The sequence below is a fragment of the Kogia breviceps genome, chromosome 18 (genome assembly GCF_026419965.1).
Source record: "Kogia breviceps isolate mKogBre1 chromosome 18, mKogBre1 haplotype 1, whole genome shotgun sequence".
Taxonomy (NCBI): Eukaryota; Metazoa; Chordata; class Mammalia; order Artiodactyla; family Physeteridae; genus Kogia; species Kogia breviceps.
This window is the reverse complement of record NC_081327.1, coordinates 5349334-5470849: the sequence shown is the minus strand read 5'-3', so window position 1 is coordinate 5470849 and position 121516 is coordinate 5349334. Positions and strand designations below refer to the sequence as shown.

The 121516-nt window shown below is 53.5% G+C and overlaps 11 protein-coding genes, 1 long non-coding RNA gene and 4 other non-coding genes across 31 annotated transcripts; 2 read left to right on the top strand and 14 right to left on the bottom strand.

Annotated features, from left to right (window-relative positions):
• Positions 1-11579: 11579 nt before the first annotated feature.
• LOC136792996 (uncharacterized) lies at positions 11580-14466 on the bottom strand. The gene is made up of 3 exons (XR_010837662.1): positions 14394-14466; positions 11772-11831; positions 11580-11648 (listed from the first exon to the last, which is right to left on the bottom strand). It is a non-coding gene; the product is annotated as an uncharacterized lncRNA (long non-coding RNA).
• Positions 14467-14764: 298 nt separating this feature from the next.
• ACP4 (acid phosphatase 4) lies at positions 14765-17704 on the top strand (the record flags this gene model as incomplete). Its single annotated transcript, XM_067019639.1, is given in 11 exon segments — positions 14765-14797; positions 14997-15151; positions 15456-15546; positions 15717-15812; positions 16528-16651; positions 16726-16808; positions 17167-17194; positions 17197-17245; positions 17247-17285; positions 17529-17607; positions 17609-17704. Coding segments are annotated over 11 exon segments (873 nt in total), but the record flags the coding sequence as incomplete, so codon positions are not given.
• Positions 17705-19617: 1913 nt separating this feature from the next.
• LOC131744587 (Friend virus susceptibility protein 1-like) lies at positions 19618-25449 on the bottom strand. 8 transcript variants are annotated; one of them, XM_067018439.1, is made up of 5 exons: positions 25361-25432; positions 23102-23353; positions 21843-21872; positions 21368-21469; positions 19618-20881 (listed from the first exon to the last, which is right to left on the bottom strand). In XM_067018439.1, exon 5 carries the CDS (start codon positions 20829-20831, stop codon positions 19998-20000), a length of 834 nt encoding a protein of 277 aa, XP_066874540.1. In that variant the 5' UTR covers positions 20832-20881; positions 21368-21469; positions 21843-21872; positions 23102-23353; positions 25361-25432; the 3' UTR covers positions 19618-19997. The 8 variants fall into 8 exon arrangements, with proteins under 8 accessions (XP_066874540.1, XP_066874539.1, XP_066874538.1 ...); XM_067018438.1 differs by having other exon boundaries at positions 23321-23353; positions 25361-25430; XM_067018437.1 differs by having other exon boundaries at positions 21451-21469; positions 23321-23353; positions 25361-25430.
• LOC131745650 (small nucleolar RNA SNORD88) lies at positions 20958-21049 on the bottom strand. Its single transcript, XR_009332385.1, has one exon. It is a non-coding gene; the product is annotated as a small nucleolar RNA SNORD88 (small nucleolar RNA).
• Positions 21962-22049, bottom strand: LOC131745651 (small nucleolar RNA SNORD88). The gene has a single exon (XR_009332386.1). It is a non-coding gene; the product is annotated as a small nucleolar RNA SNORD88 (small nucleolar RNA).
• LOC131745649 (small nucleolar RNA SNORD88) lies at positions 23425-23516 on the bottom strand. The gene has a single exon (XR_009332384.1). It is a non-coding gene; the product is annotated as a small nucleolar RNA SNORD88 (small nucleolar RNA).
• A 15327-nt stretch (positions 25450-40776) lies between the features above and the next one.
• KLK1 (kallikrein 1) lies at positions 40777-46296 on the bottom strand. Its single transcript, XM_059044242.2, has 4 exons — positions 46172-46296; positions 41856-42142; positions 41570-41706; positions 40777-40980 (listed from the first exon to the last, which is right to left on the bottom strand). Exons 1-4 carry the CDS (start codon positions 46294-46296, stop codon positions 40825-40827), a joined length of 705 nt encoding a protein of 234 aa, XP_058900225.1. The 3' UTR covers positions 40777-40824.
• Positions 46297-47114: 818 nt separating this feature from the next.
• LOC136793073 (kallikrein-15-like) lies at positions 47115-60364 on the bottom strand. The gene is made up of 4 exons (XM_067019638.1): positions 60319-60364; positions 53070-53120; positions 47906-48042; positions 47115-47255 (listed from the first exon to the last, which is right to left on the bottom strand). The coding sequence occupies exons 1-4, from the start codon at positions 60362-60364 to the stop codon at positions 47115-47117; spliced, it is 375 nt and encodes a 124-aa protein (XP_066875739.1).
• On the bottom strand, positions 48082-49262 carry LOC131745294 (kallikrein-15-like). Its single transcript, XM_067019587.1, has 3 exons — positions 48844-49262; positions 48372-48482; positions 48082-48099 (listed from the first exon to the last, which is right to left on the bottom strand). The coding sequence occupies exons 1-3, from the start codon at positions 49195-49197 to the stop codon at positions 48082-48084; spliced, it is 483 nt and encodes a 160-aa protein (XP_066875688.1). The 5' UTR covers positions 49198-49262.
• Positions 60365-62621: 2257 nt separating the features above from the next.
• Positions 62622-73637, bottom strand: LOC131745293 (kallikrein-5-like). Its single transcript, XM_067019637.1, is given in 7 exon segments — positions 62622-63073; positions 65666-65799; positions 65932-66132; positions 67048-67231; positions 67234-67383; positions 70959-71010; positions 73563-73637. Coding segments are annotated over 6 exon segments (711 nt in total). The 3' UTR covers positions 62622-63073; positions 65666-65750.
• TRNAA-CGC (transfer RNA alanine (anticodon CGC)) lies at positions 72026-72098 on the top strand. Its single transcript has one exon. It is a non-coding gene; the product is annotated as a tRNA-Ala (tRNA).
• Positions 73638-74524: 887 nt separating the features above from the next.
• Positions 74525-82912, bottom strand: LOC131744599 (kallikrein-6-like). Of its 6 annotated transcripts, none has more exons than XM_067018563.1 (8): positions 82592-82820; positions 81948-82063; positions 81408-81536; positions 80961-81008; positions 80525-80681; positions 77186-77433; positions 75960-76096; positions 74525-75171 (listed from the first exon to the last, which is right to left on the bottom strand). In XM_067018563.1, exons 4-8 carry the CDS (start codon positions 81004-81006, stop codon positions 75019-75021), a joined length of 741 nt encoding a protein of 246 aa, XP_066874664.1. In that variant the 5' UTR covers positions 81007-81008; positions 81408-81536; positions 81948-82063; positions 82592-82820; the 3' UTR covers positions 74525-75018. The 6 variants fall into 6 exon arrangements, with proteins under 6 accessions (XP_066874664.1, XP_066874666.1, XP_066874667.1 ...); XM_067018565.1 differs by having other exon boundaries at positions 81408-81438; positions 82592-82780; XM_067018566.1 differs by lacking the exon at positions 81948-82063 and having other exon boundaries at positions 81408-81438; positions 82592-82765.
• A 4940-nt stretch (positions 82913-87852) lies between these two features.
• Positions 87853-106254, bottom strand: LOC131744623 (kallikrein-7-like). 4 transcript variants are annotated; one of them, XM_067018562.1, is made up of 6 exons: positions 105917-106254; positions 92272-92404; positions 91643-91811; positions 91202-91443; positions 90840-90976; positions 87853-88897 (listed from the first exon to the last, which is right to left on the bottom strand). In XM_067018562.1, the coding sequence occupies exons 2-6, from the start codon at positions 92342-92344 to the stop codon at positions 88742-88744; spliced, it is 777 nt and encodes a 258-aa protein (XP_066874663.1). In that variant the 5' UTR covers positions 92345-92404; positions 105917-106254; the 3' UTR covers positions 87853-88741. The 4 variants fall into 4 exon arrangements, with proteins under 4 accessions (XP_066874663.1, XP_066874661.1, XP_066874662.1 ...); XM_067018560.1 differs by lacking the exon at positions 105917-106254 and adding an exon at positions 105273-105354; XM_067018561.1 differs by lacking the exon at positions 105917-106254 and adding an exon at positions 104353-104612.
• On the bottom strand, positions 100571-105517 carry KLK8 (kallikrein related peptidase 8). Its single transcript, XM_059044253.2, is given in 6 exon segments — positions 100571-100726; positions 102118-102251; positions 104353-104612; positions 104794-104977; positions 105446-105491; positions 105494-105517. Coding segments are annotated over 6 exon segments (804 nt in total).
• A 1388-nt stretch (positions 106255-107642) lies between the features above and the next one.
• Positions 107643-112631, bottom strand: LOC131744642 (kallikrein-9-like). Its single transcript, XM_059044307.2, has 5 exons — positions 112589-112631; positions 112258-112414; positions 109478-109743; positions 108293-108429; positions 107643-107883 (listed from the first exon to the last, which is right to left on the bottom strand). The coding sequence occupies exons 1-5, from the start codon at positions 112629-112631 to the stop codon at positions 107731-107733; spliced, it is 756 nt and encodes a 251-aa protein (XP_058900290.1). The 3' UTR covers positions 107643-107730.
• Positions 112632-116319: 3688 nt separating this feature from the next.
• Positions 116320-120471, bottom strand: LOC131744639 (kallikrein-10). The gene is made up of 6 exons (XM_059044303.2): positions 120307-120471; positions 119758-119862; positions 118885-119068; positions 117747-118018; positions 117423-117556; positions 116320-116862 (listed from the first exon to the last, which is right to left on the bottom strand). Exons 2-6 carry the CDS (start codon positions 119846-119848, stop codon positions 116710-116712), a joined length of 834 nt encoding a protein of 277 aa, XP_058900286.1. The 5' UTR covers positions 119849-119862; positions 120307-120471; the 3' UTR covers positions 116320-116709.
• Positions 120472-121516: the final 1045 nt, after the last annotated feature.

Genomic DNA, 121516 nt, shown 5'->3' with positions numbered 1-121516 from the left:
GAAAGCCCCAAACTGAAAACAACAACTCAAACATCCACTAACAGGAGAACGGGTAACTACACTGTGGTATGTCCATACAGTGAAGTACTACTCAGCATTGAAAAATGAAGCATCTCCCGACACACACAACATGAACGAATCTCAAAAACATTGTACTGAGTGAAAGAAACCAGCCATAAAGATATAAGCATTGAGAGGGCAGACAGCAGAAGCAAGAAGAACGACAGTCCTGCAGCCTGTGGAACAAAAACCACATTCACAGGAAGACAGACAAGATGAAGAGGCAGAGGGCTATGTACCAGATGAAGGAACAAGATAAAACCTCAGAAAAACAACTAAATGAAGTGGAGATAGGCAACCTTCCAGAAAAAGAATTCAGAATAACGATAGTGAAGATGATCCAGGACCTTGGAAAAAATGGAGGCAAAGATCGAGAGGATGCAAGAAATGTTTAACAAAGACCTAGAAGAATTAAAAAGCGAACAAACAGAGATGAACAATACAAGAACTGAAATGAAAACGACACTAGAAGGAGTCAATAGCAGAATAACTGAGGCAGAAGAACAGGTAAGTGACCTGGAAGACAGAATGGTGGCATTCACTGCTGCGGAACAGAATAAAGAAAAAAGAATGAAAAGAAATGAAGACGGCTTCTCTTGTTGTGGAGCACAGGCTCTAGGCACGTGGGCTTCTGTAGTTGTGGCATGCAGGCTCAGTAGTTGTGGTGCACGGGCTTAGTTACTCCACGGCATGTGGGATCTTCCCGGACCAGGCATCAAACCCCCGTCCCCTGCGTTGGCGGGCAGATTCTAAACCACTGCACCGCCAGGGAAGCCCTCATGGATAGATTTTAATGAGGAAATTAGCAAAAAAGGAAAAAGTGGATAGTATAAAGAAGCTGTTCTCTCTGTCTCTCCAACAATAGTATCCTTTTACATTTGTACCTGTGTACTTTGGTGAACACTCCAAGAAGCCAGAATGGCATGACAGCTGCTTATAGCTGGGTGACACGTGTCAAGTTGCTTTCACTCTCTATGCCTCAGTTTCCACCTAAGTGAAATGAGATATAACAGCACCTCCCTCAAAGAGTCACTGGGATGATTACCGTATCGATGTGGATAAAGCGTTTCGTTCGTACCTGGCACCTCGGAGGTGTGACGTATTTGCTATTATCAATCTTGTCGTCTGTTAGAATATATCTTTCCTCGGGGACTGGCAGGGTCAGAGGGCGTGTTAGATGTTGCCAGACTCCTCCACAGGGAGCTCCGAAAGGCGGTTTCCCAGAGCTTCGCCACCGCAACCGCGATGTCAGACTCTTTGATCTCCGCCTTCTCAGAGGTGAATAGTGGGAACCCGGCGAGGTTTTAAATTTGCATTGATTTTCTAATGAATTTGGTTAAGCAGTCTTTCAAGGAGACTCTGTGCTTTTCACAGCCGCTTCAGGATTCTCCTGGGGAGATCGTGGTCTTTGATTGGGGAGAGTCTCGCATGGTTGGTGAGGTGGGTTTTGAGACCCAGAGACAGAGAGAGAGAGAGAGCAGCCTCACCGCGTGGCCCAGCGCGGGAATCAGCATTTCCTTGATCAGCCTCTGTGAAGCGTGTTGTGGGGGGTGGGGTGGGTGGACGATGCCCTAAACCTCGGATTCTTACTCTACCAACTATGGACTGAAAATCCTTCTCTAATAAGATTTCTATGAGAATCTAAGAAGGCGATTCACCCCTTCGTTCATCCCATAAGGACAGCTCACAAGTACTGATCGTGCCCTGGGCACCAGGTCCTGTCCAGAGCTTTATAAACGTGTGAACGCCGCATCTCGACCCTATGAGGGCGGTAGTACGATTATGCCCACTGATGAGGAAACTTGAAGCTCAGAGAGGTAAAGTCACTTACCAAAGGTCACACAGCGAGTGAGTGGTAGTCAAGACTTGAGCGGTCTCACTGCACTAATCCATCCAGTGGTGTTTACTGAGTGCCTCTCAGGCGAAGGGCTAAAGATAAAAGGTGAAGGAGACAAAGACCCCCACCTTGGAGGCGCAGATATTCCTTGGGCGGGGCCGACATTACGGGGGGAGGGGCTTACGTCCTCTAGCCTTCAGGGTCCACGGCCTCCACCTCCACGTCGTACGTACTCTGTCCCTACATAGTACTGACCGAGCACATAGTAGGTACAAATCTCTGCCATCCCCTGGGATTCAAGCGTTCCTGACAAGAACACAGCCTCTGCCCTCACGCAGCTCAAAGCCTAGGAAAGGCAGTCCTGAACAGCAGGACCCTACAGAAAGGTATTTACCTCCCAGGCAGGAGGGAGGCAATTACGCGCTCTTAATCACTACCTTTGTTTCTCTCCGCAAGGAGAGAGGAAAGGCGGCGCCCCGAACCTGGCCTGGTTTGAGATGTTCCCAGCCGCGGGAGACAGACAGACTGTCATCAGATGTCGGAAAATAGCTGTCATGAGACGCCTCCCCCCCTGACACCTGAAACCCTCCCCCTGCGACTGCAAAGTCATAGGTTCTACTCCTGTTGACGGAGCGCCCACATGCTTTCAAATTCTCCTGCAGCCTCACTGGGGCAGAGACTCACTTACCCGAAGTCCCAGCCGGGCTCAAGACGTCGGGATCGGGATGCAAACTCAGCACCTCGGATGTCACGGTGAGCTGTGCTTGGATCTCCCGGACCCCGTTCTTGTTTGTGTGGAATAAAGCGAAGTTACACCCTGGTCTGTGTCACCGTTTCTGCGTCCTCCACGCCTGGGTCTGTAATGAATGACGTGCAGCCGTCCTGCACCCCTCAGACTCACGCTGACCGAGACCTGGGTTTCTAGAGTGTTAAAGGATTCACTCGAAAGTGGGGACCCCCCCACCACCACGTGTCTCCCCTGGGGTGGGTGATGCTGGGGACCCCAGAGGAGTGAGACCAGAGCCCTGATCTCAAAGATGCCGCAGACTAGGGGACAGAGATGGACACAGACAGTGAGAGCCAAGGCGGTCATGGCTGTGACAGGGCAGGTACCAGGTGTGTGGCACCCGGAGCTTTAGGGTGAAGCCGTGGGAGGTGACATAGAGGGCTCTGATGGGTGACAGCGGAACGCCAGGCTGAGCGGCTGCGTCTTTGTCCAGGGGCACTGGGGAGCCATGGGAGGTGTGTGAGCAGGGGAGGGAGAGGGTTACTGGGTGTAGAAAGAATCCTCTGGGGCCCCCATGGGGGTGGACGGAGACCAGAAGACTGGTCTGGGAGGGGGGGGGTCCAGAGAGAGAGGAGGAGGCCTGGGCAGAGACCAGGCGGTGGGGGTGGAGAAGAGAGAGTGGGACAGAGAGGGCTGGGGGGGTTGAAGGGAGGGAGAGGCTGGTAGTGGGCTCTAATGTGGGACCCCCTCCTGCTCCTTCCCCCTCCCAGTCCCGGGCACTTTGAAGCCCACAGGAGCCACAAGATAAAGCCTGGCAGAGCAGAGCGCTCGCATCCCCTCTTTGCCCGCAGCCAGCCCCAACCCTCCCCCCACAGCCTGGACCCTCCCTCCATGCCTCTCCTTTGGCCATTCTGGGTCCAGATGCCGCCCTCCCCGAGGCCTGTCCCCAACCTCCTACCCCCTCTTACTGAGGGCGCAAGCTCAGCAACTGAGTGCCTGGCCCTCAGAGAGCCTCCCAATGGCTGCTCTAGAAAATGGGTGTATTATTTTCCTATGGTTGGCGTTACAAATTCCCACAAACGTAGTGGCTTCAAACAACACACATCTATCTCATGATTCCAGAGGTCAGAGGTCCTAGATGGGTGTCACTAGGCTCTAGAGGAGAATCCATGTCCTTTCCTTTCCCAGCTCCTAGAGGCTGCCCCCGTTTCACGGCTCATGGCTTTTGCCTCCATCTTCAAAGCCCAAAGGTAGCATCTTCATTTATAGATTTATTATTATGTTCTGGCCATGCCACGCGGCTTGCGGGATCTTAATTCCCTGACCAGAGGTCGAACCCGGGCCATGGCAGTGAAAGCGTGGAGTCCTAACCACTGGACTGCCAGGGAATTGCCCTGCAGGTAGTATCTTCAGATCTCTCTCTGCCTCCATTTTCCACATATCAGGATCCCTATATTGTGATTATATTGGGCCCACCTGGATAATCCAGGCTCCTCTCCCTCTTTTACAGTCATCTGACTAGAAGCCTGAATTCCATCTGAGACCTTCATTCCCCTTTGCTGTGTAAGGTAACATACCCACGGGTTCCGGGATGAGGACGTGGACATCTTTGGAGCCATTTGTCTGCCTACTGCAGTGAGCATGGGGTTCCCTACTCACATTTATTCATTCATTAATTCAACAATATTTATTGAGCACCTACTATGCGCCAGGCACTGTGTTAGGATGAAAATCCTACTATTATGGAATTCCTCTGTTGCAGCCTTGGGGTGGGGTGCGGGGAGGAGTGCAGACAGACAATTAATCAATTACAATTTTAAAAAATCAATGTGTGATCATCCGTGCTATGGAGAGGAAAGCAGGAGGATTAAGGGGAGAGGGAGTGTTGAGGGGTTTAGACACCTGAAACAGGCAACCGTCAGCGGAGACCTGAGTGATGTGAGGTGTGGGGAAGGGCGCTCCAGGCAAGGGGCACAGCGGGTGCAAAGGCCTAGAGGTGGGAGGAATGGGGGGTGGGGAGCCCTTGGGAGGATCCAATATGGCAGCCTGTGATGTGCTCGGTATTCACTACCCACTCTTCCCATGCACCCTTGTTCTCCGGCTGAGAAAACTGGAGCTCAGAGATGAGGGATCTGGTCGTACGAGGAGGCGGGTGGTCTCTGGACTCCTGGTATAGTGTTCACTCAGTCTGGTCTAGGCCCTGAAGCTCCAGCCATGTCTTTTCTGGAGGACCGCCCTGAGGTTTTGCATGTCTTCCTCATCATTGGGTTTTAGCCTCTTCTTCCTCCTGATCTGTCACCAGACCATGAGCTGTGCATGCAAATACGTCCTGAGGTCTCATGTGACCGGGTCCTGAGCTGGGAGATGCTGGGGACACAGATATGAATCAGCCCTCCAGGGGGTCCCAGGCTGGTATAGGAGATAAATAGGGCACAGACGGTTCCAGTCTGGAGGGATTAAGGGGATCCGAGGGAGGAAGAGGGAATGTAGAAGGACTAGGCCTGGAAAAGTCAGGGAGGGCTTCCTGGAGGAGGGGGCATTTGCATTGGGAATTGATGTATGAGTAAAGTTTGCCAGGTAAAGATGGGAATACATTCATTCATTCACTCATTCATTTTACAAACATGTCCTGAGGCACTGTGTGGGTTGGTTGTTCAAGGATGATTCATGCATTTATTCATCCGATATATCTTTGTTGGGACTTCCTTGGCGGTCCAGTGGTTAAGATTTCACCTTCCAATGCAGGGAGTGCAGGTTCAATCCCTGGTCGGGGAGCTAAGATCCCACATGCCTCAGGGCCAAAAAACCAAAACATAAAGCAGAAGCAGTATTGTAACAAATTCAATAAAGACTTTAAAAATGGTCCACATTAAAAAAAAAAAAAGTCTTTGTTTAGGCAAAATAATACAATGGTTAAGACTTCAGATGCTGGAGTCAGTCAACCTGGATTCTTTTCTGAGTTGTTTCATTTACTGAATGGCTCATTTATTTAAGTTTGCCTCAGCTTTCCCCTTGATAAAATGAGGACAGCAATAGTATCATTCTCACAGGGTTCTTGGAAGAATAAATTAGAACGATGCATGTGAAGGTCATAGCACATTGCCTCATACATAGTTGGCATTTCATTCCTGCCCTTGGCTTAGCATGAACCTCTCAGAGACCCTACATGCAATGAAGGTGATACCTGATTTAGTCTGGGGGGGGGGGTCGTAGTCAGAGAAGGGTTTCTGGGGAGGGTGGCACTCAGTCGGGTTCTGAAGCCTGAGTAGGAGTTTGTTGGCTGGAACAATAGGGTCCAGTCCCGAATGAGGAAATGGCAAGGACAACGGCTAGGTGTGCACATGTGTGCATGAAACCACGTGGCTTGTTCTAGGAAACGCCACAGCAGAAGGAAGGGAAGTGGTGAGCTAGGCAGCTGGTGATGGGGGTGGAGCCCCAAAAGCTAGGGCTGCAAATGCCAGGCTGAGGAGCTCAGACCTCGTCCCGGGGGCGATGGGAGGACAGCACCCACGCAAACGAGCTGACCCTTCGGTTCGCAGGTGGGGAGACTGAGGCCCGTGCTCAGACCCTGTGTGGTGGCCCCTCCGATCTCCAGCTCTCTGATCTCTATCCACTTGTGAGCCTCCCATCCTGGGTCCTCCAGGGGAGACCAGGCCTCCAGCTCCAGCTCAGACACCCTGGAAGACGCCTGCCTCCCACCTGCTGGTGGGCTCAGGACAACGAGGAAACAGAGTGGGGAAACTGAGGCCCGCAGACAGATCAGGACCCCCGAGTTAACATCCTGGCCTCTGAGGTCACACAGATACGGGTGCAAATCCAGGCTTGGTCTCTGTTTTTGTCTGCTTTGATTTTGAGCAAGTGAATCTCCTCCTCTGAGCCTCAGTTTCCCCGTCTGAAACGTGGAGCTGTTAAGAGTAGCCACCTCGGGACTTCCCTGGCGGTCCAGTGGTTCAGACTCCACGCTCCCAATGCAGGGGGCATGGGTTCGATCCCTGGTCGGGGAACTAAGACCCTGCATGCCGCCAAGCACGGCCAAAAAATAATAAAAATTAAAAAAATAAGAGTAGTCACTTCGTGGGGCTTGGCACAGCCAGGGTCCTGCGGTCCTTGAAAGATACAGGCTTCCCGAGAGGATGCAGGAGAATGCCAGGGGTGAAGTGCACAAGACTGGAGCAAGCCTCTAGTTCTGGGGGTGGTTTGATGCAATGGTGCATTAAGGACAGGAAAAGGGGTGCCGAGGAGGGTGGGTCTCCACCCTAGGCTGAGGGGCCGGGACTTTGGCCAGGGGTACCGGGGAGCCATGGGAGGCCTGCGAGCAGGGGAGGGGTAGGTCTGCTCTGCATTGGATGGGGTAACTGGAGGCAGGGAGGGCCGGGAGGAGGCCGGGCTGGGAGTCCAGCCAGGTGGGGTGGAGGCATGCACAGCGCCCCAGGTCCGGGTGGAAGGTGGGGCCGTGCCCGAGATGGGGGACCCGGGGAAGTGGGTGGGGGGCGGGGGGTGGGACTTGCTCACGTGGAGGCCCGTGGAGGACCGTCTGGGCACCTGGCAGAGCCCTGTGACCACCGGCGACGGCCCTCTTCCCCCCCCCACCCCCCCCCCCGCCTCCTCCCCGGCCGCCCTCATCTCCTACCTCCCGCTGATCCAAGGGGCAGGGCCCCTCCCGCCTCCCCCTGTGTCCGAAGACTGGTATGGCCACCAGAGGCCGTGGCCGACGCCGCCTTCGCTGTTCTCCTGCCCCCGCCCCGCACCCGGACGCTCTCCGGCTGGGCCCTGGGTGGCATCTTCTGCCACCTGGACCGCGGCCTCGTCTTCCCGACACCCTACGCCAGCGGCGGCCCGCTGCGCCCCTGCGCTCCAGCGCACCTGGGCGCAGAACCACGGCACAGGCTGGAGGGCAGTTGTCTGGCCCGGGGGTTTGGGGCTGCTGCTTCTGGCCCCGGGCACGTCGGCGCTGTGAACCGGGCCGACCCTTTGAACAAGACGCCTGCCGGGGAGCCTGTCCGGCTACCTTCAATCTCCAGCCCTGCACCGAGTCAGCTGGCGTTCGGCCTCGGGGTGCCACCGGCGGTAACGAGTGCCTCTCACGGCCTCCGGAGGACCAGGCTGCGGCCGGCGAGGCTCCCAGGGAGGCCCACCCCGGCTGCTAGGGCTGCCATAGGCCGCGGGGGCCATGCTGTTTCTCTGCTGCTTCTGTCGATGCTGGTGGAGATGCGAGAGGCCGGGCCGGACAAGGAGGAGGTGCGGGTGCCGCTTAGCCCCCCGGGGCTCGCCCTGCTAGGGGCCCGTGGCTGCATCAACCCACTGCTCTGTGTTGGAGCGGACCAGGCCTTCAGGCAGCGCCTGTGCCGGGCGGGCCCTCTGGTCCTGCCAAGCGCGGTAGATTGAGGAGGAGACGGGTGCGGTCTGTCACCGCGGAGGGAGGCCCAGGTGTCCTGCGGGGACCGGGAGGGAAATTCCTGGGGGGGGCCTGGGGACATTTAGGGGGAGTGTAGAGGGGTGGGTCTCCCATCTTATCAAACTCCAGAGACTGTGAGATGCTGAGAGAGACTGAAATGTAGAGAGGGGGACAGGGACCCGGGGTGGGGGGCAGGGGCCCAGAGAGAGGGGGACAAGGATGCAAAGAGAAAGCAGGCCAAGTGGAGGGAGAGATGCAGAGAGGGAGGAATGGGCACTGACGCAGACGTGACAGCGTCACATCGACGTGGTGGCGGACGGAGGCCAAGGCAGAGAAAGGACGCGAGAGACAGGTCAGACTGTCGGGGAGGGCCAAGTGGGAGACGAGAGAGAAAAAGATACGAAGACAAAGACCCAGGAGGAGATGGAAATAGAGCTACATACACTCTGACTGAAGGAGAGGAGAATGAGTGGGGAGAGAGACAGATGGACAGGGAGAGACAGACAGACACACAGAGAGACATGGGCCTGGATCTAAAGACAAGATTATAGACATGGGCTAGGAATTTGCAGCCAACCTTCCTGGTGATGCCAGGAATTAGCAATACAATATCTGGGCTATGGGGCTTTCGGAGCTACAACCGGGAAAGTCTCATGCATGCTGGGATGCCGTGGTGCCTGCAGGTGGAACCGAGTAACACAGGCCAGTCCTTGGCCACCGGATTTTCTGGGTCTCCGGGACACTAGTTATCATTCGTCTTCTCTTGCTGACTTCTGAAATATGCACGCGCCTCCTAACCACGCCCCCGCCCCTGGAGAAGGATGTCGTCGGTCATCTTTGGTTTTCAAACTCCCAAATGTTTCCAAACTAAAGGGTCATTTTTGCTCCACGTTTCTGAGTCGTTTGATGTATCCATGGTGCTACCTCAGAAATGCACTAAGCCCCAAGGGGGAAAATCTATCTCTTCCGTCCTCGGAAAATGCATTATAGTAGATGCCTCTTGACCCTGTCTGCACATCAGAATCTCCAGAGGAGCTTTTAAAATCCAAATCAATGCCCAGGCCCCATCCCCAGGCGTTGTGGTTTAAGTGGTCTAGGGTAGAGCTGGGCTCTGGGAGTTTCAAAAGCTTGCCAGGAAGTCCCACGGGCAGCGGGCTGAGCCCCACCCATCTCCAAGTGCCTGTGGCTGTGCAAACGCGACCTTGGTAGCTCCCAGGGGATTGAGAAACCCAGCACTCAATGGCTGAAAGCCCTGGAGGTGGAAGTGGGGAGGAGGGACACAAAGATCGATTTCTTTGTCAATATTTGTTTGTTTTCCAAACGTTGACAGCCAAGACCCAAGCTGGGGGTCCAGCAGAAGTCTGATTTATTCTGGGCTCCCCCAGTCACAGCCAAGAAGGGTGGGGAGGAGGTGCGGGGGAGGGGAAGAGAGGCAGGGAGGCTGACTCTGATTGGGAGAGGTTGTTAGGAAGCCTTCCAGGTGGAGCTGACACACAATAGGGGAGGGAAAGGGCACTCCGGGCAGGGAGTACAGCATGTGCAAAGACCCTGGGGTGTGGCTTTTTTTTTTCCCCTTTAAACCACCTGTGAGTTATATATGTTAAGATATACTACAGAGGGGGCGTAAGAGGTGGGTGCGATTAAAAAAAGAAAAAGACGGGAGGGCGTCAGGTCAAACACAGCTTCCGGGACTTCTCTGGTGGCATAGTTGTTAAGAATCCGCCTGCCAATGCAGGGCACTCGGGTTCAATCCCTTGTCCGGATAGATCCCACATGCTGCGGAGCAACTAAGCCTGTGCGCCACAACTACTGAGCCTGCGCTCTAGAGCCTGCAGGCCACAACTACTGAGCCCACGTGCCACAACTACTGAAGCCCGCGCGCCTAGAGCCCGAGCTCCGCAACAGGAGAAGCCACCGCGATGAGAAGCCCGTGCACCGCAACGAAGAGTAGCCCCCGCTCGCCGCAACTAGAGAAAGCCCACAGCCCACGCGCAGCAAAGAAGACACATCGCAGCCAAAAACAAACAAACAAACAAACCCCCAAACACAGCTTCCTATGCCAGGCTGAGGGGCTGGGACTCTTGTCCCAGGGGTGCTGGGGAGCCATGGGAGGGATAGGTCACCTCTGCTTGTAGAATGACCCCTGTGAAGACTGAAGGAGAGAGATAGGGGGCGCGGCTATCCAGGGAGAGAGGAAGGCCCCTGGGAGAGGGGACGAAGCCTCAAGGACCGCTTGCCCGGCTCAGGTCTCAGAATTCTTGTTTTGCGGAAATCGACTTCCCTGTTGGAGCTGGGCCGACCAACTTCTGGCTGGGAACATAGTACAACACCGCCCCCGTGTGGTTATTCTTAGCCTTGCAACCAAGGTCTCCTATAAGGAAGGCTGTCTTCTAAATCAGGACGCTCAGGAGAGTTAAAGAGGACACTATTACGAATTAAAATTATAGTGAAACTATAAATTCGTTTCTAATTGGAATTTTCTAGGCCTTTCCTAGGAAACCCAGTATGTTCAGTCACCCTACTCGGAAGCTGCCTTTTCAGATCTTGAGGTGAAATGAAATTGTTTATCTGATGAGAAAAATGGATGAAACTTGACCAAAGGCTGGGGTGTCAGCCATGGCATTCCACCTACTGGCGATGGAGACAAGGAGTGGGAAGGAGGCAGTTAGTGAGGGAGCTGGTAACTGACTGTATATCTGGAGGTCTGGACACGTTTATAAGTAAGGGGCATTTACAGTAGGTATTGAAGGCTGAACAGGAGTCTGTTAAGAAAAGAGAAAGTTGTGTTGATACAATATAGCAATGAAGACGATCGCTACAGACCCTTTGCAACTTGCAAATTTCATTCACATCTTTGATCTCAGGCTGTCCTTGCCATGGCCTTCTGGGGCCCACTGGTCCAAGATTTTCACCTTTGTCTGACTGAGAAGAAAGCCAAGACTCAGAGAGAAGGAACAAATCTGAAGTACACAGCAGTCTGTGTTGGTACCAGGTGGTGAATCAGCCCTGCTTCTTCTGCTATCTGTGTTTTTGCGCTCAAAGTTGGAATGTCCTCCCCCCCCCCCCAAATGCTCCTGACAGACTCCTATTCATCGCTCAAATACAGCTCAGGGGGCTTCCCTGGTGGTGCAGTGGTTGAGAGTCCGCCTGCCGATGCAGGGGACGCGGGTTCGTGCCCCGGTCCGGGAAGATCCCACATGCCGCGGAGCGGCTGGGCCGTGAGCCGTGGCCGCTGAGCCTGCGTGTCCGGAGCCCGTGCTCCGCAACGGGAGAGGCCACAGCAGTGAGAGGCCCGTGTACCGCAAAACACACATACACACACACACACACACATACACACACACACACACACACACACAGCTCAGTTTCTGGGCACCTGGCCTCAAACCTGATAGTCTATTCCCCTAGCCCCCACCTTCCTCAGCCCCAGGAGCCCAGGCCTCCTCTCTCTGACCCAGAAGCCTGGCCCTCAGACAGAGTTGACCCAAGGCTGTGTGCCAGCCGGGGTGGTGGGATACAGCAGGGTGTGCTGATTTAGTCACATTTATTTGGTCTCAGAGGCTAGAGTCACGGTCAGGGCAGAGGCAGGGCTCTTGGATTAGGGGTCCTGTGTCTTCTCATTGCTGAGCCTAAGAGAGGAAAAGAGACAGAGAGATACACAGAAACGTGGGACAGAAAGAGAGGCCAAGATGATAAGGTGCAGGCCAAAGGACCGAGATCTAGCCTGCTATCCCTGCCCTCTTCCCACTTACCTTGTTGAAGAAGTAGATGGAGGTGAGGATGGTGAATGCGGCTATGGCCAGGGTCACAGCCTGGGGGGAGGGGTCAGAGGTCAGGACCCATCCCTTCCCCTCCCCCGCGCCTCCCTCCCCCTGCCGGACCCCTCCTCACTTCCTGAAGATTCATGGCCAGAGGTCTCAGTCGCAGGGTTGCTTGGCCTCCCTCTCCCTTTCCTGGGCCTGTGAGCCAGAGAGGGATCAGCCAGCAGAACCTGACAGAGGGTCGTCTGGGAGACCAGAATGGTGACCATGGTGACAAGAGAAGGGCATTCTGGGTAAGGGGACGTTGTGGCAGAGGCTTGGGGGAGAGGGGCATTTGGGTACAGAACGTCACATGGAGTATGTGAACTTGGAATGGGGACATTTGAGCTGGGAGAGTCCAGACCTGCGACCCTGGAGGGTGCTGGGGAGCCGTGAGAGGGCTGCAAGCAGGGGAGGGTCTGGGTGAGCTCTGGGTGCCAGAAATATCTTGGAGAAAAAAAATAAATGAAAAAAGAAAAACACGAAGGAAAAAAAAAAAAAGAAGAAGAAGTATCTCGGAGCAGGAAGAGACTGGAAGCCAGAGAGCAGATAAGGTGGCCCAGGTACAATTTCCGCCAATGGTATCTGCCGGTTGCAAGATTTAGAGACACAGCAGGGGGAGGACCGAGCCTTCCAGAGCCCGGTCACCAGTTTGGGGACGGGAGCAGCAGTTATAATGGTAGCAATCGTGGCAGAGGCAGCAGCTTTCCCATCTCTGGGCCACGGGGACAGCGATGTGCCCGGGACTCCCATAGCCCTCTGGCGGCCCTTGGCTTTTATTCCGCCAGCCTTCCCGAGAGTTCGTGGACCTAAATCTCTTTGGGTCCATCACGCCTTTAGGACTAACTTTGGGGTTACCAGAAACACAGAGGACAGAGGAAACCAGTGCAGTCAGCCCTCATTATCTGCGATTCCATCTCTGCTCAGAGCGGCTACAAGTTTGAGTCTGAGGACCCGCACATTCCCAGCTGTGGTTGATCAAGGTGACGGTTCTCTGCTCTCTCGTTTCAGCTCAAGCAGAGAGCTGTCCAGAGGCTGGAGACAGGAGGGGGCCGTGCTGGGGAGGAGCTCCTGCTCTGGGGCCAGAGGGATGGGTTTGGATCCCAGCTCTGGCACCTGTGAGTGGGGTGGCCTGAGGCAAATTTTCTAGTTTGTAAAAAACAAAAAGAAAAAAAAAAAAAGGATCTACCAGGACGAGTAGTTTTTTGGATTTAAGATTATAATCTACGTGACACACACACACATTTTCCCCAGAAGCAATGATTCAGTATTTGCTAATCCCGCGTTCCCAGTGACTTGATGCAACAGAAATGCTGGAAATGACAAGAATCAGCTGTGAAATGATACCTGAGTGCACCAACCAGAAAATTCCAGAAGGCAAGACATTGAACAGGGCAACTGGCATGGTCTCTCCAACAAGTCCGCGTCCCCCAAAAAACCAAGGCAAACGGACTTGCTCTATTTAAACAAATCCATAAGAGACGTAAGACCAGATTCGATGGGTGATCCTGAACTGGATTCTGGTTTGCATACATTAGCTGTAAAGGATATTTGGGGAGATACTGGGGACCTCTGAAAGGAGGGTGGGTGTTAGATGAGATGAAAGTGTTATTGACATGGAAAGGAGATGGTTCCAAAATTGCATGTGCGATATGATCTCATTTTGGTAAAAAGTACATATATTTTTAAAATGTGGGGACTTCCCTGGCGGCCCAGTGGTTAAGACTCTGCACTTCCACTGCAGGGGGCAAGATGCTGCGTGGTGCGGCAGGGAAAAAAAAGAACGTGTGTGCCGAAAAATCTGGAAGGATGTGCTGTCTCAGTGCTGCAGCAGAAAGCGGCAGGCGCAGCTCAAAAAGGTTGAATTGGAGGGAGTTTCATGCAGGGCCCACGTTCAGAGCCAGCAGGACAGCGCCGCACTGGGCTTAGGAAACTTGGGGAGCTGCTGCCACCCAGTTGGGTCTGAATTGAGTCCCATCGAAGATCAAGTCTTCACCCCTGGTCCCTGTGAATGTGACTTCATTTGGAAATGGGGCTCTGACTCCGAAACTTGATTGATTCTGTCTTTGACCCTCATTGATTTTACTTACTCTTCTCACTCCAACCTTTGACCTCTACCCTTCCTCAAATCTGACTTTCCTATACCTTCCTTTGTCTCCTGACAGACCCCCAATTAGGATCATCCCTCCTGACCCCTTATCTCTGATCCCTGATACACATGTACTGAACTCTGACCCCATGACCTCCAATCTGCCCTCATCTTGACCTTCTAACTTCCAGCCTCCAGCGATTCTTTTTTTTTTTTTTTTTTTTTTTTTTTTTTTTTTTTTGTGGTACGCGGGCCTCTCACTGTTGCGGCCTCTCCCGTTGCGGAGCACAGGCTCCGGACGCGCAGGCCCAGCAGCTATAGCTCACGGGCTCAGCCGCTCCGCGGCACGTGGGATCCTCCCAGACCGGGGCACGAACCCGTGTCTCCTGCATCGGCAGGCAGACTCTCAACCACTGCGCCACCAGGGAAGCCCTCCAGCGATTCTTATGTTCCTTTTCTTTTTAAAAATTTATTTATTTATTTACTTTTGGCTTTGTTGGGTCTTTGTTGCTGCACACGGGCTTTTTCTAGTTGCTGTGAGCGTGGGCTTCTCACCGCGGTGGCTTCTCTTGTTGCGGAGCACGGGCTCTAGACGCGGACTTCAATAGTTGTGCCTCGCAGGCTCAGTAGTTGTGGCTCGTAGGCTCAGTAGTGTGGCACTCAGGCTCTAGAGCGCAGGCTCAGTAGTTGTGGCGCACGGGCCTAGTTGCTCCGTGGCATGTGGAATCTTCCTGGACTAGGGCTCGAACCCGTGTTCCCTGCATTGTCAGGCAGATTCTTAACCACTGCGCCACCAGGGAAGCCCCTGATATTCCTTTCTGACTTTCATTGACTCAACTGACCCCCTTAATCCTCAATGTCCACCCAACTTCTGACCCCCAACCCAACTGCACCTGACATTGACCTGTGACCCTTGATCCCAACTTCTAACATTGAAGGCCAGCCCCTGAACCCGCCCTGAGTTTTGACCCCCAACACCTGAACTTCGACGCTGAACTTAATCTGAAGCTTTTGGTTTGCTGCTATAGCTGACCTCTGACCCTGACCGTGGTACCCTGGCCTGGCCTCTCCCCTCCGCACGCACCCAGGTGTACATTCGCAGCACAGACTTTGACCGGACCCTGGAGAGCGCTCAGGCCAACCTAGCGGGGCTGTTCCCTGAGGCCGCCCCAAGGCGCCCCGAGGCCACCTGGAGGCCAATCCCTGTGCACAAGGTGCCCGTCACTGAGGACAAGGTCAGGGGGTTGGACGGGGCCTGGAGGTGGTAGGGATGGAGGGAGACAGGGACCCCAGAGATGGAGAGGGCCAGCGGCTCAGAGAGCAGGCTCGGGGCCTGGATGGGTGGCTCCCGGGAGCCAGAGCACCCAGCCCTTCCCTGAGGCTGAGCTGTCCTGATGGGGTGAGCCGCCTACCCCACACTGTGCAGCCGGATCTCGGAGACACGCTGGACCGGAGACAGGGCCCCACAGCCCGACTCCCCGCGCCTGCAGTCGGGCCCCAGTCACGCTGCTGTCCCCGCTGAGCCTCCGTTTCCTCCAACTGCTGAGGTTCCCTACACGCAGCTGTCCCCGATACCAGGAGCTGAGGAGGGAGGCCACGGAGGCCGCCGAGTACCAGACGGCCCTAGAGGGTTGGACGGTGAGCGAGGGCCTGTGTGGTGGGGCCGGATGGGGCGGGGCCGGATGGAAGGGGCGTGGCTGGCGGGATAGGGCGGGACCTGCGGCGCAGGGCGGGGCCGGTAGGACCTCGTGGCGCCCGCCCGGCTCGGAGGTCTGTCAGGCTCACCCTGCCCAGTCCGGTGCATCCAGGACTTCTTGACTCACCTGGAGAACTTCACGGGGCTGTCGCTGGTCGGGGAGCCGCTCCGCAGGGCGTGGAAAGTTCTGGACACTCTTATTTGCCAGGTGGGTCCCTGCCTCACCCACCCAGCCAAGTCGTTTATGGCACCTGGGTTCAAATCCTAGCTTTGCCGCTCACTACCTGTGTTCCCTCGGCCGAGTCGCTTAACCTTTAGTGCCTCAGTTTCCCCATCTACACAATGGGGACGGCGACACACGTATCAACACCCCCTGGGTTGCTGTTTAGATCAAAACGGGTTAATTCACGTGATGCCTTAGAACAGCGCCTGACACAGTGAGGCCTTTCAGTCTGCGCGCTTGCAACTCCAATCCCCCAGTTCCAGAATCGGAAAAGCGCCGGTAACTCAGGCTTCGGCGGCAGGAGCTGACCTGAAGCTGTATGATGCTGGTAGCCCTTTCTTAACCCACTTTATGGGAATGTATGTCTAAGGGGGCTGCCCCAGACCCCACTGGATGTGTTATGAGGTATAAGGTATCCTCACCACCGTACCTTTCTAAAATTCCAAACGTCTGAATTCTAGAACAGCCCTGGACCCAAGGATTTTGGATAAGGCCTTCTGGAATGATGGTCGTTCCTATGCTTAATTAATAATCGCTATCGCCACCCCATAATTTCCTGACCAGTCCTAGCCCACGAGGGGTCCAGATGAGGGTTGGGAGAGAGGATTGCAGCTGATGGGGGCAACACAAGAGGGCCTAAGGGGAGCATGAAGAGCTCAGGACGTTGCGGTCACTTTGTCCCCCCTCTCTCTCCCCCCAGCAAGCCCACGGTCTCCCCCTCCCATCCTGGGCCTCCCCGGATGTCCTGCAGACACTAGCTCAGATCTCGGCTTTGGATATTGGGGCACACGTGGGCCCACCCGGGGCAGCCCAGTTGTCTGGGGGTGAGGTGTGGAGCTGGGAGGCTGAGGCGCCCTCCTCTGGGGAGTTCTTAGCACTCTATGTCTTGCCCTGTCAGGAATCCTGCTGGATGCCATCCTTGCCAACTTTTCTCGGGTGCAGCACTTGGGGCTGCCCCTGAAGATGGTTATGTATTCGGCTGTGAGTCTTTGGGAAGGGAGGCAGTGCCACGTGCCTTGAGTAACTCCTATCTCCAAACCATACTCTTGGACCATATCACTAGAGGCATGGAATCTGGAAGGAGGGAGGTGATGGTGTTATGGGAAAGAATCCAGTTTTTCTGGAAGGACTGGCTTTTTAACTGAGCTGTCATCATATTTCGTGTCTATTTAACCAATCTTATTAAGTGACCACCTGAAACTGGTAGGGCTGCCTCCGGGGTGAGAAGGTTTGGGGGGATTGGTTCTAAGGGGTCTGAGGGACACCTGGGAGGCAGCTGGATGCACAAGCCCAGGAGAGAGGAGCCGCCCGGAGGAGCCCCGGACCCGCCCGCCCGCAGCACGACAGCACACTCCCGGCCCTCCAGGGGCCCTGGGTCTCTATGACGGGCACACCCCGCCTTACGCCGCCTGCCTCGGAGTTCCGGAGGCGCCTTGGGGACCCGGATGACGACACAGGGTGAGGAGGGGGTGGTACCCGGGAATGGGCAGGACCAGAACTCTCAAGAGGAGTGATGGGGTGCCAGGTAGAGGGCGTGGCCCAGGCCCAGGCCCAGGCCCCGAGGGGGAACTTACTGGGGACGGTATCAGGAAGTAGGAGTCAGGAGCCCAGTTCTTCACCCAGCTGCTCTTCTCCAGGTTTCAGGTCAGCAGTAGGGAAGGCAAGGAGGGGCCTGGGTACCACCACCTCCTCTCCCTCCAGGAATGTCACCATCTCCCTCTTCTACCGCAACCACTCTGCTGGCTTACCCTTGACCCTCAGCCTCCCCGGGTGCCCGGCCGCCTAACCCCTTGGGCCGCGTCCGCCAGCTGACTGCCCCCGCCTGGCCTCTGGCTCACGGGGTCCCCTGCCTTGGCTTCCACGAGCCCGCCACCGCGGCAGGTGATGGCCCTCGGTGCTGGGGTGGGGCTCAGGTAAGTCACAAGCAGCCCTATGTACGTGTGGGCTTAAGTGTGCATATTCGTGTTAGCGCACGTGCACAGGTCCGTGTACACGCGCACATAGGTGTGGATGTCTACTCATATATACGCTCCTGCACGGATCTATGCATACACATACTCGATGTACACGCACACGCTTCGGTGGTCCTCTGCACGTGTGGGTGAAACGTGCACCAGTGTTTATGTACAGGTTTCTATACATGCCTGGGAATGCGTGGTGTGCGTGCGGGAACCTCTATTTATAGGTGCAGCACATGCGATGTGTGCGAGCCTGCGGGATGACCTCTCCCACCACGGGTCGTGCACTGTTCAGGTCCAGCTCACTCAGCCTGGCTTTGGTGCTCGCCTGGTAGCGGGAAAGCTAAGGTTCAGAGCCTGGCCTTACGTAGGCCAGCCTGCCAACCCGGAGGCTGAGACTCTGGGCTAAGCATCGTCTCTGCACCGCCATCTCCTCTGACACACACGACTCCTCCTTCAGGTTAACTAGCCTCTGGGGAGCCAGTAGCAGGAGGGGTGGCGGTAGCATCCCCTCTGGGCTACGGAGCATGGCATTTGCCGTCATTACGATTTGGATTTGGAGGGGGCGGGATCCCACCCCAGTACTGTCCAGTATGGTAGCCACTGGCTGCCACATGGCTGTTTGAATTCACATTGTGTAAATAAATAAAATGTGAAATTCAGGTCCCGGTGGTACCAGCCAGTTCAAGCACTCATCAGCCACACGTGGCAGGCGGCCGCCCTAGCAGGCAGTGCAGACAGGGAGCTTCCACGGGACAGCACGTAGGGAAAGGTACACTACCTACCACACAGCAGGTTCACGCGGGGCTCGCTGCAGACCAGGCAGGCCCGGCCTGTACTCGCGCTGCTGCATTTAGCCCGGCGACCCAGGGGGTGGCTCTGCCCTGCCCTCACGCCAAGCACCAGGCAGCAGTCCGGGGTACCAACGACGGTGTCTGCATCAGGCACACGTGTCAACACCCCATCAGGCTGTTGGTGGGTAGCCTGGTGTGCGCCGTTAACTGCCACTGGGTGCCCGTTAGATGGGGGAGGCTTGCAGGATCAGAGGTGGGGCTGGGCAGCCAGACACGAGAACCACCCCCGGCTGCCAAACACCTTGAGCACGGGAGGGCGAGGGCAGGGGTCAGCAGTCCCGTCCTCACGTGTGGACAAGCCCGGCTCCACGCACCTCCTAGCACCACCTGCCCCGGGCCCCCAAGGGAGCCTCTTGTCATGAGCACGCGGCCTACCACTGCCCCTGCTGGTGCCGGGACAGTCACAGGGCCTCAGGGAAGGCCTCGGGATGCCCTCTGCACTCCACTTCTTGGTCCTGCTTGGGAGGCGGGGCTGGAACTGCAGTGGTGCAGCCTCTTGCTTCCAGATGCATGCTAGACCCAAAGGAGGTTCCAGCCGACGTACCTGACCCCGCGGCTGTGAGCTCGGCCTCTCCTCAGCAGACTGCTGGGCCGCGGAGGTGGCGGCCTCGCCGGGGCTGCCGTGCAACTCTCTCCATCCTCACCCAGGGACGGCTCTGGCTCCTGCTCCACACGCCTGGGCCCAGTCAGGCACCGCGTCTCACACGCAGTGGCGCGCGGGCCACTTCATGGCTGCCTGCTGCTGCCTGCCCGGGCTGTCCATCCTCACAGCTGGGATTCTTGGCCCCAGCACCCCTTGCCCACAGGTACCAGCCACACACTCTGCTATAGAAACTGGAAGGGGCTGGCCGCCCCCTTCGCAGGCGAGCAAAGCGCAAAGTCCAATTTTAGAAGAGAAAAGCATTGCAAGAAAAACTTAAACGAAAAACCTTTGCAAAAGGGGAAACGAGCACCCATGAGACCCAAGTGCCGTAGGAGGAAAGAGGTAAAAAGACTGCATTAAACAAGCCTTAAGAGAACGGGTACAAGCTTCAAGGCGCTTTCACGGCAGGGGCTGCGGGGTCGCCCGCTTGGCCTGTAGTGCTTCAGAGGCCCGTGTGACACGGCGGCGGGGGCCCACCCACCATGCCCATCGGGCCCAAGTGTAACAGACTGCAACGTAACACGTCGCCTCGCGTCCAGCAACAGCAGCTATCAGCCGCTGCCTGCTCTCCACCAGCTCTGGAGGCCGATGCCCACGGGGTGGGCAGGGAGCAAGGACACCCCTCTCTGGGGCTCCTCGAACACCGGCTGGAGCCGACCAAGGCTTTGCGTCTCCCCGACGACGTCCCGTTTGTCGCCCCGAAGGCCCGGGAGACCTAGTCGTGGCGCACGGGTGGCTCCGCCCCGCAGGCTTGGTCGGAGTACGGCGGACACGGGGGCTGCTCCTGTCCGGGCGCGGGCGTGTCGCGGGTCTGGCTGCGCCCGGCCTCCTGGATGTACAGCTCCAGCAGGACCTTGGTGGGCTGCTTGTCCACCCGCTCCTTGGGCATGCCGTGGCTCAGCAGCCAGCCCATGAGGTCCTTGCGCGTCGGGTTGGGCCCCAGCATGAGCCTGGCGCGGCCCGGCTGGCTCTGGCGCCAGAGCAGGCCCACGTCGGCGACCGTCCGGATGACCATCACCGCCTCCAGCACCGTCACGCCCTTGACCAGCAGGCCGACCAGCGAGAGCCGCAGCTCGGAGGGCGCGGCCGTCAGCAGGCGCCGCTGCAGGCCCTGCGTGAAGGGCATGTCCTCGGGCACCAGCCACTCAGGCTCGGGGAGCGGCGGCGGCTCGCGGTAGATCCAGTCGAGCATGCCCAGCTCTCGCACCAGCTGGATGCCCTCCTCCATGGTGGTCCAGGGTCGGAAGGGCAGCTCGGTGCCCTCGAAGTGCAGGAAGGACTCCCAGCGCTGGCGCCAGGCCAGCAGCAGCCAGGCCAGCAGCGTCCTGCCGTCGCCCCGCAGAGCCTTGCAGTGGTAGTTGAAGACGGCATCGCCGGTCAGGTCGCCCAGCATCAGCAGCTCCCTGGAGCTCAGGGCCAGGGCCAGCGCCCCCTGGTCATACACCCGCAGGATCCACGTGACCATGAGCTCGTTGGGGTTCTGCCGGAAGCGCCGGGCGATGGCCAGGAGCTCAGTGTACGTGTAGCAGCGGTCGCCCTGTCCGGCCATGGCCACGGGCCCAGAAGAGCCGGGAGGCTGGAGGGGCGCGGCCACAGGAGCTGCGGGAAGAGCACGGCACAGAGGGGCATTGGGCGGGGAAATAGTCACAACCCCCCAGCCTCTCCCCAGAGAGGGGAGCCCCTCAGACCCCCAGGTGTCAAAGGTCCTGGGGGGGCACTGTGTCCTCATAGGAGATCAGAGCCCAGTGCTGGACATCACAGGGGTCCCCAAGCACGGCCCCTTCAGGCACCAACTGAGCACATCTCACTGCAAACCACGCCCCCCCCACGCCGGTTGGCCTGTTTCTCATCCCCGCCCCTCCCGCATCCACCTCCTCTAACACGCCCCACTCCCATCTCTGCAGTGAATGCAGCAGAACTCTCGGGGGATGGGGGGGGGGGAGGCTGGCGCTCAACGATCCCAGTGATCCCCAGCAGTACCAGCTGAGGCGCCTCTACAAGCCCAGGAGGGGCTGGGCCCAGGACCTTGCTGGGGGCGGGGGGCAGCGGGGGGTAGGCCCACAGCACACACACCAGGGGGCCTACCCCTCAGCCCGATCCGATCCGTGCAGACAAATCACGGAGGCGCCCTAAGGTCAAAAGTGGCAGAACCGGGGATCAAAACCAACCTCGCTGGTCCTGTATCAACTGTAGGGAAGAAGGGGGCGGAGAGAGAAAGCCCCCATCACCCTGTTGCACCTGAACACGGATGGAGGCTGCAGAGATAAGCCCCTCCCCGCACAAGGAGACGAGTGTGGGCAAAGCCACAAGCTCTACGTGCCTCCGTCTCACCTGTGAAATACGGACGACACTGCACCCATTGCAAATAATGGGGTTATTGTGACGATTAACTGCATCTAGTGCTTAGGAAAGCGACCCGGCTCAGACTAAGTACTCAGCATCCGTCCTTATTATAGTAATATTACCATCCTCTATAAATTTTATTAACAAATTTATAATATAATAAGTTGAATATGATTATTACAGTATTAATAGTAAGGGGAGTCTCTTCTGTTCTTACCGAGCGCTGCTCAACTCCTGGGGGAACCACCTGCAGACAGGAAGGGATGGGGGAATGGAGAGGTTAGTAGGGTGCAGGGCAACCATGGCCCCCACCCGTCCCTCCCCAGAGACGGGACTCCCCCACTCAGACCCCGGGGTGTCAAAGGTCCCAGGGGGCACTGTGTCCTCAACAGAGATCAGAGCCCAGTGCTGGACATCATGGGGGTCCCAGTGTCCTCAAACCCCACAGCCCAACTCCGCTGCCCCCGGACTGGGCAACGCAGAAGAGAACATTCCCACCCTGCCAGTTCTGCTGGACAGCACCGCCTCCGATACCGACAGACGTTACCCATCCCTTAGGGCTTCCCTACCCTGCTGTCGGCGTTTCCTCTTCTCACCCCCCTCACACAGCCCTGCCCGAGTGACACTCTCCCTACTCCACATTCTCCCAGAAATTCCCTCTCAGCCCACGAGGAACCTTCAGAGCTCTGCAGGGCACCTCGGATGAAGAGCACAGCCCCCCCCGAAAAACGCTCAGATGATCTGCATTCCGAGCTACCCGTTCACAGGACGCAGCTTCTCAGCCCCTAAGGTACCTGTCAGCGAGAATCTCAACCTCTGAGAACCCCCCAGGCTACACTTTCAGTTCTCCATATTATGTATTTAGAAAGTAACCTAAATACAGGTGAAGACACACCTGTATCAGTATCAAAAGTCATCCTTATTAACGGGAGTACAGATTTAGGCCCAGACCTCATTGAGCAGAGGAAAAAACCCTCCTAGAGCTGGGAACACTTGTTTCTTTTTGGGTAACACACATACCCATGCCCATTTGAGGATTTATTTAGCTCTTTCAAACATTTGTGAAACATTCTCCAATGTGGAACATTTATGAAACATTCTCCAGATAAACCATGTTCTTTGACAACAAGTATTGCAGAAATTGAGGGTAACCGTAACAACTTTATCAGTTTACATATACACGATGCATGGGAAGCTGCCTCATCTTTGCTGAAAGGTCACTGTATTTAGTCTGCAAACCACCCCCACCGCCCTGCAGTGTGCGCGATAATGCTTCTAGCCCTTCTGTTTCTTTTCTTCTGCTGAGTTTGAAAATTAGATTTCTGATTAGTCCTTTTCCCTGAAACCCAAAAATATACACTGGGCCCTCCATATCCGCGGGGCCCTGGAACCAATCCCCCATGGACACCAAAAAGTGACTAAACATCTTCCTCTTCTACAGCCCATATATTATTCCCTGTCATATTCAAGCCTTACCTTTGATGTGTACTGCCCACTCTACAGACACAGAAACTGAGGCTCAGGAGACCAATCACTTGACTAACATCCCTAAGGCCAAGAACAGCAGAGCTGGGATCTGCATGATTGCTGGCATATAAAATTAGGTCCCAGAGATATCTGATGTGAAGTCACCCCAAATGAGGGTGAGATATTTTAGACCTGGGTGGGCCAGGGACTGGGAGCAAGGGTTCTTACCAAGGTGGGTGGGCCCTCAGCTTGAAGACACACCTGTAACACAGGAAGGATTTCATGAGGGTGGGGGAAGAAACAGTCTGGGGGTCCAAAGAACATCTACACCAGGGCCCCTCAGACCCCCAGGTGTCAAAGGTCCTGGGGGGGCACTGTGTCCTCAGGGGTGATCGGAGCCCAGTGCTAGACATCATGGGAGCTCCAGTCCCTCTGCAACCAGGTCCCAAGGCCACTCACCTTCAGGGACAGAGGCCAAGCAAGCTAACAGTGCTTAGAGACTGGAAAACACAAAATCCATCGGACGTACAAATGCCCAGAGCCTTCCCTGTGGTGACACCAAAATGCCCTCACCTCCCCAGCGTTACAGGTCCACAAGGGACTGTCCTCAAACCCATTACACGGACAGAACCTGCTGACTAACCCCCTTGCCTAGTTTTGCAGATTTCCAGCATTGGCTATACCTGCTACTGATCCTAAACAATGAAAGCTAAAAACGCAACCATTTTTGAACAAATCAACCGTGGAAGACATTTTGGAGCTGACTTGGGAACTATAGACATAGCGCAGATAGGAGATGCCCTCATTAAGGAATTATCTGAGGATGACAACGGCATTGTCATTAAGCAGAAAAATGTTACTTTAGAGACACAATGATAACTATTTTGGATGAAACAAGAAATTTACTTTCAAAACGTGAAGGACACAAAACTAAACGTGGGGAAATGTTCTTACTGTCACACATGTCTATTTCCCTGCATGTTTGAGGATTTTAACAATAAAAAGTTTAAAAAAATGGCGCAAAAAATTAATACATGGGACAATGGCAAAAGAGGGCGCGCTCCAATGATGAATGGATGAATATCCTTCCACTTGTGACATGGTAACAGTTAGGATAAAGTCAACGGTTTTTTTTTTTTTGCGGTATGCGGGCCTCTCACTGTTGTGGCCTCTCCCATTGCGGAGCACAGGCTGCGGACGCGCAGGCTCAGCGGCCATGGCTCACGGGCCCAGACGCTCCGCGGCACGTGGGGTCTTCCCGGACCAGGGCACGAACCCGTGTCCCCTGCATCGGCAGGCGGATTCTCAACCACTGCGCCACCAGGGAAGCCCTCAACGGTTTTCTAGATGGTTGACTAAAGGGAGAAATTCAGCTAGAGAGAATTCCTGCTAGGTGGTGGTGTGGAGAGAAAATCAGCTAGCTGCTCCTGGGCTGGATCTCCTTGGCAGGGGCGTAGTATTTCTCGGGAGTCAGGGAAACGATGTCCAAAAAAGCCCGGTTAGCCCAGAACTAACGTTTAACACAAAACGTTTAACTAACGTTTAACACAAAACTCTTGATGTTGAGTGACCACTGATATTTAAGTGACCGTGTCAGAATGATTTCTGAAAGTGAACAAAAGCCCCATTTACTGTCTCCTAAAACTACTCCTATCTGGTTCTCAGACACAACCCAGTACTGCACTTAAGAGACCCCACTCGCACTTCTTCCTCAGGAACCCTTGAGATTGTCTCTACCTGCCCCATAGTCTCTGTTCTACGTTGCACAAAAACGCCAGCCACATGAAACGCAAGAACGATTTTCGAAGGAAAGTACGTGTAGCTAGCACAGGTGTGGAAAACCTCAGAAAGAAAAACTCAATGTCACAAGCCCCCCACGCTCCCCGAAATGGACAAAATGGCGGAGCCCTGAAACGTGGGCAACAGAAATGGCGCAGCCAGGCTGCGGTGCAGACAAAGGAGGACTAGTCCTGGTGGCCCCAGTTCGCTTCGGCGGGAGGATTCCTCTCCCTCCCACCCCCTCCCACCCGCAAAAAGCCACCACCCTCTCCGGTCGCCACTGCCCGCCCCGCAAAGAGCACTCAGGCTCGCCCCGGAGCGCGGGTGCCGTGCCCTTACAAACGCCCTGACCCCGTCCACGCCATGGCGTGGCCATCCCCGCAGCTGCCCCAGGCACACACGACACGCGCGACCCAGGTCCCAACGCACACCCTCCCGCGAGGGAAAAAAAAAAAAAAAAAAAAGAGCCAAAATGCAAAGAGCTCTCACCCAACCCTCACTTTCTTCACCGCGTGCGCGGGTTGCTGCACCTTCCGCTTTATGGCGCGCGCCGTTCGCACGGCCCGCCCCCCGGCCCCAGGTCGGGCTCCGCCCCGAGGCATCCAGCATATTCGCCGGTGTCGGAAACCCCACTTTGGTGATTGGGGAAGGAAATACTGCCTGTTTCCTCTAGAATCTTTCAGAACAGGCGATGAGACATTGTCCCTGGAGGTGGAGGAAAAGAGAGCAAGGAAATATTGGGGCCCTTTCCCCCCTCCCCCTATCATGAGAGTCTGGCAACTCTGTGAACAGCACAAGAGGCGGGCGGTGAAGGGGAAGGACCCCAAGTGTGGGAGGGGCCAGAAGGAAGTGCCAGCGCGGCAGTGGCGCGAGCTATGGCTGTAGGGGCGGGGCCGACTCAGACGCAGTCCCAGGCGCAGGGTGGGAGGCGGGGTCAGTGCGGAGATTGACAAGGGGGCGTTCCGGGAAAGGTTCTGCTGGGCGCTGAGTTAGAGGCCAAGCCTGCGCAGTGAGAGGCGGGGCCAGAGGCTGGACTCTGGGGCTGGAAAGCCCGACTCCTGGGTCGAGGGAGGAGGGTGTTGGAGGCCCGGACTCCCCTGGAGATCTGAGGCGTGTCTTTCAACTGACATGATTGTAAAAGTTTTTTTCAAAGATATTAAATGAAACTTCTCTACTTCAAACCCACTGTCCAGAGTCGCCATTGTCAACAAGTTGGTGTGGACTTTTTACTTTATGATACACACACACACACACACACACACACACACACACACGTTATGGGTAAAGATGCTTTTTTTTTTTTTTTTAACTCCAGTAGTCTCATAAGTAGTCTCTCCCCATCGTACACAGAGTGACCTCATTCCTTAAGCAGTGGCAAAGTATTCCCTTGTGTGACTAGAACATTCTTTGTTTAGCTGGTTCCCCTGGTCATTGGGGTTGTTTTCTTCCTTCTAGTGAGGAGACTCCTCCATGAAGCCTGTGGTCTGAAGTAAAAGGAAGAGACCTAAACTCTGTACTTAAATGACACATTTCCTTCACTGGTTCCTACTTCCCTCAGAGGAATGCAAAGTCCTCACTGTGGCCCAGAAGGCCCAGAGTGACCTGGTCCCTGTTCCCTTTCTGCCCTCATTTCCTTCCTCTGTCTCCCTTGCTCATTGCTACACTAGCACATTGGCCTCTCTGGTCTTCCTGGAACCTGCCAAGGACATGTCTACCCCAGGACCTTTGCATGTGCTGATTCCTCTGCCTGGAACTCTTTCCCCCAATCAATCCCCATAACTCTCTTCCTCTCTTCAGTCCTGTTTCTGCTCAGATGTCACCTTAGCATAGAGCCCTCACCCATCTGCTCTAAACAACAGACATCTCCTTTCCAGACTGGTCTCCCTTACCCTCTGTTATTTTTCTTCATAGATCTTATCTCCTAACATATCTATTTGTGGGCATGTTTTTTTCTTTTTGGCTCCCTGCTGAATTGTCAATTCCTTAAAGACTAGGATTCGTGTCCAGTTGGGTCACTCCTGTAGACCCCGTGTCTGGCACCTAGTTGCAGCTCACTTTTTGTTAAAAATGAACACATTGGAGAGCCTTTTGTGGGAGACAAGAGGAAGAGTTATTGTAACAACACTTAATGAGCACATACTATGGACTAAACTCTAACTAGATTAAGGCACAATTGGCTTTCTGTATCCACAGTTTCCACATACACGATTTCAACCAACCACAGATCGAAAAAATTGGGGGAAAAAATAGCTCCAGAAAGTTCCCCAAACCAAAACTTGAATTTGCTGTGTGTCCCAGCAACTATTTGCACAGCATTTACATTATATTTATAACTATTTACATAGCAATTACGTTGTATTACATATTATAAGTAATCTAGAGATGATTTAAGATGTACAGAAGGATGTGCATAGGTTACATGAAAATGCCCTGCAATTTTATATAGGGGACTTGAGCATCCCTGGATTGCGTTATCCAAGGGGGGGTCCTGGAACCAATTCCCTCCGGATACCGAGGAACAAGTCTACTGTCATTATCCTCCAAACCATATGCAAAAATTGGCTACGTATAACCGCCTTTAAAAAAAATAAATAGAGGGCTTCCCTGGTGGCGCAGTGGTTGAGAGTCCGCCTGCCGATGCAGGGGACGTGGGTTCGTGCCCCGGTCCGGGAGGATCCCACGTGCCGCGGAGCGGCTGGGCCCGTGAGCCGTGGCCGCTGCGCCTGCGTGTCCGGAGCCTGTGCTCCGCAATGGAAGAGGCCACGGCAGTGAGAAGCCCGCATAACGCAAAAATAAATAAATTAAATAAATAAATAAATAAATAAATAAATAGAGACGGAATGGGATGCTATAGAAAAAAAAGTTAAGTTAAAAAAAGAATTGACCTGAATTGGGCTGGGGAGGAGAAAGGGAGTGGTGGCAGGAGGTGCTGGCAAAGGCAAGAGGTGAAGTGTGGGTGCAAGGAGAATTAACTTCAGGAGGGGCAAATTATCAGGGGTCACAAAAGTGAAGGATGAAGCCCAAAGAGCTTGGAGAGAATCAGCTATTCAACACACATTGATTGAGCACCATCTGTATGCCAGGAACCAGCCTGTTTGCTGACACCTCCCGTCTCTTCCCGCCCCCCCCCCAGTCTCTCCCTCACCTATCCCTGTACCCCAGAGGGCTCGAGGGATGGCCCCAGAGAGGCGTGGCTTTTCCGGGCAACACTTACAAGGTACTGAACTTAAAAGAATGTTCTGGGTGAAAAACGCAGATTATGTGAAAATACAGATTATTAATCTGAGTCGGGGGGGTGTTTCAGAGGGGACTGAGCGGGCTGGAGAGCGGGCCTGGCAGGTGCTTGGCGGGGAGCCGTGGGAGCAGGCCCGAGGTGGGGACATCCTCATGTCTTAAGTCCAGATGGCCTGGATCGCCAGGAGGGACCAGAAATTCATGTAGTTCAGATAGGAAAAGAAACCTGGGGGAAGGAAGAGAGCAAAGGGGGTGAGGCGCAGAGTTCACCAGCCCCAGCCTGATCCCAGTCCTTTCTCCAAGCCCAGCTCTACCTCCTATCGTGTCCCCAAATGCATGTCTAAACCCAAACTCAGCCCCATCCCCTCAACTGTCCCCAAACCCAACACCACGCTCTACACTGTCCCCAACCTGTTCCCCAATTCAAACCCGACCCCGCCCCTACATCCAGCCCTCGGCCTATCCCCAATTGCCCCTCTCCCTGCTCTATCCAGTCCTCCCGGTTCGCAATCCCCTCCCCATCCCAAGCCCTGTCCCACCCTGTCCCCATCCGCATCCTTGAACGGCGTGCTCACACCCCAAACCCAACCCCACCCCAGCTCAGACCAGTCATTAGGAAGAGGAAGACGCCGGTCCATGCCAGGTAGAAGCTGCACCCCAGCTTGTAGGTCATGCCTTCTTGCAGGTACTCATGGGCCTGCATCAGGTAGAAGAAGATACCCAATATCATGCTGGTTCCTGTATGAGTACAGGTGTTAGGAGGCCGGGCACAGGCAGGAAAACAGGCTCCTGACAATGTCTTGGTGGAGGGCATTGGGAGGGCAAGACTTGCTGTTTAACCGGGCAATGGTGATGTCTAAAACCACAGGCTTTGGCGCTAACAGACTGGAGCTCTTGTCCCCTTTCCGTATCCCAACTCGGGGCAGCCACTCCATCTCTCTGAGCCTCATTTCCCTCACCTGGAAAGTGAGCATAATGGTAGGACCCATCTCCTTGGGCTGTCTTGAGGAGTTATTGAGATTGGTACATTCCCTGGCACACAGTGTGTCCTCAAGAATTGAGATTATTGGGAATTCCCTGGTGGTCCAGTGGTTAGGGCTCCGTGCCTCCACTGCAGGGGGCACAGGTTCAATCCCTGGTCGGGGAAAGAAATAAGATCGCACATGCCACGCAGTGCAGCCCCCCCCAAAAAATAAATAAATAAAAAGAATTGAGATTATCATCACTATAGTGGGTCTTTAATTTTGGGCTGCTGAAGCGTGGCCAGAAACTTAGTCATTCTGGATATTTTAATTTTATTTTGAAATGACATGAATTAAAGATAATCTGGGAAAAGGAAAAGACTCGTTTCTTTCCCCCCTCTCAGGTAATGGAGTACTGGGTAATTTTTTCTTCGTTATTGAAAAATAATATAGGAGGTGTTTTCCATTTCATTAAAAGGGGAAATGGGCAGAAATGCTTCTCATTTTTTGGCCATGCCACGCGGCATGCGGGATCTTAGTTCCTCGACCGGGGATCGAACCCGTGCCCCCTGCCCTGGAAGCGCGGGGTCCTAACCACTGGACCGCCGGGGAAGTCCCAGAAATGATTTTCTTATGGAAAAAAATGTCCTATTTTAGATGACATATAACAGGGATGTTTTCTACACTTTGTACCTTATATTTAAACAATTGGGAAGATTTACTAGACAAACTGGATAAATACCATTTGCTAACAAGAAAACAGGAAGTTGAGTGTTCTCTCTTCTTGGCCTTGCTATCTCTCTCCAAGAATGTTCTTTTGATGGAACTGAAAGTTGTGAGCAATTATTACAAGAGATGGGAACACAATATCCTTCCTTTCCAAGTGAAATTGCCCTCCTTCTTCTAAAACGTGTAATTTGGTATGCAGATGGCAAACGAAACTATTCTAATCAGACGAGTAGGAGGACCGTCATCGTAAGCATGTGTGCAAAGTTAAATAGCTACCATCACGGACTGACATTTTCTAATTCACTCCTCGCTACCTCTCCACGTGGTAGGAAATTTCATTATCCCTATCCTACAGATGAGAAAACTGTGGCTCAGAAACATTCAGTAGCTTGAACAAAATCACAGGGCTGGTGGTGGTGGTGAGATAGGATGTGGGACGGGGTTCGAACCGAACATGGGGTTGAGTACTGGGTAGTTGGAGTCTGAGTGATGGACGTTAAGGCTGAGGCATGAGTTGTGGTTGGGGGTGAGGATGGATGGGAGATGGGGTTGGGAACGTGCTGGGCTGAGTCTGAGAGTGACACCCACAGGGGGTAAGGGTGTGGTTGCAGTTGGGGTTGAGGATTAAGAAGAAGACGGGATCAGAGATGGACTGGGGTTGAGTCTGAGGTTGAGAGTCATCGGGGTGGGTTGCATTTGGAATGAGTCTTGAGGAGGGTTGGGCATGGAGTTGGGAGTTGAGGTTTGTAAAGGGGTTGGAGATTGGAAAGAGGATAAAATGGGAACGGGGGTGGGGGTGGAGATGGGCATCACCGAAGGGAATGTGAATGAGTTTGAGATTTGTTGGTGATGGAGATGGGAGGTGAAGTGGAGGCTGGCATTGGCGCTGGAGATGGGGTTGGATTGGAAGTTGACCTTTTTCATTGGGATGGGTTGGGGATTTGGAGGGAGATCGGCTTGGGGTCGGGGGTGAAGGTGAGGACGGGGATGGGGTCGAGGTGCTCCTGGACTTGGTTCCTCAGGGCGGGATCTCAGCGCCATGCCTGTGAGGAGGCTGATGATGACATTGGAGAAGTCCAGCATGGGCATGTTGGAACTGGCGAAGAAGAGGATGTTGATGAGAAGGATGCAGAGGATGAAGCCGGCAATGCTGGCGGTGAGCAGGGAGGCCCAGGCGAAGTCCAGCAAGTCTGGGGAAGGAAGAGAATCAGGAACGCCAAGAGGGGCCCTCAGGCCCCGAGCACGGGGGTGAGGGTCTCCGGGGAATCTGGGAGTATTCTTAAGCACTCTCCCTTGAACGTTCTTCCTCCCCCTTTTAAGAAAATTGAAACTGGCCTCTAGAGAAGGGATATTGAGGCAGATGCCTTTGGCATTGAGGGTACACCATCCCCCAGGTCAGTAAGGACAGGTTCTCAGGCAGTGACAGGTGGGGGTGGGCGTTGAGAAACCAACTTGATGTGATGGGGACAGATCCCTTGGGGTGAGAAAGTCCCCAGGATAGTGAAGAAGATGCTAAGGTGGTGAGAAGGGTGAGGGTGGGTAGCGTGTAGGTGAGAATGAACATAGGGCGGTGAGGATGGTTCGGAGGCAGCGAGGACCCTTCCGGGGGGGGAAGGGAGGGCCATCCAGGGGGTAGTGAGAACCATGGGGAAGAGGGGAGGCCTAACCCGGGGCAGTGAGGACCAACCCGGGGGAGGCAGAAAGGGGGTCTCTGGAACAAAGAAGGAAGAGGAGCCCCAGGAACGGTGAGCATGAAGCAGGCCTTACAAGCGTTCTGGTCGTACTCGTGCAGGCAGGAGATGTCGGAGCACCGCACAAAGAAGATGGTGTTGATGGGGATGGTCTGGGCGCCAGCGGCGTCCCCAGGGGGCGCCAGTGGCACCTGGAAGTGGATCCAGGGCTGGCCCAGACAGATGAGGCCGATGATTACCAAGCCGGCCAGGCTCAGCACTAGGCTCAGCTGGCGACTGATCTTCTTGGCCTCGTGCAGCAGCCGCCAGCCCATGGGCAGCTGGCAATGGCTGAGCCCACACCGCTCCAGGAACCTGCAGCAGATTCCCCACCGCCAGTGTCGGCGCCGAGTCCATCCGGCCAGCCCAGCGCCAACTCTGAGAGTCCCACCCGGTCTAACTTTCAGACTCTGGTCTTCCCTACGTCCATTCTCCATTCCCTGTATCCGCCAGGTCCTACCTCTAGGACGTGCTCACCCAGATACAGCCCCTAGGCTCCCTGGCCTCCAGATCTAGCTTCCAGGCCCCGCCACCCCCAAATGCAGTCTCTAGGTTGACTCATAGGTCCAGCCTCTATGGCAAGCCCCACCCAGGGCCAGCCTTCAGGTCCAGCTTTCAAGCCCTGCCACACCTAAGCGCAACCTCTAGTCTCATGCACTGACCGTGCTTCTGGTCCCTGACTTTGGCCTGATGCCCCTCCCCAGAATGCTGGCTCCCCATCTGGCCGACTCCGTGGGCTCCCCGCCTCTTACCTGCCAGGACTGCTCTCGATGGAGCTGCCTGACGGTAAGCTGTGAATGCTGCTTTCTAGAGGATATTGGTTGATCTGGGAGCCGTCCCGAGTGTCTCTGATACTCTCCTGGGAGGTCCAGAGAAATGATTCGACGCTCTCGACACTGGCCTCGGGGCTGTGAGTTATTGATGGGGGGACATCGACCCTGGCCCGGATTGGTGACTTGGAGCTTTGACGACTTGTGCGGAAACTTTGGGTCATCGGCTGGATACTCATTTGACTATTGTAGGTAACCGATTTGATTCTGGTCAGGGGGCTGCGAGTAGTTAACAAAGGGTTTGGGTTACTGAAGTGGCGAGTTTGGAAAACCGGTGGGACACCTCGGGTAGGGAAACAGCGACTGTAGCTAACGGATGGTGTGTCTTGGACACCGGCCCGGTGACTGCTGATGGTGGGTGTCGTGTCCTCAGCACTGGGTCGGTGACTGCTGATTGCTAGAGGGCCTTGGATACTGGCCCGGCGGCTGTAGATAGTGGGCAGGGGCTCTTGGATACTGACCCGGCGACCCTGAACAACGGGCTGAGAGTCTTGGCGACTGATCCGGGGCCTGAAGGTAGCTGACAAAGGGTCTTGGGTCTCCCGTTGGGTGTTGCTGGGAGCTCCTGGAAGGGACTCTGGCCGAGAGCTCTGCTGGCCAGAGAGGGACCTCTGGGCCATGCGGAGATGCAGGACAAGGCCGGTCCCCAGATGTACTCAACAACCTGCCAACTGCCTCATCCCCTCTCGCCAGGCATTTCCATGGCCACCTGGAAGTCCATTGGTCTCTCCGGGGCTCAGGCTCTGTCCCTTGGGGCTTGAATCTCTCTGTCCCCTCTTCTGCGTTTCTTGGTCTCTCCTGCTGTCTAAAGGCAGGGCCTCAGGGCTTCAGTCTGGCCTGGCCTGGGGGCAGGGGGCAGGTTCCATGACAGTTGGAGGGGTTCCAGGAGGTTGGGTCGTTGGCCATGGACTCATATCCCACCCTAGCCCCGTGTGAGAGATATGGGGGCTTGGGCTGGGTCAGGGTGGGCTCAGTGTAGGGTCTTGGTGGGGTCACGGCTGGGGCAACAAGGGGTCACGGCTGGGTCAGAGAGGTGTCAGGACAGGGCAGGGGTCGGGGTAGAGGGTAGGGAACATTCAGGGTGGAGACAGAACAGGATCAGAGAGGGGCCAGGGTGGGATAAGGCGGTAAGGGAGGGGTCGGAGTGGAGACAATAGGGACCAGAGTAGGGTCAGGGCTGCGTCAGGGCTGCGTCAGGGCTGGGTCATGGGCTTTGTCTGAGATCAATTCTTGCAGTTCTTGGAGGGCCTGAGATCTGAATTTCTGATTCCTTCCTCCTACCTGTCCCCACCCTTCCCCCGTCCCAGGGCCTTCTCTGAATCAATTTCATGCCTTTATTTCCATCTGAAGTTCTCTGTGTCTTCTTGGAGACACAGAAAGGGAGCACCCTTTCCTTCTCCCCTGTCTCTCCTCACCTTTCCTTGAGTCTCAAGGACCCTGAGAAGACTGGGCCTGTTCCCTGCCCTCAAAGACCTCCGGTCTGGGCTTGGGGATAGGGACTTCCCTGGCGGTCCAGCGTTAGGACTCTGCAGTTCCACTGCAGGGGGCACGGGTTCCATCCCTGGTTGGGGGACTAAGATACCACAAGCCACGTGACGTGGCCAAAAAATAAATACATTCTAAAAATTAAAAAATGTGGGATTGGGGAGAGGAGGCAGACCCAGCTACAGCTCAAGAAGGGCTCAGAAGAGGTCAGCAGGGGTGCAGGCATCCCAAAGAGTGTGTGCTGCCTTTCCAGTCAGAAGTGGGGATTTTCCAAACTGTTGTCTCCTTCATCCTCTCCCTTGGCTTTAGTGATGATCTTTTGGAAAAAATAAAACCCCGTAAACTTTTATGTCTTTAATTACATGAATATCCGTTCAACTCCTCTGTACTTCTGTTTCCTCATCTGTGAGAGGAGACAATGATACTTCAGAGGGTTGTTATAAGGATGAGATGGGTTGATCATATGCAAAAGGGCTCAGAACCCATTGTAAGAAAAAAACCTGTTGAATTTTTACATTTCATGGATATCGATTCAGTCCTAAAAGTTTCTTTCTCCATCTCCCAAGCTCCTTCCTGAGTTCCAGACTCAGAGACCCGACTTCCTCCGAAATCCACGTTGAGATGTACCGTAGAAGAGAAGGGAATTACTATTACTGGGTACCACGGATGCATCCATCCCTTCATTCATTAGTTCATGCGTTCATTCATTATTCTTTTTAGTTCACAAAGAGCAAAGGCTCTGTACCAGGCAATAGGGATGCAGTGGGAAATAGAGGAGATTGGTTGGCCACCCTCATGGAAGACGGGCGGGGAAATAAATAGTGAAATAATAAATCCCAAGTCCAAGGTGTGCACATATGAGAGAATTGCACATTGTACCGTGAGAGTGTTTAGTGGGCAACGTGGCTAAGAACTGAGGCTGGGGGTGGGGTAGGGCTCAGGACGGGAGATGTGGAGGAAGTGACATTGGAGGTGAGCGTGATTGGGGCTGTCAGGGCCAAGTTGGAAGACTAGTGCCCCATGTAGACGGAGCAGCGTGAATCAGAGCATGAACTCAGGGTGTCGAGGCCCCAAGGTAGCCTCCTGGTGTGTGGGAGGGACCCTGTGAAGTCCAGCGTAGCTGGAGGTAGGTGAAGCAGTGCGGGGTCAGGGTCCCTGCCAGCTGCAAGGTTGGCAGATCACAGCCCTTGGTGAATGTCGGCTGCACCACCCGTGTTCACTCTTTTGGCACCACGGGTCTTGGCCTCGTGAACACGCTTTGGCACCTGTGTCATAGGCGTCTGTGTCCTGGGTTGGGATGTGTGACAGGGATGGAGATAAGGGCATGATGCTGAGAGTGGAGATGCAGCTGGGCTTTGCGGAATAGAGAGCAGAGGAGGAGGTTGGAGACAAAACAAGTAGGTTTGGGTTTAGGATGGGTCGTGGGTGGGAGAGGACGTGTGCGTTAGGGTTAGAGATGGGAATGGAGTTGCGTTCAGGGTTTAGGACAGGGAGAATATTGGGGAGGGCACGGGGCTGTGGGTGGTGCTGGGATGGGACAGGAGACGGGGATGAAATTGGGATCGGGGTTCGGGTGGGGATGGGAAGACGTCTGTGGGTGGAAGGGGATTGAGAAGGGGGTAAAAGGCAAGGTTAGGGTGGGGGTGGAGACACGGCTGTGTTCCAAGATGGAGACTAGGATGCAACAGAGTGATGCAGGCAGAGCCAGGCCTCCAGAACTCTATGCTTCCCCAGCGGAACAAGCCTCTTCCTGGGAGGAGGACCGCAAGTTCGTCCTGCGGGGCTGGTGTTTCGTCTTCAACGCCCTCGCGACCCTGCTGCTGCTCAGCACATTGGATGGGCGTGTGGCCTACCTGCAGGGCTCCTACACCGGCTACCTGGGCTTCTGGACCAACTGCGGGAAGCCCAAGTGTGCCAGCCTGGGCCAAGTCACCGGTCAGTAGGAGGCTGGGCAGGCTTTGGGAGGCTCTGGGGGCGGGGTGGTCTCTGCAGATGATCAGGGGAGAGAATCTCTGGGGGAATCTCTTTGGGTGCTCTTGGTTGGGGGGGGGGGAATCTTTAGAATTCTTGAGAGGGTCTCTGGAGAGTCTCTGAAGGCCTCTTGAGGGAGCTTCCTGGAGTTATATGTGGGCTTATGAGGAAGCAGGACTCTCATTGCTTATGGGGAGAAGATCGTGACACGTGGCCAAAACCCAATCTGCCTCACGCCTAGACGGCGAGACACCATCATTCTCTCTCTCACTCTTTTGAAAATAGTGGGTTTTTTTTTTTTTTTTTTTAAGACAACAAGAGCCTTCCAGCTCCTTCAACAACATTTTGCCTCCCTGTAGGTCTCCGCGTTTCCAGTGCTTTTGAGAGCATTGCCACAGAGGCAGCCCAGACGCTGGAGCCAGAGCTCCGGGTTTGAATCCTGGCTCAGGCACTTGGTAGTTGGGTGATCTCGGGCACCTTCCTTCACCGCTGCGTGCCTCAGTTTCCTCATTTCTAGAATGTCAGTGATAGTACTGCCAATGCATGGGCTGTTTGAGGAATACGTGAGTTAAGACACGTAAAGGAATCAGAACAGTGCCTGGCTCGTAGGAAGTGCTACACCCAGATTTCTTCTTCTTCTTATAAGGATCCGCCACCCCACCAGCCAATGTACCTACCTTCATTTCAGATCTCAAATAAGTGCTCCTAAAACTTCCAGAATATTGTGTGGTATTAATCTTATTTATTTACGTTGAGTATCTCTTTCTCTTATACCTCTCAAACTCAAGCTGCTTTCAAGTTATGGAAAAGTCTGCAGGCATAAATTGTCCCTGCTTCGGGATGCAGATGTTCAAAAGGTATCTGTCTCTTGCCATCTCTTCTTGAAGGATTCTTTTGCGTGGGGCCCTCAGGCAAGCTGTGCCCATACGGTGGCAAACGGGGCTCTCAGCAGCTCCTGGGTCCCATGTTTTTCCTGTAAGCAACGATGAGGAAAAGAGAATAAGTTTCCTCCTGTGGCCCTCACACAAAGGTCTCAGGATTAGCTCCGATGGGGTCAGATTAATACCCTGGGATTTCTCACTCCTCCCTGAATCGTTTGCTGTGGTCAGGAGGACGTCATGCTGTGTTCGGCTCGGTCTGAATCACATGCTTTTCTTAAGAGTCAGTGGAGGGGGTCATTTCTGTCAGAATCACAAGGATGGAGGGTGGGCAGAGAGTTCCTCTGAACAATATCCAGTTGCTCTTGCCGAAAGAATGGGAATGGATGCTGGGTGGGCAAAAGCAACTGTGCCCAATTTCCCCCTCTATTTACAGTACTTTCTTTGAGCATGATTCCTCTTGGGGGATATATATTCCCAAGAGCAGAACAGCAGTGCTTCAAAAGGGTGGAGGAAATTTTGTAAGGCTTTGATATACACTCCCCATATGGAAGTCAGGATTCTCATGACAAGTGACAGAAGCCAATTCAAGCTGGTTTAAGCAGAAAATAGATTTACACAGGATACTGCGGAGCTTATAGACTCTCTGTGAGGCCAGGGAACTGGGCTCCAGGGACGGAGTGATCAAGACTGTGCCGCTGGTCACACACGCTGTAGCTTGACGTGTGGAGCCCAGTGTCTCCAGGCCTGGACTCCACTGGGGAACCTCTTTCTCTGCTGCCCCAGGACCCCGGAGGTAGTTGCAGCCACCCCCGACTAGAACAGAGTTCACGGCTATTTCTCCTGGCTGCTGAGCGCAAGTTTCGCGTGGCTCTATTTGATTGGTGGAACCTGGTCACGTGCTGAGGTCCTAGCAGTACGAGGCTGGTTTCCTTGCAGGGAAATGTGGATACAAACATTGGGAAACTCCCCAAACATAGCACTGGCGTTCAAAAGTGCTGGGAAGACAAAAAAGAATGGTGTATATTCATTACATTCCTCATTTGTTCTAAACTGGTAGCTCGGTGTGATTTGATTTGATTTGATTTGACTTTTCGGCTGCACCACGCGGCTTTTGGGATCTCAGTTCCCCCACCAGGGATTGAACCCTGGGCCCTTGGCAGTGAAAGCGCAGAGTCCTAAGCACTGGACGGCCAGGGAATCCCTCTGTGTGATTTAAAAATTTTTCCTTATTTTAAAATTTAAATGCCTTTGATTTGATTTGAACAGGTAATATATTTACGTGGTTCAACATTTGAAAAAAATGCAAAAGTCTCCCTCTCATTTGTGTCCCCCGTCCCTCCCAGTTCCCCTTCCCGGGGGCAACCGGTGTCACTAAAGCCATTTTTAAGCTCTTGTGTGCTCTGCTAGTCATAGCCTCTGCATATATGAGAAAATGGCTATGGTTATATACACGTAAGAATATATATACATACACACACATACATAGGTACGTATTTATTTATATATCATTTAAAAAACACACATGGCAGTATTACAGTTCTCTTTTAAAGGTAAATCACCATTTATTGAATGCTAAGAATATGCAAAGGTGATTTAGAGGTGATTAAAGTGACTAAGGCTGCTATTGGGAGTGCCTGGGATTGGTATGGAAGGTATTAATGTGATTTGCTGTGGGGCATCTTTTGGGAGTATAAATAACTTTAGGGGTGACTGTGGAGATGACTCTAGAAATAATAAAGATGATTCTGTGGGGTGAACTTGAGGATGTGAGTGGGGGGGGTGACTCAAGGGTCATCTGTGGGGTGACCTTGGAGGTATGTGTGGAGTTGATCATGAGAGTGTCTAGGACTGACTTTGGGGAAAGAGAGGGTGAACTGGGATAGCTTTGAGGGTGCAAGTGGGGATGACTTTTTTAAAAATGGAGATATCGTTGACTTACAGTATCATCTAAGTTTCAGGTGTACAACATAGTGATTCACAATTTTTAAAGAAAGTGGGTTTTTAAAGACTTTGGGTTAACTTTATGGGTGCGTGGGGTTGACTGTGAGAGTGGGAGTCAGTTTGGGGTTTCAAGGAGGTGACTTTGGCGAGGGCAGTGGGGGTGATTTTGAGGGTGTCTGTAGCTAGAATTTGGGGGTGTCTGCTGGGGATGTTACTCAGGGCTGTCAGTGGGGATGAGTTGGGAGGGTGACCTTGGAGAGCATCTGGGGGTGACTCTGGGGCATTTTCCCCTTTCCTTCCAGTTCTCATCCACATGAGCGCAGGCTTCATGATCCTGGCCCTGTCCCTGTCCCTCGTCCTCCTCCTGGCCATGGGCTTCTCCTTCTGGCCAGTGTTCCGCCGCCTTAACAAGGCTGACCTCATCTTCAGTTCCCTCAGCGTTTGCATCGGTAAGTGTTTCCCTGGGGGAAGGGGTGCCCTCCCTCCCTCAGCATCTCTCCCCGGGGCTCTCTTCACTGGCTTTGGGGAGGTGTGTCTCAGAGGTTCTGTCCTGCTGGGTCTCTGTCTTTGAATGCCTCGTGGGCTCTCTGTCCCACCCTCCCTGTGTGTTTCTTAGTTCTATATCCTTCTCAGTCGGGGTGAGTGTGCCGGGCCTCTCACTCTCTTCTTGTTTCCCACTCTTTCTTTCCGCCCCCTCCTGGTATCTTTCTGTCTGCCTTGTGTGTGTGTTTGCGCGGCGCGCCCTTGTCATGGAGGGTGGGAGAGGATGTCTCTCTTTTCTCTTTCTGGGGACCTCGGGGTCCCTGTCCAGCCTCGTGTCCATCTCTGGCCCCACCCCAGTGCAGGGCTCCTGGTTGCCCTCAGCCTGACGCTCTTTGTTGCCAACTGCGAGACGCTCCAACCGAGGCCACAGGTATCCTACCTGGTGACCACCTACCTGTGCTGCGGCGCCGGCGCCTTGACGCTGGGGGCCGGTGAGGGCGGGGCCTCGGGAGGAAGGGGCGGGGTCTCGGCAGGGCAGGGGGCGGAACCCGGGGAGAATACCAGGAAGGGCTTCTGGCCAGATTGGGGCGGACCCCCAGGGAGGTCAGCCTCGAGGGACAGGGCGGGGCCTAGGGCGGGGTTCGGAGTACACCAGCCCATCTGGCCCCCACCCACAGGAGCCCTGAGCTACTTAAACTACGTGGGCATGTGGGGCAAAAGGGGGCCCTCCATGGAGCTGCGGGTGAGCCGCCGCCGGTGCGTCTCGCAGCAGAGCACCCTGAAGTCCATGTCCGAACAGCCGCAGTCAGACCCAGACTCCAGGCGCACCGAGGAAGAGCTCAGTTCACTTCCTCCCCAAGAACCCCCGTCTAAGCCTCTCTAAGCAATTGCCCCCGAGCTTCTCAGGACACTGGCCACGCGCCCGAGATTAGACTTCCCCGGAGGTCCCACTCCCTAAGAACCCTCCGAGAACAGGTGACAAAGCCCCACCCCTAGAGCCGGGGCCCTCCCTTTGCAGCTCCTTTCCCGCGCAGAGTCCTCACCCTGCCCCCACCCCGGAAGTCCAACACCGCCCCCACCCCCCAGTTCTGCACTCCGCCTGTGCTGTGTGGCCAGTTGGTGTGGCCCCGCCCCCGAGCCTAGCTAGGCCCCGCCCCCAGGTGTCCAGCCCTCGCTGGCCGTGGCCCGAAGCCGCACTTCATCATAGGAATTCCTACCCCTCCGAGGGCCAGCACCGCCCCAGGACGCCCAGTCTCGACCCGGGCCGACACGACACTGCCCAGCATTTGATGTAGCCCCGCTCCTCGGCGGAACAGACCCCTCCCCAGGGAGGCGAGGCTTGCAATTATACCCCCCGCCCCTTCCTGGCTTCCCTGCCACAATAAAACGTGGGCCCTGTCTCTCAGAGTCCGAGCCTCCGTTTCGTGCTCTCCCCCAGGGCAGAGTGGGGCTCAGAGTTCTCGCCTCGTCCTTCGGGGTCTGACCCTTTCTCTGCCTCTTTGTCCACACCTGCCTCTGATCCTTCCTTCCCCCCCCCCCATCCTAACTGCACATCTCCCGCCGAGAGAGACCGGGAGGGCTGGGGAGGCTCTTGTCTGGCCCGGATGGGTCCCGAGTTCCCAGGTGTCTAGCGTCTGGAAGGCCAAATGACACCAGGAGTTGATGCATATTCGATTTTACTGGGGGTAAGGGACAGGGCGGGGGCCTTCAGGGGTTGTCAGCCATGGTCTTCTTGATCCAATCCACATACAAAATCACTTTGGTGTAGATGGAGGGCTTATTGGGGGCACCACACGGGATGTGGCCCCATGACGTGATTCCCTGAAACATACCCTCGCAGATCAGCGGGCCCCCTGAGTCACCCTACAGCACAAGGGGGAGGGGGAGAGTGTGAGAGAGGTTAGCTGGGCCTGGGGGGCTCCAGCACTTGGACCTGGGCGCACAGATCCAGACAGTGACTCCTCATCTCTGGGGAAAGAGGCACTTGTCTCCAGAGTCCACTCCCAGATGAACATCAGCGGGGATTCCAACAGAGGGGACAGTGGCTCAAGTCCTGCCAGTGGGGATGGGACCTCAGGGTCCAGTTTCTTCCCCGGGGCTGGGGGGCGGGGAGGATCCAGCAGGAGGATGGTCCCTGCAGACAGATCAGTGGGGAAGAGGAGCGGGTCCCATCTACAGGACACTCCCACCCTAAGGGCTCATCTCAGATGTCACCTCTCCGGAGAAGCTTTCTCTGACTGGACGGGAAGCGTGTGTTAGAGGAACAGGTGAGCTATGATGTGCAGGAGGGAGATACACAGGATACCGGGATGGGGATACAGGAAGGAGAGGGGGCCAGAGAGCTACAGCTGGGAAGCTATGGAGACAGATGCCTGCTTAGCTCTGAACCCCAGTCCAGAATCTGGGTCCCCTCCCCCAGCACTTCAAGGCTCCGGGGGACAGGCTGGCTCACCACGCAGGTGTCCTTGCCGCCCTCCGGGTGTCCAGCACACAGCATGAACTCTGTCACCTTCTGGGCGTGGGCATTAGCACACGCCTCATTGGGCAGGACAGTAAGGTCCACACACTGGAGATCATCTGGGTAAGTGACTACAGGCCAGGGAGAAACACGGCTGCTGTTGCCAGACCCCACCCCCCCAGCCCTCCTCCCCCAGACTCCGGAGTCCAGGTCCCCAGCCCCCTCCTCCCTTACACCCAGGTGCCTGGGCTCCAGGCTGCACGGCGTGGCCCTGGCATACACTTATCTGGTTCGATGCTGCCCCAGCCAGAGGCATAGCAGGTGCTCTCCAGTTGGGGTTCCTCGGTGGGCAGCTGCAGGACCTGCACGTCCTCTGTGATCAGGACGGGCCCCTCCAGGCGGAGCAGCATTATGTCATGGCTGTAGTCCTCCCCTGGGGGGAGGGTGTCGTTCTTCAGGAGGTTCAGGTTGAAATCGGGGTGTGGAAAGTCCTTAGTGACATGGGCAAACTGGGCTGTGTCTTCGTCCTCAAAGAGGTTGTGGCGACCCAGCCAGAGCTGGTAATTGCTGGCGAAGGAGAGGATGGAGACGATGAGAATGAGAGAGGAGGTCGAAAAGGGAGGGCAGGAGGAAGGGTCCAAAATGAGAAAGAGAAACAGGAAGTGGGGGAGGGAGGGAGAGAGAGAGAGAGGCCGAGGGAAGATACAATGTCCCAGAAAACAAAGAGACTGCGAGAAAATCGATGAAAGAACGTGACAATGTCACAGACAGAGACAGACTGAAATGGAGTCCAAGAAGAGCTTAGAACAGTAGAGAGGGTGGGAATGATGGAGGGGAGACAGTGTGATAGAGGGAGCACATCGGGGACGGGAGGAGGAAGCGACAGAGAACCGTGAAGAGCAGACTAAAAGAAGAGGAAGGGAGGGAAAAGACAGAACGAAGCAGGAGAGTGAGAAACGGACCACGTGAGGAAGGGAGGAGGAAGGAAGAAGAGAGAATGAGAAATAGAGGCAGAGGAGGCAAAGGGCTGGGAGAGAGAGAGAGAAAACGGAGGCGCACCGGAGGGGGAGGGGGAGGGGAGGGGGAGGGGGAGGAGAGGGGGAGGGGAGGGGAGGGGAGGGGAGGGGGCGGGGCGACCAGCTCAGCCGCAGCTGGGGCTGCAGGGCTGATTCCCCAGCAGGCGAGTGGCCTGGCCCCCAGCCCAAGGTCGGCGTCCCCTTCCTGCCCCAGCTCCCTCTCTCCTCTTCTCCTTCCTCCTCCTTCCTCCTTCCCTCCACTGCCTCCACCCAGTTCTAGCTGACACCAGACCTTCTCTGTGTCCCCCTGGAGTGGATGATTGGCCCGGAGGGAGGCGCTGCCCAGGGATGGATAATCTCTTCCATTTCTCTGGGGTGGAGGTGTGCTCGGTGGTGATGGGAGAGGGAGTGGGGCAGAGACCCAGAGAGAGACACAGAGACAGAGCAGAGAGATGCAGGGTGAGACATAGGTGACAGAGATGGCAGCAGAGACTTGAGATGGACAGAGACAGGGAGAGACACAGAGGAATGGGAACAGAAGAGAGAGGGAGAGAGAGACCCATCACAGTCACACGGAGAGACCCACAGCAGAGCCAGTTACTCAGAGACACACACAGAGATAGGACAGAGGCAGACATAGAAAGAGAGACAACAGGACAGACCCAAGAGACCCAGGCAACCATGGAGAGGGCTTCCCTGGGGTCATCCAGTTCCAGCCCTGCCCCTCTCCTTGTGAGCCTGGACCACAACCTTCCCTCTCTGCCGCAGGTCCCCCAGCCTCCCCTGAGGTTATCCGAGGGGACAGTGCCGGCTGCTTAATCCTGTGTGTGCCCCCCTCGCCAGACCCCCTGCCCCTACTCACTCGCTTATGCAGTGAGCAGCTGTGAGCACCCACTGGGGGGCCACCAGGACACCTCCACACTGGAAGCTGCTGAAATGGTACAGAGCCACCTGCCAGGGGTGGCAATGCTTCTTACACTCATGGCCTCCTATGATCCGGGACTGGATAGGGGACCCAGCGCCTGTGGATGGGGGTGCTGGGTCAGGTCGGGCGGAGTCAGCAACGGGGCTAAGAGACTGGGCTAGGAGAGGGAGCTGAGCTGTGTGACTGGAGCTTCATGGGGGTCGAGGGCCAGAGCTGGGGGTCTGAACGTGGGCCAGGGGTGTTGGGAAGGGCCTGGAATTCTGGAGCCATCCCTGGGATTGTGGGTTGGTGGCTGGTCCTGGGTGTGGAGACTAGGCTGAGTGCAGAGCTGACCCCCGGGATTAGGGTAGGGAGCAATACGACGGCATCTGGTGAGGGGGTTGGGTGATTTGGGTTCTTGGACCGCGGGACAGGAGGCTGTGGGTTCTGAGAGGGGAAACCGAGGATAAAGGCACCAAGAGATGAGGTCAGAGGCTGCAGGAGGAAGGATTTGGAGGATTCAGGGGCTCTCAGGCTGATGAAATGGTTAGGGCTTGGGTTGAGATTTTGGGGCTTCTGGAAAGAATGCAGATTTGGGCAATTAGGTTAGAGGGGCCAAGAAGAGCATCTGGGGAATCTGGGGGTTCCTGGATTGGGGCGGGGAGAAGTTGGGGTTCCAGATCAAAGAATGAATGAGAGGGTTAGGCTGGGAAAGGGGTCCTTGATCTAGGGATGGCATTTTAACAAGAGTGAGGGCCCCGGGACCAGGTTGGGGTCAGACTGGGAGGGAGCTCAGGAGAAGGGAGAGTGGAATAGCAGTCATTCTGGGGTCGGGTGATTCTCATGGGGTCGGAGTTCATGGTCTGAGGCTCCTGGAGGGATCTGGGGTTTTCTTGGGAGCAGTGTCAGGACAGGAATGGAGGAGGAGGCATATGAGGGGCCAAACAGCTGTGGGAACACAGAGAGAACTCACTTGATATGGGGTTTTAGAATCAGATGTTGGGGTACCTAGGGCAGGACAGCCGGGCCGGGGAGGTTCGTGTTGGGATCCTGGTGGGCGGGTTCCCAGAAAACCAGAGCTGCCCAGGAGGGATTCCGGGTGGTAAAGGGCTGGAGCTTGGGGAAGGATGGAAGTGCTCCAAGGAAAGGAGCATGTGTTGGTGGGTTCTGGATATTTTTCCTGGGGGGAAAGGGCTGGGGCTGTGGGACGCGGGTTCTGGAGCAAAGAGGTGAGGAAGCAAAATTGTCAGAACCCAGCCCTGATACCAGATGGGAGGCCTACCTAGTCACAGAGCAGAGTGTCTGTTTTTGAAGAAGCATAGGTGTCTAGTGAAATTTGGGGTCCTGGGGGGATGGCGGGGGGCCAGATGTCAGGACTGAAGGAGCTTAGTTGAGAGCTGACAGCTGGATGGGGAAAATCACCACGGTGTGGTAGGATTGGGGGCCTCAAGAGCTGGACCACTGGGCCATAGAGAACTAGGGATAGGAGGGGATGATCAGGGTCCCAGAGTCTGATGGGACTGGGGGGGCTCCTTGGAAGAGAGAGACAGGGATGGCCCAGCATCTGGCCCTTTAGTAAAGTGGATGGGGCCCAGGGATCTGAGCGGGGAAGAGGAGAAAAGTCTGATTATTCCCGAGGGAGCAGGGACCTAGCGAGAGCAAGGTGACACTGAGAAGGGGTCAGGTTGGATTTTAGGGTGGGGTTGGGAGAGATAAGAGAGAGCCTGGTGTCCTGGTCTGGGCTAGACTGGGTCGCAGGGGTGCAGGCTGCGGTGCCATGTGGGAGGGGAAGGAGTAACGGAGCGGGGCCAGGGGGCAGCCTGAGGATCGGGGCCCAACCCCCCTCCCACATCCCTCCCACTGTCTCACCAGCCCCTGCCAGGGACAGGGCAAGGCACAGAACCGGGAAGCACATGATGACAGAGGTATCCAGGGGCAGGCAGGCGGTGAGCTGGGAGCTGGGGAGCCTCCCCGAGGAGCCTTTTAAAGCTCTCATTCCCCCAGGGCCCCACCCCTGCCCTGCTGGCACCCAGATGCTGCCCTAGGCCCTGCCCCTGCTTCCTGGGGACTGGACAACCCTCTCCAACCCCCAGAGCTTGTGGAAAGGGCGGGAGAGCAAGCAGCTGTTGCTCTGCAGGCCCTCAGTTGCACTGGAAGCATTCCTGGGGCCTGAAGCCAGACAGGGCAGGGCCTGGAGCTCCGGAGACCTTGCTCTTGGCGACAGAGCCAGTGAAGGGAGGTGGAGTCGGGGCAAGTGGGAGCAGGAAGCAGCAAGGTGGAAGAACCATTGACCCCCAACACGAAACCCCATATACTTGAACCCCAAGTAAGGCTCTGTACCCCCAAGACCCAATATACCCTCGAATACCAGCAGTGGGGCTCTGATTCCTTTCTCCCGGCACCACTTCGAGCCAAAGGTACCAGCTTCTCAGCTTCTAGAACCCCCTGAAATGTAAGCCTTTGCTTTCAGAATGCTCTGACTCTTGCACTCCTAGATTTGGGATCCAGGCCCCTAAATCTACTCTTCCTTTCATGATAAAATCTTGGGCACCCCTCACCAAATCCTAACGTCCCCAGATGCAGGGATATGAAGTCTCAATGGTTCCCAGTGTAAATCTCCTAGCATTTCAAAATCAAGTGCCCCTCCATACAATGTTGGGCCCCAATACCACCCACCTCCTCCTTGTTCCCCAAACCTGGATGCTCAAGGTCATGTCCTCCAAAGTCCCAAAGATCCTGGACTCCTGCCTTGCGGGGTCAAGAGATCGTCTCTGCAAATTCCAATCCACCCTCCCCTCCATAAACTATTTAGGTCTCAGGAGCCAGGTTCCTGTGCCTTGACGTTCAGTGACCTTGAAAAATCACATTCTGGCGGTCAGGAACTCGATTCCTGCAGCCTCAGTGACAAACCCTATCCATTTCTAAGCTTTCCAACCCATTCTCTTGGCTCTTCAGTAAAAAATCAAAGCAGCTCATGGGGGCCCATCCTCTGCTGTAGGTCAGGAACCTGCCTAAGGAAAGGAGAGTTTTTGCCTTTTTGCCATGGCTACCAGGAAGCCTAGAACTAGATCTTGAAGAAAGCGAAGTCATTCTTGAGCATCTAGTGTGTGCTGCGTTCTTTCACTGGGGTCCAGAAATACAGAGTATTTTCTCAGCGCCGGGCCCGATTCAGATCAGTTCATATGAATCACCTCATTTAGTCCGCACCGCAACCCTCAGAGGAAAGCAACTCGAGACGGAGGAAACCCAGGCTGACTGAGGTTGGGTCTTTCGCTCAAGATCAAATAGCTGGTCCTAGATGCCGAATGAACGTCAGGGCGGTGGGTGAAAAGGAATAGTATATAGTGACTGGGAGTTCCCCACCCAGTCTGTGGCCCCCATTTCCCTTCACCCCCAGAAGTAAGTTGCAGAAACTTCCACAGAGAAACTTGCATCCGTGTTTTCTGTTATTCTGGTATCAAACAGGTGACCTGCAGCATCACCTCTGGTCTCAGATGCGCAAGTCCTTGGCTAACCTCTGGGTCTTGGGGGATGGCCTCTGTTCCAGGTCAAGATGGGGCTTCTGACCAGCCATGGGGGCTTCTGTGTAGTCAGGGACACAGGTAGTAGGCGAGAATCGTCAGTTCCTCTTTATGGTTTCCTTGATCCACTCCAAGTAGCTGCAGACTTTGGTATAGACAGTGGGCTTGGTGGTTGCGTCACCCCAGGACACAATGCCCTGCAGGACATCCCCACAGACCAGGGGTCCCCCGAAGTCACCCTGTAGGGAGAAGGGGAAGATTGAATGGGAAACTTCTGGATCCAGTGCCCCCATCGCCATCCTAAACACCATCCAGAATCTCAATCAAAGCCCAATCCAACCCCACCCCAGGCCAACCCACCCCAGCTCAACTCAATACAACCCAGTTTAATCCAAATCAGTCCAACCCCACCTCAACCCAACGCAGCTCAATACAACCCACGTCCAGTCCCGCCTCCACACAACCACAACCCCACCTGACCCCCACATCTTTCCCATTCAGAATCTAACCTAAGCCACGCCCATCCTCATTGCAACACAACCCAGCCCCGATCGTCCTGTCTCTTGCCTCCCAAACAAAATTTACCCCCGTCCCCAGTTCAACCCTGACATATTTCCCATCTGAGACCAAACCAAACTCATATGCGTTCTCAACGCCAGCCCGTGCCGTCCCCGACTGCAATGTCCTCCTCAAACACAACCCAAACCCATTGCCTCTCTAACCCCAACTCCAGCCTCACCCCCATTCTAACTGCCCTTCCCCCTCCATCCCTGCAAACGCTCCTTAGTATCTTCTCTGGCCCAAAGCAAGCAAAAACCTGCCCCGTTCCAGCTCCCAGACCTGTCGCCCTCTCTTCCGCCTCCTTCCGTGGCTCCCTGGCGGCTCTGACCTCACGGGAGTCCGTGCGTCTGCCCTCCGCGCCTGCACACGCCGTGGCGTTCGTCAGGCGCCCTGCACAGTCCTTGTCACAAGATGTGGTCCAGATGATGCTGATGTCGGCACAGTGCGACGTCCCTGGGAGTCTCACTGGGGAGGACAGTAGGGTCGGAGCGAATCCATAAGATTTCAGGCCCTTGGGCTTCCCTGGTGGCGCAGTGGTTGAGAGTCCGCCTGCCGATGCAGGGGACGCGGGTTCGTGACCCGGTCCGGGAGGATCCCACGTGCCGTGCAGCGGCTGGGCCCGTGGCCATGGCCGCTGAGCCTGCGCGTCCGGAGCCTGTGCTCCGCAACAGGAGAGGCCGCAACAGTGAGAGGCCCAAGTACCGCACACACACAAAAAAAGAAAAGATTTCAGGCCCTTGTTCCCTCCACCCAAGAGCCCTCGAGGCCTGACACCCAGTTCCATGTTTCCACGCACCTTGTGACGCTGGGCTCCCTGTGGCCCCGCGCTTGTTGTCAGACACCAAGCCCCAGCCAGACACCCCACGGGCCTCGCTGGGCTGGGGGCAGCGCGTGGACAGCGGGACCTGGGGCGCTTTGGTAGAGACGCGCGCGCGCCCGGGTAGACGCGGTCACAGGGTATCGCGACGGTGGCTCTGCGCTTCGTAGCGTGCGCGCGGGGCAGTGAGAGAAGCGGCCCGCGGTTGCCCCGGGCCACCGCGCTGGCGCAGATCGGGCTCGCCTAAGTGCCCTCTCGGGGAGCGGTGCGGGCGAGCGCTTAGCCGCGAGTGCGGTGGGGCGCGGACGGAAGGATCAGAGAGTGGGCAGCTTAGGGTCCCCTGACCCTTCGGGAATCTGCAGGTCCCAACAGCCTTTCCGCAAGGCCCCGAAGCCAAAAGTTGCAGCCTCCGCCTCGCAGAGACCCAGGTGCCGAAGTCAGGCACACACCTGGAACTCAGTCCTCAGGCTCCAGCTCTTTTCCTCCCAATCCGTGATTCTCAGGTGCCCAGACGCTCCCGCCACGGCCCCTCGGGACCCTAAGCCTTCATACCGCGTTTGGCAACGGGCCGCAGAGGGCGCCCGGCGCGGGGAGATGAGGGAACCACCGCGGTTAAAGCGTCCATGCTCGAAGAGGGCCACCTGCCATGGCTGGGGGTGCGGCGTGCACTCAGCACCCCTCAGCACCCTGTCACTGTTGTCCTGGGCCACTGAGAGAGGAGACAGAGGAAGACAGATCCCCCGAGGACAGAGTCCTTTCCCTTGCACCCTACGCCTTCCTTGTACCCTGACCTCACTACACATTCTCCACCTGTCGCCTTTCCCCAACTTCTTAAGACGTCCCTGCTGTTGAGTTTTAAGCACCGCCTTCTCTCTAGCTCTTAAAACTGCTGCTTGTTTTCTCCAGAACTGTCCGTCTGCCCTCGGCCCCCGCTTGTTTGCTACGGGACTCCGGGAGAGGGAGGACAGGGAGAGGACCAGAGGGCAGGAAGTCCTCTGGGATTGGGAGTAGGAGACAAGGACAGTGGATACAGGTCCAGGCAGACGGTCACTTGGAACCAGCCATTCGAGGTCACCGAGCTGTCACAGACACCAAACGGGTGTGGCCATTCAATCTGTATGACACACAGTCTTGGCTCGAGAGTCTGGACATCTCAGCCAAGCGCAGTACCTTACAAGGACACAGACGTAGCCACACAAGGTCGTGGGCAAACATACGGGCACAACCAGTCTTCCAAACGAAGGAACTGATATGGGCGGCGCTTTCAGCCGAGATTCATTTGCATGGGCATCGGTTGCAGCTTCAAGAATCACAGCACGGAACTTCCCGTGTGTATGTGAACAGGATAGTTAAGGCACGAGCAGGTGTGTGTATGTGCGCGCGCGCACACACACATTCACAGACACAGGTCTGGACAGAGAAGCTCAGACCTAAATTTACAGTCTCCAGCGTGGATCTGCACATACTAGGCCGCAGACCTGCACACTTGCACACGGGGTCTGAACAACAAGGTGAGGTCCTTGATGAGGGTACCCAGGGAGAGACACCGATACACACTCAGGTCCTCAAAGACTTGTCACCAACATGGGTCTATAGTATAGTGGTTAAATCTGAAGTGACAGAGTGAAAAATCCTGGATCCAAACATATTATCTGTGAGACTTTGAGCAAACGGACTTTTCTGTGCCTCTATTTCCTCATCTGTAGAATGGGATTGTTGTAAGAATTAAATGGGAAAGAGCGCGCGAGAGACAGAGTGTGTGTGTATATGATGCCTGGCGTATTATAACTGCTTAAAAAATATTGGTTATTTTAAACAAAGGACGTACAGATTTATGTGGGTAGACATGTGTGTGTTGTTCAGGTTGTGGACACAACTTTAGCCAAAATAAGCCAGACGTATGTGCAGACCCAGGTAAAGATCGTCAAGGTCAAAACTGTGGTTCATTCCCAAGTCACTCTGTGGAGATTCAAAGTTATAAAACCCACCCAGAGGGCCAGAGCTCAGAGGTGGACCCACTAGATCAGACCCAGGGAAACATGGGACACAAAGGTGACATTCAAGGTCAAAGACACATTGCTCAAGACGCAGGCAGCCAGGTCAGGACACGTTTATCCATCTCTAGATCAGCCCCCGAGTCACTCGCTTGGTGTTCAGGTCACTAATTGAGTCTCACAGCTGGGGGCCTGGCTCAGACATGTGGGCAGGGTGCAGACACGGAGGACTTTGCGCACACACACAGCCCGCGCTGCACCGTGCACAAGGACACGCACGGGGATGCGTCAAGGTCATAGGACCATGACCCCCTACGCCGGGCAACGCGGGTATGTCCCCTCAAGGTCACAGCCGGGCACACAGACACCCACAATGGGGGATTTGCACCGCCACACCGAATGCCCACGCTCTACCTGCCAAGGTCAGGAACCGGGCCCTGGCAAGGCGGGGGGCGGGGGGGTGGAACGCGGATGTGGTAGACAAGAGGCATAACAAGGGAAGGGTGGGGTCGTCCTACAGAGAAGGACAGAGGGTGCGGGTTGAACAGCTGGGCACTGAGGCCGCTCCTGGCCAGTCCAAGCTGGAGGAGGGCGGAGGCCCTAGCCGGGTGCAGCGGGCAGGTGGGGGGCAGGGAGGAGAGAGCACAGAGAGAGCCTGAGGGGACGCTGGCAGCAGGCGGGAGGTCTGAGGGGCCCCCAGAAGCCAGGGTCACGTGGGGGGGGGTTAATAAAAGTCCACCTTCAACTTCTACAGGTTAGAGGCATCAGGTTACAGTTAATTTCTCCACAGGTAGTGGCTGAACGTGGTCTGGAGCTCTCCTGCCACCTGGGGTCACCTTGACTTAGTGGCTGCCCCTCTCTGAGCCACAGAGGATGAGACAAGTGCTGAGCACGGGGCCTGGAATATACCAAGTGCCCAGCAGAGCTAACACACCTTCACAGGGCGGTGCCCTGGGCCGGGACCACATTTAATCCCCACAAGAGCCGTACGAGGGAGCATCTGTTGTTATCTCCACGGTACAGTGAGGGAACTTGAGTCACGGAGACGTTAAGTCACTAGAAAGTGACAGAGGCAGGATTTGAACCCAGAGTCTGCGTTCTTGAGCTTCCCAACGTGTATTTAATGCTCAGTATAAGCTTTACCTACATCGTGCTATTGAGTCCTTACCGTTATTGTTGCAGGTAGGTGCTGTCTTCTAAAGAAGGCACTTAAGGACCAGAAAGGTGAAGGAACTCCCTCAAGGTCACACAGCAAGGGGAAGCCCCAGAACTCGAACGCAGGTCTGTGTCACCCAAGGGCCACGTTCACTGTCATGGGGACTCCAGAGCAGCCCCAGGCCCCTGACAGCTCCTGGGGTTAGGGTGGGCACCCAGGGATGGCAGCATGTGGCTGAGGTGGGTGTGGGGGGGTCCCCGAGTGAGGGAGGCGCTGGCAGATTGCAGGACCCAGATAGGCTGGGGGGATTGGGGTGGCACTACACTCCCGCAGACCCGGACCTGACCTGGGCCCACCTCACCCGCAGGCGTCGGCGGGAAGGAGAAGGTGAGGAGAAGGAGAAGCCACGTTGCGGAGGATGGGCCAAGGCTCTGCTGATGTCTGGGGAGGGCAGAGGGCGAGTGCGTGTAGGCTTGGACCCTCCTGCCCCCACCTGGATTCCTCCAGACACAAACTCATCTCGCCTGCTCTTAAGAAACCCCTCGGGCTTCCCTGGTGGCGCAGTGGTTGAGAGTCCGCCTGCCGATGCAGGGGACACGGGTTCGTGCCCCGGTCCGGGAGGATCCCACGTGCCGCGGAGCGGCTGGGCCCGTGAGCCGTGGCCGCTGAGCCTGTGCGTCTGGAGCCTGTGCTCCGCAACGGGAGAGGCCACGACAGTGAGAGGCCCGCGTACCACCAAAAAAAAAAAAAAATTAAAAGGTAGTGGGTTCAAGTTCCAATATGGGTTGTGCGGTTTCAGCTCCATTACTTCATCCTTATTATCAGTATACATACTCTGCTTATATATACCCTTATATAGTTATTACATATATATGATATATAACCTGAATATGTACCCTGATTATCAGTATATATGCTCTGATTGTCAATGAAAAGCTTATTATCAGTATATAAATCTGCATTCATTTCCTACTGCTGCTGCAAGAAATTACCACAAATTTATTGGTTTAAAACAACACGGATTTATTCTACTACAGTTCTGGAGGTCCAAGTCCAAAGTCAGTCTCACTGGGCTGATTCCTTCTGGAGGCTCTTGGGAAGAGTCCATTCCCTTGCCTTTTCAGCCTCTAGAGGCTGCCCATGTTCTTTGGCTCATTAAAAAAAAAATGGCCACCAGCATTGAAAGATCAGGAGATCTTAAGCGTCTCTTGAAAAGGCCATGACATCGGTCAGCAGTGCATCTGCATTCTCACGTGGCCATGATCCATCCTCAGCAGACTCTGAGCGGCCACAGCCCTGAGGGCATCCTGTGGTTTTCGCTGGCCCACAGCTAGTTGACTTCCCTCATTACCTGCCTGGCCCCAGGGAGCAGAAGTCTTTGTGACCCCAAAGAAGAAGAAAAGTGGAGACGTGGATGCGGGAAGATGTGGACACAAACAGATCAGAGAAAAAGCAAGTCACAAGTAACAATACTATTCATACACCATCATCGCTGTCACGAAGAGTACTTACCTATTAGACTTACCTGTAGACGACACAGAGAGCACCTCTTTTGTTCCAGATACTATTCTAGGTTCTCCACGAATGTTAATTCAATCGCCTCAACGTCCTATGAAATAGGAAGTATGGTCACCCCGACTTTACAGGTGAAAAAATGAGGCACACAGAAGCTAAGAGTCATGACTCTTAGCTTACCGAGCTGGTAATGGTTAGAGGTGGGATTTGGACACCACCACTCCGACTCCAGCGCTGCCTCTGTGCGCCTAACTACTGTTCAACACTGCCTCCTTGTGGATCCAGAGAAACACACAGGGAGAGAGTTAGAGGTGAAGAGAGACAGACAGACAAAGGAGGGGCCCCGGGTTCTCTTGGGTCAGTCACCCTGGAGGCCTCAGCACCCAGCTCTGGACCCAGATGTGGGAACAGAGGAGGCAGGTGCAACCCGGGCCGGTGACAGGACCCGGGGTCGCCACCTGCGCTTTGCCACTTGGTGAGCTCCGAGCCTTGCACCTGGTGAGCTCAGGTCTTGATCCTGACCTTGGATCTGTCAAGCACTAAAAGGAAGGGCTGAGAATGGGACCTCTGGAGTCAGACCCATTCCAGTGAGACCTTGGGTGAGGGGCTGAGTGTTTCTAGCCTCAGACCTCAGCCACTGTTATCTCCAATTATTGCTACTAATAGAATGATTTACTGAGCCCAAGAGGTCACCATAATCTCTGTTTATTCTTTTTGTTTTGTTTTTTGGCCAGGCCATGCATCTTGTGGGAATCTTAGTTCCCTGACCAGGGATCGAACCCGGGCCCGTGGCAGGGAAAGTGCGGAGTCCTAACCACTGGACCGCCAGGGAATTCCCATCTCTGTTTATTCTTGGATCATGGTGACCTTGGAGGTGTCTTCCAGAACCATCTCCTCTGTGCAACCAGTTCCCCTCCCCCCCCAAATGATCACGCTGATAATAACGATGCTAGTAACTCATGCATTGAGTGGCTACAGCCATCGTTTCACTTGTGCTATTGTTCTTAATCTCAGGGAATAAAATTATGAGCCTGTCTTTTTAAAAAGCAGAGGTAGATGCAGAAATGTGACTTTCCCCATTATAAAAGGAAATCAGTCTTTCTCAGTAAAAGCCTCGCTGGCTCTATTTGTTAGGGTGGCGGGGGGAGGTGAAAAGAAAGCCCCTTTTTGTTTTTACTTACTCGTGGGTAGAATGTTAACACTAACGGCTGACATATGCTGAGTGCATGCTCTGTAGAATTGTTCTAGTGCCTTTACACAGATGAACTTGCTAATATCCCCATTAACCTTAAGCAGTTGCTACTATTGCTCTCTCCACTGTAAGCAGGGGGAAACCAAGGCAAAGAGAGATTAAAGTCATTTTCCAAGGCTACACAGGCAGAAATAGCTGGGTTGGAACCCAGCGAGAATTTCATAAGAATCTCTGTATGTGTATGTGTGTGTAACATCGTTTCTACTTTATGTTGTGAGTACATATTATTTCCACGTGGTACAAAAGCAAAGTATGTTTATAAAAAATGTACAGGGTGATAAATCTCCATCATGACCTTGTCCCCCCTCTGTCCCGTCCTCGCCCCATCTTCCGAGCATAACAAATTAGACTATATTTCTTGGGTCATCTTCAAGGGTTTTGCTGCACGTGAGCTAGCAAATGCAAAGACGTGTTCTCATTTTTCTCTTGCCTTTAGCCACCAGGCTGGGCTTCTTGAGAAGTAGTAAGGTGTCTCCTGGTGTTCGAAACATTTGGTCAATTCTTTTTCCTGTTATAAGCATCAAAGAACCTGTAATGCCTAGTTGGTTTCAAGGTTTGTGAAACACTGTTTACATAATGACAAAAGTTATAAAACAATGGCTGGTATGAAAATCACAGCTGATCCATAATTGTATCTATGAATATAAAGCTCTCTGCTGGGAAGGCTTCCAGTCTGGGAGGACTCACTGGGACGCTTCTCCCCGCAACCCACACACAAAGGGACCTTGTTAACTCATTTTGTGGTGATTAGACCCGGCCAGAAAAAGAACACTGAAAATAGAGCAAATAAGATTGAGTGGAAAAGGCACATAGGGATAGCTAGGACAGTGATAACTGTACACTTCCCATGTAGAAATATCAAGTCACTACGTTGTACCCCAGGAACTAACATAGCGTTGTAGGTGAATTATACTTCAAAAACAAGCAAACCAAAGAGGAACTCACAGAAAAAGAGATCAGCTGCAACTAAGACCTGGCGCAGTGAAAATAAATATAAATAAATAAATAAAAATAAATCTTAAGGACTTCCCTGGTGGCGCAGTGGTTAAGAATCCGCCTGCCAGTGCAGGGGACACGGGTTTGAGCCCTGGTCCCGGAAGATCCCACATGCCGCGGAGCAACGAAGCCCGTGCGCCACAACTACTGAGCCCTGATGTGGGCGTCCTCCTTTGTGGAAAAGATAAGGTAGACAGTTAAAAAAATATATTCCAATCAGTTATAAAGGTTTGAAGAAAAACAGCAGTAGCAACACGACACTAATTTTGCCCAGTGGGACAAAGTCCCCTGTTAAGCCAAGTGTATTCATTTCCAGGGACTTAACTCCTGGATAGTTTATCTGCTTGAACTTCTGCAGGTTCTTTATTATCGCCTATAAAATGTGAACCTTTAGTGAAGATGATGATTATGCAAACTGTTCACATGTTTGTGCTGGGTAACTACAGCTGTTAGAGTGATCGTTTTAGAATATTTCATGTCTTCTGAAAGTTAAAAGCTACATTTTTAGCTAGCAAGCAGGTGGAGAAAGGCTCAAAATCGTTAACGATTTGAGAAATGCAAGTTTAATATGGCAGTGTATTATTTTACACCTATTCGATTGCCATGGAAAGCTGAGTAAAGTTAAGCAGCAGCCGCAACGTGAACTGCAGGAGTCCTCAGGTTCTGCTGGTGGGCTGAGGGGGGTGCAGCCGTTCCAGAGAGTGACCTGCCTCTGCTTGGTCAAATTAGTCATAACCCACATGATCACCCAGCGGGTCCATCCATCACCAAACCGCACGGCAAGCTCAACTCAGCCTAACAATCCATGCTGCTGATCTGCAGGAAAGAAAAGCACCTCCGTCCCTGAAAAGCAGTGCTCACCCTCCTCTGTGTGCTGTGACGAAGGCCAGAACGGGGCAAAAGCAAACGCAGAGACCAGTGCAGGGAAGCAGAGAGGTGTTTACAACAGTCCAGCGCGTCCGTGTCCGTGCCAGCCACGCATTCTGGAGCCTTCTCTATCCTCTCCGTGACTCCCTCACTGCTTCTGGTCTTTGATCTTTGATCTGAGTTACCTCTCTTGTACAGCTGATGGAAAATAAACCCCCCTCTCACTTACTCTCTGTCCTCTTACGCTGCTTTATTCACCTTCAGAGCATTTACTGTCCACACCGAAATAGTACATATTTATGCATGTTTGCTGTCTTTCTCTTGCTCTAGGGGAAAAAAAAAAAAAGCTACACCAAACAGACTTTCTCTGACTTGTTCAATGCTGTAGTCTGGGAACCTAGAACAGTGCTCGGCACGTCATAGGTGCTCAGTTAGGGTTTGTTGAATGAATGAATGAATGAATGTTTAGGAAAGAGTGGCTAGCAACTTTGGCTAAGGTGGTGGCACTAAAGATGGGGAAGAACTCAGCCACTGCAACTGACACATGTCCTACTTTCCCCCTAATGCTTTCATTATGAACATTCTCAAACATACAGCAAAGTTAAAAGAAATTCACAGGAAACACCCATTTTCCTGCCACCTAGATTCCATCGTTCACAATTCACCATACTCGCTTTATCACATCTGTTGACCTTCCACCCATCCATCCATCCACCTGTCTTGTTATTGATGCATTTCATGGTAAGTCACAGACATCTGTACACTTCATCCTAAACGCTCAAATATATATGTATGTCATTTACTATAAGTTAAACTCTGTTTATGTTTCTTTTCGAAGGGAAAATTCATATACAATGAAATGCACAAAACTTAAGCTGTACTTTTCAGGGAGCTTTGACAAATGCACACACCTGTGTGACTCAAACCCCTATCAGTATGTAGAACATTTATCATCAACTCATATGCCACTTCCCAGTCAATGCCCACCTCCACCCAAGAGGCAAGAAGCATTCTGATTTCTTTCTACCATAGGTTAGTTTTTTGTGGGTTTTTTTGGTTTTTTTTTTTTTTTGCGGTACGCGGGCCTCTCACTGCTGTGGCCTCTCCCATTGTGGAGCACAGGCTCAGCGGCCACAGCTCACGGGCCCAGCCGCTCCGCGGCACGTGGGATCTTCCCGGACCGGGGCACGAACCCGCGTCCCCTGCATCGGCAGGCGGACTCTCAACCACCGCGCCACCAGGGAAGCCCGGTAGGTTAGTTTTGCTTGTTCTTTATATAAATGGAGATATACGTATGTACCGTATGTGTAAGGATTTTTCACCTTGAGATTCACTTAGGTAGCGGTAATTTGTTCTTTTTAATTACTGAGGCATATTCCCAGTTTGTTCATCCTTTCTCCTGTTGCTGGACCCCCGGGCTGCTTCCAGTCTGGGGCTGCTACAAATAAAGCTGCTATGAACATCTGTCTGATCGTGGTTTTAAGTTGCATTTCTCTCATGATTAAAGATGTTGAGATCTTTTCATGTTCTTATTGGCCATTTGTGTATCTTCTGTACTGGGGATTAGGACCTCGACCTATTTTTTTTTTGGGGGGGGGACACAATTTAAGCCTAATACTATGGATTCAGTGGCCTGCCTCCTAGATTATGTCTAGGCTCTGTCTTGGAAGGAGGGTTGCATCCTCAAAGTGGTAGAACACTTTTTTCTGCACCAGCTCTGGGGCAGGCACTGTGCAAGAGGTGGAACCGTCACCTCGGTGTTACACGTAAGAAGTCTGATCCATCCACGGCTCGGACAGGTCGAGTAACTTGCGCAAAGTTAGCCCAGGAACCGGCACCGCGGGTGGTGGGACTGCAAACGTCCTGCCACGTTCACGGCTTTCCCGAGTCAGTTCTTCAATGGGCCTGAAGGTGGCGCCATGGAGCAAATGGTGGATTCTAATACCTCAGGTTTAAAACTCCTTCTCCCTGGGGCTTCCCTGGTGGCTCAGTGGTTGAGAATCCGCCTGCCGATGCAGGGGACACGGGTTCAAGCCCTGATCTGGGAAGATCCCACATGCCGCGGAGCAACCATGCCCATGCGCCACAACTACTGAGCCTGTGAGCCACAACTACTGCAGCCTAGAGCCCGTGCTCCGCAACAAGAGAAGCCCCCGCAATGAGAAGCCCACGCACCACAACAAAGAGTAGCCCCCGCTCGCCGCAACTAGAGAAAAGCGTGTGCGCAGCATCGAACAGGAAGCAGATGCAGATCTGCAGCACCCGTCACCTCTTTCCTACGTGACGGACACCACCCACGGGGTACTGAGCCCAGGGCCTGGGGGAAAAGAGGTGGGGGCTCTGGAGGTCTGGCGGCAACAGGGTTCGGGGGGCACTTAGGCATCTGGAAGTGCAGGGAGAGCTAGATCAGGGTCAGCAGAGGAAATCCGGGGTCCAGGATTGCCCCCATCCTTAAAACTCTCACTGTCTCTGTCTCTTTGTGTCTGTCTCTGTCTCTTTCCTCTAACTAACCATCATCTGTCTGTCCATCTACTGTCTATCTATCCACTCTCTATCTATCTATCTATCTCTGTCTTACTGAGACCATCTCTCCATCTCCCTAAGTCCTTCTTCAGGACTTTTCTCTGTAGTTCTGTTTTAGTCTCTACTTAAGGTTCCCCAAAGGGCTGGCTTCTCTCTCTTTCTCCTCTTTTTTATTTTTTTAACATCTTTATTTGAGTATAACTGTTTTACAATAGTGTGTTAGTTTCTCCTCTACAACAAAGTGAATCAGTTATACATATACATATGTTCCCATAATCTCTTTCTCCTCTTTAATCTGTGTATATCTGTCTTTAACTCTCTTCTAGCCTCTCTTTCTTTAAAGCTCTCAGTCTCTCCCCCCTCCTCTCTCTCTCTCCCCCCCCTCCAGTTTCCTCCCTCCCCCCCTGCCACCACCACACTTCTCCCTTGCTTTGGCCCCGTGTCCCTCTGCTTTTGTTGGCTCGAGCACATTGAGGTTTCAGGCATCGCCTTAGGACTCCTGCTCCCTTGATTCGCACCCTGGCTCTGCCAGGTACCAGCCGCAGAAACTGACCCCAATTCATCCAACCTCCCTGCCCCTCAGCCTCCCGACTTGCTGAGAGCCTGGCTCCTGAGAGGCTGCTGTCAGAACCGGATAGACAAGGCATGCAGTGAACGCAGCGAGGTGTCTAGTGCTCAATAAATTGCAGCTGTGATCACCGTCATTATTGTTACTTATAAAAGGTAACCCGCTGCCAGCCTCTGTGCAGCCAACAATTAGATGCTTATGTGGTGTGTCCTCCCACCACCAAAGTTGGGGCCACTCCCTGACCTCGGTTTCTAGCCAAGATCAAGCACCTCCAGAGTGAGGACAGCGGGTGGAGGACACGCCGGCTTTCTGAGGCACACCCGGTGACACTTTTCGCCCTTAGTCTCGGCCTCTCTGATATCCTGAGCCAATTCTGTGCATTTGGTGTGTGTGTTGGGGGGGAGATCAAGCAAGAACCAGCCGTGTTGGGTTAGATAAAGCATCTGATTTAACAAGTTAGGGATACACCATAATATCAGAAGGTGGCCACAGTGGGTAGAAACACACAACACACACACACAGCTTCCCTAGCCTTGCAGAAGGGGCTCTGCCCCTGCACTGTGTTCATGGAAGATGCGGCTTGACAATTTGACAAGGTTCTTTTTTACTCCCTTTAGACCTTAGGCCAGAGGTTGAATATCATATATGCATCATCACACTGGTTTATAGAGTCCCTCTTTTTTTTTTTTTTTACGGTACGCGGGCCTCTCACTGTCGTGGCCTCTCCCGTTGCGGAGCACAGGCTCCGGACGCGCAGGCGCAGCGGCCACGGCTCACGGGCCCAGCCGCTCCGCGGCACGTGGGATCCTCCCGGACCGGGGCACGAACCCGCGTCCCCCGCATCGGCAGGCGGACTCTCGACCACTGCGCCACCAGGGAAGCCCCCGAGTTCCTCTTTTATGCTTCCTTCTTTCTACCCTCCCTCAGTCTTACAAAGCATATAGTGTGGTTTTTATGTGTGTGTAATTTTAATATATGGAATCGGCCCTGGATTACGCATCTCATTCTCTTCCAAGTTGCCCTTCAAACAAGCACCGTGTTTTTAAGACCCACCCATGCTGTTTGTGTTCATACATCTGTCCCGCTGCAGGAAGTCCATGGAGGGTGTCCACACATTCAGCCAACAACCTCCCTCGGGACGGACACTCCACGGTTACCAAGTCCCAGACGCCACAAAGGACACCGCAAGTCATATCCTCGTGTGCGTCCACTGTGGGTGTGTAAGAATTTCTTTGGGAGGTACAACCAGGAGAGGGATGGCTGAGTCATCGGGTGTGTGTATACTTAATTTGACGAAGTCGTGCCAGACCCTTCCTCAGAGTTGAAAGCCCCACCCTTACCCAAGTAGCACCTGAACATTCTAATATGTGTACATCCCTGCCAACACTTGACACTATCCATTCCTCTAATTTTCTCCACCCTAATGGGTGTGGAGTAGTTCTTGTTTCAATTTACATTTCTCGGATAACTAATGAGCTTTGAACATCTGCCTCATATGCATAGCTTTCCTACAAATTGCCTATTCAAATCCTTTACCCATTTTCCCCAAAGGGTGTCCATCTTTTTTTTAATCATTTCACAGGCGCTTCTTGACTATTACAGGTATCGGTCCCTTGTCTATTTTTGATATTACAAATAATTTCTCCCATTCTGACAAATGCCTATTCATGGTCTGTCTTACCTTCCTTTAAACCTAAATTCTTAGTTTTGACATAATGAACCTAATCAATGTTTTGTCCTATGATCTGTGCTTTTGAAGTCTTAAGAAGTCGTTCCCTGTCACAGAGATTCAAAGATATTCTCCTTGATTTTTTTCTATTGACCTTATAAGTGTACCTTTCCCATATTGGCCTTTAATACTTCTAGAGCACATTGTCATGTGTGGTGTCAGATAGGAATCTGCATTTAGTTTTCTTCTCACAGTGAGCCAGTTTTCTTTCTTTCTTTCTTTCTTTCTTTCTTTCTTTCCTTCTTTCTTCCTTTTGCAGCTCACCAGCTCCTTAGTTGCGGCACGTGGGCTCCTTCATTGTGGCTCAAGGGCTCCTTAGTTGTGGCATGTGAACTCTTGGTTGCAGCATGCATGTGGGAGCTAGTTCCCTGGCCAGGGATCGAACCCCAACCCCTGCCTTGGGAGCTCAGAGTCTTAACCACTGCGCCACCAGGGAATCCCCGTGAGCCAGTTTTCTCAACACCATTTATTAAGTGTACCTTCTTTCCCCCATGAATTTGAGTTGCTACTTTAACATATTTTATATAGAGTATATAAAATTACATTGAGCTCCCATGGGCCTCTTTCTGAGCTCTTGCTCTGTGTCACTGATCCATTTGTCTGTTCTTGCACTAATACCTCACTTTAAAAAATACATTAATTTTGTTTTGTAGTATGTCTTAATGTCTAGTAGGGCAAGAAGCTTATTTCTTGCACCACCACAGCCCTATTCTCACCGCCTACATCACCATGCAGGAAACACACCGATCCTCTCCACCCTTACTGGAAACTGTTTACTGACATCTGCCCCATCCGGGTTCTGGAGCCAGCCTCCTTATTGGAAAAGACACATCCTCATCCAGGAGGAGAAAGTCAAGTCTGCCAAGGAAAATCTGCACAGTGTCTTAGCTCAGCATTTAGTTCCTAGAAACTTTATTTTCCCCACCGTCTCCTCTGTATCAGCATACTGAAAACCAACTCCAGTAGCCCAGACACTTGAGGTTTTATCCTCTCTGTTTCGAGACCAGATATTGGAAGTCCATGCCTGGAACAGGTACTTAAGTAAGTCGCCAACAATGCAGGCTTCCTCTTGCTTCTTGCGATCGAATCGTTTTGTTTTGTTTTTTTTTAATAAGTTTATTTATTTTATTTATTTATTTTTGGCTGCATTGGGTCTTTGGTGCTGTGAGCGGTTTTCTCTAGCTGCAGCGAGCGGGGGCTACTCTTCCTTGCAGTGTGCGGGCTTCTCATTGCAGTGGCTTCTCTTGTTGCGGAGCACGGGCTCTAGGCGCGTGGGCTTCAGTAGTTGTGGCACGTGGGCTCAGTGGTTGTGGCTCATGGGCTCTAGAGCGCAGGCTCAGTAGTTGTGGCGCACGGGCTTAGTGGCTCCGCACCATGTGGGATCTTCCCAGACCAGGGCTCGAACCCATGTCCCCTGTGCCACCAGGGGAATCCCACAATCGAACCTTTATTTGTGGCTTTTATCCTCAAAGTGACTGGTCTACCTCCGGGCACCTACATGCCAGGTGGGAAGAGAGGGAAGGACCAGACATAATGCTCTCCCTTTTATCAGCAAAACAAAAGCCTCCCAGGAAAACCCAGCTGCTAGATTTCAGCTTATGTCTTTTTTAAAAAAAAAACACTGATCCATGCATGACCCTCTTTTATTTTACCTAGTTATTCATTCATTCATTTCAACAAATAATAAATACCTGTGAACCCAACCTCCGGGCCAAGAACTAGAGCACCGACTATTGTTTACGTGTATCTTTGCATTCCTCCCCAATCTGTCCTCCTGTCTATAGCTCCAACGCAAGTTATCTATCATACTTCAGCTTATATGTTACTGCTTAGAACTGGATCACGTGGCCACCTGGTGGACATCTTTATGTAGGTCACGTGCCACCCCGTGCAGCAGATGGTCCCAGGTGGTAATGCAGTGCAGAGAATGACGACCACGTCTCAGTTTTCTCCAGCTTGCCCCGTGCTGAGTCAGACAAGTTCACAATCCACAATTTCTGCCTCCCGGCGCACACACTTCCCCCTTCCGATCTCCTGCTCACCCTTGAGCCGAAACCCGATCCAGGATGCTTCTGGGTTCTGTCATCAGGGGGAATAAGCGTGGGAATGGGGTGGTTGGAGCTTCAAAGTACATTGCTTCTCCTAAACTGTGTTCACCATAGTTTTGGCAAACGTTACATTCGGAAAAGGTCAAGTGGTTTAAAACGGTTGAAGAAACTAGAAGCTATTCAAATGCTTATTCACAGTTAAAATGGGTAAATCAATTGAAGTACACTTACAAAATAATATACTTGGCAACAGTGAGAAGGAAATGTTTACAACTATAGATAAAAATCTGGGTGAACCAAACAAATATCATGTTGACATCTGGATGCTGAAGACTAAAAGTCGTGTCTCCGGATGTGTCCTTTGCCTTGACTGCCCGCTGCTGCTGCTGAAAGGGTGACTGGAGGCTCCGCCTGCGCTAGGCGGCCCCACCTCCTTGGCCGCAGCTGACTGGAGCCAGAGTCAGCACCTCCCGTGTGTCTGGGAGTTAATTAACTGCTATTAGTGTTATAGTATTAGTGTTATTGTTATTATTTCTTGCTTTTAGCGGCCACACCCAGACCACACTCTGGTACGAAAAAGCCACTCGAGGTCTAGGGGAAAAAAAGCAAGGTACTACACCCTTGGCTACAGAAAGGCTAAGTGGTTTAAAATGTTGACATCCAAATTAGATGTGCTTTCCTCTGATAAAAACCCCGCCACCCATCCCTCTGTCTCCAGATGTGGGTGCTTCCAGTGTTAAGCGGGGACAGAGATTAAATTGGGAGATCTGGGGAATTGCTGCAACTGTCACATTTGTAAGATTTGCGGGGGTGAGTGGGGTGGGTGGGGAGATTTTCTCAGCCATCAGAATGGGACTGGAGTGCTGTCTGAGCCCACAGCTTACTAAACACCAAGATTACTGAAACACACATCCTGCCAGCAGAGAGCTTGTTAATTTATATTCCTCTAGACCCTCTGGGGACCTGAATACAGGGAAGGGTCCTGAGCTGTAACAGTTTAATTTCTGTCATCCTCAACAAATAAAGCTCCCATGAGAATATAAAGAAGCTCTGTACTGGGGATGAAGAAATATTTGCTGGACATTGTGTCCCGCTCATCTCTCCAGCCTCAACCCCTGTCCCCCATACATGCTGGCTCTTTTTTTATTCTTTGAATCAGCCGAACTCCTCCCTGCCTCAGGACCTTTGCACATGCTTTTCTTGCCCTTAACCTTTGCAAGGCTGGCTCCTTTGTATCATTCAATCTCTGCTCCGATGCCACCTCTTTGAGGCCTTCCCAATCACCCTTCCAAATACTGCCCCCCCATCACTTGCTTTCATAAAACTATGTTTTATTTCCTGCACAAGCCTTACCATTCACTGAAATTACCCTGTTTATGCAGTTTCCTGACCATAGGATTTTTTAAACCTTTTTGCTATTCCAGCAACTTTGTGATCAATCCTCTCTATTAAATATTTTCTTTTAAAAATACCGACCATGGGTTTCTGTTTTCCTTCTTTAAGACATTTTACTAGCATTTGTCAGAAAACTTTCATACTACAGATTTTATGGGAATGAGACACTTAAGACTGCATCTGCCTGAAATGTGCCAAAATAAATAAGACAAAAACTGTGATATATATTGTATGAAGGGTGGCCCTTAGATGTGATATCTTTATTCAGGGCACATCCTGCCCTTCTATACAACACATTCTTGATCTCTCCCTTGAGACCTGTACTGTCTAATACAGTGGCCATTAGCTTATATGGGGCCCTTGAGCACTTGAAACATGGCTAGTCCAGACTGAGATATGCTGTCAGTGTAAAAATACTCACTGTCACAAACAAACCAAAAACAAGCAAACGAGGAAAAAATAGGAAAAAAAGAAAAAAAACAAATAAAACAAAAAACAAACAAAAAAATACACACTGGCTTTCAAAGATTTACTATGAGAATAAAAGAATGTAAAACATTCCATTCATAATTCTTTTATATTAATTACCATTTGAAATGATGGTGCTTGGGATACATGGGATTAAATAGAGTATGTTATTATTATTATTTTTTTGTGGTACGTGGGCCTCTCACTGTTGTGGCCTCTCCCGTTGCGGAGCACAGGCTCCGGACACGCAGGCTCAGCGGCCACGGCTCACGGGCCCAGCCGCTCCGCGGCACGTGGGATCCTCCCAGACCGGGGCACGAACCCGCGTCCCCCGCATCGGCAGGCGGACTCCCAACCACTGCGCCACCAGGGAAGCCCCGGGTATATTATTACAATAGTCAATTTCAGCTGTTTTTTACATGTAGCTACTGGAATGTTTAAAATTACATGCAAGGGCTTCCCTGGTGGTCCAGTGGTTAAGACTCCATGCTTCCACAGCAGGGGGCACGGGTCCAATCCCTGGTCAGGGAACTAAGATCCCACATGCCCCACAGTGGGGGAAAAATAAACCCACAGAGAACAAATAAAATTACTTGTAAGGCTCACATTATAGTTTTCCTGGACAGCACTGCTCCAGAATATGAGCTCTGTGAGCACTGATTTGATCATCGCAGGGCCCCCAGCACATAGCAAGGCTCCAGGTTACACGGTTGGTTTCAGTGTGTATCTGCTGAATGAATGGAGAAGTCTCTAGCCTTACCTTGCAGGAGTCTCTGCCGGCCTGGTCAGCGGCACAGAACAGAGTGTCGTCTCTCTGATTCGGAGAGGCCGTCTTGCACCTGTCATCACTTAGCACAGTAATGTCCAAGCACTGGAGGACTTTGGGGGAGGCAGCTGTCCAACAGACAAACGCAGGGCAGGGCCACAGTGAGTGGTGGAGGAAGATGGGAAGGGGAAGGGTGCTCAGAGACAGAGAGGGGGAGAAGGCAGACATAGGTGGGCATCGAAAGAGAGCCGGACACTCACCCAGCAGACTGACGATGGGGGCAGATGCTGATGGGCCTGACATACTGAGTCTCACGGACTCTTTTGTTCAGTTTGATGAGCAGGAGGTCGTTGGAGTGGCCCGGGTGGGAAGAGCCAGGGTGGGGGATGGATTTGATCCACTGAAACAGCTGCTGCCCGGATTCATACATGGGTGACAGGGAATGGTGGCCAAGACGGGTTCTGAAAACTCGGGGGAGACGGTGCTCATCACGACCAACTCGGACCCTTATCCCCATATCCAACGTCAACCCCAACGCTAAACCTACTCGCAACCCCCACCTCCCCCCTAGCCACAAATCCATCCCCCACACCACCTTTATCTTCAACCCCATGCGAGTCACAACCCCAAACCCATCTCCATCCCGTCCCCAGCGCTAACCCTAATCCTTTCCCCCCACAGAAACCACTCACATATGCAGTCTCAACCCCAACTCTATCTAACCACGCCCAACCTCAAAGCCAACCAGCTCCAACCCCGCGCACAACTCTAATCCAAACCCCATCTTCCATCCTACGTCCATTCCGAAGCCCCACCTTATCCCAATTCCATTTTTATCTCCACTCCATCCCAATCTCCACCCACCTCTAATTCTAGAGCCAAACCGAATTCTATCTTCATCTCAAACCATCAGCATATGACCAAACCCAAATCTAACTCATTCTCGACCCCAAACCCAACCCTAACCCCAGCCCCAATCTTTCACCCACCTCCAAATCATCACCATATGCATTCCCAACTTCAAATTCAGCCATCTGCAGTCCCATTCCTGTCTCTAATCCAACACCATCCTCATCCTATCCCATCCCACCTCCAATTCTGAAGCCAAGCCAAATCGCATCTCTATTCCTAACCATCCAGCATTTGCATTCTTAGCCCCGGATCCAATTCACCCCTAACTCCCAGCCAGGACCACAACCTCCTCCCGCGTCTAACCCCGTCACCGCCCCAACTCTCCTCCCCAGCTCTATTGTAAATCCCATCCCCAGCTCTACCTCCTCCTTCTTCCTCACCCGCGTCCCATCCCCCGCCACCTCCCTGCCCCAGCCCCCATCCAACCTTCCCGCCTCAGCCCTCCTCTCGGAGCCCCCACTCACTGCTTTCGGCACTGGGCGGCCGTGAGCAGCCACTGCGAGTCCACCAACGCGGCCCCGCAGTAGAGCTCGTTGGCTCCCGGCACCGGCGCACCCTGCCACGGCTGGCTGTGCCTCTCGCAGTCGGTCGCGTTCACGAGGCGGCTGCTGGTGCCGTCAGACGCCCGGGTGTTCTCCCCGGCCCCGGTCCGAGGTCCTGGGTGCTCCCGGAGGGCCCGACGGCAGAGGAGTTGTCGCAGGAAGCAACATCCTTTGCGAGAACAGGCTCTGGGGGCAGAAAATGGGGGGGGTGGTGCCGGAAATGGAGCTCGGGGGCGGGGCTTGGCCTCGGGGGCGGGGCTTATAATCAAGAGGCGAGACCAACCAGAGGACTTCTGACCTCCCAGGGGCGCTTTTGTTGCGGGGGCGGGCGGGCGGGGCTCTAGGGGCGGGACCTGGTTTTAAGAAGTGAGGGTGGGGGGGCTTCCCTGGTGGCGCAGTGGTTGAGAATCCGCCTGCCGATGCAGGGGACGCGGGTTCGTGCCCCGGTCCGGGAAGATCCCACGTGCCGCGGAGCGGCTGGGCCCGTGAGCCATGGCCGCTGAGCCTGCGCGTCCAGAGCCTGTGCTTCGCAACGGGAGAGGCCACAACAGTGAGAGGCCCGCATATCACAAAAAAAAAAAAAAAAAAGTGAGGGGGGCGCTAGAGTCGGCAGAGCCTGAGATGTGGGAGGGGCTTGAAATAGAATTGGGCAGGGCCAAGGCCCGGGTCCTGCGGAGGAGTCGATCCTATGAAGAGCCCTGACTTTGGGAGAAGAGGCAGGGGCTGGGTTCTAGGAGCTGTGGTCAGGACAGCAGGTGGAGCCTGGCGCAAAGGAGGAGAGCCGAAGAGGCTGAGCCTTTCCTGGGGGAGGGGCACAGCTCAAGGATCCCTGACTGTAGATAAAGTCTGGACTCGGGGTATGGATGGGGAAAAGGGGCAGAGTCGGAGCTTGTGGGCTGGGCCAGAGCTGGAAGAGCAGAACCTGGAAAAGTGCTCAGACCGGGGTGGGGCTCCCGTGGGGTGGGGGGTGGAGAGCAGAGCTATTTCACGAATTCTCGTGCCTCCTGAATTATCCTGCTAATGCCCTTCTCCCTCACCCAAACCTGCAGACGGGGGCATAGCTATCCTACCCCATCCATCCCCCGTTCACTTGTTTATATTCTTGCTGAGGACCCAGACAAGGGAAACCCTTGTTGCTGTCTTCATTTATGCACACGGCTGTGCACGCGCACAGTTACACAGGGAGACGTGCGCCGCCTCCGCGGGGACAGTTACACACACAGCTCCGCCTCGTGGTACACACGCTTCCCAGGTACACACATCCGGGGGCAGCCTGAGATCTCACTCACTTACTCACTCACAGTGTCTTAGCGACCCGTGTATATGCGCCTCGTGTGCAGAGAGGGAGAGACTGCCACCGACTTCCGCACGCAGCATGGTGGCACGGTGACACGGTTAGACTCAGCGGACCAAGCGTGACACAGGGCAAGTCACCCAGCATCATGCACCTTCACACGGCCGCTGTCTCGCGGCGACAGCCTCTTCCGCACTCTGAGTCCGTCACACTCGACACACACACACACACACAGCGCTGCAGCATCACACGTGCAGCCCCCCACCGCCACACGGCCACGTACAAAGACCCTCAAGCAGTCACATGTTTGCAAAGACAGCCACACGTAATCCTGCACCCAACCCCAATCCCACAATCACAAAGGGCTACCCGAAGGCACCTAGCCACCCATTTTCATGGTGCTAAGCACTTTTGTCCCACACAATCCTGTCACACAGGGACAGACACCAGCAGCCATACACGGTAGCACGCACAGTCAATGACACACACACACCACCCTAAAGGCACAGACACCCAGCCACACAATCCCATCCACAGCCTCAAAGAGTAGCCACAGCTGTCACAGACGGTCACGCAGTGTGGGAAAAGGCCACACACACACTCACACACACACGGTAGCAGTCATACAGCCACACACAATCACAAGTAAAGACAGACTCACATTCACGCAGCCTTGGAGCCATAACTAGTCACACGTGTTCCCCCAGCGCCACATAGAGAGTCCCCGGCAGCCCCACGATGCGCAGTTACCCTGCGAGCACCCGCTGGGATTCCGGGTACCTGTGACCCCCCCAGAATCAGTGCTGTGATCAGTGCACCGACCATCCGCGCCCAGGGGTCCGGCTGTAGCCGAGGTCATTGCACCTGGCGGGGGTGGGGCGGCCCAGGTGATTCTGGGAACCCTCATCCCACCCCCACCTTTTTCCCTCCCCTGTTTCTCAGAGCAGAGAGAGACCACGAGGACACGGCCCGCCCAGAGCGCTGAGATGAGTTGAGACTCAGGGCTTAGAGACTTCAGAGGAATCAACACCCAGCCTCCTCCAGTCTCCGAGAGAGGATGGGGGACGCGTCCCAGACCAGAGCCGACGCAAAGACATCTCTCCCTTCCTCTGGCCCCGCCCAGCCCTCACCTGCCACGCCCCCCAGGTGGGGAGGGGGTGGGGAACCCGCCCCCGGAGGCGCCGCCGCTGCCCTGCAGCCGCCCACTCCTCTCTGCTCCCTGCACCTGCCTGGGTGGCAACGACCCACTGATCCCGGGGGCGCATTCCCGGGTAGTGAGGCGCCCTGCCGGGCCTTAGCCACCGCTCCTCCGGCCTCCCCCCGTCTCCACCCGCAGAGCACCCCCCACCCAGTCCCGCAGGCCACTCCCTACCTCCCTGGCCCCGGGGCGGGGAGGGGTCTCCGGAGGTCTGGCGTCTCGCCAGCCCTGCAGCGCCCTGGGCGCGAGCGTTTCTCTGTCTTCCCCGTTCCTTCCCTCATTCTACCTCCCTCCGACCCCTTCTCCTCAGCTCTCCTTCCACCCTTCCTTCTCTCTGTGTTCCGCTTCCCTCGGAATCTTTCCGAGTCTCTCTCAGTATGAGGCGCCCACCCAGTGTCTCTTTCTGCTGTATTTTTTGTTTGTTTGTTTTATAGCTTTATTGTGGCAAAACTGAGGTACAATAAATATACCATATTTAATGTGTACAATGTGATGAGTTTTGACCGACACACTTTCAACCATCACCCCAGTCAAGATAGTGAACTATCACCCCGAAAGTTTCCTTAGGCCCCTTGATGTGTTTCTGTGATGCTCAATTCATCTCTCTTTCTCTACACCCCTGGGTCTCTCTCTGTATCTTTTCTGTTATCTCTCTTTTCTCTGTGACACTACCTTCTCTGTCTCCCTATTCTCTGTTTCTATCCCTGCATCTCTTTCCTCTCCTTCCCCTCCCCCCCCCTTTGTCACTGGCTCCGAGTATGTGCACCTTTGTGTCTTTCTGTCCCTCTATCTCCCTCACCCTCCATTTGGGCCAGGAGGACTCTAGCCACTTTGCTGAGGAGCCCCCCTCAACTCCTTCTCTGTCCCTCGCCCTGTGACCAGGGCCACCGGGCAGAAAGGGGCGGGATCTGGTCTAGGCTCCCTGCAGGTGACTTACACAGCCTGCCTGGCACAGCCAGGCGTGGGTGAGATTTGGGCAGGGCCACCTGTCAATGGGGAAAGAGGCCAAGAGGCCAGGCTAGGGGGTGGGTGGCTCCCGGCCTCTTGGGAAATAGGGCACTGGGTAGGGAACCCAAAAGGTGCCTCCTCCCTCCCGGTTCCTGGGCCATCCAGGGCTGCCTCTTCTGACCACTTATCCATTCCAGCTCTTCTTTCTGTCTGCCCCCAGCTCTATGCATCCATCTCTAACTGTGTCTCCAAGTCTCTGTCTCCGCTAGGATATAAGAGCCAAAGACTCATCTGGCACCTATTTGCTGAGCATCTACAGTGTGCCAGACTCAGATCGATCTGCGAAGAAAAATAGACAAAGATGCCTGGAGGTGCTGCCTTTGCAGAGCTCACATTCCTTGAGGGCAAAGACAAAGCTGTCTTGTTCACTTCTGTAATCCAGCACCTGTTGAATGGGAGGTTTTAGAGCCCTGAGACTAGTTTCAGTGTATAGGGAAAAAAACTTAAAAACATAAAATTCTGAGGTTTGTTTTGGCTATTGCAGTGAATATTTCATGCATTATGGTGACAAATCCAGCAGCCTACTTCTTTTAAGCCCACAGTCTTTTAACTTTAGCTTACAAACCTTTTTATTCCAAATATGTGTATTGATTACAGGAAGGGTTTTGTTGTTGGTTTTTGTTTTCATTTTGCGTTTTAATTTTTTAAATTGAACTATAGTTGCTCTACAGAGTTGTGTTAATTTCTGCTGTATAGCAAATCGCACCAATGTTTTCTTTTTTTATTTTTATAAGGATATGCCTGAGTCTTTTTAAAAAATTTATTAATTTTCTTTATTATTTATTTCTGGCTGCATTGGGTCTTCGTTGCTGCGCGCGGGCTTTCTCTAGTTGCGGCGAGCGGGGGCTACTCTTCCTGTGGTGTGAGGGCTTCTCATTGGCTTGTCTTGTGGAGCTTGGGCTCTAGGCGTGCAGGCTTCGGTAGTTGTGGCACGCGGGCTCAGTAGTTGTGGCTCGCGGGCTCTAGAGCGCAGGCTCAGTAGTTGTGGCGCACGGGCTTAGTTGCTCCGCAGCATGTGGGATCTTCCCGGACCAGGGCTCGAACCCGTGTCCCCTGCATTGGCAGGCGGATTCTTAGCCACTGGGCCACCGGGGAAGCCCCCAATGTTGTCTTAGGTCAGTCTCCCAAGGCAAGAAATAAAAACAAAAATAAACAAATGGGACCTAATCAAACTTAAAAACTTTTGCACCGCAAATGAGGTAAGTCTTTATAATAACGTTGGGTCCCATTTACAAACTAAGTTAATTAAATATCTTCAAACATTTAAAAACTACATTTCTAAAACCAACACACTCCATCTCTTCTGGAAGTCCTTCAGTTTTTAGGCAAACCTTCCAGAGCATGTAAATAAATGTATACACCTATGTATATTTTACTTATAAATATGATCAACTGGGACTTCGCTGGTGGTCCAGTGGTTAAGACTCTGCACTCGCAATGCAGGGGAATCAGGTTCGATCCCTGGTCAGCGAACAAGATCCCACATGCGCAATGAAGAGCCTGCATGCCGTGGCTAAAGATCCTGCGTGCTGCAACGAAGATCCCGCGTGCCGCAACTAAGACCCGGCGCGGCCAAATAAATAAGTATATAAATAAATAAATATTTTAAAAAATATGATCAACATTGCATTCTTTCAAATATCCCAACACTGGATATAAACTTGGGATGACTCTCTACCTTAAAAATCACAGAGCAATGATCCATTCCAAGCTGAATTCACAAGACTATCCCCACAGTCGATCAAATCCTAGTAGACACACAAACACCTTAAACACCAAACGTGCAGAGATTCTGCTTCCAATATTCATGTTAAGGGTTGGGCCTTCAAACGTTTCTATGCTCATTTTGAAAACATATCAGAATTGGAAGAAGATGTTCATATAGCAGAGCAGTTAGGAACCCAAACTGTGGCACCAGCCACCCTGGCATTCAATTCTGACTTGACCACCTACTGTCTTCGAGGCTTTGGGCAACCCGTGTTACCTCTCTGTTTGTTATTATGTTAGTATCCATTAAGGAAGATGATTTCCTCTCAGTTAACTGAAGTTGATTTTGTTCTGGACGTTCATTGATTGGTTTCTTCCTGGTGATCCCAGTGAATTTCATGTCCCTATTTATGCTTCATAATTTCTAAAAGGGGTTGGTCAGGTGGGCCCAGGCCGTCACGTGACTTAATATTTTCATGTACTCATAAAAAGTCAATTACTCCCTCCCATCGCAAAAGTTTCACCTTTGGTAAATTTCACCTTGATAAAATTTCACCTTTCTTTGGTTCTTGAGACATCTAAGTGTGTTTTTTCTCAAATCTAAAGATCTTTAGACTCGAGAGACACTGTTCTTTCCATTTACTGCCTCTGTCTTTGGACCACATAGCTCTTCTATCATAAAATGACACATGACAGACTTTGAATATCTCCTGTGGTGTGGCCGCTCTGTGTAACAATTTCCAACTTCATTCTACCCTATGCTGGGCAAAAATGAGGTTGCGATAAATGTTTGTGAAGCAAATGGACCATTGTGTCTGATTCTCCGTCTGTTCCTAAATATTTCTCTGCTCGAAACGTCAGCTCCCATGTTGGACCCTCTTTTCCCTTTCTCTGGGGAGCCACTTACGGTCCCATTCGTCTTCCTGGGAGGACGCCTGGCTTAGATGTCGTTTTGTCTTTCTTGGAGATGGTGCAGTGGGGGTCAAGAGAGGAAGGCCTCTCTGAGGTCAGGGACAGACCTGGGGCTTGGGGATAGGGGTGCGTGCATCAGTGTGGGATCACGCGCGGTGCATGTGGGTGGAAGAACCTCAGGAAGCGTGTAGAAGCCGGGGTCCTCACCCAGTTCTGCCCCCTTCATTTCGGGGAGGGCCTCCAGCCTCTACACCTCCCTGCCCATCCCCCTCTCCTCAAAGGGACTGCAATGAGATCTTTCAAATACCCACATCTGACCCTGTCCTTCCTCTTCTCAAGGCCCTCAGGATCAAGGTCAAGTACTTCTGCCTTGCACTCAGGGCCCAACGCCATCTCCCAGTGACCTACTTTCCCAGCCATGTCACCCATTTCTCTGGCCTCAAACCCCAGCCCCCCACCAACCTGGGTGATGTGCCATCTCTGGAACACAGCAGATGTTCTTACACTCCCAGACTTTCCTACAGGTCATCAGCATCTTGGGTATGCCGCCCACCCAAACTTCTCCACACGGTGAATTCATGTTCAGCCTCCCTCTCCAGCTCTCCCAGCCCCAGCCCCTGCTCAGCCCTCATCTTCTCTCCCTGCACCATCGCTTCTACTCCCCCCCCTGGCCGCTGGTCTCTTCTTTCTGGTCCATCCTGCACGTGGCCCCGGAGTTGCTTCTCCTCACATCACTTCCATGGCTTCCCAGTGCTCTCAGGAGGAGCCCTAGCCTCTCAGCCTGGGCTCTGAGGTCTTTCGGATCTGGTCCCTGCTCTCTTTACCTCCCACCACTCTCACCCACACACAGTGGCCTCCCGGTCCTCTCATCTCCCTGCTTGGGCTGCTACAAGGGGAGTTCAGTGGAGAAAGCCACCCCTCAGGGCTAGCTAGCTAGGTGGAGGAGATAAGGATGTCTTCCCAGGGAGGAGAAAAATCAAGTTGGGCTATAAAAGGGAACTAAGGATATCTGGGCTTCAGAGAGACAGAGGTGGGATAAAAGCAAAAAGTACCACTAGTCGGGGCTTCCCTGGTGGCGCGGTGGTTGCGAGTCCGCCTGCCGATGCAGGGGACGCGGGTTCGTGCCCCGGTCCGGGAGGATCCCACGTGCCGCGGAGCGCCTGGGCCCGTGAGCCGTGGCCGCTGCGCCTGCGCGTCCGGAGCCTGTGCTCCGCAACGGGAGAGGCCACAACAGTGAGAGGGCCGCGTACTGCAAAAAAAAAAAAAAGTACCACTAATAGTAAAATTCACTCTTTATTGTTCACATGGGAGTGCCAGGCGCTGCTGTACGTGTTTCACATGTTTACAGCCTTGAATCTTGCCAACAACATAGCCACCGCCTTATGAGGGATATACAATTATTATCCTTATTTTAGAGATGAGAAAATCTACACGCTGAAGGAAGACGCTTCCCGCGGTTGCATGGCTAAGCAAGTGGGGGCGCTGGGAGCCCAACTCAGGTCTGGCCAGACTTGGGACCACTTCTCTGTAGGAAGAAGTCGAGCGCATAGAATAAGTGGGGAGGGGGAGATGCTCGGAAGGGGCTTTTCTGTTTTCTCTTAGTGGCAGGGTTGAGACCTTAGCTGCTGCTCCCATCACTCCTAGTGATGCAAGGGTGGGGCTGGGGTAAAATCAGGGAGGATCTGGGCTGTGGTGTCACCGCCTTGATTAAGCATTAAGGGTCGGGTGTGGGCAGGTGGGGGGAAGGTCAAGAGGTGGAGGTCACATATCAGGATCAGTTGGCCTGAATGGTTTTTCGGATCCAGTGGCCATATCTGCAGACGTCGGTGTAGACGCCTGGCTTCTCCTTGGATCCGCAGGGGATGTTACCCCATGACACAAGGCCTCGGAGACGGTCGCCACACACTAACGGACCCCCAGAATCACCCTGTGGTTAAAGAGGGAGAGAGTCAGATACAGACTCGCAGAGAAGGAAAAACAGACAGAAGGAGACACAGAGACATGTAGAGAGGGGGAAAGACACTCAGAGATGGAGAGAAAGACACACATACAGAGAGAGAGACAGACAGACAGACACAAAGTCACAGATAGGGAAATAGAAGAGACTGAGGGAGACTCAGAAACACAGAGATCTCTAAAGAGGGGACAGACGATCTCAGAAATGGGGCTCATCTGCCTGCCCTTGCTTTGCATCCAACTCACTGTGTATCACTTTTCTCTATCTTTGTCTCTTTCTCCCTCTTGGCTGGTCTCTGTAGATCCTTCAATGCACAGGTTCAGTTTGGGCATCAAGAGGAGAAATCCAATGGACGATGGTGGCAGAAACCCAAGTTGAAAGTATTTGGGAGTGGGGATGGGGCCCCTTCTCTCCCCAGCTATGGTCCCCCTCTGCACAGCGTGGCTATTTCCAAGCAGAACTTGTGGGGATCGTGCTGGAGCAGGGACAGTCTCCTGGCACCATCTGCCTCCCTACTGTGTCTCTGTGGTTCTTGATCTCTTCATCTCCATCCTTGGCTCTGCATTTCCTCTCTTTGCTGACTGGCTTTTTAGCTCTGCCTGTCCCTGATTGTGTATCAAATCGAGTCCCTCTCCCTTATCACGCCTCTGATTGTCACCCAGCCTGTCTCTGTAAAGCTCTAGTTTGGTCTGTGTATCTGTCTCTTCCTGCCCATCTCTGTCCTCGGCTATGTAACTGGTGGGTCCTGGCGTCCTCACCTGGCAGGAGTCCTTCCCGTGCTTCTCATCCCCGGCACACACCATGTTTTGGGTGATCTGGCCAGGGTAGGCACGGACACACTCCTCCCGGGGCACCAGGTGGAGGTATGCGCACTGGATGATGTTAGGGAAATCACCTGCAAAGGGAGATGCGCCAGGATCACTTCACAACCCACCCTTCCCATCGATCCTCCAACACCTATAAATCCTCCCTCCCCTATTGGTCCCTATTGCCCAATGGTTCCCTTTTTCCTATTCGTCGCTCATTCTCAAAACCCACTTCCATTGCCTGACTCCTGATTGGTCCCTCTTTCCATCAGTCTTCCCTCACATTGGCCTGTCTTCCTCACTAATTACCCCTTCTCTACCAGTCCTCATTTCCTATTGGTCTTTCCTTTTCTTAGTTCCCGCCTTCACTTGTCTCTCTTCCATTGGTCCCACCTTCTTCAGTAGTTCAGCTGACCTCTAGACTCTCTTCCTCTATTAGTCCCTCCTCTGTTATAGCCCATCCTCTCTCATTGGACCCTTCTTGCCCAGGGGCTCATCCTGATTGGTCAGCAGTTGACTTTTGGTCTTTCCTAACTGGTCCCTTCTTTCCCCATTGGTTCTCCCTTCTATTGGCCCTTCAGCCAAAGGTCTACTCCCTCACTGCTTCTTTCTTAAATGGCCACATCCTCCGCCATTGGTTCTCCCTTCCTTTTTGGCCCTTCACTCACAGGCTTACCCTCAATTGTTCCTGCTGATCTACTAGACTTACTTCTTCCTCTAGTCCTTCTTCTAGTGACACCTCTTGACCACTGACTCTTCTCAATTGACCCCTCCCCCGTTAGCTTTCTCTACACTGTTCGCTTTCTCAGTTCACATCCTTCAGCTGGCTCCCCTGCTTCTTCCATTAGTCCCTCCCCCATTTATCCTTTTTTGATCATCAGTGCATCCTGATTGGTCCCTTTTGACGACTGGCCCCCTTCCTGATTAGTATCTCCACAGTGAGCCTCTCACCTCATTGACCCTTCATCTTATGGCCCACATCTCCATATCATTCACCTGTTGGTCTACACTCTCCATTGGCTGTTCACTCATTGGCTCAACTCCCGTATTTGCCCTCCCCCCCCATTGAACTTTCACCCACTGATACACTACCCCATTGATTCTCACCTTTAACCCACCTCCCCATGACCCATCACCCATTGATGATGGGTCACCTGCATCATTCTCCCTCTACTGACCATCTGCCATCTTGCCCCAGCCTAGGATGTGGCAGCTGGTGTGGTTGGCTGAGCAATCTCTTTCCAGGGACAGGGGCTGTATGTGTGCAGAGAATTTGGCTGGACGTGACAGGCGCAACAGCATGATGTCCTGGTCATGGGTGGCGGCATTGTAGCCAGGGTGGACCACAGTCCGGACAACAGAGCTCTCCTCCTGGAAACTCTCCCTTTGCTGAAGGTTGTGCTTCCCCAGGTAGACCTGAAGATTCCTGGGAAAGAGAAGGGCTGGGTCTCACCTGGAGCCCTTGGGCTGCAGCTGAGGCTCCAGAGGGGGCTATGGTGGGAGGTGGGGTAGCCTGGTACACCATGAACCATCCAGTCTTCTCCCCTCACAGTCTTCCCAGCTCAGTAAATGACAACTCCATCCTTCCAGAATAACCCGGAGACTATTCTTGACTCTTTTATTTCTTGACACACCTCCCAGCAGTCCAGAAATCCTTTTGTCTCTCCAAAGCATATCCAGAATCTGACCACTTCTCACCTCTCCCACTGCTGCCATCTTGGTCTGGGCCACCATCATCTCTTACCTGGACTACAGTCTCGCTGGACTCCTGGCTTCTACCTTTGCCCCTCTATAGTCTGTCCTCCACAAAGCCGCCAGAGCTATTTTAACAATATAAGCCAGCTTTGTCCCTCCTGTGCTCAGAACCCTCCTGTGACTCCCATCTTGCTCAGAATAAAGGCCAAAGTTCTCACTGTGGCCTACAAGGTTCTGCACAATCCGTCCCCATCACCTGTCAGTTATCTCCCACTCTTCCCCTTCTCCTTCTGTTCCAGCCACACCGGCTTCCCTGCCTTTCCTTGAACACAATAGTCATCCTCTCACCCCAGGGCCTTTGCACTGGCTGTTCTCTCTGCCAGCAACTCTTTCCCCCAGATATCTGCATGCCTCACTCCCTCACCTCCTTCAAATGTCACCTTCTCAGTGAGGCCTTCCCTGAAGACCCAATTAAAATGCAAGCATCCACCCCAACAGGCAAGTCCTAGCTCCCTCTCCTGATTTCCTTTCCACCAGGGAACCTAACATCACCATCTGACACACTATATATGTATTGTTAAATATTTACTTGTTTTGCTGTCTCTCCCTCTGCTACAGCCGTGCTATTCGATAGCAGTTTCTGTAATGATGAAAATATTCTCTGTCTGCACTCTTTGAAACACTGACCGCTGACCACAGGCAGCTACTGAGCCCTTGAAGTGTGGCTAGTGGATTTGGAAATTCATTTCATTTTTATTAATGTAAATTTAATTGGCCATATGTGGCTAATGGCTGCTGCATTAGGTGGCCCAGCTCTAGAATATCAAGACGGGATTTTTGTTTTAGTCAGATACATCCTCCTCGGTGCCTAGACCAGTGTCTGGCATATGATAGGTGTTCAGTAAATATTTGTGAAATGGATCAAAGCATGGCTCCCTTGCTCAAAAACTTTCCATAACTCCCCATTACCCTCAGAATAAAGCCCAAGTGCCTTATCCCACTATCCTCTGACCCTCAGCGAACCAGTAACTTTCTTTTCTTAGAACTCTTCAGATTGTTCCCACTTCTTTTGTCCTTGCATTACCTCTGCCCTGGATGCTCTGCCCCCTTCTTCACTGGGCTACCCTTTCCCATTTTCCATGCCTCCGTCTGAATTTCATCTCATCAGAAAGTCCTTCCTGGCAACTTCTTCCATCTAAAGCAGGTACCTCTGTTCTTTCCTCTCATGGAGCCATCCCTGGTTTTTTGCCTTCATTGGACTTAGAGTCATTCGTGGTTGTATGGTTTCTCGAGGATTCTATAACTGTCTTCCTGCACCTTCCTGCTCCTGTGTTCCCGAGGGCAGGGACTCTGGGTATCTCCCCCTCTCGGTCTTTGCGGAATCCCCACTGCCCAGCTCAAATCTGGCTCTTAGTGGGCGCTCTGGATCAATGTGCCCTGAATGAATGAATGAATGAGGATGGTGGGAGTGATGTCAGGGTTACCAGCGCTTGGGGGAGACCCCCCTGGGGCGTGCTTGTGTCCATGACCCTGCCAGGTGAGACCCCTCTTGGGGTCTCTCCCCGCTCCCACTGGGCTATGGCACCTGTTGGTCTGTCACTTGCTACTCCTCTGAGCTTCAGTTTCCGCAGAAGCAAAGAGTCCCTTATTGTGGGGGTTCCAGGAAAGGTACAGAAACTGCCTACCTGGGTACGTGGCCCATAGTTAGTGTTGAAAAACATGGTGGTCGCTGTTCACCAAACTCGTGGCTATTAGCGCCCTGAGGTTAGTCCTGAGTCCTCTATGGTCCTCTATCTATGCCCACCTTTTGGATGATCTCATCCCATCCCGTGGCTTTAAATGCCACCTGTTTTGTGGTATTTAAAGCCTTAATGTTTACCTCCATCTCCGATCTCTCCCCTGAGCACCAGCTGCCAACCTGGCATCCTTCTTGAACATCAGCCGGGTACCTGAGACTCACCTTGGCTAAGACAAAATGTCCGCTGCTCTCCCACCCATATCCAAGCTGTTCCTCTTTTTCTCTCCCCTGACTCAGAGAAAGACACATCAAAACAGCCAGTTGTTCAAGTCCCATCCCCGGAAGTCAGCCCTGCTTGTTCTCTTTGTCTCCCGTTCCACACCACCAAGGCCTGCTGACTCAACCTCAGAACTCCCCCCCCCCCCCCGCCCCAAGGTTTCCAACTTCCCTCCATCCCCACGGCCGCCTTCCTGGTCCATTTCAGGACAATGGCAACAGCCTCCACATGCAACCCTTCGTCTCTCGCCCAGTTCCCCTTCCAGAGTGCTCTTAAACATGTAAATCAGATCATGCTCCTTCCCTGATTAAATCTCTGTGTGGGGGCTTCCGTGGTGGCGCAGTGGTTGGGAGTCCGCCTGCCGATGCAGGGGACGCGGGTTCGTACCCCGGTCCGGGAAGATCCCACGTGCCGCGGAGCGGCTGGGCCCGTGAGCCGTGGCCGCTGCGCCTGCGCGTCCGGAGCCTGCGCTCCGCAACGGGAGAGGCCCGCGTACCGCAAAAAAAAAAAAAAAAAAAAAATCTATGTGGCTTCCCCCAGCACTTAGAATTAAATTAACTCCATCGCTCCCTACAGGGCCCTGTAGAAGGTCAGTTCATCAAAGCAGCAGTTTTGCTTGTTTTCTTCACTGCGATATCCCCAGGGCCCCAAACACTGCCTGACACATATTTAGTAATCAATGAAATACTGGCCAGTTGAACCAGGTTATCCGGTGGCCTCATGATGGGACAGGGGGATGTGTGAAGTCTGCCAGACTCCCGCGGGGTCTAACTGCAACCACTCCTCGTTCACGGCGCGGAGACTCACGGTTTTTTGCAGTGGGCAGCGGTGAGGACCCACAGGGGATGAATGAGGACACCCCCACAGAGCAAGTAGCCTGAGGTGTAAAGGGCGGCTTGGTAGGGGTGAGACGTGTGCTCACAGGGTCCACCGTGCAGCACCTTGTTCTGTTCCTCTGTCTGGGCTGGGGGAGGGAGGGTCTGAGTCAGAGAGAAGGTCTGGGGACATCAGGTACCTCCCCCCCCCCAGGTGAACCCACTGCTGTCTTAATCGTCAAGATCATCTCCATCCCCACGTCCCACACCAAGCCCATCCTCAAGCCCACCTCTTCTTCACCCCTAACGCCATCTCCCACACCAAGCTCACCCTCAGGCCCTTCCCCATCTGCATCCCCCATCCTTAATTTAACCCCTGTGTCTTCCCCACGCCCAAACGGCCCCCCGCCCCGCCCTTGTTTGCCTACCTGCAGCGACCAGAATCAGTGTTACAATCAGCATCTTCACGGCCATTCCTGAGAGGGGAAGCCACAGGCTCCATCCGTCCCAGCCCCAGACTTCGGCCGGCCGGTCCCCGTCCTCTTCTCCCTCCTCACCCTCCCCTTCCTCCCTGGCCTGCCCTGCTCTCCTGACCCTCGACTTCTGTCTTTCCCATTTAGCCTCTTGATTTCTTGTCTCTCCGACCCACGTCTTCTGTCTGAGGGTCCCACGAAGGCGGGTGCCAGAGGGGACCCAGAACCTGCTGCTCTCCGTGCGCGTCGCCTTACTTTTCCATTCTTGGCTCTAGTGACAGGAGGAGGGAGGGGCCCCGACATTCTTCCCTCTCCGCGGGTTTTCTCCTCCTCCCCTTGGCTCTGTGCTTACCTGTTGCTCAACCCCACACCTGTAGGTCCTGGTGGAAGGTGTGATCTTACCTGCTGGGGGCCGGCTGCCTGGGGCTTGACTCTTGGGTTGGGGGCAGGGACAGTACGTGTCGCAGGAAGACAGAAAGGGAGACAGACAGAGAGTCAGAAATGCAGGGAACCGCGGGGAGAGAAGTGACGCTGAAAACAGAGAGGACGCCTGAGTCAGAGACGGAAGGCAGAAGGCAGAGACTGTAGGTGCTGTGGCGCCCAGGTCCTGGCACACAGACACCCTGAGCTCACTGGGCCCCCTGGAAGAGGCTAGGCCTGTCCTCAGATGCTCCTGGTGTTTCCTTTTAACCTCTGCCTCCCCAGGTCCCCGAGGCAGGAGGGGGACCCACCTTTTTCCTCCTCACCCAGGCTTCCCACACATTTTCCTCCCTCCCTCCCACAGCTCCGCGCCTGATGACACCCCGGACCCCGGCTCCCAGGGAGGGCAGTGCAGGTCCCCTGAGTGCACTGGGGGCCCGGATTCCCAGGTCCGAGGGAGGAGGGGGCTGGGGCCTGAGTATTCTGGACCTTTAAGGAGAAAGGAGCTGGGGGTCAGCACACCTGGATCTGAAGGAAGGAAGGGCAGGGGCTCGTTCTCCTCAGTTCCTAGGCTTCAAGGTCCCTGAGCAAGAAAGGATCTGAGGGCCTTCCTTGGTGGCGCAGGGTTGGGAATCCGCCTGCCGATGCAGGGGACACGGGTTCGAGCCATGGTCCGGGAAGATCCCACATGCCGCGGAGCAGCCGGTCCCCTGAGCCGCAACTACTGAGCCCGCGTGCCACAACTACTGAGCCTGCGCTCTAGAGCCCGTGAGCCACAACTACTGAGCCTGTGTTCTAGAGCCCATGAGCCACAACTACTGAGCCCGCATGCCTCAACTACTGAGCCTGTGTTCTAGAACCCACGAGCCACAACTACTGAGCCTGCGTGCTGGAACTACTGAAGCCCACGTGCCTAGAGCCTGTGCTCCACAGAGAGAGAAGCCACCGCAACGAGAAGCCCGCGCACCGTGACGAAGAGTAGCCCCCGCTCGCCGCAACTAGAGAAAGCTCACGCGCAGTAACAAAGACCCAGTGCGGCCAAAAGATAAATTAATAAAAATAAATTAATAAATTTAAAAAAGAAAGCAAGAAAGAAACGATCTGAGGACCCAAATGCCTGCGCCCCAGGCAAACACACAGTACCCCCTGTCCTCCTGGACTCCCACCTCTTCTGTGAGCGCTCTGGGGCCTGCAGGCTGTCACTTCTGGGTTCAGCACCCTTGGGCACCAGGAACCAGGCCCCACAGCCTTAGTGGGGTTGGGGTGATTCACGCATCTGCCTGTAAGTCCCTCTGTGGGTGCTGGAGAAACTCAGTGTCCTCGCAAGACACAGCAAAAGCAGCCAGCCAGAATGCGTGTGTCACCCAGCTGGTACCCTCCCCTGCCCCAGGCTGTGGTGCAGACCCAGGCGCTGTGGGGAAAGGGCCTTCGAACAATCGGGCTTTGTCTGTCCCCAGCGCCCAGTGCCAGGCTCCTGTGGGTTCCATCTCTCAAGCTCTCTTCCGGGCAGCTGCGTCAATAGCTTCCCTTTATCTCTGTCTGAGAGTCCTGTTGCTGTCCTTTGATCGTCCACCCACCTCTGCCCGGATATCAGGACTCTTGACCCTCCTGCTTCCCCTCCTCCAAGCCTCTCGGTGTCCAGCTGTCTCCCTGGCCATAGCGGGGGGTGCCTCCGTGTCTGTCTCTGTTTGTGTCTCCCCACCCCTCTGCCTCTTTCTCCATATTTTCCTCTGTATCTCTGTCTTTCTCCTTGATTTTCCAAGTCTCCGTTGACACTCTCTAGATCTCTCTTCTTACCTCTCCTAGGTTCCACCTGCGTTTCCAGGAGAGGCATGTGTGTGCACAGAGGGGATTTAGCTCCTGCAGAAGGGATGGCGTGGGAGAAGGCAGCGGGGAAGCTAGTGGCACCCAGGAGGATTTCAGGACTTGTTGATGAGATTGAATGTGTACAGAGAGACATAGAGATAAACAGGAATGCAGGACAAGTGTGATGAGAAACGGGGGTCCAGGAAGCTCTGGGGGGGGGATCCAGGAAGATTTGAAGAGGTGTCTTTGAACTTGGGCTTTTTAGTCAGGAGGAGAGAGGTAGTTAAACGGTCCGGTGCACGCAGGGAAATGGCAGACTGGCACGAGCTGCAGGAAAGGGTGTACGTGCGGCCGCCTGGAGGGACATGGGTGTGACGATCACAGGAACGGGCAAGACGGAAGATGGAAGCTTCTGGGAAAGTCATTGGGTAATGAGTACAACTGATATGAATAATGTCCACCTCAGCACCAGCTTGGGCCTGGCACTATGCGTAGCATTGAGTTCTTGCCCTAAATCTAATTGCTACCGCCTTTGCTTGTCCGCTGTCACTCCTGGGATGAAAATCAGTTTGGCGTTTGATATATTCTCTGGAGCTGCTCCACTTGACCCCAGTTTCCCCCAGGCCCTTCTCACTCGTCTCCCCACTGAACTCAGCATCTTCTTCTCAGGACCCACCATCCTCCCAGGTACCAGGTTGGACCGCTCATGGCCTAGTCCTACCCACTGCCTCCTCTCTCCGTGTGGTCCCTTCTCTCCATCCCTACGTCCCTGGTCCCAGCTCAGACCTGCTTCTCTCCCGCCTGGACCATTACCCCAAACTCTTCCCCTTCTCCGTATCCTTCACTTGACCTCAGAGGCACCTTCCTGTGTCAGAGCTGACATTGCCTCTGTCTGACTCACAGCCCTGGCCTGGGTCCCCCAGCCTCTCCAGGTCAAAGTCCCAGCCCTTCAAGCATCCAGAGCAGCACTGGCCAAAAGAACTATAATGCCATGTACACGTGCACTTTTTAAGAAAAATAAATTTATTTATTTTTGGCTGCACTGCGTCTTCATGGCTGCCCGCAGGCTTCCTTCAGCTGAGGGGAGCGGGAGCTACTCTTCGTTACGGTGCAAAGGCTTCTCATTGCAGTGGCTTCTCTTGTGGAGCACGGGCTCTACGCTCGTGGGCTTCAGTAGTTGTGTCACGCGGGCTCAGTAGTTGTGGCGCACGGGCTTTGTTGCTCCGCAGCATGTGGGATCTTCCCAGACCAGGGCTGGAACCCCGTGTCACCTGCATTGGCAGGTGGATTCTTAACCACCGCGCCACCAGGGAAGTCTCCACATGAACTTTTACATTTTCCAGTAGCCACAATTTTTTTTAAAAAGTAAAGATAAAAAAAACACCAAAAAGACAAGAGCTCATCTCATTCAGCCCAATACATCATCCAAAACAATATTATTCCAATGTGAAATCAAAATACAATTTTATTTTTTATTTTTAAAGATTATTTATTTATCTATTTATTTAATGTATCTTGGCTGCGCCGGGTCTTAGTTGCAGCACACGGGATCTTCATTGAGGCATGCAGGATCTTTCGTTGCGGCACGCGAGCTCTTCGTTGTGGTGCGCGGGCTTCTCTCTAGTTGTGGTATTTGGGTTTTCTCTCTCTAGTTGTGGCGCCCGGGCTCCAGGTCGCATAGCCTCTGTAGTTGTGGTGCGCGGGTTCCAGAGCACGTGGGGTCTGTAGTTTGCAGCACAGGGCCTCTTGTTGAGGCACGCGAGCTCAGTAGTTGTGGCCCATGGGCTCAGTGGCCCCGAGGCATGTGAGATACTAGCTCCCTGACCAGGGATCGAACCCACATTCCCTGCATTGCAAGGCGGACTCTTGACCTCTTTACCACTGGACCACCAGGGAAGTCCCCAAAATACAGTTTTAAAGAGGTGGTTTGCTTTCTTATTTTTTGCATGATAAGTGTTTGGAATCCGATGTGTCTTTTACACTTACAGCACAACTTAGTTGGAGCTGCCACAGCTCACGAGTCAGGAGCCGCCAAGGCGAGTGGCTGCCATATTCTCAGTGCAGCTCTGTCCACTAGTCTTTTTGTATTCCAGCCATGGAGATTACTTGAAGCTTTCCTGAACCATTCCGTGTATTCTCGCCTCTAGGCCTTTGCCTTGCTATTGCCACCTCCCAGAATGCTCTTCCCACCTTCTCCTGGTAACAACTTGTCCTTCAAGTCTTTGCTTAAACATGACCTCCTTCAGGAAGACTTCTTTGAAGGGAAGTCACCCAACTTCCAACCCTCTGCAGGTGGGTTAGTCACTCTCGGCTAAGATTCCACAGCAGGTGCCTCCTTCATGTCACCCTGGATGGTGACCATCTGGACCCACATCCATCTCCCCCACTGGACCATGGGCTCCTTGAGGGCAGGCGCTGGTTCCGACTCATCTCTGCGTCCCAAGCACCAGCACAGGACTCGGCCCAGAGGAAGCCTTAGGAAATGTTGACCAAATGACTAAATGACTTCATTACTCCCACTCGTGTTTTACAGAAAAGAGAACTGAGGCTCAGAGAAAGGAATTTAATTGCTCAAACTCAAACACCCAGGAAGCGGTGAAGCCGGAATTGGAACTCAACTTCCAAAATGGCGGTGGACATGGCCCATCTCTTGGGGCCCCCTCTGGTTCCACCTTACTATAATGTGGGGTGGGTGGATTTGGGAGGAGTTATTGAGAGCCCTGTGGGAAAGGAGGGAGGTGGTAGGCAGTGGGGGGGTGGAAGAACCTCTAAGAGAGAGAATGAAGTCCCCAACTCTAGGCATTTGCCAGCGGCCTTCATGCTTTTTCCATCCCCACATGCCATGCATGCTTGTTTATGGGATGTTTTTCTCCAAAGTGACATGCTCTGCAAGACTCTTCAATAAAGAAAACGTTTTACAAGAAAACTTTATGGAAGTGTAAGCAGGGAAAAGAGCCAGAAGTCACAAACAATAAAAACCAACACTCAGGGACTTCCCTGGCGGTCCAGTGGTTGACTCCATGCTTCCAATGCAGGGGACGCGGGTTCGATCCCTGGCTGGGCAACTAAGATCCCACATGCCATGCGGTACAGCCAAAAACAAACAAACAAACAAAAAAGCCCAACACTCATGGCAGGCTTATTCTGTGTCAGACAATGTTCTAGCACTTTCTGAATATTAAACTTATACAGTCTTCATAACAGCCCTGGGAAATAGGTGCTATTTCTCTCATTTCAAGGATGAAGGAACAAGGGTGGGGAAGTGATGTGCTCAAAGGTGAATAGCTTGCAGCTGCCAGAACTGGGATTGGCACCCGAAAAGCACAGTTTCTAGAGTCTGTGTCTTTAACTTTTACACTTTATCAGCTACCCTAAGAAAAAGGAAGTTGTTTGTAAAAAAAACCAATCCACCTCCAGACATGTATACAAGAGCTGCCAAGAGCCAGAGCCAACTGTCTACAGGCTGACCTAGTGAAAGTGTGATGTTTTGTTACTTTTTAAATTTTTAGGTTGAATATGGATTGGGGGTGGCTTGCTGGAGAGAGGGGAAGTTGATGGAGCTTCTTGAGGGTGGTGGCCAAATACTCTTGACATTCCTTAACCTTGACACAGATCCAGAGGCGGGAGGAGCTGGGGGCCCGGACTCCTGGGTCTGAGGGAGGAGGGGCCGGGGGCCTGGACTCCTGGGTCTGAGGGGGGAGGGGCCGGGGGGCTGGACTTCTGGGTCTGAGGGAGGAGGGGTCTTAGCTTCCTGTGCACAGGAACACCAGAGGAAGTTAAGAAATTCCACGGTGGCTACACACTTCCTGCAATATGAAGAAGCGTGGGAGAATAGGAGGCTAGGAGAGAGGAGAAGATGGTGGAGCTTCAACAAGAGGAGAATGTTGACCGGTCCGAGAATTCTGGGGGAGGAACTGGAAAGACTGGTAGGAGAGGTTTGTCCTGGGCATCGGAGAGGCTCCCTCCTTCAGCACCTTCTGAGGTATGCCTGCCCGGGAGACTTCGATGGCAAGAGCAGGGGCATGGCCAGGCTGAGTCACTGGGACTCCTACCTCCACCCTTTCTGAGGCCCCTTCCTTGCCTTCTTGAGGACAGGAGACCACCTACCCGGGTTCCCAGCCCCCAGCCTCCCCTGGGCCTCCCCTGGCATCCAGGAGGCTGCGGGCTCAGTTTCGGCCCCTGTGGGACCCAGGTGTCCTGACTTCCTGCCAGCCCTATGCTTCCCCCAAACCTTCTCCCTCTCTCCTAGTTTGTCGCTCGTGAAATGCCCAGAAACACTTTCACACCCCTTTCCACCCTGAGGAAGTAGACAAATTCTCTCCTCCCTCCCTTTCACTCTCTACCTTCCCTTTCCCTCTTTCTCTTCTCCATTTTACCAATGAGGAAGACTGAGACCCAGAAAATGGAGAAAAATATGCCAGTGGGCAGGGAGGCAAGGCAAAGGACCAAACATCAGATACATTTTTCTTTCCTGTCTTCCTCTCTGAGGGTCTCCTCTCCTCCACCTTAGATCTGCAGAGCTTTTCCACTGTTGTTTTTCAGGTTATAAAAGTGCACACCCACAGTAAAGTAAATGGACGGAAGCAGGCTACTTTCCCATGACTACGACCATATGCAGTTTGGCACACATGATTTCAGGTTTTATTTTGTGAATATTTTCATTTTACATAGCAAGGATCACATACACATGTATTTCTGTATCTTCCTTTTTAAATGTTTTATTTATTTAGTGCTACGCGGGCCTCTCACTGTCGTGGCCTCTCCCATTGCGGAGCAGAGGCTCCGGACGCGCAGGCGCAGCGGCCACGGCTCACGGGCCCAGCAGCTCCGCGGCACGTGGGATCTTCCCGGACCGGGGCGCGAACCCGCGTCCCCCGCATCAGCAGGCGGATTCTCAACCACTGCGCCACCAGGGAAGCCCTGTATCTTCCTTTTTTTCACTTAACATCACATAGCATAAACATCCTTGCATAACACTAACAATTCTGCATAATTATTATCCTTAACAGCTTCATAATATCCTTGTCTCAAGCTAGCCTATTGTTTACTTAAACACGCCACTGATTCGGGACATATTCAGTGTTTCCACTGTTTTGCTATGATAAATAATGTGATAAATTCAAACCTTGCTCCACATTTTGGATTTTTTTTTTTTTTTTTTTTTTCAGTAGTCTCTTCCTAGAACTAGAATTACTGGGTCAAACGTGGAGAACAATGGTCCTATTCACATTGCCAAATCAACTTCCATAAAAATCGTATGAATTTACAGTTTCAGTGGCCGCGAGTGCTGGTCTCACTACCTCTTTACCAGCACTGAGGTTTTTGTGTTTCTTGTTTTTGGTTTTAAGTCCTTGCTGATTTGATTGACTTACACACATGGCATATTGTTGATGTTTTGATATGTCTTTGAGGAAAAGTAAAGTCAAGTATGACTGTAGATCATCGATGTCCTTATTTCTGTGAATTTCCTGCTCAGGGTGTAGGGATGGAGAGATGGGAGTATGGAGAGATCAGTTATACTTTCTCATGGTGTTGTTTATCCAATCGACGTACTTGCAGACTTGGGTATAGACACCTGGGGAGCTGGTTTGCCCGCAAGGGTAAGCTCCCCAGGACACCAGGCCTTGCAGAGTACCTTTGCACATCAGTGGTCCCCCTGAGTCACCCTGGAGGGGACAAAGCAAATTAGCTTCCGCTTCAGCGTGAAGTCCCGCCCCCACTTCTGTCTCAGACACCCCCACGGTTGTCAGTCTTTGTCTTGCCAGACCCTAGACTTCCACCCCGGCCAATGGGGAGAGACTCATTGTCTCTGGGGACCAATAGTAGAGCAGGAATTAGGGCCATCACGGAGAAGACAAACCACTTTCTCTGAAGACATTGGCTTGAGCCCCAGCCAGTGGGACCAATCACAGGGAAGGGGCCGGGCTTCCAGGGGGTCAGAGCCCCATTTCTTCCCCATCTTTGAGGACTCAGCGCCAAGCCCATGGGAGAAGCACTATGTCCAGGGAGTGGATACATGGGCATGAAAGAGGGACAGGGTGGTCTTGGAAATAAGGGGCCTAACGGATGACACACAATTCGTAAGGTCCAGTGCAAAATGCAAGTGTGGGCTCCCTCGCTCAGAAAGTATTAAGAATTTCAAGACAGCAACAGGAGTGCTTTAAACCGAGGGTGGGGGCCTCCCTGGTGGCGCAGTGGTGGAGAATCCGCCTGCCGATGCAGGGGACACGGGTTCGTGCCCCGGTCCGGGAAGATCCCACGTGCCGCGGAGCGGCTGGGCCCGTGAGCCACGGCCGCTGCGCCTGCGCGTCCGGAGCCTGCGCTCCGCAACGGGAGAGGCCACGGTAGTAAGAGGCCCGCGCACCGCGACGAAGAGTGGCCCCCGCTCGCCGCAACTAGAGAAAAGCCCTGGCGCAGAAGCGAAGACCCAACACAGCAAAAATGAATAATAAATAAAATTAATAAACTCCTACTCCCAAGGTCTAAAAGAACCAAGCAAGGGTGGGCCTTTCCTGAGCGCGGGACCCCGTGTCACTGTCCAACTTGCACAGTCCATGAAGCCGGCCCTCACTAGGGGAAGAGAAGGACGCCCCACCCTCTAGGACACACATTCCTGTCCTGAACACTTACCTTCCCGCCAAAGGAGTCGGGAATGGGGAGAGAGACAAGGAAAGCGAAAGAGTCACAGAGAAGAGGAAGAGGGGTAGAGCAAAGGATGGAGAAAAGGAAGGTGGAAGAGGAGAAGGAGGACAGAGAAACAGCAGCACAGGGGCTGGAGAAAGGGGCAGAGAGGTAGGCAAATAAGAAGAGTGACCCAAGCAGACAGCCAATGGGGGCGGGGGCGGGTGGCAACACGGATGGAGAGCATGACATGAAAACAGGTGTAAAGGGAGATGCGGGAAGATAATGCTCAGAGACAGGGAGGGGGTTCTAAAGAGGACGGGAGAGACGGTTCTTTGCCCAGGACCAGGACCCAAGGGAGGTGAGTGGGGCATTAACTTCGGGCACACAGTCTCGGTAATTGCAATAAATCGTATTTTATTGCAATACCTTAAAATTGAATTTAATATGAAAAAGGCCACGATGAACGCAGTATCCCAATTTAGGATAAAGGGTCAGTACAGGGCTGTACTGAGACTTACTGAAGCCTGAGGTGAGTGAGAAATTCAGCAAGACTGATGGCTCTTTATTTGAAAATGCTGACATTTTGTTCATCGTGGACTTTTGCACAGATTTAAAAAACTATATTGCATTAGAATGTGATTTATCTTGATGACTGAGTTTTCTGGGCACCCGCTCCCCTTTAAAGTTTGGGTTTGAAGCCGAGGCTTCACTCGCCTTCCCCTAGTCCTGGCCGCGCGTTGCCCGTCCCCAGCCCCTCCCATCTGTCTTTCTGCCTCATCCTCAGGGCCGTACCAGCCCCCACCGCGCTGCCACTACTGACCTGAGCAGAGAATGGGGTAGAGAAAGCTGGGGAAGCTGGGCCTAGCGTGGGACGGAATGCTTAGCGCCAAGGTCAGGTGCAAAGATTCTGGATAGAGGGGGATAGGGCTCTGTGCTGAGATGAAGCAGCCAGGGCCCCAGGGCAGGGGGGGAAGGAGGTCTCACGTTGCAGGCACTGGTGCTGGAGTTGGGGACGCCAGCACACAGCATGGAGTCTCCCAGCAAGAGGTTGTACATCTTCCTGCAGGCTCCAGAGGAGAGGATGTCGACACGTGTGCACATGAGCTTCTTTGGAAAGGTCACTGCAAGATGGGGGGGGGGGGGCTTGTCAGTCAGAGGCCTGGGGCTGTGGACCCGTGGGTCCTGATGGGGAGAGGGTGGGGGTCCAGGATCCTAGACCCTGAAGGAGGAGGGGGCTGGGGCGCTCAACGTGAGGATCCTGAAAAAGGACCTGATTCCTGGTCTCCGGGGTCCGAGGGAGGAGGGGTTCAGGGTCTGGGGCTCCCGGGTCACCGAGGGAGCCTTACCAACAGGGCTGGTGGTGGTGCCCCAGCCAGAAACGGTACATGTGGTCCCAGGGGGCTCACAGCGGGAGGGCAGGTTGACTTTCTTCACTCCTTGTGACAGCCTGGCCGGCCTGCTTAGCTTCACCAGCATGAGGTCGTTAGCGTGGCTCCATGTGGAGTAGCCGGGGTGGCGGAGAGACATCGTGGCCCTGATCTTCTGGCCTCTTCCCAGGTATTCACTGCCCATATGTACGTTGTACTCACTGCGAGTGAGAGAGTGGGACAGGGACCCAGAGGGAGAAAAGCAGAGATCCTGGGTGGGGGAGGGGAACGACAGAGACCCAGAGAGCAGGGAGGGCAGAGACGGGGCGGGGCGCGGCGGGCGGTGGAACAGAGACTGGGTGGGGGACCAGGGACCCAGAGGGAGAGCTGGAAGTGCTCGGAGCGCCCCCGGCCACATACTTCTTCCTGCAGTGGGCAGCGGTGAGCACCCACCACTCGTCGACCAGCACACCTCCACAGAGGATCTGATTACCGTCCAGCAGGGCCACCTGCCAGGGCCGGGAGCCCCCAGGACACGAGCGTCCACCAATAATCCTCTCGTTGCTGTTGCTGTTGCCGTCGTCGAAGGCTGGATAGAGACCCGGAGAAAAACATGGGTAGTAAGCGTCAGAGGAAGGCTGAATAAGCAGCGGAGGGGTTTGGAGACAGAGATGGAGACAGACGGAGAGACAGGGACACATGCAGAGGCAGAAATGGAGAAGAGTGCAGAGGAAGCGGGAGATGGAGATGGAGAGAGACAGAGGCAGCCCACTCAGAAACCCAGCAGGAACATCTTGTCTGTCTGAGGGTCACGACAGAAGCTGATAGGAGAGACCCCGAGCGCAGAAGACAGGGCCTGGGGGACACAGACCCCAGGAGTCAGAAGGAAGCAGGAAGAAAGGAGGCAGGAGGCCAAAGAGTCTCATCTTCTGAGGGAGGAAGCTGCTGGAGCGGAGGGAGGTCCTGACTCAGGGACCCCGTGGAGAGAGGGGTCCCTGGGGGTGATGGGAGGTCCAAGGGTTAGGGCGGCCCTCCCGGCCCTCCCTCACCGTTCAGTGCAGGAGATCCCAGGGCTGAGGACAGCAGTAGCATCAGCAGGGGTGAAAGAAGGAATCCTGCCATGGTGGCTCCTCTGAGTCTCTTAGGGGCTGCCAGGCAGAGGAAGGGTCTCTTCTGCTGGGGCTGAGAAGGACAGAGTTCAGGAAGCAGCAGTCCTGGCCCCCAGCCCCCTCCTCCTTCAGACCCAGGAGTCCTTCCCCTTGGGACCCAGAAATCTGGGCTCCCATCTCTCCCCATCCATAAGTCTGTATCCCCAGTTAAGAGACCCAAAATTCCAGACCTCCAGCTCCTCCTCTGTCAGAGCCAGGCGTCCAGGCTTCCTACTGACACCCCCCCCCCCGTCAGGAACAGGAGTCAGCTGGCCAGCCAGCCTCATTCCCCCACCCTAAATGAGGCCCCTTCTCACCTCCGGAGGGTCTGATCTGCCGTGGGCCGCAGACTCGGAGTCGGGTCTGCAGACCTGCGCAGGGCAGCAGTCTTATACCACGTCAGGCCGCCGCCCCTGCTCCCTCCCTCAGCGCCCGGGAGTGCCAGTGGAAAAGGCTCTGAGACACCCACTTCCTGCACTTCTGGTTATCTCGAACCCCCGAGGCAGCTAAGTCACTTGGCAGCGCTCTACTTTTTGCACCCTCCCGCCCCTGCGCATTCTCGGCTCCCATCGCCGGTGGCCGCTGCGGAGGCAGGAGACACAGGTGCTCTGGCTCCGAGATGCGCTTTGACTTGGGCCCCAGTCCCCTCTCGGGGATGATCTAGAGCCCATCCCGTAATTCTGACCAGCTGTGACCACCTGTTCAGGCTGGAACCCAGTCATGTCTTTAGAACCTAAGATAGGGTACGAGTGAAAAAGAAAACGCTTTCCCTAACTCCACCGTGAAAAAGGCTTACGGTTACCAATATAGACTGTGTTCCCGTGTTATAGATTTCTATGCATATTATGTATTTCTAACAAAAAGTCTGTACTGAACATTATCTAATATAACCTTTTTCTTTATAACTTACCTTGAACAATTTTTCCTCCTAGTATATTTATCTATTTTAAAAAATTTTGGAAATATTTATTTAGTTGGTTGTGCTGGGGCTTAGTTGCGGCAGGCGGGCTCCTTTGTTGTGGCATGTGAACTTTTAGTTGCGGCATCTGTGTGGGATCTAGGTCCCTGATCAGGGATCAAACCCGGGCCCCCTGCATTGGAAGCTCAGAGTAGCCACCAGGGAAGTCCCTCCTCTTGGTGTGTTTAAATGGGTCCTCCTTCCTTCTTCATGGCTGCATAACATTCCATACTATAGTTGTACCCTGACTTATGTCCTCTGTTTCAAATCGGAGTATTTGGGGATAGTTTTAATTATAATCATGCTGGGTTGAACGTCCTTGTACATTCATCTTCACTAATTGTGTTCGTTCAAGAAATAGTTACCGAGCATCTATTCTGTGCCAGCAATTATTCTGGTTCCTGGGGACACTGGTCAACAAAGCAAACAAAAATTTCTCCAGACAGCCTCTTGTTCTAGTGGGTGGAGACTGAATACAAAAATAAATCTATAAAATATATAGTTTGTTAGATGTTGGTAAGTACTACAGAGAAAAATAAAAGCAGGGAAGAGGGTATTCAAATCAATGCCACCATTCAGCCACTTAACAATCATTTAACGAATATATTTTATAATTCCTATGTGCCTGCAACTTGCTGTTATGCATCAGAAGGTCAAAAAACATCTTTGCTACACCACCAGACTGTATGAGAAAGTAACAGACCTGTATTTATTTTAGAGTCACCTTGCAACTAATAATGAACCGGAAGGAGAACTCTATTCTCAGTATATTTTCAAGGTAAACCAAGCACATGCATCCATGGTGATTTTTCACATCTAATATTGTAGGCAGTATCGACTTGCTCTGTTGCAGTTTGTGCTTTTTCAAAGCAAAAGCTCTGCATTAAAAATACAGGACTGAGAGAAATGTGCATTGAAAAGGAAAAAAGCAGAAATGTCATGTGGAGAACCTGGGAACAAGAAAGCATATCATGGGGGCTGTCTGAGTCATAGTGTACCTTCAAAAGCTGAGTGATAGGTTTAGAGTTGCTCCTGGCTTCTTAATTATTGGGGCACTGTTCTAAACCAAGGATAATTTACTGTATTCTATCAATAAAATTTTTAAAAAGAGCAGGGAAGAGGGATAGGGAGTTATTGGCTTCCTCCACTCTCAGGGACCCCTGGGGTTATAATATTAGGAAGATTCCACCTGAAGATGGCATTTGAACAAAATCTTAAAGGAGACGGTGGATTGATCCATGTAGCTACCTGGAGGTAGTGAGTCCTAGGCAGAGCAAATGGGCAGGTAAGTTAGGCAAGGGGCATGCTTAGAATGTTCTAGCAGGGGAGCCCTTTTGACTGGAGCTAAATGATCAGGGGGACAAGGGCAGGTAATGAGGTCAGAGAGATAATAGGGCTAGGATGACATAGGACCTTAAAGATCAGTGTAGGACTTTGGTGTTTACCTTGAGTGAGAGGGGAACCATTCTACCTGAAGGCAAGTTCCTAAAAGCGGAACTGACCCCAACTTCTGAATCAGACCCCCAAAATGTGATTTGTTCCTCAGCCCTGAGCCCAAATCTTACCTCAGTCCTGACCCCTACTCCAACTCTTTTTTTTGGTCCCATAATTTGGCCCATAATAGACTTTATTGTTGCCTACTCAAACATTCATTCCTTCTGTCTTTCTGTCAGAACCCCAATTTTGTTTGGATAATCTTTTATCCTCATCATGATTGTAAGCTTTACTGCACCAAGCAGAAAAGCCATTTCTGCCTGTCAGGGATTGGTTTAGAAATGAACATGTGATGCTGTTCTGTCCAATGAGGAAGGACGGGAAGACCACTGGGGTACTTCTCGGAAAGGCTTTCTTATTTCCAAAACAAGACACCGGAAGAATTCTCTTTTCTTCTTCAAGATGGTGCCCCTTCTGGATGTAAAATCTGGAATGGTGGAAGCCTTCCTGGGACTGGGGAGAGAAGTGGCTGGTGGACCAAGGAAAAAAAAAACACCGCAGATGGTCAAGCAGAGAGATGGAGTGACGTAACAACATTTGTGTTTTCTGGCTGCTATATGAAGGGGATTTTAAGGGGATGTGGAGACATGAGGAAACTATTGTTATTGTTCAGATGAGAGATGGTGACTTGGATAAAGCCATTGAGGAGGTGGAGGTGGTAATAAGTGGATGCATTCAAGATGCATTTAGGATAATCAGCAGGGCTTGGTGATGGATTGAATGGAAGTTGTGGTGAGGGAGACAGATGTTAAGGCTTCACGGTCTCTTGCTTGATGGATGGTGGTACCATTCATTGAGAAGACACGGCTGGATATGATCAAGTGCCTATGAGAGAGGAAAAAAGACCTCACTCTTTTTTAACAGAATGCTGCAGAGGCAGGGGGCTGAAGAGAGAATCCAGGGACTTCATGCATAATTCTAACTCCAATCCTTACTTTGACACAATTCTCAACAACAATCTTTTTTTTTAAAATAATACAGTTATTTTATTATAAGCCTGAATATCAGCAGACACATATTCCAAAACTAAACAATGTTGTATGGGAAACAGAATAAATAAGCATATTGAAAGATGCTAGTCTATCTTCTCATCCACCACTAACGTTGATAGAGGATACAGTCAAATTATAGAAATTTAAAAAGGTAACACGTAGGTTTCACTTTGAATTCTGACCAAGCCTGATATCAGATGGTAGAAGACACATATACTAAAGGCTCCACACCCATATTGATGCAAGCCTGAGTTTTAACCCAAAACCTTAACTCGGACCCAACCCTAACCCTCAATTCTGCTATATCCTTGACCAATTCTAAACTTTTACCTCAACTTGGAATCTAGTTCCTGACCATGTTCCTGCCTCCAAATATCAACTCAGGCTAGATTTCACCCCTCAATCAACCTTAACCCTTGACTCTTGACTCAAACCCTGGATCTCGAACCATAACCCAAGCTCAACTTTGACCCAAACACTGAATGTCGCCATGGCCTCCGTCCCAAACCTGACCACGTGCACAGCTCAGACTATAATCTTCACCCCTGTCGTATTCCAGGGAGACCACGTTGACGTCCTCCCATGAATCCATGCCCAGCTCACACCAGTCCCCAAACTCTGACTCCAGTCCAGGCCCTACTCTCATCTGCAGCCCAATTTCTACACGAAATCCCATCCCATTTCCGTGCCAAACTCTCTCCCTCACCCCATCTTCATTTTTCCAACTCCATGCCCCACCTGACTCCATACTTCCTTTCACACACACTCTAAAATAAAGTTCACCAGGCTTCCCTGGTGGCGCAGTGGTTGAGAGTCCGCCTGCCGATGCAGGGGACACGGGTTCGTGCCCCGGTCCGGGAGGATCCCACATGCCGCGGAGCAACTAAGCCCGTGAGCCATGGCCGCTGAGCCTGCGCGTCCGGAGCCTGTGCTCCGCAACGGGAGAGGCCACAACAGTGAGAGGCCCGCGTACCGCAAAACAAAAAAAAAATAAATAAAATAAAATAAAATAAAGTTCACCACTTAACACCATACAGCTGACCCCACACTGACTAAATTCAAGTGAAGTCCCCGAAACTTCTGAGACACTCTCATCAAATCTCAAATCAGACCCCAGAATTCGGACCCCCCGACCCCACTAATTCCACACCGGGACCCTGGCCATGAGGTGTGTCTACTCTCTTGACTTGGGCTCCCAAATCAAGTAGAGGCGGATGCTAGGCCACTCGACCTCACAGCACCGTGAGCCAGCAATCTGTATCTTTCCCTCCTGGCTTCCCAAAGACAGGAATTTGGGCAGGACTTCCAATCTGTTACCTGTTGTCCAAATCTTCATTCCTGGATTCTCTCTTCAGCCCCCTGCCTCATCAGCGTACTGTTAAAACGAGGTAAGCTGCCGTGCTACTCTGGAGCCTAGCCATTGACTCCTAAATCACCAGGATGTCTCTTCTGCTGGGCCTGGCATATATGTCTTTCTTTCTTTCTTTCTTCTTTTTTAAATTAATTTATTAATTTACTTATTTACTTTTGGCTGTGTTGAGTCTTCGTTTCTGTGCGAGGGCTTTCTCTGGTTGCGGCGAGCGGGGGCCACTCTTCATCGCGGTGCGCGGGCCTCTCACTGTCGCGGCCTCTCTTGTTGCGGAGCACGGGCTCCGGACGCGCAGGCTCAGTAGTTGTGGCGCACGGGCCCAGTTGCTCCGCGGCATGTGGGATCTTCCCGGACCGGGGCTCGAACCCGTGTCCCCTGCATTGGCAGGCGGATTCCCAACCACTGCGCCACCAGGGAAGCCCTAAGATTTACTTTTTTATTTATTTTGGCTGCGTTGGGCTTCTGTTGCTGCGCGCAGACTTTCTCTAGTTGTGGCGAGAAGGGGCTACTCTTTATTGCGGTGCGCGGGCTTCTCGTTGCGGCGGCTTCTCTTTGTTGTGGAGCACGGACTCTAGGAGCACGGGCTTCAGTAGTTGTGGCGTACGGGCTTAGTTGCTCCGCGGCACGTGGGATCTTCCTGGACCAGGGAGAGAACCCATGTCCCCTGCGTTGGCAGGCGGATTCTTCTCCACTGTGCCACCAGGGAAGTCTGGCATATCTGTCTTTCTGCTGCTGTGGTGGTTTATTTTTCTGGTTGTGTTGGGACTTAGTTGCGGCAGGCAGGCTCCTTCGTTGTGCCCTGCATGTGGGATCTAGTTCCCGGGCCAGGGATCAAACCTGGACCCCCTGCATTGGGAGTGTGGAGTCTTAACCATTGCACCACCAGGGAAGTCCCTATCTTTCTGTGTTCTTGACTATTTAATCTGACTTTTTGCTAAACACTGGTCTTCACAAGCAGAAGAAACGTGTCTGGTGTTCAAAGGGGTTTTTATAAGCACCCAGCCCAAACCAGGGAGCATAGGAGGTACTTAAAAATAAATACTAGTTTGCAAATCACTGTCACCCACAGATCAGTGAACAACCCAGTCCTTACTTGTTCCCTGAGCCATTCAGCCACAGGGCGTGACAAGAAGAACTTGACTTCACAAGTCAGACAAACCCAGGTTTGACCAACCCTAGTTGCCCTCCTTGTGATCTCAGATAAGTGATTTAATTTTTCCAAGCCTCACTTTGTCCCTCTCTAAAGTGGAGGAAAGCAAAATCTACTTCACAAGGCAAGCGATAGAATTAAATAATATTGGCTGCCTTACCTCATCCTACCAGGGAGGAGGCAGCTTCCATTTCTCATGCATCTACTATGTGATGTGTCGGCTGCTCTGCAAACCACATCTCTATTCGTCTCATGAGACCAAGGGAGGACTGTCTTCCCCATTTTGTAGATGAAAAAAGGGAAGTTTAAAAGAAGTTAGAACCCTTGTGCCAAATCCACAGCTAAGGAGGCAGAAAGGTCAGAATTCGAGTGCTGAGGATTTCCCACAGTCTAACCATTGTACAAACCCACAATCTGAGAAGGAAGTTTCCCTGGGCCACTGTCATATATGCTCAGAATCTCTTTTGGCTAAAAATGAACTTGGAACCCCATAGGCCTATTGTTAATGATGCACGTGCCCACGTTGACGAGAGCCCCCTATCCCCAGCCCTCTTGTGCCCTTTGGGTTTAGTCCTGTTCCTAAGTCCCACCCAGACACCCAGCTTCATGCTTCCTTTGCACACAGACTTATGTCCTGATCCTTTGCCTGATCACACCTGAGAACTGGTATCTTGCTGTCCTGCAGCTGTGCCTTACTCTGAGGGATCCTGGACGTTGCGATTCCGGAACCTCCTGATTCAGCTCCTTGGGTTCTGAAGGCCCATTGTTTCTGACTTCCAGGATTCCATTCCCCCCTTTTTTCAAGAACAGCTCCCACTTCTTTTGGGAATCTGCCCCCTCATTTCATATATTTCTGGTGAAACTGTCAATCATAGTTTTCCAAACCCTCCCACCCTCTGGGATGGACGCTTGACCCAGTCAAGCCAACAAGATCATTGTTTCCTCCCTAGAAATAATGATTAATCCAGTGGGTGGGCTCATTTCAAGCTGGACCAATCAGAATTCTTCCCTGGGATTAATATCAAGATGTTGGGAGGAAAGAGATCTTTGTTTCTGCTGGGTTTGCTTATGTTCCCTCCACGTGAAGAAGTCTGTCTACAGAGGCTAGAATGAGAGCCACAGGAGAAGGAAAGAGACAAGCAGAGATGAGAAAGAGTTCACACATATGAGAGAGAGAAACAGAGACAGAGAGAAGCAGGCAGAGTGCCAGAGAGAGAAATTGTCACAGAGAGACAGAGATGATTGGCTTAAGTCACCAATACAGGTACTTGAGACTCATACCCAGTTCACTTCTAACATTATGAATCATCTCCAAGGCCTTCCTAGGCACCTGCACCAACCAATCCCCTTTTACACATAAACCAGTTTGAACCGGGGCTCTGCTACTTGTATACAAAAGCTCCCTGATATAGGTGGGTCCTTCCAGCTTTTGTGCGTGACTGGTGTTGAGATCTCCTGCCAGACTCCACAATCCATTTTTCTATTCCTGAATTTCTGGTTGACCTTGGACAAGTCCTTTCCCCTCAACCTCAGCCACCCTCCTCCTTCATGCCATAAATTAATCTTCAAATCCTTTCTGGGTTCACATTCCACTGGGGATATTTAAATATCAGTTGGGTATTGGGATATTAAGTAAAGTGTTTTGGGGTTTGTTTTTTTTTGCAGTACGCGGGCCTCTCACTGCTGTGGCCTCTCCCGTTGCGGAGCACAGGCTCCGGACGCGCAGGCTCAGCGGCCATGGCTCACGGGCCCAGCCGCTCCGCGGCACGTGGGATCCTCCCGGACCGGGGCACGAACCCGCGTCCCCTGCATCAGCAGGCGGACTCTCCACCACTGCGCCACCAGGGAAGCCCAATCTCACAGTTTTGAAGGAGAAATCTCCCCCCCAAAGCTTAGATACAGTTTGGTTGCTCAGAAAAACTAAACAAAAACCCGTTCAACTTGTCTTTCACAGGCCAGCCCATTGGATATTTGGAAATCCTTATGTCTTCTCTCCCCTAAAATTAACCTCCCATTCCTCCAAGTCCTTTCAGAAAAAAAGGGGGATCACTTTGGCCAGTGGTGATGGCCCGAATGGCCATGCAGGTCCTGATCTCTCTCCATCTCCCATCACACCTCCCAGCAGGGTTCAGACCCTCTGCCCCTCCCCCCCTCTCAAGAGGGCCAAAGCGCACACAGGCAAGGGGCCAGGCTGATGTTGTGAGTTTACTGAGGGAGATCTAGAGCTCATCTTGGGATCAGCCTTTGCTGCCCATGGTCTTCTTAGTCCAGTCCAGGTAGTGGCAGATGTTGGTGTAGACGCCAGATCTCTCAGGCCCCCCATACGGGTCTGATGCCCAGGATGTGATGCCCCGGAGAACGCCACCACATACCAGTGAGCCCCTGGAATCTCGCTAGAAGGTGAGAATAGAAGACTTTCACCAAGGGCTTCCCTGGTGGCGCAGTGGTTGGGAGCCCGCCTGCCGATGCAGGGGACGCGGGTTCGTGTCCCGGTCCGGGAGGATCCCACGTGCCGCGGAGCGGCTGGGCCCGTGAGCCGTGGCCGCTGAGCCTGCGCGTCCGGAGCCTGTGCTCCGCAACGGGAGAGGCCACAGCAGTGAGAGGCCCGCGTACCGCAAAAAAAAAAAAAAAAAAAAAAAAAAAAAAACAAAGAAGACTTTCACCTAAGATGCCCTGCTGTACCAGTATTTAGTACCAGCTTTGTAACGTGATTGGGTCCCTTGGGATAGAGCATTGTCTCCTGGCACGAATGGTGAGAGAGAGCACGGTGGGGCTTCCATGTGCGGGGGATGCAGACAGGATGTCTAAGGTCAATGGAGGAAATCCTGACCAATGAGGGAAGAGAATGCCGTCTGGAGGGCACAATCCAGAGAGAAGAAAGTAGGAATTACATGGAAGGGACTGAGTTCCTCCATTCCTGGCCAATCTTGAAGAGATCATTGAAACCAGTTACAAAACATACGAGAAAGGAGCAGGGTTCTTTTGGATACACACACACCCAAGGGACAATGGTGGAAGCATGTGGGAAGAAACCATTGTCTCCAGGGAATCCTCCAGAAAGGTTAGATTCCATGGCCGGATCCCTAATGGCAATGATCCTATCCTATTCCTGGCCAATAGGAAAGGAAGCGTTGAAGCATTGTCTTCAGGGACCAATCATAAGCAAAGGGGGTGGGGCTTCCATGAAGGAGACAAATCCAAGGGGAGCTACTGAAGCTGCAGCCAATAGGAAAGAGAGTGTTATATCTACGGCAAATAAGATGTGTCACCCTGGGGTTGGGGAGCTCACTGAGGGAGCCTTGAAGTCGATGGCGCCATTCCCTGGCCAGCTGGGAAGTCAGCATTGCTCCCCAAGGAACCCACCATAGGAGAAAGCAATCATGCTGGGAAACCCAGTCAGGACTCGAAGAAAAAACAGCTGACTACCTGATCATCGGTAAAGTCAGCACAAACTCCAGGCACTAACACTGAGAAAGAGGGCAGGGAGGTTACGCGCCCTCTAGACTCAGACTCTCTCCTTCGTGGACTTATCCTCCGACTCGCTTTAATCCCCACCTTGTCCCTGCACCCCACCCTGCAGGCAAGCGTCCCCAAGAAAACAACAAGGACAATTCAATTATTCTGATTCCTGTGCTGTGTAGCCTGCAGGGAGAGAGGGCCTTCTCTGCACCTGCTTCCTACTCTGTAGAGGTAGGGGTGCTGACTCTCGGGGATCACCCCACAGCCAAGCCTCCAGTCTCTACAGGGCGAATGAGGGAAGAAGAGAGTTTCAGAAGTCACTCACCTGGCATGTATCAGCCCCACTGCTTTCACGTGCACAGACCGTACTATCTGTGACCTGCCCGGGGTAGGTGTCTTCACACTGCTTCTGAGGAATAATTTTTACTTCTGCGCAGTTGAGGGGGTCAGGAAAATTCTCTGAGGGGGCAGAGGTTGCAAGTTCCCAGAGACGGCAACGCTTTCCCCTCCATCCCTGTCTGTATCCAACCTCCCGTCTGTGTATCCACAGCTGCACGGGGTTTTCTGACACATTTCACAGGGTACATCACTTCTCACCACATGAAACAAAGCCATGGCCCCTGCTGTTTCTTTTTCTCCACCTAAAGAAGGACCTTGGGACCCTACCTTTTGTTTCTTGCCCTGAGTTCTTTAGAAATTCAGGATCAGGTGACTGGGGACATGGATGACATGTCCCCTTGGGACACCTCTGACCCTTTCTAATCTTCCATTCCCAGACCACCAGGTCTTCAACCTCAGCTAAATCCTACTTCTTCCAAATATCACCTCTTCCTAGAAGCCTTCCCTGACTGTTCTAATTAAAACAACACATCTCGGGACTTCCCTGGCAGTCCAGCAGTTAAGACTTCTTCCAATACAGAGGGTGTGGCTTTGATCCCTGGTCGGGGGGCTAAGATCCCACATGCCTCAGGGCCAAAAAAACCAAAACAGAAAACAGAAGCAATATTGTAACAAATTCAATAAAGACTTTCAAAAAACTGGTCCATATCAAAAAAAAATTCTTAAAAAACCCCCAAAACACCACATCTCCATCACCCCCTATTTTCTTCCCCCCTATGATATTCCATTATAGCAATTGACTCTACCTAATATTTCATTTTATATGTATTTGTTTATTGTCTATTTCCCCACCTAGCATGCAACTCCATAAGACTTTGTACACTACAGTACCTGGGGCATATCAGATGCTCACAAAATAAGTGTTGAATTGGTGATTGACAGTGGAATTAATCTTTCTTATTAACCTTTGAAGAATAGACTTGAGAGGGAAAAAATTCTATCAGGTACCTCTATGTGCCAGAAGCTATAGGCCCACCATCTCATTTAACCCTCACAACAGCTCTTTGAAGGAGGGATGCTTTCATTCTTTCATCCATGCATTCTTTCAACAAATGTTTATTGAACACATACTGTGTACCAGTCACCACCCTGAGCGCTATAGGAATGAAAAGAGATGTCACCTGAGCCCTCATGGAGCTTAAAAATCTATTGGATAATTATCCCAGTTTTGTAGATGAGGAAAGTGAGGACAAGAGGTGGGGAAGAGACTTGCCCAGAGAAAAGGGGCAGAGCCATGCTTTGAAATGACCTTCCTGATTCATGAGCAGCTAGGTTTCCACAGCATCCCATTGTCTTCTTAGGAGTCAGACAGGCAGGGGCCCGAATCCTGACTTTGCTTTCCTGGCGAACCACATCACCTCTTTGAGCTGAGCCCTAATTTTTTCATTGTGAAGCAGGGCAAAGGGGCTACCTGAACTCTGAGGCCCCAGAGGGAGGGCCTCCATGGAGGTCCAGACTTTTGGGTCCAGAGTGAGGAGGGGGCTGGGGACCTAGACTGTGAGTCGTGGAGGAGGAAAGGCCTGGACTCCGAGGGGATCTGGGGCGAGGAATCTTGGGTTCAAGAGGGAGAAGAGGGGCTTCCCTGGGGGCGCAGTGGTTGAGAATCCGCCTGCCGATGCAGGGGACACGGGTTCGTGCCCCGGTCCGGGAAGATCCCACGTGCCGCGGAGCGGCTGGGCCCGTGAGCCATGGCCGCTGAGCCTGCGCGTCCGGAGCCTGTGCTCCGCAACGGGAGAGGCCACAACAGTGAGAGGCCCGCGTACCACAAAAAAAAAAAAAAAAAAAAAAAAAAGAGGGAGAAGAGGGAGCCTGTTTTCCCGGGCCACTGAGGAGCCCATGTATCCTAAGTCTGTGGTGAAGACTGTAAAATCCTGTACCCATAAAAGGTCTCATAACTCTCCACCTTAAAGGAGAGATGCATTCATTCATCCACTCATTCATTCATCCATCCACTTTTGTGAGCCCTGTTAACAATCTGTTAATTTGTTTCCTTTCTCCCACCACTGCTGTTAATATTCTGGTCTTTAAGCTTTCTAACGTGGACCGCTTGTGAACTTCAACAACACGATCACTTTCCTTTCTTTATCTACTCTACAGGCGAAGCTTTGCCAATGGCTTGGGGTCCACTGGGCCAACCAGCTCCTCCTCTCCCTCCCACTACCTTGGGGGCTGGTGACAGAGCTCCAGCTTGAGATGGTGCACTTCTGGCCAACTTGAGGGCAGTGATCTGCCAGGGTGATGGGCTTCACTTTGGGCCCCAGGGATGCCCGATCACACAGTCGAATGAGCATCAGACCATGGTTCGGGTCCCCGTTGCTGCGGTTGTAGCAGGGCTGTGGGATGGGCTGAGCCACAGCCGTTTCTTGTTCGGACCCATCCTCATTCTACAGACTGTGATCTCCCAGGCAGACTGTGTATTTCCTGTAATGATGGGGGTAGTTTGGGACCCAGGCAGGGATAAGGGCTCCCAGCCCCCTCCTTTCTAAGACCCAGGAGTCCAGGTCCCCTCTCCTCTCAGACCTCCATTCTCGAGGACCCAGTCCCCAGCTCCCGCCTCCCGGAGCAAAGCCCCAGCCCCCTCTTTCCCCAGGCTCCAGCCCACCTCTGCCCCCGGAATCCACTCACACTTTTTTTATAGTGGGCTGCTGTGAGGACACAGCTGTCATCTATGAGAACATCCCCACTTATTAGCCGGACACCCTGGAACAAGGCCGTCTGCCGAGGCTGCTGATGGGGCCTGCACTCGTGGCCCTGCAGCACCCTGGTCTCCCGCGCTCTCAAGTGTCCTGCAGCAGCGCGGAGAGGGTTGCATCGCCATCCTGTGGGTCAGTGCAGGGGCCACGAAAACCACTGTGCTTTCCAGCGGAGACACACACCCCGCCCTCCGCTGCTCGCCTCCCAGCGCGCACGCGCTGCGACACAGACACACGTGTACACTCCCGGAAGCCGTGGGTCACCACACACAGAGTCACACACCGGAGCATGTGTCCCCGTGCCCGTATCCTCCTGTGTGTGTATCTGTGCCCCTCAGCAGGCAGCCCTGCTGGCTTAGAGCACTCATGCCATAGCAGCAGATCCTACCCGCCGTCCCGTGCACCGGGCCGCCAGCCGCCCCACAGAAGCGCCCGCACGTAATCGCGTGCTTCCCGTCTCCCCGCGTGCCACCACCACATGCACCCTCTCAGCCACCACCACGGTATTCCCACAGGCTCAGGTGCTCCACCGATGACTTCCGGGCCCCCAGCGCCCCCCACCGGCCCGGGGTTCCAGCAGCGAGAGCGGGAACACCCAGACCCCGACTCTGCAGCAGGCGTGGGATGTCCCATGGTGGGGTCTGGGAGACAGAGGGCACGGGGCTGAGCGGAGGAGGAAGGAGACCAAAATCCTAGGGATCTCGGCACTGGGGAGGAAGCAGAGATACTGGGGCAGTTGTTCTGGGTCCCGCTGGGGGAAGGGGCTGGGGCCCCAGATTCCTGGATGTGAGGAGCTGGGAGCTCAGGGGCTGGATTCCTACACGCCAAGGAAGGAGGGTATTAGGCTCCCCAGACGCCCGGGTCTGAAGGGAAAGGGAACTGCGAACTGGGACTCCTAAGTCTTGGAGAGCAGGGGCTGGGGTGCTGATTCTGGGGTCTCAAAGGAGGAAGGGATCTGAGGCTGAGGTCCCGGGCCCTGGAGGAGGGGGCTCGGGGGCCTGATGCCTGTGTCTGGGAACTCTGGCCTCTCACCTTACAGAGCTCAGCGGGCGGGGTTACCTACTGATTCGGCTCCAGAGGAAGAGCAGCCCGTACTTCAGCTCTGCCTGCCCGGAACGAGATTCTGGAGCCTTTGAACTGGGACCCCCGGCTTCCTGCTCCGTCTCCTCCCACCTGGGGGCCGGCGGGGTGGCGGGGACCTGGAACCCTGCTTGTGAGTGAGGAGAGGCTCAGGGGCCGAGCGGAGAATCTTGAGGGAGGAGGGCTTCCTGGAATCGCTAACTTCTTTGTTTTAACTGGGGTAGAATTGTTTTACAATGTCGTGTTAATTTCTACTGTACAAGGAAGTGAAGTAGAGTTCCCTGTGCTACACAGCAGGTTCTCAGTGCTTCTCTATTTTATACATATTAGCATATATGCGTCAATCCCAATCTTCCAATTCATCCAAGCCCCTCTCCGCGTCCCCGCTTGGTGTCCACGCTTGCACACTGACACAGCCACTACGCACTCTCTCACTCTTGAGGTCTGGGAGCGAAGGAGTTTAGCGCTGGTGACTCCCGGCTCTGAACCAGAAATGGCTGGGGGCCCAGACATCCTGGTCCGAGCGAAGAGGGGGTGAGGGCCGCTGACTCCTGGAGCTGAGGGAGGATGGGACTGGGGGCCTGGACTCCTGGCTCTGAGGGAGGAGGGGCCGGGGGCCGGGACTCCTGGGTCTGAGGGGGGCGGGGCCGGGAGCCGGGACTCCTGGGTCTGAGGGGGGAGGGGCCGGGGGCCTGGATCCTGGGTCTGAGGGGGGAGGGGCCGGGGGCCTGGATCCTGGGTCTGAGGGGGGCGGGGCCGGGAGGCGGGACTCCTGGGTCTGAGGGGGGCGGGGCCGGGGGCCGGGACTCCTGGGTCTGAGGGGGGCGGGGCCGGGGGCCGGGACTCCTGGGTCTGAGGGGGGAGGGGCCGGGGGCCGGGACCCCTGGGTCTGAGGGGGGCGGGGCCGGGGGCCGGGACTCCTGGGTCTGAGGGGGGAGGGGCCGGGGGCCTGGACCCCTGGGTCTGAGGGGGGCGGGGCCGGGGGCCGGTTCTCCTGGGTCTGAGGGAGGAGGGGCCGGGGGCCGGGACCCCTGGGTCTGAGGGGGGAGGGGCCGGGGGCCCGGGACTGCTGGGTCAGAAGGAGGCGGGGGATGGAGGCCCGGATTTGAGGTCTGAGGGAGGAGCTGGCAGCTGCATTCGTCACTCTTTGGGGAAGGAGTGATTTGGAGCCTGGGTTTTTGTGGGAGGAGGGGGCTGCCAGTAACCTGGAATGGAAGACAAGTCAGTCTTCTCGGTCCCGACTTCTGAGGGCTGATGGGCCCGGCCCACTGGCTGCCCCCTGACAGGTCCAGATGCCGGAAAGGCAGGTTTGGGAGGCGCTGGGACCCGGTTTCCCCTTCCCCTGGGCGCGACGGCACCAGCCCAAGCAGAACCCAGGAGCCTTGCTACAATAGGGCCGACCTACTCGGGGCTTATGGGGAATTGCAACGCGGTGGTGCTTCCCTCTCTGCCCTCCACCGCGCACCCGTTCCCCATCCTTTAGCTCACAAAACAGGCAGTAGGGAGGCGCGTTTAATGGAAAATCATCCCTTGGATCGGAGGGGACAGAGAATCTCTCCCACCTTCTCCCGATCTGGGTCCCGCCAGCATTCAGAAAGTTCTCGGGGACCGGGTATGAATGAATACCCAGAAGCTGGGAACTTGAATATCCAGAAGGTGTGTCCAGGCCAGCCGAAGAGAACGGCGGAGACCCTAGAGGCTGGAGCCTTGCCAGCCCTCGTGGCCTGCGCCCACCCTCCTTTCCTGGTCGTCCAAGGCGCGAGGGCTCAGTTGTCCTCCATGGTTTTTCGAATCCAGTCCAGGTAGCGGCACACGCTAACATAGACACCATGGCTCTGGGGGCTGGAGCAGCGCTCCGAGCTCCCGGACGCCACACCCGCCAGGGCCCCATCGCAAACCAGGGGGCCCCCGGAGTCACCCTGTGCGCGGAAGAAGAGCAGAGACACTGTTAGGCCAGCCTACTCAGGACAAGACACAAGGCCCTTCCCCTCCGAAACTCCCACTCGCCTCTTGCTACAATACCCAGGAGTCCAGGTCTCCAGTCCCTCCTCCCCCAGACCCAGGAGTAAAAGCTCATAGCCCCCACATCCCCCCTAGGACCTAGCATTGTGGGCCCCTCTTTCCCCAGGACATAGAGTCCAACCCCCAGTCCCCTCCTCCTTTAGAGCCAGGAATCCTGGCCCTGGTCCCACCCCCTCCCAGGACCCAGCTTCCCCAGCTCCTTCCTTGCTCTGATCCAGGAAGTCTGGGGCCCCAACTCCCTTCTCCCCCAGGACCCTGGAATCCCTGCAGTATAGCCACCCCTCTCCTTCCCAGAGGAGGGCTCACGTGGCAGGGGACCCGGCCGCCGTCCCAATGGCCGGCACAGAGCATGCCGGAGGTGTTTCGGTCCGGGTGTGCCTGCTGGCAGAGGCTGGGCTCCAGGATGCTGACGTCGGCACACTGCAGCGTGAGTGGGAACTTCTCTGTTGGGGAAAGAGGTCCATAAAAGATCAGCAGCTGTCTCCATCGCACTCAGCATCCCCCCCTCCCCGCTTTCCTAAGACGGACCCACGGAGCCACAGCATAAGACTCTCAAAGGCAAAACCAAGAGAAAGTGACAAAGCAACAGAATCACAGCATGGAAGAGAAACAGATGGGTATGTTGGGAAAAGGGCCAAAGAGAGAGCGAGAAAGACGCAGAGAGTCAAGAGACAAGGAAAGATACGTATGTAACTCACACAGAGAGAAAGAGGGACCTTGGCATTCTCAGAGGAGGAAATGAAGAAATAGGCAGAAACAGACCCAGAGATATCCAGGGAGAAAGCAGTGAGATAAAGGGGAGGAGACATTTATAGGGAGATGGTCACTGACAGAGACAGAGATACAGATTCAGAGAGACCGGACAGAAATAGAGGGAAAGTGGGGGGAGGGGCCTTGTAGGGCAACAGCAGCCCTGAGGTGACCTGCAGTGGACCGCAGGACCCGTGTCTGGTTGGAAGGGGGCAGCCTCCACTGATTCTGCCCCCAAATGGTCATTATTTTAGAAATATGAACCCAGCATTGCCCGTCTGGAATTTTTCAAGCGAATCCAGAAACTTGGCTTTGATGGAAAATCTCTCAGTTTGTTGGCAGCAACAAACTGAGGGTTTTTTTTTTTTCAAGACATTTTGCAAACCAGTACTGCTGTGGGAGGCCAGTTTTGACTAAGGGATTTGCTGATTTGTGATTCTGAGTGACGTAGACCTTATTTCAATTCTAAGATGCATATATTTTCACATTTAAACATCTGTGAAATCAGGATGTGCCTTCCAGTAAATGATGTCATACAAGGATAGACGGGACCTTTTTTTCCTCTTCTCGTTTTTAGCGGGTTGTAGAATAATGATGCATCTTATAATTTATAGCATTTAGATCTGATGAAATATATGGATAGATAGATAGAACATAGAGATGCAAAAGCAGAGACAGAAAAAGAGGGGATTCAGACCCCTGGCATGAAACATAGGGTGTGTGTGGTGGTCAGGGCTGTACCCGTAGGACTGAGTGAGGCCCACCAGCCTGAGAATAGGCACTGGGTGCCCGGGGAGACGCAGGTCTGGCTGAGTTTGAGGGGCTGCACGGCGGGTGTCAGAAGTGCCTTCCTGGGCAGACGAATCAGCATGATGTCATTATTGTGGTCTCGGACGCGGAGGTCCGGGTTGAACTCAGGATGAGGGAAGAAGTCTCTGGCCACGAACCGCTGCTCCTGAAGCGCCCGTTTCCAGAGATGCTGCCTGCCGAGTAGGACCCATATAAACCTGTTGGACAGGACCCAGAGGTCAAGGTGGGATAAGGTGAGGTGTCTTCTCAGACCCTGTCCTCTTTTGTCTGCCCACCAGGATGCTATGTGACTCTGCACACACCCCCTCTGGGCCTCTATCGTCTTCATGTGACATAGAGTGCTGTGTGATTTTAAGCAAGGCACACACATCCTCCCTGGGCCCCTGCTTCCTACTCCATCGCTTTGTCTGCCTCTAACTTTGTAGCTCTCCCCCAAAGCTCACACCTCTTCCTAGCCCCATGTCAAGTAAACCACCTTCCTCTCTGCCCCACCTGGAGGCTTAGTGGTGACCTGAGTCCCCTGGAACCATGGAGACAGGTGGAGGCTCCACCTACCGCGCAGAAACACCCCCACCCTCTGCCCCCACAGGTCTGCTGGTTTCTGGAGGGAGCGGCTCTGTGTGTGTTGGGGTGTGTGTGTGTATGGAAGGGGTGGGATATGGAAACATCCTCAAGTTGGGGTCATCTGTAGGCTCAGGCTTTCCTGTCTGCCCAATCCCTCCTCTCTCAATGCATCTCTTCCTGAGGTCTAGCCTCAAGCCCTCTCACTGCAGTCCCAGTCCACTTGTTCAGCTCTGGGTTCATGCCCTGGATAGCTGGGGACCCTCAAGGGGTCTATATGTCCATCGGCCAGACTCTGACTCTGACATGAGGGATGAGGCTAGTGACTGAGAACTCAGGGTTTGAGGCGTATGAGGTGTTATTTCTACCTTTTCCCTCTCTGTCACCTTGTTGCCTTGGTTCTGTGTCTGGGAAACCAGTCCCAACCCCACCTCCCAGCCCCAACTTGTTGCTGCTCCTGAATCTCTTGGACCTCCATATTTCTGCTTCTCCCCTTCTTCGTCTTTGTGGCTGAAATCTGAACGTTGTTTGCCCAGCCTGTTGTACAGGCCTGAGCCAAAGGAGGCTCCGGCATAGAGTGATGCATGATGGGAAATTCTCACACAGCATCTTGTATAGCCTCTGTGCTTTATTCCTAGAGGGTAGAATATCAAACAGGAGGGATGGTCCCTTTGCCCAGATAACATAAAAAGAACTTCTGCGTCAGGTAGATTCTAGAATTCTGTTAGAATGCCCAGAATCTAAGATTCTGGAATTCTGAGATTCTAACACCTTAGAAATCCACAATTTTAGAATTCTATGAGGCTCAAGTTCTAGAATCTTATGAATTCGAGATTCTCAATGTTTTTGATTTCTCTGGATCAAAAAGTCTAGGATTTGGGGGACTTCCCTGATGGTCCAGTGGCTAAGACTCCGTGCTCCCAGTGCAGGGGTCCCAGGTTTGATCCCTGGTCAGGGAACTAGATCCCACGTGCATGACACAACCAAGAGTTTGCATGCTGCAAGTAAAAAAAAAAAAAAAAAGATCCCTCATGCTGCAACGAAGATCCCACATGCCTCAACCAAGACCTAGCTCAGCCAAAATTAAATAAATAAATGTCTAGGATTTTCTGATTATCTGAATGAAATCTAGGAAACAAAGAACCTAGAATTCTAATATTCTGGGATAATAAGACAAGAATTTCATCATGCTAGAATTCTAGAAATCTTTGGTTTTAGAAATGTAAGGATTAGGATTTGAATAGTCCGAAACTCTTGAATTCTCTTGGTTAAAACTTTGGGGATTTTAGAAATCTTGAATGATAGCACGCTGGGATACGACATCCACCAGATTCTAGACATGTATGAATATAAGCTTCTAGAATTCTCTTGGTTCGAGATTCTAGAATTCTACGGATCACAGTGTTCTAGGATACTGTAATTCAGAGATTCTAGGACTATGAGCTTCTATACTCAATGAACCTAGCTAGAACAGCCTGAATCTAAGATTCTAGGGTTGCGCTATCCAACACAACTACTGAGCACTTGAAATGTGGCTAGTCCAAATTGAGCTATGCCATACTTGTACAATACATGTCTGATTTCGAAGGCTTAGTATAAAAGAAAAAAGACTAAACCATGTCATTCATAAGTACTTAAAAATGGATCATTACATGTTGAAATAATATTTTGAGATGGCAAGTTAAACCTATGATTAAAATTAATTTTACTCATTTCTTTTTTACCTTTTTTAATGTGTCTACTAGAAAACTTAAACTTCCCTGCGTGATTGGGGCTATATTTCCATTGGACAGCGCTGCTCCAGGCTTCTGAGAGTCTACCAGTCTCTGAATCTAGGATTCTACCATTTGGTGAAGCTGATGGAACATCTCCTGGATCCAAGATTTTAGGATCCTACAACTCTGGATTTTTCTGGGTCAGAGTCTAGGCTTCTAAGAGTCTAAGTTGCAAGATTTACGCTCTTAGAAACAGATTATTTTGGACGCTAGAATTTGGAGAGTGGGCATTTCGTCATTCTTTGGGGAACAGAAATGGAGGCTCAGCCCTCCTTGCCCACAGCTCGCTCCCTCCCTCCTCCACGAGGCTCCTTGCCCTCTCCTCCTTTCCTGACCTGCAGCCCCTCCCCAGAGGGGCCGGCCCAGGTCACTCACGGCTGTCGGCAGTGGGCAGCTGTGAGCAGCCAACGGTCGCTGATGAGGGTCGCCCCGCAGAAGAGATAGTTGGGAGGGAAGAGTATGGCCTGCCAGGGCTGCGAGTTGGGGCGGCATTCGTTGGCCCCGATGGCCCGGGTGTCTGCCCAGCTTTGCCCTGGGGTGGGGGTGAGAGGCAGTAGGGTTAGTGAAGAGCCAGGTGGGAGGGCTGGGGACAGATGCTGGGGTGCCCCGAGGGCAGGAGTGGACACCTGGGGGACAAAGAGCATGGTAGAGGGGCGCCGGGGGGCATTGGGGGGGCAGCATGGTGGCAGGACGGCAGGGACCTCACCTTCCAGGAGCCAAAGCAGAGCACAGATGAATCGCAGCCTCATGGTCTGCAGAGTGCCTGGGTCCTCGGGCCTGCTCTCCAAGTCTGTGCTCCTTTATAGTAAACCATACTATATACCTCCTCCCTGGGGCCGCCTCGGTGATTAATCTGGGTTGGGAAATACCCCAGGGGGAGGGAGAAGCCCGAGAGCCTTGACTGGGGGCCTTGGGAAGGAAGACAGTACAGAGGGACCACTTGTCAAGATGCGCTGGTGGCCTGCAGCATCCGGGAATCCCGCTAAATGGGGCAGGGGCTCTGGGCTGTATAGTCCTTCTGGGGTTCACCGGAGGCAGGAGCCCTCAGTAACCCTGACTTCTGGTTACACCATCTAGATACAGGATATCCTGAGGCCTGGAGGAGGAAGAGGGAAAGGAGGGAGATCCCTCAGGTGGAGTCCTGGCGTGGAAGCGAGTTTATCTTGAATGCAGCTGCAGCGGGCTGGGACCAAGGACTGGGCAGGCTGGAGGTTTACATAGAAGGACTTGCCAGAAGTCAGGCAAGGAGTGGGAGAAAGCGTCAGGACGCAGAGCAAAGAAGGCAAGCAAGAAGGCAGGAGGGGGCGAGGCCGGGAAAGAGGGAGAAAGAAAAGAAACACAAAACAGGGAGATAAAGACATTGACGGGTGCGGTATGAGATAAGGAAAGAGAGACCGAAACACTGTCTGGAGCGGCAGAGACAACGAAGAGAGCTGCACGTGTGTACACACCCACAGAGCCCTCCCTGCACTGGGGATTTGGGCCCCTTTCCGCGAGGACAGAGGCCTCTCCTAGCATGGTTCCAACTGGGTTAACTGATTCTTGTCATAACCTGCTTCCTTTTCCACATCCTCACCACCCCAAGGATCCAGGTGCCCAACCTAGGTGCAACTAAGCACTTTCCCCATTCTCTTAATGCCGCCGTATCTTGCCTAAGTCCTGAGAACATGGTCTGGTTTTCTCCACCCATCTCCTCCCCTCCACATGTCACGTATGCTTTCTCCTTTAATTCTCACAACAGTCTAACCAATCTCTATTTCATAGTGGGGATAATTGTGGTAGAGAGAGCATTCAAGTTTTTGGCTCAAGTCACACAGTGAGTTACAGAAATAGATTTTCTTCCTGGTGAACTCCTACTGATCCTTTAAAACCCCATGCATATCTCCCCTCACCTGAGAAGCCTTCCCTGATTCCTTCAGGAGGAGTCCTGAGGCCCTCTTGGGGCACCCTATGCCTCCTTCTGATACAGCACTGATCGGTTTGTGTTATTTGTTAATTCAACAATGTGTTGAATGCCTTCTGTGTGTCAAGCATCAGACCAGGTGCTTAGAAAAGCACAGTGAATAAATCAGAGTCCCTGCCCTCATTGACTGGGTGAGGGGAAGTAGGGGACAGGTCATTATGGAGTAAACAGATGAATGAGATCATTTGTGCTACCACAAGTGCTGCAAAAGAAATAAACAGAGCAATGGATTAGTGGCCAGGGAGGAGGAGTACAGGGGGAGACCCCTTTAGCCAGGGCAATCCTGGAAGGCCTCCTCGAGGAAGTGACTTTTAAATGGAGACCCGAATGACAAGAAAGTAAGGCTTCCAGACCTGACTAGCAGCTTCTTGTAGGTAGGGCTCACTGTGATTCATCTCCAGGACCTGGCTCAGGACATGGCTCAGTAAACATTTATGATGTGACTAAAGGAATGGGTGAATTGCCTTTAAAAATTAATCGAGGGGGCTTCCCTGGTGGCGCGGTGGTTGAGAGCCCGCCTGCCGATGCAGGGAGTACGGGTTCGTGCCCTGGTTCGGGAGGATCCCACGTGCTGCGGAGCCGCTGGGCCCGTGAGCCGTGGCTGCTATGCCTGCGCGTCGGGAGCCTGTGCTCTGCAACGGGAGAGGCCACAACAGTGAGAGGCCCGAGCACAGAAAAAAAAAAAAATGAATCGAGTTTTTAAGTTCCTACCTACTTCGCTTCTGATTCTTGCGTAATGAACTCAGCTGATATGCCTGATTGATGTCTCCTGGGTGTGCTAATAGGAGTGGGGGGATAGTCAGCGGAAGAGAGCTGTGCTGTGTCTGCTCAAGCCCTGTGCCCCCGTCTTCTGTGGGCTGTGTGGGGCAGGGACCGTGTGTTCACCACCGTGTTCGCGGCACCCAACACGGGTCCTGCCATACAGCAGGTGCTCGATAAATCGGTGTGGGCTTCCCTGGCGGCCCAATGGTTAAGGACCCACCTGCCAGTGCAGGGGACACGGGTTCGAGCCTTGGTGTGGGAAGATCCCACATGCCACAGAGCAACTACACCTGTGCACCACAACTACTGAGCCCACGAGCCACAACTACTGAGCCCACGAGCCACAACTACTGAGCCCACGAGCCACAACTACTAAAGCCTGCGCGCCTAGAGTCCATGCTCTGCAACAAAGGGAAGCCACTGCAATGAGAAGCCCGTGCAACGAAGAGCAGCCCCTGCTCACGGCAACTAGAGAAAGCCCGCACACAGCAATGAAGACCCAACGCAGCCCAAAATAAATAAATAAATAAATATTTAAAACTAGAAATAATAAAATGAAACTGAAACACTGTATTTAAAAATAAATAATTAAATAAATAGGTGTTTGAAAGGGGAACAGGGAAGTAGTTAGGACACCACGCTCTCACTGCCAAGGGCCCATGTTTGATCCCTGGTCAGGGAACTAAAACCCCACAAGCCTCGCCAGAAAAAAAAGGCGGGTGGCGCTGAGTGGACCAAACAAACTGTGCTGGATGGAAAATTTCTACTGTGCGTGTGTTCTGCTTATGTTACCGCTCCAAAGTCTGAGCTAAGGGGAGACGCTGAAACTTCTGTTAGCTTTGCCTGGATTCTGTGTATAATAGCCCCCAGCATGGGAATAGTTACACAGGGACAGTGTCAGGGAGAGGACAAGAACCGCTCCTCCCAATTTTCAGGACAAAATTTCCAAGCCAGTTTGGGATGGGGGTGGGGGTGGAGTTGGACGTAGGGTGTCTGGATGTTGGACCAGGGAATGAGAACGGAGATGTGGTAGAGCTGGAATTGGAGCTGGTAGTAGATGAGGGGAAGGGGATGGATCTAACAAAGAAACCAAAAAATTTCCCCCACATTTCAGAAGGCTTCTTTGCATAAACGTGGCACCTGAAGTGGGGTGAGTTTCTCTGGTCTCACTGAGATGAAAGTGGTCTCACTGAGGTGAGATGTAGATGGTCCATCTGAGATGGAGACGGTGAGATGGTCCAGCTCACTGAGGTGAGACGGAGATGGTGAGATGGAGATGGGCTCACTGAGGCTGAGGTGGATGCAGGGTGAGGTCCCTTGAGTTCCAGTGGCCCCAGGAACTGGGGTTCAGAAGGTACCAGATGACTCAGAGACAGCCCAGTTCCCCCTGGGACAGGAGGAACAGGTATTGGGTAGACCCAGACATGGGAAACAGTGGGAGGGAAGAACGAAGTGGTTAAGAGGTGCTTCATGGAACTGGACAGGAAGCCGAGGAATGTAATTCTCCCATCAGCCCTGAGGGATGGGGATGGGGACGGTATGGGGGCTTGGGATGGTAGGCTACCCCTGTGCTTTTCTCCCCAGGACACAAAATCACACACATTCCCACCAGGACCTGTTGCCATTTAATCAGAACTCACTACCCACTGTGTTAGTACTTTGCATGACAATTACCACAACCATCTACACACACGTTATAAGTCTCTTCATAACACGTTTATGAGGTACACACTTTATTGTTCCCATTTTCCAGGTGAGGAAACTGAGGCTCAGAGAAGGTGCTTGGCTGGCCCAAGGTCACACAGCGGGGAGTGGTGGAGGAAGCCAGGTTGGGTGACTGATAACTTCTCTCAGAGACTAGTGACCACCGGCTTCCTCGCTGCTCATGAGCAAAACTTTGCCACCACTTTCTGCATCTTGGCTTCAACGCGGGCAGAGAACAGAGGCGGGTAGGAGGCAGGAGGGAAGACGAGAGATGTTAAGAGGTGTGGATGGGGGACAGAAGTTTGAGTGGGGTAGGGGGAGAGTCCAGCTGTCTGCAGGGGAAGGAGGGGAGGAAGGAGGAAGAGGGCAGATGGCGAAGCAGTTGCAGGGCCTTTGGGTCAGTTGGAGCGGATGGTTTTCTCTATCCAGCTGCGGTATTTGCAGATCTTAGTGTAGACAGCTGGATGCTGTGCAGAGCCGCAGGGGTATTGGCCCCATGAAAGGATGCCCTGAAGGGTCTCATCACAGACCAGAGGGCCACCTGAGTCACTCTGGGGGTGGGAGGAAGAAGAGATCAAATAAATACACCAGTGGAAAGGCTGCCACTTGGGGGTCTGGGGTAGTGACGGGAAGGGAGGTGTTGGGTAGGGTTGGAGCTGGGTTGGGATAAGGATGAGGGTGGGATGGGGTTGTGATGGAGCTGGACTTGGGGTTTGGGGGCCTTGGATGGGGGATGAGAATGGAGAGTCGATGGAGCTGGGATTGTAGTTCTTGGTAGGTGAGGGATGCAGCTGGATCTAGAGATAGGGCTGGGGTAGGGGTTTAGGCATGGCTTGAGGATGGGAATGTGGCCGAGGATGGGGTGGGAAGGGTGTTAGGGCTGGGGATGGGCTTGAGAGTAGACTTGGGGACAGGGTGGGGCCCAAGGAGAAGGTGGACCGAAGGAGGTAGAGTTGGACATGGGGTTGATGTTGGGGTAGGAATGGGATAGTGCTGGATGTGGGGGTGAAATTGGGCTGGGAGTGCCTATGGGGTTGGGGATGTCTGTTTTCCCATAACCTCCCCATATGCTGCTCCCATGAGTCAGAGGCCCTCTCTGGCCAGTTCCTACCAGGCAGGGGTCCTGACCCCTGCTGAGTCCTGCACACATCATGTTGTTGGTGACCACGCCAGGATAGGAGACCTCACAGTCTTCAGGGCTCAGGATAGTGACCGTGGAGCAGCTCAGGCTCTTGCTGTACTTCACTGATGGGAGAGAACATCACGTAATCCTGGGGTCCAGCCCCCAGTCCTCCAGGATCCAGGAGCCCACATGTCCAGACTGTTCCCAACCCAGGCCCCAGGCTCCCAAACCCCCCCCCCCCCTCAGGCCCAGGAGTCCAGGCCCCTCGCCCTCCTTCCCCAAGATACAGGCCCCAAGGCCCCCAGCTCTTGCCTTTTCGGGAGGCTGTGGTGCCCCAGCCGGCGACATGGCACTGGTCTCGGGGCTGGGCACAGTGATCGGGCAGGCGTAGAGGCTGCACTCGAGGCCCCAGCACAACGGGCCAGGTCAGATGCAGCAGCATGAGGTCATGCTCATCTGTTCGCCGGGGCAGGATGGGGCCCGAGCTCTTGTACTTGGGGTGGATAATAGGAAGGGTGGTCTTGCGGAACTGCTCTCCCTGGAAAAGCAGCAGGTGGTCATCCCCAACTCGAGCCCACAGAGGCCTGGGGAGGGAAGAGTCTTATGGATGCAAAGCCTTCACTGGGACTGAGACTGAAGCCTGAGTCCCTGGGAAGGAGGGTACAGGCAGTGGGGTGGAGACAGACACTTGGGTCCTGGCAGGGGAGGGGCCTGGGGGCTGGGACTCCTGGGTCTGAGGGAGGAGGGGCTGGGGGCCTAGATTCTTGGATCTGATGGAGGAGAGGGCTGGGGACCCAGACTCCTGGGTCTGAGGGAGGAGGGGTTGGGGGCGGGGACTCCTGGGTCTGAGGGAGGCGGGGTTGGGGGCGGGGACTCCTGGGTCTGAGGGAGGAGGGGCCTGGGGGCGGGGACTCCTGGGTCTGAGGGAGGAGGGGCCTGGGGGCTGGGACTCCTGGGTCTGAGGGAGGAGTGGGTAGGGGAGAAGGGAGCTGGAGACCTGATCTGGGGGGACATGGGGAAGAGTGATCAGGTGTTCGGGTCCCTAAGTTCTGCAGGAATTGAGGGCAGAGCGTCTACCTTGTTAAACCTACGCTTTTCTCCCTCCCTCAGTGGGGATTCGTGAGATGAACAATTTCTTTTAGCTCTGAAGTCCTAACCACACCAGATCCTGACTTCTGTCTGCTGCACACAACTATCTACTCCTAAATGGAACCCTAGCAGAATCAGCTGGTCAGTGGCTCTGGATGGGCTCAGAAACGCTGAGAAAGACCACACTGCCCCCTCGTGGCCACAGCACAACCCCACCTCTCCTCCTACAGGAAGCCCTCCAGGACCGACCCCACATCGAGCTGGCAGTTCCATACCCTCAAGTGCCCCAGCCCTTCCCGCCCCCTCCCCGGGGTCTGCCTCCACAGCCCCCTCCGTAGCGTCCCTGAGGAGCTCTCCCTACTTATTTTTCCCGCAGTGCGCAGCCGTGAGCACCCAACTCTTGTCCACCAGGACGCCGGCGCAGTGGAACCAGAAGCCGTCGAAGAGAGACACCTGCCAGGGCTGCGATCTAGGAGGGCAAGTGTCGGCGGAGGCCACGGAGAGCGAGTTCTTGTCGTTTCCGGGGAGCAGCAGAGACTCCGCGACTGGAGAAAGAAAGGAGGTGGAGATCAGAGCAGGCAGGACAGCCGGGCAAGCACTGGGTTTGGGATCCGAGTGCGGCCATGGGACGGGGCTTCGGGGGGGCACAGCCTGAACCCGAGGGTGTGTGTGGAAATTGGGGATCCTGAAGGAACCGAATGGAAGTGGGCGGAGAAGAAGGGCGTGAAAGGGCAAGAAGGCGGGGATAAGAATGGAGTAAGGAGACCTAACAGGTCGGGTCTGGAGGAGCAGGGACGCTGCCGAGCTGGAAGCGGTCAGAAGGGGGCGGGGCTAAGGCGGGCGGGGCGGAAAGGGGCGGGGATAGAAAGCAGCTCCTCGGGGGTGAAAGTAGGGGTGGGAATAACGCAACTCGCCCGAAGAAGGGGCGAGGGCAGAACACTCTAAGGCAAGACTTAGGGTAAACTAGGGCGAAGTAAGAAGGGGCGGGGAAAGGACGCGGCGAGGAGAAAGAAAGAAAAGGGAGTACGGATCCCGGAAGCGTGAAGGGGGCGGGATGCCGAGGGCGGAGCTAGAAGGGGGCGGGTCTGACTTGGGGCTGGGCTTCTCCGGATCTGTGGGCTGAGTGCTGGGGTCCCAAGGCGGGGAGAAGTGAGCGGGGCTCGGTGATTAGAGCCCACTCGGCCATCGCCGCCGGTGTCCGGCGCCTCCCGCCGAACCCTGTCCCCGGCCTCACCCCAGAGTTGCGTCATCAGTAGCGGCAGCAGAAGGTTCTCGAGGCCCCAAGGGCCGGAGGCGGCGGAGAGGTGGAGGTGTGAGGGTCTCATGGCCAGGACCTAGGCTGGTGGGGAGGCCCGGGGGACGGTTCAAAACACTTGCCGGGTTAGAGACCCCAGCCTGCCACGCCCGTCCGCCCATCCTGGGCCACCCCAGCCCGCGGGGACCCGTTTAACTTGAGGCCGACAAACGCGGGGCTCGGCAGACGGCCGATCGGGGCCTGAGCAGGCGTAACGGGCGCAAACACCGTAATGACGCCGCCCTGGCGGCCTCCTGCCCTCCCTGCGCCCGAGGGGAGCCCCCTCCTGGCCGAGGCCGTCCCGGCTGCCAGCCTCTCGGCGCTTCGGGTTTCGCCCACCTTCACAGGTGGGCTGGGGAGTCGAGGCTCCGACGTGCGTCCCGTACGTAAGGAAACTAAGGCTGGAACGAGTCTCCTACCCGCTACCCGCGGGTCCCCACCTGTGCTCTCGCGACCCACCCCAAACAAGGCGAGGTGCGCGCCGCTCACCTGGGAGTCGTGTCGTGGAGGGAGAAAGTGCCTCAGCCCTGCCGTGTGGGCCTCCGGAATCCTCTGCCCAGGGACCCCTTCCAGGCCCTCCCTTTTAACCCCGAAGAGCCCGTGTCCCCACCCTCCCCCCAGGGATCTACCTCCTCCCTTTCCCTCTCCCTAATTACACCCTGGGTGAAGCTGGCACCCAACCTGGGCCCCAGATTCCTGCTGTGGGAGGGGCCCGGGAATACAGGCTGCTCCCAGTACCCGAAACACCCTTTTTAGAGATGGATTTCGTGGAGGTTCCCCAGGTCCCTGTTCCAAGAAGTCTTCGCAGATGGGGAAGGAGGGTGCCACATCCCCAGGGGCCGTGGGGGTCGCGGGGATAGTGTCGGAGACACATGATTGTAAGCGAGAGAGAGGAAAATAAGTAAGCAGGGACGTGCATACCTACAGGGGCATAATGAGAAAGGCCAGAATGCTGACCCTGAAGGAGGGAGGCAGGGAGAGAAGGTAGATTGAAGGAAAGAGTAGGAGTAAGAGGGGCGCACACAAACAAGGGAAAGAAAACACAGAGAGGGGAGAGGCAGATGCAGGCCCAGAGGGATGCTCTGTGTTTGAGCCCTCATCCACGGCCGGAGTAGCGTCCTGTGTGTCCCAGCAACCAGCCCACGTGTGGTCACTTCACGTTGCAAGCCAACCCGGAGACTCTGTGCCCTGACAGGGTCACGGAACAACACCAAGACAGCGCTGCAGGGCAGTGCTGCGCCCAGGAACCTGACTACGTCTCTTCTGATCTGTTTTGTAATTTTGTGCTTCTGCCTTGAAAAAGTACACGGGGGATTTGCCCCCACCCCCGTCCCCAGCTTAACCGTGTAAAACATCCCCTTCCCCCTCCCAAACCAAAACCTACGAATTGGGACTTTTTTAACAACAGCCCCTGGCTGGTGGGAGAAAAAACAAACAACCTGGAAATGTAGGGTTGTATCTATGGCAAACACCAATAATAAAAAAAACAATGGCCCTACATGGGAGTAATAGATGATTATGGGTATTGTTGGTTCTGGTATAAGGATAAATTAATCATACAGAGTCGACTGCCGACATTGGAATCGTTGACTCGTCCATTCAGACAAGGCTTCTTGCCCAAAAGAACACAGTGACAGATTAAATTGTGAAATATATTGTAGATGATTTAGGGGTACATTGTTAAGACTTGTCCATGCGG

Coding starts and splice junctions, on each gene's coding strand:
- LOC131744587 (XM_067018435.1), bottom strand. CDS start 20,831: ATGGCCGGACAGGGCGACCGCTGCTACACGTACACTGAGCTCCTGGCC.
- KLK1 (XM_059044242.2), bottom strand. CDS start 46,296: ATGGAGGGGAGGGTGGATTGGAATTTGCAGAGACGATCTCTTGACCCC. Junction 42,143..46,171: donor GTTTGGGGAACAAGGAGGAG/GTGGGTGGTATT, acceptor CTCCTTCGCCAG/CAATTACCAGCTCTGGCTGG. Junction 41,707..41,855: donor CAGCATCGAACCAGATAAGT/GTATGCCAGGGC, acceptor CCTGGCCTGTAG/TCACTTACCCAGATGATCTC.
- LOC131745294 (XM_067019587.1), bottom strand. CDS start 49,197: ATGTGTAGTGAGGTCAGGGTACAAGGAAGGCGTAGGGTGCAAGGGAAA. Junction 48,483..48,843: donor GCCTGAGGACTGAGTTCCAG/GTGTGTGCCTGA, acceptor AAAGCGCCCCAG/GTCCCGCTGTCCACGCGCTG.
- LOC136793073 (XM_067019638.1), bottom strand. CDS start 60,364: ATGGACTTCCTGCAGCGGGACAGATGTATGAACACAAACAGCATGG. Junction 53,121..60,318: donor TATGAACACAAACAGCATGG/GTGGGTCTTAAA, acceptor ACATTCGTGGAG/AACCTAGAATAGTATCTGGA. Junction 47,256..47,905: donor GACGCACGGACTCCCGTGAG/GTCAGAGCCGCC, acceptor TTCTCCCTACAG/GGTGACTTCGGGGGACCCCT.
- LOC131744599 (XM_067018567.1), bottom strand. CDS start 82,912: ATGGAACCCACAGGAGCCTGGCACTGGGCGCTGGGGACAGACAAAGCC. Junction 80,682..80,960: donor ACTGATTCTGGTCGCTGCAG/GTAGGCAAACAA, acceptor TCCCTCCCCCAG/CCCAGACAGAGGAACAGAAC. Junction 75,172..75,959: donor ACGGGAAGGACTCCTGCCAG/GTGAGGACGCCA, acceptor CTTTAACCACAG/GGTGATTCTGGGGGTCCGTT.
- LOC131744623 (XM_067018562.1), bottom strand. CDS start 92,344: ATGGCAGGATTCCTTCTTTCACCCCTGCTGATGCTACTGCTGTCCTCA. Junction 91,444..91,642: donor GCTGCCCACTGCAGGAAGAA/GTATGTGGCCGG, acceptor TCTCACTCGCAG/TGAGTACAACGTACATATGG. Junction 88,898..90,839: donor CCAGCACCAGTGCCTGCAAC/GTGAGACCTCCT, acceptor TGTCCCCTCCAG/GGTGACTCAGGGGGACCACT.
- LOC131744642 (XM_059044307.2), bottom strand. CDS start 112,631: ATGAGGCTGCGATTCATCTGTGCTCTGCTTTGGCTCCTGGAAG. Junction 112,415..112,588: donor TCTGCTTTGGCTCCTGGAAG/GTGAGGTCCCTG, acceptor CCCCCACCCCAG/GGCAAAGCTGGGCAGACACC. Junction 107,884..108,292: donor GCGGCCGGGTCCCCTGCCAC/GTGAGCCCTCCT, acceptor TTCCGCGCACAG/GGTGACTCCGGGGGCCCCCT.
- LOC131744639 (XM_059044303.2), bottom strand. CDS start 119,848: ATGAGACCCTCACACCTCCACCTCTCCGCCGCCTCCGGCCCTTGGGGC. Junction 119,069..119,757: donor ACTGATGACGCAACTCTGGG/GTGAGGCCGGGG, acceptor TTCTTTCTCCAG/TCGCGGAGTCTCTGCTGCTC. Junction 117,557..117,746: donor CACCACAGCCTCCCGAAAAG/GCAAGAGCTGGG, acceptor CTCTCCCATCAG/TGAAGTACAGCAAGAGCCTG.